Source organism: Anabrus simplex, chromosome 2 (assembly GCF_040414725.1).
Source record: "Anabrus simplex isolate iqAnaSimp1 chromosome 2, ASM4041472v1, whole genome shotgun sequence".
Classification (NCBI taxonomy): Eukaryota; Metazoa; Arthropoda; class Insecta; order Orthoptera; family Tettigoniidae; genus Anabrus; species Anabrus simplex.
Window position 1 is genome coordinate 863,285,237 of NC_090266.1, and position 130,054 is coordinate 863,415,290.

At 44.8% G+C, this 130,054-nt stretch overlaps 145 non-coding genes across 145 annotated transcripts; all 145 read right to left on the reverse strand.

Moving 5' to 3' along the window:
- Positions 1–19,022: 19,022 nt before the first annotated feature.
- On the reverse strand, positions 19,023–19,094 carry TRNAA-UGC (transfer RNA alanine (anticodon UGC)). Its single transcript has one exon. It is a non-coding gene; the product is annotated as a tRNA-Ala (tRNA).
- Positions 19,095–20,926: 1,832 nt separating this feature from the next.
- TRNAA-UGC (transfer RNA alanine (anticodon UGC)) lies at positions 20,927–20,998 on the reverse strand. The gene has a single exon. It is a non-coding gene; the product is annotated as a tRNA-Ala (tRNA).
- A 98-nt stretch (positions 20,999–21,096) lies between these two features.
- On the reverse strand, positions 21,097–21,168 carry TRNAA-UGC (transfer RNA alanine (anticodon UGC)). The gene has a single exon. It is a non-coding gene; the product is annotated as a tRNA-Ala (tRNA).
- Positions 21,169–27,614: 6,446 nt separating this feature from the next.
- TRNAA-UGC (transfer RNA alanine (anticodon UGC)) lies at positions 27,615–27,686 on the reverse strand. The gene has a single exon. It is a non-coding gene; the product is annotated as a tRNA-Ala (tRNA).
- Positions 27,687–28,090: 404 nt separating this feature from the next.
- TRNAA-UGC (transfer RNA alanine (anticodon UGC)) lies at positions 28,091–28,162 on the reverse strand. Its single transcript has one exon. It is a non-coding gene; the product is annotated as a tRNA-Ala (tRNA).
- Positions 28,163–28,868: 706 nt separating this feature from the next.
- Positions 28,869–28,940, reverse strand: TRNAA-UGC (transfer RNA alanine (anticodon UGC)). Its single transcript has one exon. It is a non-coding gene; the product is annotated as a tRNA-Ala (tRNA).
- A 2,180-nt stretch (positions 28,941–31,120) lies between these two features.
- TRNAA-UGC (transfer RNA alanine (anticodon UGC)) lies at positions 31,121–31,192 on the reverse strand. The gene has a single exon. It is a non-coding gene; the product is annotated as a tRNA-Ala (tRNA).
- Positions 31,193–31,344: 152 nt separating this feature from the next.
- Positions 31,345–31,416, reverse strand: TRNAA-UGC (transfer RNA alanine (anticodon UGC)). Its single transcript has one exon. It is a non-coding gene; the product is annotated as a tRNA-Ala (tRNA).
- Positions 31,417–34,091: 2,675 nt separating this feature from the next.
- TRNAA-UGC (transfer RNA alanine (anticodon UGC)) lies at positions 34,092–34,163 on the reverse strand. The gene has a single exon. It is a non-coding gene; the product is annotated as a tRNA-Ala (tRNA).
- Positions 34,164–34,507: 344 nt separating this feature from the next.
- On the reverse strand, positions 34,508–34,579 carry TRNAA-UGC (transfer RNA alanine (anticodon UGC)). Its single transcript has one exon. It is a non-coding gene; the product is annotated as a tRNA-Ala (tRNA).
- A 1,128-nt stretch (positions 34,580–35,707) lies between these two features.
- TRNAA-UGC (transfer RNA alanine (anticodon UGC)) lies at positions 35,708–35,779 on the reverse strand. The gene has a single exon. It is a non-coding gene; the product is annotated as a tRNA-Ala (tRNA).
- A 152-nt stretch (positions 35,780–35,931) lies between these two features.
- On the reverse strand, positions 35,932–36,003 carry TRNAA-UGC (transfer RNA alanine (anticodon UGC)). The gene has a single exon. It is a non-coding gene; the product is annotated as a tRNA-Ala (tRNA).
- Positions 36,004–36,956: 953 nt separating this feature from the next.
- On the reverse strand, positions 36,957–37,028 carry TRNAA-UGC (transfer RNA alanine (anticodon UGC)). Its single transcript has one exon. It is a non-coding gene; the product is annotated as a tRNA-Ala (tRNA).
- A 152-nt stretch (positions 37,029–37,180) lies between these two features.
- On the reverse strand, positions 37,181–37,252 carry TRNAA-UGC (transfer RNA alanine (anticodon UGC)). Its single transcript has one exon. It is a non-coding gene; the product is annotated as a tRNA-Ala (tRNA).
- A 153-nt stretch (positions 37,253–37,405) lies between these two features.
- Positions 37,406–37,477, reverse strand: TRNAA-UGC (transfer RNA alanine (anticodon UGC)). Its single transcript has one exon. It is a non-coding gene; the product is annotated as a tRNA-Ala (tRNA).
- A 1,263-nt stretch (positions 37,478–38,740) lies between these two features.
- On the reverse strand, positions 38,741–38,812 carry TRNAA-UGC (transfer RNA alanine (anticodon UGC)). The gene has a single exon. It is a non-coding gene; the product is annotated as a tRNA-Ala (tRNA).
- A 152-nt stretch (positions 38,813–38,964) lies between these two features.
- TRNAA-UGC (transfer RNA alanine (anticodon UGC)) lies at positions 38,965–39,036 on the reverse strand. Its single transcript has one exon. It is a non-coding gene; the product is annotated as a tRNA-Ala (tRNA).
- A 398-nt stretch (positions 39,037–39,434) lies between these two features.
- TRNAA-UGC (transfer RNA alanine (anticodon UGC)) lies at positions 39,435–39,506 on the reverse strand. The gene has a single exon. It is a non-coding gene; the product is annotated as a tRNA-Ala (tRNA).
- Positions 39,507–39,658: 152 nt separating this feature from the next.
- TRNAA-UGC (transfer RNA alanine (anticodon UGC)) lies at positions 39,659–39,730 on the reverse strand. The gene has a single exon. It is a non-coding gene; the product is annotated as a tRNA-Ala (tRNA).
- A 1,216-nt stretch (positions 39,731–40,946) lies between these two features.
- Positions 40,947–41,018, reverse strand: TRNAA-UGC (transfer RNA alanine (anticodon UGC)). The gene has a single exon. It is a non-coding gene; the product is annotated as a tRNA-Ala (tRNA).
- A 152-nt stretch (positions 41,019–41,170) lies between these two features.
- On the reverse strand, positions 41,171–41,242 carry TRNAA-UGC (transfer RNA alanine (anticodon UGC)). Its single transcript has one exon. It is a non-coding gene; the product is annotated as a tRNA-Ala (tRNA).
- Positions 41,243–41,394: 152 nt separating this feature from the next.
- On the reverse strand, positions 41,395–41,466 carry TRNAA-UGC (transfer RNA alanine (anticodon CGC)). The gene has a single exon. It is a non-coding gene; the product is annotated as a tRNA-Ala (tRNA).
- A 152-nt stretch (positions 41,467–41,618) lies between these two features.
- TRNAA-UGC (transfer RNA alanine (anticodon UGC)) lies at positions 41,619–41,690 on the reverse strand. Its single transcript has one exon. It is a non-coding gene; the product is annotated as a tRNA-Ala (tRNA).
- Positions 41,691–41,842: 152 nt separating this feature from the next.
- On the reverse strand, positions 41,843–41,914 carry TRNAA-UGC (transfer RNA alanine (anticodon UGC)). Its single transcript has one exon. It is a non-coding gene; the product is annotated as a tRNA-Ala (tRNA).
- A 152-nt stretch (positions 41,915–42,066) lies between these two features.
- On the reverse strand, positions 42,067–42,138 carry TRNAA-UGC (transfer RNA alanine (anticodon UGC)). The gene has a single exon. It is a non-coding gene; the product is annotated as a tRNA-Ala (tRNA).
- Positions 42,139–42,290: 152 nt separating this feature from the next.
- TRNAA-UGC (transfer RNA alanine (anticodon UGC)) lies at positions 42,291–42,362 on the reverse strand. The gene has a single exon. It is a non-coding gene; the product is annotated as a tRNA-Ala (tRNA).
- Positions 42,363–43,814: 1,452 nt separating this feature from the next.
- On the reverse strand, positions 43,815–43,886 carry TRNAA-UGC (transfer RNA alanine (anticodon UGC)). Its single transcript has one exon. It is a non-coding gene; the product is annotated as a tRNA-Ala (tRNA).
- A 152-nt stretch (positions 43,887–44,038) lies between these two features.
- Positions 44,039–44,110, reverse strand: TRNAA-UGC (transfer RNA alanine (anticodon UGC)). Its single transcript has one exon. It is a non-coding gene; the product is annotated as a tRNA-Ala (tRNA).
- A 152-nt stretch (positions 44,111–44,262) lies between these two features.
- Positions 44,263–44,334, reverse strand: TRNAA-UGC (transfer RNA alanine (anticodon AGC)). Its single transcript has one exon. It is a non-coding gene; the product is annotated as a tRNA-Ala (tRNA).
- Positions 44,335–44,486: 152 nt separating this feature from the next.
- TRNAA-UGC (transfer RNA alanine (anticodon UGC)) lies at positions 44,487–44,558 on the reverse strand. Its single transcript has one exon. It is a non-coding gene; the product is annotated as a tRNA-Ala (tRNA).
- Positions 44,559–44,711: 153 nt separating this feature from the next.
- TRNAA-UGC (transfer RNA alanine (anticodon UGC)) lies at positions 44,712–44,783 on the reverse strand. The gene has a single exon. It is a non-coding gene; the product is annotated as a tRNA-Ala (tRNA).
- Positions 44,784–45,533: 750 nt separating this feature from the next.
- On the reverse strand, positions 45,534–45,605 carry TRNAA-UGC (transfer RNA alanine (anticodon UGC)). Its single transcript has one exon. It is a non-coding gene; the product is annotated as a tRNA-Ala (tRNA).
- An 893-nt stretch (positions 45,606–46,498) lies between these two features.
- TRNAA-UGC (transfer RNA alanine (anticodon UGC)) lies at positions 46,499–46,570 on the reverse strand. The gene has a single exon. It is a non-coding gene; the product is annotated as a tRNA-Ala (tRNA).
- Positions 46,571–47,284: 714 nt separating this feature from the next.
- On the reverse strand, positions 47,285–47,356 carry TRNAA-UGC (transfer RNA alanine (anticodon UGC)). The gene has a single exon. It is a non-coding gene; the product is annotated as a tRNA-Ala (tRNA).
- Positions 47,357–48,530: 1,174 nt separating this feature from the next.
- TRNAA-UGC (transfer RNA alanine (anticodon UGC)) lies at positions 48,531–48,602 on the reverse strand. Its single transcript has one exon. It is a non-coding gene; the product is annotated as a tRNA-Ala (tRNA).
- Positions 48,603–48,978: 376 nt separating this feature from the next.
- On the reverse strand, positions 48,979–49,050 carry TRNAA-UGC (transfer RNA alanine (anticodon UGC)). Its single transcript has one exon. It is a non-coding gene; the product is annotated as a tRNA-Ala (tRNA).
- Positions 49,051–49,202: 152 nt separating this feature from the next.
- TRNAA-UGC (transfer RNA alanine (anticodon UGC)) lies at positions 49,203–49,274 on the reverse strand. Its single transcript has one exon. It is a non-coding gene; the product is annotated as a tRNA-Ala (tRNA).
- Positions 49,275–50,720: 1,446 nt separating this feature from the next.
- TRNAA-UGC (transfer RNA alanine (anticodon UGC)) lies at positions 50,721–50,792 on the reverse strand. The gene has a single exon. It is a non-coding gene; the product is annotated as a tRNA-Ala (tRNA).
- Positions 50,793–50,944: 152 nt separating this feature from the next.
- Positions 50,945–51,016, reverse strand: TRNAA-UGC (transfer RNA alanine (anticodon UGC)). The gene has a single exon. It is a non-coding gene; the product is annotated as a tRNA-Ala (tRNA).
- A 943-nt stretch (positions 51,017–51,959) lies between these two features.
- Positions 51,960–52,031, reverse strand: TRNAA-UGC (transfer RNA alanine (anticodon UGC)). Its single transcript has one exon. It is a non-coding gene; the product is annotated as a tRNA-Ala (tRNA).
- A 152-nt stretch (positions 52,032–52,183) lies between these two features.
- On the reverse strand, positions 52,184–52,255 carry TRNAA-UGC (transfer RNA alanine (anticodon UGC)). Its single transcript has one exon. It is a non-coding gene; the product is annotated as a tRNA-Ala (tRNA).
- Positions 52,256–52,407: 152 nt separating this feature from the next.
- On the reverse strand, positions 52,408–52,479 carry TRNAA-UGC (transfer RNA alanine (anticodon UGC)). The gene has a single exon. It is a non-coding gene; the product is annotated as a tRNA-Ala (tRNA).
- Positions 52,480–52,631: 152 nt separating this feature from the next.
- TRNAA-UGC (transfer RNA alanine (anticodon UGC)) lies at positions 52,632–52,703 on the reverse strand. Its single transcript has one exon. It is a non-coding gene; the product is annotated as a tRNA-Ala (tRNA).
- Positions 52,704–52,855: 152 nt separating this feature from the next.
- TRNAA-UGC (transfer RNA alanine (anticodon UGC)) lies at positions 52,856–52,927 on the reverse strand. Its single transcript has one exon. It is a non-coding gene; the product is annotated as a tRNA-Ala (tRNA).
- A 152-nt stretch (positions 52,928–53,079) lies between these two features.
- Positions 53,080–53,151, reverse strand: TRNAA-UGC (transfer RNA alanine (anticodon UGC)). The gene has a single exon. It is a non-coding gene; the product is annotated as a tRNA-Ala (tRNA).
- Positions 53,152–53,303: 152 nt separating this feature from the next.
- Positions 53,304–53,375, reverse strand: TRNAA-UGC (transfer RNA alanine (anticodon UGC)). Its single transcript has one exon. It is a non-coding gene; the product is annotated as a tRNA-Ala (tRNA).
- Positions 53,376–54,823: 1,448 nt separating this feature from the next.
- Positions 54,824–54,895, reverse strand: TRNAA-UGC (transfer RNA alanine (anticodon UGC)). The gene has a single exon. It is a non-coding gene; the product is annotated as a tRNA-Ala (tRNA).
- A 152-nt stretch (positions 54,896–55,047) lies between these two features.
- On the reverse strand, positions 55,048–55,119 carry TRNAA-UGC (transfer RNA alanine (anticodon UGC)). The gene has a single exon. It is a non-coding gene; the product is annotated as a tRNA-Ala (tRNA).
- Positions 55,120–55,271: 152 nt separating this feature from the next.
- Positions 55,272–55,343, reverse strand: TRNAA-UGC (transfer RNA alanine (anticodon UGC)). Its single transcript has one exon. It is a non-coding gene; the product is annotated as a tRNA-Ala (tRNA).
- Positions 55,344–56,061: 718 nt separating this feature from the next.
- On the reverse strand, positions 56,062–56,133 carry TRNAA-UGC (transfer RNA alanine (anticodon UGC)). The gene has a single exon. It is a non-coding gene; the product is annotated as a tRNA-Ala (tRNA).
- Positions 56,134–56,285: 152 nt separating this feature from the next.
- Positions 56,286–56,357, reverse strand: TRNAA-UGC (transfer RNA alanine (anticodon UGC)). The gene has a single exon. It is a non-coding gene; the product is annotated as a tRNA-Ala (tRNA).
- A 152-nt stretch (positions 56,358–56,509) lies between these two features.
- Positions 56,510–56,581, reverse strand: TRNAA-UGC (transfer RNA alanine (anticodon UGC)). Its single transcript has one exon. It is a non-coding gene; the product is annotated as a tRNA-Ala (tRNA).
- Positions 56,582–56,733: 152 nt separating this feature from the next.
- TRNAA-UGC (transfer RNA alanine (anticodon UGC)) lies at positions 56,734–56,805 on the reverse strand. The gene has a single exon. It is a non-coding gene; the product is annotated as a tRNA-Ala (tRNA).
- A 1,449-nt stretch (positions 56,806–58,254) lies between these two features.
- On the reverse strand, positions 58,255–58,326 carry TRNAA-UGC (transfer RNA alanine (anticodon UGC)). The gene has a single exon. It is a non-coding gene; the product is annotated as a tRNA-Ala (tRNA).
- A 152-nt stretch (positions 58,327–58,478) lies between these two features.
- Positions 58,479–58,550, reverse strand: TRNAA-UGC (transfer RNA alanine (anticodon UGC)). The gene has a single exon. It is a non-coding gene; the product is annotated as a tRNA-Ala (tRNA).
- A 716-nt stretch (positions 58,551–59,266) lies between these two features.
- TRNAA-UGC (transfer RNA alanine (anticodon UGC)) lies at positions 59,267–59,338 on the reverse strand. Its single transcript has one exon. It is a non-coding gene; the product is annotated as a tRNA-Ala (tRNA).
- Positions 59,339–60,291: 953 nt separating this feature from the next.
- On the reverse strand, positions 60,292–60,363 carry TRNAA-UGC (transfer RNA alanine (anticodon UGC)). Its single transcript has one exon. It is a non-coding gene; the product is annotated as a tRNA-Ala (tRNA).
- Positions 60,364–60,515: 152 nt separating this feature from the next.
- Positions 60,516–60,587, reverse strand: TRNAA-UGC (transfer RNA alanine (anticodon UGC)). Its single transcript has one exon. It is a non-coding gene; the product is annotated as a tRNA-Ala (tRNA).
- Positions 60,588–60,739: 152 nt separating this feature from the next.
- Positions 60,740–60,811, reverse strand: TRNAA-UGC (transfer RNA alanine (anticodon UGC)). The gene has a single exon. It is a non-coding gene; the product is annotated as a tRNA-Ala (tRNA).
- A 152-nt stretch (positions 60,812–60,963) lies between these two features.
- On the reverse strand, positions 60,964–61,035 carry TRNAA-UGC (transfer RNA alanine (anticodon UGC)). The gene has a single exon. It is a non-coding gene; the product is annotated as a tRNA-Ala (tRNA).
- Positions 61,036–61,188: 153 nt separating this feature from the next.
- Positions 61,189–61,260, reverse strand: TRNAA-UGC (transfer RNA alanine (anticodon UGC)). Its single transcript has one exon. It is a non-coding gene; the product is annotated as a tRNA-Ala (tRNA).
- Positions 61,261–62,010: 750 nt separating this feature from the next.
- TRNAA-UGC (transfer RNA alanine (anticodon UGC)) lies at positions 62,011–62,082 on the reverse strand. The gene has a single exon. It is a non-coding gene; the product is annotated as a tRNA-Ala (tRNA).
- Positions 62,083–62,234: 152 nt separating this feature from the next.
- Positions 62,235–62,306, reverse strand: TRNAA-UGC (transfer RNA alanine (anticodon UGC)). Its single transcript has one exon. It is a non-coding gene; the product is annotated as a tRNA-Ala (tRNA).
- A 152-nt stretch (positions 62,307–62,458) lies between these two features.
- TRNAA-UGC (transfer RNA alanine (anticodon UGC)) lies at positions 62,459–62,530 on the reverse strand. Its single transcript has one exon. It is a non-coding gene; the product is annotated as a tRNA-Ala (tRNA).
- Positions 62,531–63,976: 1,446 nt separating this feature from the next.
- On the reverse strand, positions 63,977–64,048 carry TRNAA-UGC (transfer RNA alanine (anticodon UGC)). Its single transcript has one exon. It is a non-coding gene; the product is annotated as a tRNA-Ala (tRNA).
- A 152-nt stretch (positions 64,049–64,200) lies between these two features.
- On the reverse strand, positions 64,201–64,272 carry TRNAA-UGC (transfer RNA alanine (anticodon UGC)). Its single transcript has one exon. It is a non-coding gene; the product is annotated as a tRNA-Ala (tRNA).
- Positions 64,273–64,424: 152 nt separating this feature from the next.
- Positions 64,425–64,496, reverse strand: TRNAA-UGC (transfer RNA alanine (anticodon UGC)). Its single transcript has one exon. It is a non-coding gene; the product is annotated as a tRNA-Ala (tRNA).
- Positions 64,497–65,214: 718 nt separating this feature from the next.
- Positions 65,215–65,286, reverse strand: TRNAA-UGC (transfer RNA alanine (anticodon UGC)). The gene has a single exon. It is a non-coding gene; the product is annotated as a tRNA-Ala (tRNA).
- Positions 65,287–65,438: 152 nt separating this feature from the next.
- On the reverse strand, positions 65,439–65,510 carry TRNAA-UGC (transfer RNA alanine (anticodon UGC)). The gene has a single exon. It is a non-coding gene; the product is annotated as a tRNA-Ala (tRNA).
- A 943-nt stretch (positions 65,511–66,453) lies between these two features.
- Positions 66,454–66,525, reverse strand: TRNAA-UGC (transfer RNA alanine (anticodon UGC)). The gene has a single exon. It is a non-coding gene; the product is annotated as a tRNA-Ala (tRNA).
- A 151-nt stretch (positions 66,526–66,676) lies between these two features.
- Positions 66,677–66,748, reverse strand: TRNAA-UGC (transfer RNA alanine (anticodon UGC)). Its single transcript has one exon. It is a non-coding gene; the product is annotated as a tRNA-Ala (tRNA).
- Positions 66,749–66,900: 152 nt separating this feature from the next.
- Positions 66,901–66,972, reverse strand: TRNAA-UGC (transfer RNA alanine (anticodon UGC)). The gene has a single exon. It is a non-coding gene; the product is annotated as a tRNA-Ala (tRNA).
- A 152-nt stretch (positions 66,973–67,124) lies between these two features.
- Positions 67,125–67,196, reverse strand: TRNAA-UGC (transfer RNA alanine (anticodon UGC)). The gene has a single exon. It is a non-coding gene; the product is annotated as a tRNA-Ala (tRNA).
- A 152-nt stretch (positions 67,197–67,348) lies between these two features.
- TRNAA-UGC (transfer RNA alanine (anticodon UGC)) lies at positions 67,349–67,420 on the reverse strand. The gene has a single exon. It is a non-coding gene; the product is annotated as a tRNA-Ala (tRNA).
- A 550-nt stretch (positions 67,421–67,970) lies between these two features.
- Positions 67,971–68,042, reverse strand: TRNAA-UGC (transfer RNA alanine (anticodon UGC)). Its single transcript has one exon. It is a non-coding gene; the product is annotated as a tRNA-Ala (tRNA).
- A 152-nt stretch (positions 68,043–68,194) lies between these two features.
- On the reverse strand, positions 68,195–68,266 carry TRNAA-UGC (transfer RNA alanine (anticodon UGC)). Its single transcript has one exon. It is a non-coding gene; the product is annotated as a tRNA-Ala (tRNA).
- A 152-nt stretch (positions 68,267–68,418) lies between these two features.
- Positions 68,419–68,490, reverse strand: TRNAA-UGC (transfer RNA alanine (anticodon UGC)). Its single transcript has one exon. It is a non-coding gene; the product is annotated as a tRNA-Ala (tRNA).
- A 943-nt stretch (positions 68,491–69,433) lies between these two features.
- Positions 69,434–69,505, reverse strand: TRNAA-UGC (transfer RNA alanine (anticodon UGC)). Its single transcript has one exon. It is a non-coding gene; the product is annotated as a tRNA-Ala (tRNA).
- Positions 69,506–69,657: 152 nt separating this feature from the next.
- Positions 69,658–69,729, reverse strand: TRNAA-UGC (transfer RNA alanine (anticodon UGC)). The gene has a single exon. It is a non-coding gene; the product is annotated as a tRNA-Ala (tRNA).
- A 152-nt stretch (positions 69,730–69,881) lies between these two features.
- On the reverse strand, positions 69,882–69,953 carry TRNAA-UGC (transfer RNA alanine (anticodon UGC)). The gene has a single exon. It is a non-coding gene; the product is annotated as a tRNA-Ala (tRNA).
- A 1,446-nt stretch (positions 69,954–71,399) lies between these two features.
- On the reverse strand, positions 71,400–71,471 carry TRNAA-UGC (transfer RNA alanine (anticodon UGC)). The gene has a single exon. It is a non-coding gene; the product is annotated as a tRNA-Ala (tRNA).
- A 152-nt stretch (positions 71,472–71,623) lies between these two features.
- TRNAA-UGC (transfer RNA alanine (anticodon UGC)) lies at positions 71,624–71,695 on the reverse strand. Its single transcript has one exon. It is a non-coding gene; the product is annotated as a tRNA-Ala (tRNA).
- Positions 71,696–71,847: 152 nt separating this feature from the next.
- Positions 71,848–71,919, reverse strand: TRNAA-UGC (transfer RNA alanine (anticodon UGC)). Its single transcript has one exon. It is a non-coding gene; the product is annotated as a tRNA-Ala (tRNA).
- Positions 71,920–72,635: 716 nt separating this feature from the next.
- TRNAA-UGC (transfer RNA alanine (anticodon UGC)) lies at positions 72,636–72,707 on the reverse strand. Its single transcript has one exon. It is a non-coding gene; the product is annotated as a tRNA-Ala (tRNA).
- A 1,174-nt stretch (positions 72,708–73,881) lies between these two features.
- TRNAA-UGC (transfer RNA alanine (anticodon UGC)) lies at positions 73,882–73,953 on the reverse strand. Its single transcript has one exon. It is a non-coding gene; the product is annotated as a tRNA-Ala (tRNA).
- A 750-nt stretch (positions 73,954–74,703) lies between these two features.
- Positions 74,704–74,775, reverse strand: TRNAA-UGC (transfer RNA alanine (anticodon UGC)). The gene has a single exon. It is a non-coding gene; the product is annotated as a tRNA-Ala (tRNA).
- An 886-nt stretch (positions 74,776–75,661) lies between these two features.
- Positions 75,662–75,733, reverse strand: TRNAA-UGC (transfer RNA alanine (anticodon UGC)). The gene has a single exon. It is a non-coding gene; the product is annotated as a tRNA-Ala (tRNA).
- A 938-nt stretch (positions 75,734–76,671) lies between these two features.
- On the reverse strand, positions 76,672–76,743 carry TRNAA-UGC (transfer RNA alanine (anticodon UGC)). Its single transcript has one exon. It is a non-coding gene; the product is annotated as a tRNA-Ala (tRNA).
- A 952-nt stretch (positions 76,744–77,695) lies between these two features.
- Positions 77,696–77,767, reverse strand: TRNAA-UGC (transfer RNA alanine (anticodon UGC)). The gene has a single exon. It is a non-coding gene; the product is annotated as a tRNA-Ala (tRNA).
- Positions 77,768–77,919: 152 nt separating this feature from the next.
- On the reverse strand, positions 77,920–77,991 carry TRNAA-UGC (transfer RNA alanine (anticodon UGC)). The gene has a single exon. It is a non-coding gene; the product is annotated as a tRNA-Ala (tRNA).
- Positions 77,992–78,143: 152 nt separating this feature from the next.
- Positions 78,144–78,215, reverse strand: TRNAA-UGC (transfer RNA alanine (anticodon UGC)). Its single transcript has one exon. It is a non-coding gene; the product is annotated as a tRNA-Ala (tRNA).
- Positions 78,216–78,934: 719 nt separating this feature from the next.
- Positions 78,935–79,006, reverse strand: TRNAA-UGC (transfer RNA alanine (anticodon UGC)). The gene has a single exon. It is a non-coding gene; the product is annotated as a tRNA-Ala (tRNA).
- A 151-nt stretch (positions 79,007–79,157) lies between these two features.
- TRNAA-UGC (transfer RNA alanine (anticodon UGC)) lies at positions 79,158–79,229 on the reverse strand. Its single transcript has one exon. It is a non-coding gene; the product is annotated as a tRNA-Ala (tRNA).
- A 152-nt stretch (positions 79,230–79,381) lies between these two features.
- TRNAA-UGC (transfer RNA alanine (anticodon UGC)) lies at positions 79,382–79,453 on the reverse strand. Its single transcript has one exon. It is a non-coding gene; the product is annotated as a tRNA-Ala (tRNA).
- A 152-nt stretch (positions 79,454–79,605) lies between these two features.
- Positions 79,606–79,677, reverse strand: TRNAA-UGC (transfer RNA alanine (anticodon UGC)). The gene has a single exon. It is a non-coding gene; the product is annotated as a tRNA-Ala (tRNA).
- A 152-nt stretch (positions 79,678–79,829) lies between these two features.
- On the reverse strand, positions 79,830–79,901 carry TRNAA-UGC (transfer RNA alanine (anticodon UGC)). Its single transcript has one exon. It is a non-coding gene; the product is annotated as a tRNA-Ala (tRNA).
- Positions 79,902–80,451: 550 nt separating this feature from the next.
- Positions 80,452–80,523, reverse strand: TRNAA-UGC (transfer RNA alanine (anticodon UGC)). Its single transcript has one exon. It is a non-coding gene; the product is annotated as a tRNA-Ala (tRNA).
- A 152-nt stretch (positions 80,524–80,675) lies between these two features.
- Positions 80,676–80,747, reverse strand: TRNAA-UGC (transfer RNA alanine (anticodon UGC)). Its single transcript has one exon. It is a non-coding gene; the product is annotated as a tRNA-Ala (tRNA).
- A 152-nt stretch (positions 80,748–80,899) lies between these two features.
- TRNAA-UGC (transfer RNA alanine (anticodon UGC)) lies at positions 80,900–80,971 on the reverse strand. The gene has a single exon. It is a non-coding gene; the product is annotated as a tRNA-Ala (tRNA).
- A 152-nt stretch (positions 80,972–81,123) lies between these two features.
- TRNAA-UGC (transfer RNA alanine (anticodon UGC)) lies at positions 81,124–81,195 on the reverse strand. Its single transcript has one exon. It is a non-coding gene; the product is annotated as a tRNA-Ala (tRNA).
- Positions 81,196–82,642: 1,447 nt separating this feature from the next.
- TRNAA-UGC (transfer RNA alanine (anticodon UGC)) lies at positions 82,643–82,714 on the reverse strand. The gene has a single exon. It is a non-coding gene; the product is annotated as a tRNA-Ala (tRNA).
- A 152-nt stretch (positions 82,715–82,866) lies between these two features.
- On the reverse strand, positions 82,867–82,938 carry TRNAA-UGC (transfer RNA alanine (anticodon UGC)). The gene has a single exon. It is a non-coding gene; the product is annotated as a tRNA-Ala (tRNA).
- Positions 82,939–83,090: 152 nt separating this feature from the next.
- On the reverse strand, positions 83,091–83,162 carry TRNAA-UGC (transfer RNA alanine (anticodon UGC)). Its single transcript has one exon. It is a non-coding gene; the product is annotated as a tRNA-Ala (tRNA).
- Positions 83,163–83,877: 715 nt separating this feature from the next.
- On the reverse strand, positions 83,878–83,949 carry TRNAA-UGC (transfer RNA alanine (anticodon UGC)). Its single transcript has one exon. It is a non-coding gene; the product is annotated as a tRNA-Ala (tRNA).
- Positions 83,950–84,101: 152 nt separating this feature from the next.
- Positions 84,102–84,173, reverse strand: TRNAA-UGC (transfer RNA alanine (anticodon UGC)). The gene has a single exon. It is a non-coding gene; the product is annotated as a tRNA-Ala (tRNA).
- A 152-nt stretch (positions 84,174–84,325) lies between these two features.
- On the reverse strand, positions 84,326–84,397 carry TRNAA-UGC (transfer RNA alanine (anticodon UGC)). The gene has a single exon. It is a non-coding gene; the product is annotated as a tRNA-Ala (tRNA).
- A 152-nt stretch (positions 84,398–84,549) lies between these two features.
- TRNAA-UGC (transfer RNA alanine (anticodon UGC)) lies at positions 84,550–84,621 on the reverse strand. Its single transcript has one exon. It is a non-coding gene; the product is annotated as a tRNA-Ala (tRNA).
- A 152-nt stretch (positions 84,622–84,773) lies between these two features.
- Positions 84,774–84,845, reverse strand: TRNAA-UGC (transfer RNA alanine (anticodon UGC)). Its single transcript has one exon. It is a non-coding gene; the product is annotated as a tRNA-Ala (tRNA).
- Positions 84,846–85,565: 720 nt separating this feature from the next.
- On the reverse strand, positions 85,566–85,637 carry TRNAA-UGC (transfer RNA alanine (anticodon UGC)). Its single transcript has one exon. It is a non-coding gene; the product is annotated as a tRNA-Ala (tRNA).
- A 151-nt stretch (positions 85,638–85,788) lies between these two features.
- On the reverse strand, positions 85,789–85,860 carry TRNAA-UGC (transfer RNA alanine (anticodon UGC)). Its single transcript has one exon. It is a non-coding gene; the product is annotated as a tRNA-Ala (tRNA).
- Positions 85,861–86,012: 152 nt separating this feature from the next.
- On the reverse strand, positions 86,013–86,084 carry TRNAA-UGC (transfer RNA alanine (anticodon UGC)). Its single transcript has one exon. It is a non-coding gene; the product is annotated as a tRNA-Ala (tRNA).
- Positions 86,085–86,235: 151 nt separating this feature from the next.
- On the reverse strand, positions 86,236–86,308 carry TRNAA-UGC (transfer RNA alanine (anticodon UGC)). Its single transcript has one exon. It is a non-coding gene; the product is annotated as a tRNA-Ala (tRNA).
- Positions 86,309–87,184: 876 nt separating this feature from the next.
- TRNAA-UGC (transfer RNA alanine (anticodon UGC)) lies at positions 87,185–87,256 on the reverse strand. Its single transcript has one exon. It is a non-coding gene; the product is annotated as a tRNA-Ala (tRNA).
- A 152-nt stretch (positions 87,257–87,408) lies between these two features.
- TRNAA-CGC (transfer RNA alanine (anticodon UGC)) lies at positions 87,409–87,480 on the reverse strand. The gene has a single exon. It is a non-coding gene; the product is annotated as a tRNA-Ala (tRNA).
- Positions 87,481–87,632: 152 nt separating this feature from the next.
- TRNAA-UGC (transfer RNA alanine (anticodon UGC)) lies at positions 87,633–87,704 on the reverse strand. The gene has a single exon. It is a non-coding gene; the product is annotated as a tRNA-Ala (tRNA).
- A 152-nt stretch (positions 87,705–87,856) lies between these two features.
- TRNAA-UGC (transfer RNA alanine (anticodon UGC)) lies at positions 87,857–87,928 on the reverse strand. Its single transcript has one exon. It is a non-coding gene; the product is annotated as a tRNA-Ala (tRNA).
- A 152-nt stretch (positions 87,929–88,080) lies between these two features.
- TRNAA-UGC (transfer RNA alanine (anticodon UGC)) lies at positions 88,081–88,152 on the reverse strand. Its single transcript has one exon. It is a non-coding gene; the product is annotated as a tRNA-Ala (tRNA).
- A 952-nt stretch (positions 88,153–89,104) lies between these two features.
- On the reverse strand, positions 89,105–89,176 carry TRNAA-UGC (transfer RNA alanine (anticodon UGC)). Its single transcript has one exon. It is a non-coding gene; the product is annotated as a tRNA-Ala (tRNA).
- A 152-nt stretch (positions 89,177–89,328) lies between these two features.
- On the reverse strand, positions 89,329–89,400 carry TRNAA-UGC (transfer RNA alanine (anticodon UGC)). Its single transcript has one exon. It is a non-coding gene; the product is annotated as a tRNA-Ala (tRNA).
- Positions 89,401–89,552: 152 nt separating this feature from the next.
- TRNAA-UGC (transfer RNA alanine (anticodon UGC)) lies at positions 89,553–89,624 on the reverse strand. The gene has a single exon. It is a non-coding gene; the product is annotated as a tRNA-Ala (tRNA).
- Positions 89,625–89,775: 151 nt separating this feature from the next.
- On the reverse strand, positions 89,776–89,848 carry TRNAA-UGC (transfer RNA alanine (anticodon UGC)). Its single transcript has one exon. It is a non-coding gene; the product is annotated as a tRNA-Ala (tRNA).
- A 794-nt stretch (positions 89,849–90,642) lies between these two features.
- Positions 90,643–90,714, reverse strand: TRNAA-UGC (transfer RNA alanine (anticodon UGC)). Its single transcript has one exon. It is a non-coding gene; the product is annotated as a tRNA-Ala (tRNA).
- A 152-nt stretch (positions 90,715–90,866) lies between these two features.
- On the reverse strand, positions 90,867–90,938 carry TRNAA-UGC (transfer RNA alanine (anticodon UGC)). The gene has a single exon. It is a non-coding gene; the product is annotated as a tRNA-Ala (tRNA).
- A 1,195-nt stretch (positions 90,939–92,133) lies between these two features.
- TRNAA-UGC (transfer RNA alanine (anticodon UGC)) lies at positions 92,134–92,205 on the reverse strand. Its single transcript has one exon. It is a non-coding gene; the product is annotated as a tRNA-Ala (tRNA).
- A 152-nt stretch (positions 92,206–92,357) lies between these two features.
- Positions 92,358–92,429, reverse strand: TRNAA-UGC (transfer RNA alanine (anticodon UGC)). The gene has a single exon. It is a non-coding gene; the product is annotated as a tRNA-Ala (tRNA).
- Positions 92,430–92,581: 152 nt separating this feature from the next.
- Positions 92,582–92,653, reverse strand: TRNAA-UGC (transfer RNA alanine (anticodon UGC)). The gene has a single exon. It is a non-coding gene; the product is annotated as a tRNA-Ala (tRNA).
- A 722-nt stretch (positions 92,654–93,375) lies between these two features.
- Positions 93,376–93,447, reverse strand: TRNAA-UGC (transfer RNA alanine (anticodon UGC)). The gene has a single exon. It is a non-coding gene; the product is annotated as a tRNA-Ala (tRNA).
- Positions 93,448–93,599: 152 nt separating this feature from the next.
- On the reverse strand, positions 93,600–93,671 carry TRNAA-UGC (transfer RNA alanine (anticodon UGC)). Its single transcript has one exon. It is a non-coding gene; the product is annotated as a tRNA-Ala (tRNA).
- Positions 93,672–93,823: 152 nt separating this feature from the next.
- TRNAA-UGC (transfer RNA alanine (anticodon UGC)) lies at positions 93,824–93,895 on the reverse strand. Its single transcript has one exon. It is a non-coding gene; the product is annotated as a tRNA-Ala (tRNA).
- A 152-nt stretch (positions 93,896–94,047) lies between these two features.
- TRNAA-UGC (transfer RNA alanine (anticodon UGC)) lies at positions 94,048–94,119 on the reverse strand. Its single transcript has one exon. It is a non-coding gene; the product is annotated as a tRNA-Ala (tRNA).
- Positions 94,120–99,553: 5,434 nt separating this feature from the next.
- TRNAA-UGC (transfer RNA alanine (anticodon UGC)) lies at positions 99,554–99,625 on the reverse strand. Its single transcript has one exon. It is a non-coding gene; the product is annotated as a tRNA-Ala (tRNA).
- Positions 99,626–101,868: 2,243 nt separating this feature from the next.
- Positions 101,869–101,940, reverse strand: TRNAA-UGC (transfer RNA alanine (anticodon UGC)). Its single transcript has one exon. It is a non-coding gene; the product is annotated as a tRNA-Ala (tRNA).
- Positions 101,941–102,356: 416 nt separating this feature from the next.
- Positions 102,357–102,427, reverse strand: TRNAA-UGC (transfer RNA alanine (anticodon UGC)). Its single transcript has one exon. It is a non-coding gene; the product is annotated as a tRNA-Ala (tRNA).
- A 715-nt stretch (positions 102,428–103,142) lies between these two features.
- Positions 103,143–103,214, reverse strand: TRNAA-UGC (transfer RNA alanine (anticodon UGC)). The gene has a single exon. It is a non-coding gene; the product is annotated as a tRNA-Ala (tRNA).
- Positions 103,215–103,366: 152 nt separating this feature from the next.
- On the reverse strand, positions 103,367–103,438 carry TRNAA-UGC (transfer RNA alanine (anticodon UGC)). The gene has a single exon. It is a non-coding gene; the product is annotated as a tRNA-Ala (tRNA).
- A 152-nt stretch (positions 103,439–103,590) lies between these two features.
- On the reverse strand, positions 103,591–103,662 carry TRNAA-UGC (transfer RNA alanine (anticodon UGC)). The gene has a single exon. It is a non-coding gene; the product is annotated as a tRNA-Ala (tRNA).
- A 1,007-nt stretch (positions 103,663–104,669) lies between these two features.
- On the reverse strand, positions 104,670–104,741 carry TRNAA-UGC (transfer RNA alanine (anticodon UGC)). The gene has a single exon. It is a non-coding gene; the product is annotated as a tRNA-Ala (tRNA).
- Positions 104,742–105,944: 1,203 nt separating this feature from the next.
- TRNAA-UGC (transfer RNA alanine (anticodon UGC)) lies at positions 105,945–106,016 on the reverse strand. Its single transcript has one exon. It is a non-coding gene; the product is annotated as a tRNA-Ala (tRNA).
- A 152-nt stretch (positions 106,017–106,168) lies between these two features.
- TRNAA-UGC (transfer RNA alanine (anticodon UGC)) lies at positions 106,169–106,240 on the reverse strand. Its single transcript has one exon. It is a non-coding gene; the product is annotated as a tRNA-Ala (tRNA).
- Positions 106,241–107,318: 1,078 nt separating this feature from the next.
- On the reverse strand, positions 107,319–107,390 carry TRNAA-UGC (transfer RNA alanine (anticodon UGC)). The gene has a single exon. It is a non-coding gene; the product is annotated as a tRNA-Ala (tRNA).
- A 344-nt stretch (positions 107,391–107,734) lies between these two features.
- Positions 107,735–107,806, reverse strand: TRNAA-UGC (transfer RNA alanine (anticodon UGC)). Its single transcript has one exon. It is a non-coding gene; the product is annotated as a tRNA-Ala (tRNA).
- A 2,742-nt stretch (positions 107,807–110,548) lies between these two features.
- TRNAE-UUC (transfer RNA glutamic acid (anticodon UUC)) lies at positions 110,549–110,620 on the reverse strand. The gene has a single exon. It is a non-coding gene; the product is annotated as a tRNA-Glu (tRNA).
- Positions 110,621–111,047: 427 nt separating this feature from the next.
- On the reverse strand, positions 111,048–111,119 carry TRNAE-UUC (transfer RNA glutamic acid (anticodon UUC)). The gene has a single exon. It is a non-coding gene; the product is annotated as a tRNA-Glu (tRNA).
- A 2,269-nt stretch (positions 111,120–113,388) lies between these two features.
- TRNAA-UGC (transfer RNA alanine (anticodon UGC)) lies at positions 113,389–113,460 on the reverse strand. The gene has a single exon. It is a non-coding gene; the product is annotated as a tRNA-Ala (tRNA).
- Positions 113,461–114,503: 1,043 nt separating this feature from the next.
- TRNAA-UGC (transfer RNA alanine (anticodon UGC)) lies at positions 114,504–114,575 on the reverse strand. Its single transcript has one exon. It is a non-coding gene; the product is annotated as a tRNA-Ala (tRNA).
- Between the last annotated feature and the right edge of the window lie 15,479 nt (positions 114,576–130,054).

The following is a 130,054-nucleotide window of genomic DNA, read 5'->3' on the forward strand; positions in this document are numbered from 1 at the left end:
TCTTTCTTTCTTTCTTTCTTTCTTTCTTTCTTAATCTGTTTACCCTCCAGGGTCGGCTTTTTCCTCGGAATTAGCGAGGGATCCCATCTCTACCGCCTCAAGGGCAGTGTTCTGGAGCGAGAGATAGCTGGGGATACAACTGGGAAGGAGGGCCGGTACCTTGCCCAGACGACCTCACCTTCTATGCTGAACAGGGGCCTTGTAGATGGATGGAAATATTGGAATGTACAGGCAAGGAAGAGAGAAGGAAGTGACCGTGGCCTGAAGTTAGGTACAATCCTGGCATTCGCCTGGGGGAGAAGTAGGAAACCACCGAAAACCACTTCCAGGATGGCTGAGATGGGAATTGAACCCACCTCTACTCAGTTGACCTCCCGAGGCTGAGTGGACCCCGTTCCAGCCCACGTACCACTTTTCAAATTTCGTGGCAGAGCCGGGAATCGAACCCAGGCCTGTGGGTGTGGCAGCTAATCACGCTAACCCCTACACCACAGAGGCGGACATTAAAAATCACATACGGCCAAAAATAAGCTATAATCATATTATAAATTCTAACAATGTTTTCAAAGAAGTTTTGTAAAGTAAAGAAGTTTAAAGTCCGCCTCTGTGGTATAGTGGTTAGTGTGATTAGCTGCCACCCCCTGAGGTCCGGGTTCGATTCTCAGCTCTGCCACGAAATTTAAAAAGTGGTACGTGGGCTGGAACGGGGTCCACTCAGCCTCGGGAGGTCAACTGAGTAGTGGTGGGTTCGATTCCCACCTCAGCCATCCTGGGAGTGGTTTTCCGTGGTTTCCCCACTTCTCTTCCATGCAAATGCCGGGATGGTACGTAACTTGAGGCCAAGGCCGCATCCTTCCCTCTTCCTTGCCTATCCTTTCCAATCTTTCCATCCCCACCAAGGTCCCTGTTCAGTATAGCAGGTGAGGTCGCCTGGGAGAGGTACTGGTCGTTCTCCCCAGTTGTATCCCCGACCCAATGTCTCACGCTCCAGGGCACTGCCCTTGAGGCGGTAGAGGTGGGATCCCTCGCTGAGTCCGAGGGAAAATGCAACCCTGTTGGATAAGCAGATTAAGAAAGAAAGAAAGAAAGAAAGAAGTTTAAAAACAAAATTCACATCTGAAAGACCTATGCTTTTAATATCTACTTTTAAACTGTCTTACAAATAAACATATTTTATATACAGCGTGATTCAGCCGCCCCGTCCAGGATAGTTAAATGGAACCCGCAATATTAATTCCGTCTGCCCTGCCGGTGTGCTCAGACAACACAACCGGTTATATTGGAATTTACTGCCTCACCATGATAGGACGCCTTGATTTTATACTGGTATTAAACACTGGAAGACATGCATGTGCCTTCTAGATCATATGAACATGACACGTCGGCGAAACACTAAATTGATATTGTGACGGCAGTACACCTAATACTTGCTCTAACCTGTACGGCGTCGTGTGAGACCGTAGTGTAGTCGGTAGAGGCATGGTGGAGCAGCTTTGCATGTCAGCTGCAAGGTGCGAGTACGGGGCGATGTTTACAAATTTTTGAAATATTTATTTAATACGTACCTCACGCAATGTAAGTTCAATACCCGCTTATTGCAAATTGTGTGCGATTGAATGTGTTTTTGGCCTTAAGAAGGGCCGATTAGTTAGCAGACCGGACATATACAGACCCGAATTAATAGGAATACAACTGCCCTGACAATGTTTTATCACAGCAAGGGCTCAATGTAGTCCGCCTCTGTGGTGTAGTGGTTAGCGTGATTAGCTGCCAGCCCCGGAGGTCCTGCCACGAAATTTGAAAAAGTGGTACGAGGGCTGGAACGGGGTCCACTCAGCCTCGGGAGGTCAACTGAATAGAGGTGGGTTCGATTCCCACCTCAGCCATCCTGGAAGTGGTTTTCCGTGGTTTGCCACTTCTCCTCCAGGCAAATGCCGGGACGGTACCTAACTTAAGGCCACGGCCGTTTCCTTCCCCCTTCCTTGCCTGTCCCATCCAATCTCCCAACCCTCCACAAGGCCCCTGTTCAGCATAGCTGGTGAGGCCGCCTGGGCTAGGTACTGGTCATTCTCTCCAGTTGTATCCCCCGACCCAAAGTCTGAAGCTCCAGCATACTGCCCTTGAGGCGTAGAGGGAGGACGCCTCGCTGAGTCTGAGGGAAAAACCGAACCTGGAGGGTAAAACAGATTAAGAAGAAGAAGGGCTCAATGTGCTGACCATTTCGATTTATGCACATTCGGGCACGGTGTTCAATAGATCGTCTTGTGCGCTGAATCATTCCAGGTGTAATTGCTCGGCAGGCGTCCGTAATGAGTTGCCGGAGCTGGTGGGGTTTTTCCGGTGCTTGAGTGTAAAGGACGTTCTTCAAATGTCCCCACAAGAAGAAATCTAACGGCGTTAAATCATGTGATCTGGCGGGCCAAGGAGCAGGGCATTTCCCGGGCAGTTCCTCGTTCAGATGGTTACGAACGGGCAAAGTCGAATGTGGTGGAACTCCATCCTGTTGCAACCATATCGTCAAACGACCAGCAGCAGTGGGAGTTCCTGACGCAGAAAGTGCAGGTAGCGTGGGCCCATCCAATGGCCCTCAAAGGAATAAGGTCCAGTCAAATGATCCTCCAAGATTCCACACCAAACATTCACTCCCCAATCGTACTAGATGGCCCGCCTGTTGCACCCAGTGAGGTTTGTCCGGACTCCAACAGTGCATGTTGTGGCGATTGATGTTCCCATTATTGTGGAAGCGCGATTCGTTCGAGAACAATATTTGTTATACGAATGCTGCATTATTGTCCAGTCTGCCTAATAGCCACTGACAGAACCCCATTCGAGCTTCGAAATCCCGCCCATAGAGCTCTAGGTGCAGCTCAAGATGGTATGGGTGAAATTAATCTTCATGTGGTATTCGCCAGACAGACGGCTGGCTGGTGTTCACCTGGCGTACCATTGCCCTTGTACTGGTGTGTGAATTATTACGAGCTGCCTCCAGTACGGGCTCTTCTGTTTCACCCGATGTAACGGGCCTATCGCGGACTGGTGGCTGGTTGGAAATCACACCTGTTGCCCTTAGGTGTCTTTCAACGTGGTGGAATGTCGTAGCAGCCGGGGATCACCTGCCGGGATACCGTTCCTGCTACAGACGTAGTGCCTCGCACGCGTTTTGTCTTGCTTCCCCACAAATGAGGAGCATGTCAACGTATTCCTCTGTGGAAAACATACTGAATGACAGCAGAGATTACAGTACATTCAGGCCCTAACCAGCGGAGTATGCGCAGGGCACAAGATGTATAACAGCGTCATTTTACTGTTTGAATGTGGCAAACAAAGGCCTGTGTTTACGTATTCAAACATCATACCGTTGCGAAAACTATTGAATTATGCAGGATTCGAACCGCGGCTGGAACATTTCGTCGATTGCCAGGTGAACGTCTAACCACATCCGCTACACTACACTGCTACAAGCAATCTGGTAGTCTGTACACACGCCATCCGATTCGATGTTTAAGACATTACTTACTGCACTGGTACCTACTTTTATGCATTGATTCCCCTCTTCGTTACACCCGGTCACGAGGCACGACACATTAACCCTAGAATGGTAACAAGGAAAGTTAACGCTTATTAGTAACTATACTCTTCCAATTCGTACACGGCGCAAACAACGTCTGTAATGTCTCCTATGTTTCTTTTCTCCAATGTTCTTCATGTTAACTACATCACTAAGTATAGAGGTTAATTCAATTATATTTTCTTTCTGAAACTTGAATTGCGTGTACGTCTATGAGGCGTATTGTTACCATTCTAGGATTAACATAGTTACATTGTAAAAGGACGTTGCTACGTGATTTCGAGGCGTAATGTTTTCCGAAGGGTGGTATAACATTTCGCTAGAGTACAGAATCGTGTGCAAAGTGTACTCACTGAACATTAGTACTATCCAGTACGCCTGCAGGAGAATAGCACCCCTATAACCATGTGCACGCCAGTTGGGCTGCAGCAAACGATATTGGAAGGGGCTGCTGAATCGCACTGTATAGTTATAACGACATTTTACAATCAGTCTGATATTTTTTTAATATTCTCCATAATAAAATACCTTCCATTAATAAATACTTGCATTTATTTCCACGTATTACCATTCGTCTGCCTCTGTGGTGTAATGGTTAGTGTGATTAGCTGCCACCCCCGGAGGCCTGGGTTCGATTCCTGGCTCTGCCATGAAAGTCGAAGAGTGGTACGAGGGCTGGAACGGGGTCCACTCAGCCTCGGGAGGTCAAATGAGTAGAGGTGGGTTCGATTCCCACCTCAGCCATCCTGGAAGTGGTTTTCCGTGATTTCCCACTTCTCCTCCAGGCACATATCGGGGTGGTACCTAACTTAAGGCCACGGCCACTTCCTTCCCTTTCATTTGTCTATCCTTCCAATCTTCCCATCCCCCAACATGGCTCCTCTTCAGCATAGCAGGTGAGGCCGCCTGGGCGAGGTACAGGTCATCCTCCTCAGTTGTATCACCCGACCCAATGTCTCATGCATATGCACCTACCAAACTTACGCGTTCGCTCTGTATAGGAAAGGAGTGTTCCCTGCTTTGACTAGGAGTGCGAATATTTGTTTAGATTTTGTTCTTCTTCAGCTAGTAAATCACACAGTTCTAAATAAATTCCCCTGTTCGTTGAATCTTTGTCTTCATGATGACCACATGGTGCGAGTTCTTGTTTACCTAAGTAAACCTGGGATAAGGGTCCAAGAAAGTTCTTGTGTCATTTTTTTTATTGTGCTGAATAGCAGCATGACGCGAAATTTCTGACTGAGCGTGTTCAATTAGATTTCAGCCTAACATTGTTGATGAGCCATGTTTACTCCAATCAGAATCACCTCCTTTCTTCCTTTCTTTCTTTCTTAATCTGCTTACCCTCCAGGGTTGGTTTTCCCTCAGCCTCAGCGAGGGATCCCACCTCCACCGCCTCAAGGGCCTTAATTAAGGTACAGCCCCAGCATTTGCCTGGTGTGAAAATGGGAAACAACGGAAAACCATCTTCAAGGCTGCCGACAGTGGGGTTCGAATGCACTATCTCCCGGATGCAAGCTCACAGCTGCGCGACCTTAACCACACGGCCAACTCGCCCGGTAAAACTGAGATTAGAGGGGGTCGATAATTTACAGTCAGCTACTTTATCACCGATATATCAGATAGGCCTACGCTGTCACGGAAAAATCTGTGACAAAATTTCGTTTAATTTGTATACCCGAATCATGTTCACAGGGCTATGTTATCTGCTGTAGGTGCGTGGAGAAGCCAGCGCTACCTAGATTATAACCATCTACTACTTGAACAAAGCGAACTTACAAGGGAACATCGACAATGATTAAGTCGCCGATCGCGATGAAACTTGGAAAACACATTGAGGTACACGTAAAAAAGATGTCGGCATCAATTTTGGGTGCCAACATTCATTAGGGCCTTAACTACGGGGCCTAAAAGTTGCGACATTTCAAATTCCGCGCGATCAGCGATGAATACATGCTGGCCATTGCTAAGCCGGCGCACTGCGTGTCTGGAGACACGTCTCTGTACCCCCTCCCTCCCCCTCCAATTGGTTCGCCATCGCACGTTTCCCTTCTCCCCGCGCTTGCCGGCTGTTTAGCTGTCTAGCGCCATGTGATTATCATGTGCTTGGTAGGCTGAAAATGGATCTGGGTGGATGACGGTCCCGAAACGGTGAGGAGGTGAAAGCAACTGTTTCCAGGTGGTTACATAGCGCTGTAGGTGATTTCTACGCATCCGTAATCGGAAAGTTGGTTGACCGTTCCGAGGAATGTTTACAGTCTCTTGAGGACTATGTGGAAAAGTGAACTTACAATGTATGTTGTCATAGCCGTGTTGCCTATGTGTAGGTGGGTTCATAAATGGCCATAACTTGGAAGTGTAATTTTACTTTTCGATTCGGCCTTGTATTTTTCCTACTTCGAATGGCCTGATGAATGTTCCTCCGAAAAATCCTACCTGACATTGTCATCATATCAACTAAAAGTACTATAATTCCTCACTAGCCACCCACGACCGAAGAGTGCTCGTGACGGTAGTCATATATGCTTGTGCGTATTGTGACTGAATCACAGATCAATATCACACATATTTTTGTGTCGCAGATACACCAGTCACAGATATTCTGAAATATCACTAAGCTTACCCGTAACTGAGATATCATTAGAAATGTCAAACAGTGGTGCAGGAGAAGGCATGCTTCGCATGCGTCTCTTACTCGGACACTTCCGAAGCCAGCCGAATCGCAGAGCCGAAGAAACAGTTACCTGTCGTTGTCTCTTCACCGTCATCCATGCTGAGAGTTCGACATATTCCAAGCACTAATTGGTGCTTCATCCATTATTGTTACAATAACGAAGTCATGTTGACTGATCGATGTAACCAGTAGCTTCGTACCTCCAAATACTAATTGGGTAGATCAGTAGACCACGAACATTAATTGGGTAGACACTGCCTCAATATCTCGTAGCACGCTTCGTCATTGTTGAAGACGTTGTTTAGGAACATTGTTCCTACCACACCCATTTTGTATTATAGCCCGGCCTGGTTGTCACGGGACCTGTGGCTTTGTTGTTTGTCATTCTTCTCCCAGCATTTTGAATTTCTGCATGAATAATACCGGCTAATGGACTGTCAGCTGCGGGAACATCTGGGGCATATTAGGAGGGATATGTTTTACTCAACAGTTGACTATAATACTCATTCCTTCTGCGTTTTATTTTTTCATTCACCATAAGTAGCACATAATATTTACCTTTTATGTACTAGGGTTGTTTTATGTCTTTGATATTATTATGTGGATTTTTCTGCAATTTGTGGCCATTTATATCTGATTATAATTACTGCTGGCTTTTACTTAGAGCCACTGCACGTTTTGCCTCCTTTCTTGAGGCGCGAAATTTGTTGCGATCTTCTTCGGTTTTGCTTCTTTTCCATTATTTAAAGAGGGTCTTCTTAAGCTTGAGTTTTTTCTCTACCTTCATCGTATATATTGTGTTTAATGTCAGCAATTGCTCATTAGATAACCCTTAGATAAGCCCGATGACTGAAGTATGTTTGAAAACTATATCACACAGAGCTGGCAGATGCACCCTCTTGTTCTCCGTGGAGGTAATCGGTGAAGTTTTCACATAATTGTTGTTATTCATCATATTCTAGCTTGTACCAGCGCATTTTTCTTATCTTCTCCTTCCGTTTTACTATTACTGTTGGTCATGTGAAATCTGCCACTCGTGATGTTGTGTGGTCAGAGCTTCCCCTAGGATCATTGCGCAGTTTTTAAAGTTCTGACGGATTCGGTCTGCCAAAATACAGCTTATTTTCATACTTTGTGTACTCTTATAAAAGTATTATGGTGATTTTAACATTCCCAACCATCCACATACATAACTAACAGCTATTTCTCCCACCGCTATATGAATCATGAATTTAATTAACAAACAAAAATGATAATTCCACAAACACATCATTTAAAATATTTCTGATCTCCCTCTTTCTTTCCGCCTTCATAGATCTATCTACACGTTCCTGAACCTCGCTACTAATTGTCACATTGTAACACAGGTCACCTGGATTCAGGTGCCGCTTTCCTGCTCTCCTTGTACCGCTCCCTCGTTTCACATTCCACTACGAGGTTCAGATGTAAGTACCTCTAAGGATACCTGTTCTAGGCACCAAGCTCCCATACACCTACAGACGTGGTGTTGCGAAACTCTCCTCCCCTCAAAAACAGGACAGACGTTCTCTCGGTATGATGATATGCAAGCGAGTCGCACAGTTCACCTGCATACTACTCTTCACAGCATTAACCAACTCATTTCACTGGTCATAGTTGAGCTGGCTACGAGCCCCAGTATGTTAAGTCCAAGCAAGTCAGTCAGTCAGTCAGTCAGTCAGTCAGTCCTAGCAAGTCCACGTAAGCCCTTAAAATCACTTCATCCCACTTCCAACAAACAAATCATTGTGTCTCCTAGAAGCCTGCAGGCAGCGATCCAATAAGAACGTATCATGACTGGAATCCTTGTGAACAAGAAGCAGCCTTCTGACTCATTTCTTAATCCCAGATTTGGAAATACACCTAGTTGTGACGGATGAAATGAAACATAATGGCGTATGGCTTTTTAGAGCCGGGAGTATCCGAGGACATGTTCGGCTCGCCAGGTGCAGGTCCTTCGATTTGACACCCGTAGGCGACCTGCGCGTCGTGATGAAGATGAAATGATGATGAAGAAAACACATACACCCAGCCCCCGTGCCGGCGAAATTAACCAATGATAGTTAAAATTCCCGACCTTAACGGGAATCGAACCCGCGACCCCTGTGATCAAAGGCCAGCACGCTAACTATTTAGCCATGGAGGCGGACATTGTGACGGATGACACAACCAAATTACCATAGTTGGGTATCTCAGCCCAAATTTGGTTATATACTGAAATAATACGTACATATGGTTGCATAACTCAACTACTCTACACAATTTAATCACGTATTAATGCTGTTCGAACATTGCTTTCTTTACCTATACACAGGCCTACGTATACACAAATGCAAACAATTTAATATTTACAGTGCATAAAACAGCTTGTCGTGATATACAGTAAAATATAGACCAAAGCAAACCTTATGGCACTACAGCCCATGAAGGGCCTTAGCCTACCAAGCAAACGTTGCTCAGCCCGAAGTATTACAGACTAGAAGGTGTCGTGTGGTCAGCATGACGAATCCTCTCGGCCGTTATTCTTGGCTTTCTAGACCGGGGCTGCTATCTCACCCTCAGATAGCTCCTCAATTATAATCACGTAGGCTGAGTGGATCTCGAACCAACCCTCAGGTCTAGATGAAAATCCCTGTCCTAGCCGGGAATCGAACCCGAGGCCTCCGGTTAACAGGCAGGCACGCCACCCCTACACAGCGGGGGCGGCATAAAGTATAGAAACTTGACATTAATTGTGGCTTATTTCTCATGAATGAGGGGATGTAATATGATACATGTTTCAATATCACGTAGACGTTCTTCTTCTATTCTGCTCTTTCTTCCAGCTGACATCTTCTCTAGTACGTGGTACGGACATTACACGTGTTCTGTATCCGGCTTTACGACCGGATGCCTGTCCTGACGCCCAACCCTATGTAGAAGGATGTAGGCCTACTCAATATTACGCGTTGCTCTGGTGTTCGATGAAGTTGTGTGTTGTGTGAAGTGAAGATACTTATTATGACAAACACAAGCACCCAGCCCCCCCCCCCCCCCGCCGCTGGAAAAATTATACGTGATCAAAATTCCCGGCTCCGTCGGGAATCAAAACCGGCCTGTCCGCATCAAAGACCTCTTCGCTGAATATTCAGCCAAGCAGTCAGACTATTATAATAGTTAGAGCTCATTACTATACATGTTATACGGGTTGGAGTACAGTGCTGTGCTCATAAGCTAGGAATGCTAGTTCCGACTGACACACAGAACTTTATCTCGCATTATTCACATCATACAATAGATTCTTGCCGGAAACAACAGGGCTTATTCTCAGTCGTAACACTATTGATTCTTACGAAACGACTTAGGAGAGAATATTAAACACTGTGGCTCACACAATCGTGCGGATAACAACACCTTCTTAGCTCCGCGTACTGTAATGAACGAGGACGTTAAAGAACGGGACCATGGATTGAAAGTCAGCTGTTATTCCCGAGTCTTCAGTAGCGATTCAAGGTAATCTTTGAATTTAGAATTAAACTGAATTACATAAAATTTACGTGGACTACACTATAATGGAATGATAAATAAATATCAATATTAGGTACCAAATTCCAGTAAGTTATGATACGGAATATAATGCAAATTTTAGGGCCAAATTGTGAGCAGAAAATGTACACTTACTCGTAATGTACACATTACATTACTACTGGTGCCGCAGGAAATTCTGGCTTTGCTCTTCAAGTTGTTTGCATTGTTCGGTAATTTTAAGCCTTAAAACTTATTAAGCATCCACGTCATGTACAGATGGAATCCTGGAAGGGCCGTCCTTTCTGCATGCCGCGTGTCGGTGACCGAGGGCGCTTTCGGCGTAACACCGTTCTTGTACGCCCGTAGAAAACCCATCGACTTTGAGGAATGGATTATCAGACTAAAAACAATAAAATTCCCCCGTTACGGTAACTGTTGAAGCTGCTCTCTCTCAGCCGTAGACCATTATTGTTGTAGGATATGATATAATTCCGCTTCACTCTCTGTAATTCAGCTCCATGGATCAACATTTCAGTGTGAGTTACATTTAAAAATCAACAGCACGTAAATTTACGCTGTCTGACACTTAATTTAGAAGTTATGAAAAGCAAAAAACCGATCAATTACTTATGTGTCAGAATTAACCGCACTGTGTGCTGTACGGAAGCTTATCGCAGACTGGCTGAGACTATGACATCACTGGGCGAGCTATGAGTGTCTGACGGCCATTGCATCATCCACTCGCCCAGACACAGCACAGAGAATAACTGGCAATTTGACTGAGACTCGCACTATACTTGTGATTTGAGAAAAATACAGATGACCTGTGCTTTCGTGAGGTCTCATTTTATGTATGTTACTGTTTTCGGGGCTGAGAGCCTCAGGCCACAGAGCGCAGCCCTTCTGAGCTCAAGTTGGTGTGTTCGATCCCGATACAGGCCAATGGTATATTATGAAGGTGCACAAATACGCCAACCTTGCGTCGCTGGATTTATCGATTTATCAAACACCTGCAGAAGGACATTTCAACATCTCGGCGTCTCCATAGAAGAGTTAGTGGGTCGTAGTACCAGTAACATAACTTTATCATTTAGGCATGGAATGGTATTTGAAATGAACAATTGATTGTGAGAAATCCTGAAGAAAACAACACTCTGGTTAGTCTAAATTGAAGTCGAGAATAGATCCTCAGATTTCCAAAAAATTCGTAAATTCTTCTCCGGTCAGAGGTACATACTGTATAAGTTCCGACACATTTGTATGACCCTCATTTCAAGTTTACTAATGATTCCTGTAAATGGCTGGATAGTGAGTTGTTATCAGATCTCTGTACTTACAGTGGGTAAAATTCGAAAGCCTGGTGGTTCTTGTGTGTGCACTTGTAGTTAATAGGTTCTAGGACTGGGTAAGAAATGGACATTGCCTCAACGTTAAGTAGTATAATTGGATGGTTCGGAGGCCACCACCACCACCGGCTCCCAGAGGCCTACTCCACCACCACCACAGCCAGAGGCCTTCCCAGGGGCCTCCTCCACCACAGCCAGAGGCCTCTTCCAGTGCTGCCAACTTAACCTTACTAGCGCGAAATTTGAATTGGTAAACAAAGCCACGTGCATTTTTTGACAGCCACGTGCTTTTTGACAGACAACAACGCATCGCTAACCTCACTGCTGCCATCTTGACGGGCCTAAACCTCAGTAGTACCAACTTTACCTAACTAGCGCGAGATTTGAATAGGTAAACAAATCCACGTGTTTTTTGACAGACAAACAACGCATCGCTAACCTCAGTACTGCCTTCTTGACGGGCCTAAACCTCAGTAGTAGAAACTTATCCTAACTAGCGCGAGATTTGAATAGGTAAACAAATCCACGTGCTTTTTGACAGCTGTCATCCGCCATCTTTAAACTACAGAACACCGTGCTGCCCTCTTTATCGCAGTAGCTGCGAATTCGTCACCTGTCATCCGCAGTGCTGCTATCTTAACGGGCTTAAACCTTAGTGCTACCAACTTAACCTCACCAGCGCCAGGTTTGAATCGGTAAACAAATCCACGTGCTTTTTTTGACAGCTGTCATCCGCCATCTTTAATCTATAGAGCACAGTGCTGCCCTCTTTAGCTACTTACCTTTGAAATGTGGTGACGGATAGTTTGAAAAATGCTTTTTGACAGCAGCCATTTATCCTCTCATTGTGTACAATTAAACGAGTGTTGAAAAGCTCGTGGAGTAGCAACGGTCAAGACAGACATTTAAACGTACGAAGTAATTCCAACTCATCTGTTCAGTCTTCTGATTGTCAGCAGTGGGTGAGAGAAATTGAAGTCAACTGTGTGTATTCCTAGGGCCCGCCAGAATATTTAAATCAGCAGAGCTCCTCTCTACGCTGAACTGCGGGGGGGGGGGGGGAGGGAGAGCAAGGGAACAAGTTAATTAGTAGTGCATAATATCCTACAGATGTGGTACATTACTCTTCTTTAATTGATCATACTGTAGATCAATACATCAAACTAGTCAAGTTATACGCCATGAAGTTCCCAAATATCTGACTGACAAGTACGGTGATAAATAAAGAGTCCCATCGTACACATTGTGGCCTATCTCATGTAGTTCAATTCCTCACATGCTTCTACATAATTCAGAGTGTATTTGCAATTCCGTCAACTGCCAACAGAATGATTTTACTCCCTTTGGTTCCATATATAAATTGACATTTATTTTACTATACGGAACATTCCCTGTATAATCAGTTCCATAAAGATACTTATCGAGAAAATAACTTCATCCATTTTTCACTAACAAGTTTTCGGTATTCTGGTGGGTTGCGACATGTTTTGAGACTATTAGAGACACTGTTGTATAATATTTTAAGATATTTATGATCCGAAAGACACCATATCTCTGTTTGCGAGCTCCCTCGAGCCGCATCCCAACCACGGAGAGTTCTCTACCTCAACATTTTAAAACGATTATAAGTCCCTTGAAAGTTACCGATAAAGTTTCTTGTGATAGGTCTTCTGTTCTCAGACTGCTTGGAACAGCGCACTTCCTGTAAGATTACATTCCTTTGAAGAATGTAGCTAGCATGCTATGCGGTACTACAATTAACACTTTCGTGATTATTAGGGTTTATATCATCTTCTTCTTCTTCTTCTTCTCCTCCTTTATGGCCTTTATCCTAGTTTCTTGGGTTCGGTACAGTACTTTGAGAGGATTTGGCCCAATTTCCCGATCGAATGCTCTTCGTGATGCAGTCCTATGTGGAGGGATGTATTCGCTGTATTTCTGTGGTGGTTGGTACTGAGGTGTGTATATAGATATGTACTAAGACGAACACAATCAACCAGTCGGCGAGCTACAGGAATTAACCATCATCATCATCATCATCATCTGTTTACCCTCCAGGTTCGGTTTTTCCCTCGGACTTAGCGATGGATCCCACCTCTACCGCCTCAAGGGCAGTGTCCTGGAGCTTCAGACTCTTGGTCGGGGGATACAACTGGGGAGTATGACCAGTACCTCGCCCAGGCGGCCTCACCTGCTATGCTGAACAGGGGCCTTGTGGAGGGATGGGAAGATTGGAAGGGATAGGCAAGGCAGAGGGAAGGAAGCGGCCGTGGCCTTAAGTTAGGTACCATCCCGGCATTCGCCTGGAGGAGAAGTGGGAAACCACGGAAAACCACTTCCAGGATGGCTGAGGTGGGAATCGAACCCACCTCTACTCAGTTGACCTCCAGAGGCTGAGTGGACCCCGTTCCAGCCCTCGTACCACTTTTCAAATTTCGTGGCAGAGCCAGGAATCGAACCCGGGCCTCCGGGGGTGGCAGCTAATCTCGCTAACCACTACACCACAGAGGCGGACCAGGAATTAACCATACACAGTAAAAATTCCCTACCCAGCCGGTAATCGAAACTGGAGCCCTTTGAACCGGAAACCACTACACCGACATCGGATTAAATTATCCCCACCAAATTTCTCTCAATACTGGCTTATTGGAGCACCTATTTCCCATTCTTGATTTGTGCTGCTAACTGGCGTGGATAATTATAAAATTTAAAAAATGCATGAAAGACGTATTGTGAATTCTAAGGTTGGCTTGCATACTTACTTACGAGAATGTGTTGTAATGGATGCTAGAGCTAGAAGTTATTGTAGGCTTATGGCAATATCTTCTCAAACGGAATTTGCAAGTAATTATCTTTTTGTACTTAAACACCGTGCCAAATTTGAGGTATTTCTATTTTAATGTTAATAAGGAAAAAAATTGATGTAAGTGCAAACTAAGTTCCAAGAAAGTATATAGAAATGTAAGTGATTTGTACTAAAAAGTATTACTGTAAGTATTCAGTTATAGGCGATATTTTGTGTCCCTAGAGTGCATTCGAAAAGTATAGAACAATTAGTAAGTGCATAAAAGATGTTAGCAAATTGAAAGAATGGTTAATAGAATTTAATATAGTTCCTACATTTTTTACAAATTTCTAAATATCCGAATAAATTTAAATAACTTCTGTTCCATATAATACGATCATTGAACTTAATGAAAATATATTTCTCTGAAATTACCTTCGTTGATAATTTGGCCATATAATTTGGGATAGGTAATATTGTATTTTGGGGATTGGAACTTCTTGATCGTCAGCTACACGAATTACAAAGTCTCCTTGAACTCTGGTATTATTTGCGACGGTATACACCCCAGATCCATTTGTGGTTAGACGTAGTCTATGTACGCTACGCCATGTTTTTTTTGTGTGTGTGCTGGCGCATGTTATTACTTTCATTGATTTGTCTCCGGTTCATAATTATCTTTGACAAAATGAAAGAAGTAGAGGTACGGTCGACACCAGTAATACCATTCACTTGCATTTCGTTTCTATGATGAAAGGTGTGATGAAGTCGCTTGAAGGGTGAGTTGGTGTAGGGTATGTATTTTAGTAGCAGAACATACTGTACATTCAGGATCGTATGAGAAATCAGCTAAAAACACTTTTCTTCTCATCTAGAGCAGTGGTTCTCAAACATTTTCGGGTCACTGCCTCCGTAAACGGATCATCAATTTGATTTACGTAGCGCCTATTCAGATAAATCTTACGGCGACGATAGGGAAGGTGGGAAGGTACAGCCCCAGCATTTGCCTGCTGTGAAAATGGGAAACCATGGAAAATTACCTTCACGGCTGTCGACGGTGGGATTCGAGTCCACTATCTCCCAAATGCAAGCTCAAAGCTGGGCAACACTAACCGCACGGCCAACTCAATCGGTTATGAACTCATCGACAATGCCCCTTACTTGTATTACACTCACACTATATTCAGAAAAGTGATTCACACGCTGTACAAGAATATTTAGAATATTTAGAGTGATGCTTTCACGGCCACTAATTGTAGACATGATAATACAATTTTGGGCTTTTGCCATCTCAGAAAACAAGGCGAAATTCTTTGCGTTTCGCAGAAACATTTGCGCCGCCTCTGTGGTGTAGTGGTTAGCGTGATTAGCTGCCACCCCCGGAGGCCCGGGTTCGATTCCCGGCTCTGCCACGAAATTTGAAAAGTGGTACGAGGGCTGGAACGGGGTCCACTCAGCCTCGGGAGGTCAACTGAGTAGAGGTGGGTTCGATTCCCACCTCAGCCATCCTCGAAGTGGTTTTCCGTGGTTTCCCACTTCTCCTCCAGGCGAATGCCGGGATGGTACCTAACTTACGGCCACGGCCGCTTCCTTCCCTCTTCCTTGCCTATCCCTTCCAATCTTCCCATCCCTCCACAAGGCCCCTGTTCAGCATAGCAGGTGAGGCCGCCTGGGCGAGGTACTGGTCATACTCCCCAGTTGTATCCCCGACCAAGAGTCTGAAGCTCCAGGACACTGCCCTTGAGGCGGTAGAGGTGGGATCCCTCGCTAAGTCCGAGGGAAAAACCGAACCTGGAGGGTAAACAGATGATGATGATGATGATGATGAGAAACATTTGCTCCGCGTCTTCAGTAGAATATCTCGACTGTTCACATTCATTTTACAAGTTGCTTTACGTCACACCGATACAGATATGCTTAATGGCGACTATGGGACAGGAATGGGCTAGGAGTGGGAAGGAAGCGGCCATGGCATTAAGATACAGCCCCAGCATTTGTCTGGTGTGAAAATGGGAAACCGCGGAAAACCATCTTCAGGGCTGCCGTCAGTGGGGTCCAAAACTACTATCTCCCGAATACTGGATACTGGCCGCACATAAGGACTGCAGTTACCGAGATCGGCCGTCTGTTCACGAGCAAGACTTCTCTAATAATAAAGATTTGAATTTAAGAATGCTTTACCGTTGGCATATTGAAAGTGGTTCACTCGTCCACTGAGCTACATCCCAACACACTGCTCATTTATCGATTGCAACCGTTCTTAACCCTCTACTGCGTACTATTTCCATTAGGCAACAAATAACTTTTCACCAGTGTAAATGGATAAATTTTATAGACAGAGGTAATTTTACGGCACACCTTCAACTGTACAGTCAATTAAACACATATCCCAGTGACGTCTTGTTTTTTTTACATAACATAAGACAAAACAGCCCTACAGCCAAAGGTACTCCTTCCACCCCGTCAACATCCACGCGAACCAACCACCGTTTATTTTACGTGGGCCCTCCCCGTCATATAACCACAGGCTTCAGGAGTACCTCTGGCTCAACCTCAAAGACATTACCGACCTGCGGTCGTGCAAGTATACTTGCGCCCTGCAATACCCACCCATGGCCAGTAGGCAGTGATATTCGGTCTTTGAATGTTAAAAGCTTACCGTAAAATCGTGGAAAACCGTATATATATATTCTAACATGGCAATCCACATCACATACGAGTAATAAAACAAAACAGCCCTACAGGCCCAGTTAAGAATTGCTGGTATATCTAAACCACATTACCACATTGAACATTAAAGCTTGAAATTTTCTTCACCAAACGGAAGTAGAAGAAGAAGAGGAAGAAGGTAGTTTTACGGCACACCTTCAACTGTACAGTCTAAACCACTGAGGCTTAAATTATTTTATTCTTTATGTGGATTGGTCTTCAGTATATGTTCCCGTTGTCATCATCATCATCATCTGTTTACCCTCCAGGTTCGGCTTTTTCCCTCGGACTCAGCGAGGGATCCCACCTCTACCGCCTCACGGGCAGTGTCCCGGAGCTTCAGACACTTGGTCGGGGATACAACTGGGGAGAATGACCAGTAACTCGCCCAGGCGGCCTCACCTGCTATTCTGAACAGGGGCCTTGTGGAGGGATGGGAAGATTGGAAGGGATAGGCAAGGAAGAGGGAAGGTAAACGGCCGTGGCCTTAAGTTAGGTACCATTCCGGCATTCGCCTGAAGGAGAAGTGGGAAATCACGGAAAAACACTTCCAGGATGGCTGAGGTGGGAATCGAACCCACCGCTACTCAGTTGACCTCCCGAGGCAGAGTGGAACCGGTTCCAGCCCTCGTACCACTTTTCAAATTTCGTGGCAGAGCCGGGAATCGAACCCGGACCTCCGGGAGTGGCAGCTAATCACGCTAACCACTACACCACAGAGGCGGACTGTTCCCGTTGTAACATCGCAAACCGTGAACATTGTCCACTAAGTTGTCCTTCATTCTTCACATTCAACCGATGCGGCAGCCATATTACTTTTGTAACAATCAATCAATCAATCAATCAATCAATCAATCAATCAATCTGCACTCTCTACGATGTCATAAGACCTTAATAAGAGGTGATAGGGATTGGACCAATGTACCAAGGTATTCTTTCCAATTATATAAAGAAAGTCTAGGTAAAAACAGATAGGGAATCTGCAACATGAGTTCTGCATGAAGAAGGGGTTAAATGTACTTTGTAACATTCAAAACGTTTAGAGATGCCGGGGATAGAAGCCGCCGCCTTTCACATGCAAAAGGGAACGCTCTACCACTGAGCTACATCCCCACATACTGATCATTTATCGATTACAACCCGTCTTATTATCTGCCAGAGGAGTTTAGGGTAAAGATGTGGTAAAATGTACCACGCAACGTCAAATCTTGTGGAGACGCCGGGGATCGAACCGGGGCCTTTCACATGCAAGGCAAACGCTCTACCACCGAGTTACATCCCACCACACTGCTCAGTTATCGATTGCAACCTTTCTTAATCCTCTACTACATACTGTTGCCATTAGGCAACCAATAACTTTTCACCTGTGTAAATGGATAAAGGTTATAGACAGAGGTAGTTTTACGGCACACCTTCAACTGTACAGTCAATTAAACACATATCCCCGTGATGCCTTTTTTTTTACATAACATAAGACAAAACAGCCCTACAGCCAAAGGTACTCCTTCCACCCCGTCAACATCCACGCGAACCAACCACCGCTTATTTTACGTGGGCCCTCACCATCATATTACCACAGTCTTCAGGAGTACCTCAAAGACATTACCGACCTACGGTCGTGTAAGTACACTTGCGCCCTCCAATACGTACCCATGGCCAGTAGGCAGTAATGATCGGTCATTGAATGTTAAAAGCTTACCGTAAAATCGTGGAAAACCGTATATATATACCAATATGGCAATCCACATAACATACGAGTGTTAAAACAAAACAGCCCTACAGGCCCAGTTAAGAATTGCTGGTATATCTAAACCACATTACCACAGTGAACATTAATGCTTGAAATTTTCTTCACCAAACGGAAGTAGAGGAAGAAGATAGTTTTACGACACACCTTCAACTGTACAGTCTAAACCACTGAGGCTTAAATTATTTTATTATTTATTAGGATTCGTTCCCGTTGTAACATCGCAATCAGTGAACATTGTCCACTAAGTGGTCCTTCATTGTTTACATTCAACCGAAGCGGCGGCCATATTGCTTTTGTAACTATCAATCAATCAATCAATCTGCACTCTCTACGATGGCATCAGACCTTAATAAAAAGATGTTAGGGATTGGACCTATGTACCAAGGTATTCTTTGCAATTATACAAAGAAAGTGTAGGTAAAAACAGACAGGGAATCTGCAACATGAGTTATGTATGAAGAAGGTGTTAAATGTACTTTGTATCATGCAAAGCCTTTGGCGATGCCGGGGATGAAGCCGCCGCCTTCCACATGCAAAGCGAACGCTCTACCACTGCGCTACATCCCCACATATTAAACACTTATCGATTATAACCCGTCTTATTATCTGCCACATGAGTTTTGGGTAAAGATGTGGTAAAATGTACCATGCAACGTCAAATCATTTGGAGATGCCGGTGATCGAACCCGGGGCCTCTCACATGCAAAGCGAACGCTCTACCAGTGAGCTACATCCCCACACACTGCTCTTTATTGATTGCAACCGTTCTTAATCCTCTACTGCATACTGTTGCCATTAGGCAGCAAATAACTTTTTACCTGTGTAAATGGATAAATGTTATAGACAGAGGTAGTTTTACGGCACACCTTCAACTGTACAGTCAATTAAACACATATCCCAGTGATGCCTTGTTTTTTTCATCATCATCATCATCTGTTTACCCTCCAGGTTCGGTTTTTCCCTCGGACTTAGCGAGGGATCCCACCTCTACCGCCTCAAGGGCAGTGTCCTGGAGCTTCAGACTCTTGGTCGGGGGATACAACTGGGGAGTATGACCAGTACCTCGCCCAGGCGGCCTCACCTGCTAAGCTGAACAGGGGCCTTGTGGAAGGATGGTAAGATTGGAAGGGATAGGCAAGGAAGAGGGAAGGAAGCGGCCGTGGCCTTAAGTTAGGTACCATCCCGGCATTCGCCTGGAGGAGAAGTGGGAAACCACGGAAAACCACTTCCAGGATGGCTGAGGTGGGAATCGAACCCACCTCTACTCAGTTGACCTCCCGAGGCTGAGTGGACCCCGTTCCAGCCCTCGTACCACTTTTCAAATTTCGTGGCAGAGCCGGGAATCGAACCCGGACCTCCGGGGGTGGCAGCTAATCACGCTAACCACTACACCACAGAGGCGGCTCGCCTTGTTTTTTTACATAACATAATACAAAACAGCCCTACAGCCAAAGGTTCTCCTTCCACCCCGTCAAAATCCACGCGAACCAACCACCGTTTATTTTACGTGGGCCCTCCCCATCATATTACCACAGACTTCAGGAGTACCTCTGGCTCAACCTCTGGCTTAAATTATTTTATTATTTATGTGTATTTATGGTGTAGTGGTTAGCGTGATTAGCTGCCACCCCCGGAGGCCAGGGTTCGATTCCCGGCTCTGCCACGAAATTTGAAACGTGGTACGAGGGCTGGAAATGGGTCCACTCAGCCTCGGGAGGTCAACTGAGTAGAGGTGTGTTCGATACCCACCTCAGCCATCCTGGAAGTTGTTTTCCGTGGTTTCCCACTTCTCCTCCATGCGAATGCCGGGATGGTACCTAACTTAAGGCCACGGCCGCTTCCTTCACTCTTCCTTGCCTATCCCTTTCAATCTTCCCATCCCTCCAGAAGGCCCCTGTTCAGCATAGCACGTGAGGCCGCCTGGGCGAGGTACTGGTCATACTCCCCAGTTGTATCCCCGACCAAGTGTCTGAAGCTCAAGTTCACTGCCCTTGAGGCGGTAGAGGTGGGATCCCTCGCTAAGTCCGAGGGAAAAACCGAACCTAGAGGGTAAACACATGATGATGATGATGATGATGTGGATTGGTCTTCAGTATATGTTCCCGTTGTAACATCGCAATCCGTGAACATTGTCCACTAAGTTGTCCTTCATTGTTTACATTCAACCGATGCAGCGGCCATATTTCTTTTGTAAACTATCAATCAATCAGTCAATCAATCAATCTGCACTCTCTACGATGGCATCAGACGTTAATAAAAAGATGTTAGGAACTGGACCAATGTACGAAGGTATTCTTTGCAATTATATAAAGAAAGCCTAGGTAAAAACAGATAGGGAATCTGCAACATGAGTTCTGCATGACGAAGGGGTTAAATGTACTTTGTATCATTGAAAACTTTTGGCGATGCCGGGCATTGAAGCCGCCGCATTCACATGCAAAGCGAACGCTCTACCACTGCGCTACATCCCCACATACTGATGCGCTATCGATTACAACCCGTCTTATTATCTGCCGCAGGAATTTTGGGTAAAGATGTGGTAAAATGTACCATTCTACGTCAAATCTTTTGGAGACGCCGGGGATCGAACCCGGGGCCTTTCACATGCAATGCGAACGCTCTACCACTTAGCTACATCCCCACATACTGTCCATTACTCGATTACAACCCTTCTTATTATCTGCCACAGGAGTTTTGCGTAAGGATGTGGTAAATTGTACCATGCAACGTCAATTCTTTTGGAGATGCCGGGGATCGAACCCGGGGCCTTTCACGTGCAATGCGAACGCTCTACCAGTGAGCTACATCCCCACACACTGCTCAGGTGTCGATTGCAACCGTTCTTAAGCCTCTACTGCATACTGTTGCCATTAGGCAACAAATAACATTTCACCTGTGTAAATGTTATAGACAGAGGTAGTTTTACGGCACACCTTCAACTGTACAGTCAATTAAACACATATCCCAGTGATGCCTTGTTTTTTTTTTGTTACACATAACATATGACAAAACAGCGCTACAGCCAAAGGTACTCCTTCCACCCCGTCAACATCCACGCGAACTAACCACCGTTCGTGTCCTCCCATGAGTTCCGATTCCCATGATTTCCAAGTCCCGCCAGTTCCGAATCCTTTCGCAAATTAGCTATCTGCCACTTACACTACCTGAGCGAGTCCCGTCAGTTCCGAACACTACCTGAGCGAGTTTCTGCTTAGTTTCCTACAGCAAAATTTTATTAATTTGTTTATTACTGAAACAAATAAAGTCCATTGTTAGCGTCAGCCAGAAGTGCGTGCAGTATCTGTATCAGCATGTGCCGTCATCAAAATAATCAATTTTGAGTTATATTTACCCAAAGTTCTTAAAATATTATCAGCATGTCGCTTCGTCTTTGAACTGCTTTTTTTTAAAAATCTTATTTACAAGTACTTAGTAATCACCACGTATCTTCGTCAAATTGATATTTTAACTGAATTTTTATCTTATTTACAAGTCACTTAGTAATGAGCACGTTGCTTCGTCAATTTTGATATTTTAACTGAATTATTCTTCTTTTTATAGGTAGGCCTACTCTAATCGATATGTACAGCAAAAGAAACATATCTTAAAAATGCTGTTAAATCAACGGTCTCTTCAAACTGTTGAGTTGCTCTTTGTAATCCATTGCAACATATTTTCTTTTCCGTTTTGTGGCTTGCAAATTCAACTCTGCCCGCATAATTTTTTCGTCTGAATTTTGAGGCTCCGTCAAACACCAAGTCTCTTACACGGGTATGTGGTTTTCCGCATTTCAGATTCAGCTTATGGTTCCAACCATCTACAGAGTTAATCGTCCTATGCCTCTTCCCTTGGCAATTCCACACTTCAAGCGAATATGCACGTTTTCAAGCCATTGTCGACAAAGTAATCAAAAAACTCGATTAAGTTTTCATTGTCCGAGGCCGTGCTATAAATGTGCAGCCTACCGTCTTCTACTTTTTCTGGTTTGAGGAATGCAAGTGCGGTACACTGCCTGATGGTGTTTCTGATTTCACGGCTTGTTTTATACATGCCTGAAAGCCAATTTCTTGCACTTTTCTCCAAATACTTTCGCTTAAGTGGAAAAGAACTTCTTCTACCGCTTTGATAGTTCCAACCTCAAAATCTATGTTTACTATTTCAGGTGACCATTCAGGTATTACATCAAGGATTCTTTGAAGAGGCGAACATAAGTGGCTTTGTTCTTGTTTGGAAGCAGTGCGAAAACAGCAGGTGTTACATTTATCTCCTCTGTGTTGCTTCCCAAGTCTACATGAATGGTGTACACTTGTACACGTAGAGTTTCTTCAGCTAAATTTACTTCATCTCGATGCATTGGTTCTTTCTGCACTCCTTGTGCTTTACTCCGCTGCCTGTACAATGAACTCTTTAAACTTTGAAACTGACGCATTCGAGTCACTAACTCGTATCCTGTCTGATGCAAGTGTGCGAATTCTTCGTCGTATATCTGAAGAAAAAAAAAACACATGAAGTTAGAATGGTTGAATTTACCGTTTGTAATTAGGTAATTAATGATTACAATATTGTTAAATTACAATAATTGTTAAATAATGAGGCATATCACATGAATCATATTAGATCAATAAACATGATTACATTATTCCTAAGCATATTAGATGAAGATAAATGTTATATTATTTAATCATTCACGTTTTAACCTTATATTTAATGTGGCTCAAAAGTCCAACAACCCTATGTTCATTTTCAGTATTTGGTTTTTAAAAAAGCTTGTAAAAAATAAAGAGAAGCAATAAGAAAAGTGTACGAATCATCCTTACCTATGAGACTGAAGTGTCATTCTCCTCGCGAGCTCTTTCTTGGCCATGGAAGTCGTTTTGAACACTTCAACGCTGGCCACACCATGAGCACAATCATGGTCCACTTCTTTAATCAATTCCCGATTTTTAAAAATCACTTTTCCGGCACATGGTTTTGCAGCACAAATCCACACTTCACTTGATTTATTGTCGCGCTTTCTTATAAAAACGATAACCATTAAATATAAAAATTTGGTTTCCTTTAATGCTAGTTATGAGCTCCATGTTTATCCGCTCCACTCAAAGACACTAAGACAAATGACTTGAATATATCCCTTCGGTACCTGGTGGTAAGGCCATTAACTCTTCAAGGTCGCGTCGTACTAATATTAGCCGGTCAAACCTCGGAACTGAGAGCTGGGTTTTCCAGACACATTCGGAACTAGTGGGACAGATTAGCTTATTTACTCAGGTGTGAATACGAGGTAGGAACTCATGGGACGTTTTTCCTAAGCATTTTGTTTTCGGAACTCACGGGAATGGAACTCGTGGGACGGAACCCCACCGTTTATTTTACGTGGGCCCTCCCCATCATATTACCACAGGCTTCAGGAGTACCTCAAGGACATTACCGACCTACGGTCGTGCAAGTATACTTGCACCCTGCAATATGTACCCATGGCCAGTAGGCAGTAATGTTCGGTCTTTGAATGTTAAAAGCTTACCGTAAAATCGTGGAAAACCGTATATATATTCCAATATGGCAATCCACATCACATACGAGTGTTAAAACAAAACAGCCCTACAGGCCCAGTTAAGAATTGCTGGTATATCTAAACCACATTACCACACTGAACATTAAAGCTTGAAATTTTCTTCACCAAGTCGCCTGTGTTGTGTAGAGGTTAGCGTGATTAGCTGCGCCCCCTGAGGCCCGGGTTCGATTCCCGGCTATGCCACGAAATTTGAAAAGTGGTACGATGGCTGGAACGGGGTCCACTCAGCCTCGGGAAGTCAACTGAGTAGAGATGAGTTCGATTCCCACCTCAGCCATCCTTGAAGTGGTTTTCCGTGGTTCCCACTTCTCCTCCAGGCGAATGCCGGGATGGTACCTAACTTAAGGCCACGGCCGCTTCCTTCCCTCTTCCTTGCCTATCCCTTCCAATCTTCCCATCCCTCCACAAGGCCCCTTTTCAGCATTGCAGGTGAGGCCGCCTGGGCGAGGTACTGGTCATTCTCCCCAGTTGTATCCCCGACGAAGAGTCTGAAGCTCCAGGACACTGCCCTTGAGGCGGTAGAGGTGGGATCCCTCGCTGAGTCCGAGGGAAAAGCCGAACCTGGAGGGTAAACAGATGATGATGAAGATAATGATGATGAATTTTCTTCACCAAACGAAAACAAAAAATAATTCATGCAGTAGAGGATTAACTGAACTTCCTTACATATACTGCAATAAGGTCGCGACATTTTGAGTTGTTGACTGCATAAGGTCAAACGTTATGTCGTTAAGTGGGTATTAAATCTTGATGAACATTGTCCAATAAGTTGTCCTTCATTGTTTCCATTCAACCTATGCGGCAGCCAAATTGCATTTGTAACAAGCAATCAATCAATCAATCAGCACTCTTTACGATGGCATCAGACCATAATAAAAAGATGTTAGGGATTGGACCAATGTACCAAGGTATTCTTTGCAATTATATAAAGAAAGTCTAGGTAAAAACAGATAGGGAATCTGCAACATGACTTCTGAATGACGAAGGGGTTAAATGTACTTTGTATCATTGAAACCATTTGGCGATGCCGGGGACTGAAGTCGCCGCTATCACATGCAAAGCGAACGCCCTACCACTGCGCTACATCCCCATATACTGATCACTTATCGATTACAACCCGTTTATTATCTGCCACAGGCGTTTTGGGTAGAGATATGGTAAAATGTACCATGCAACGTCAAATCTTCTGGAGATGCCGGATACCGAAAGGGGCCTTTCACAGGCAAAGCGAACGCTCTACCTCTGAGCTACATCCCCACATACTGTTCATTTATCGATTACAACCCTTCTTATTATGTGCCACAGGTGTTTTGCGTAAGGATGTGGTAAAATGTACCATGCAACGTTAAATCTTTTAGAGATGCCGGGGATCGAACACGGGGCACTTCACAATCAATCAATCAATCAATCAATCAATCAATCAATCAATCAATCAATCAATCAATCAATCAATCAATCAATCAATCAATCAATCAATCAATCAATCAATCAATCAATCAAATAATCAATCAATCAGCACTCTTTACAATGGCATCAGACCATAATAAAAAGATGTTAGGGATTGGACCAATGTACCAAGGTATTCTTTGCAATTATATAAAGAAAGTCTAGGTAAAGACAGAAAGGGAATCTGCAACATGAATTCTGCATGACGAAGGGGTTAAATGTACTTTGTATCATTGAAAACTTTCGGCGATGCCGGGGATGGAAGCCGCCGCTTTCACATGCAAACCGAACGCCCTACCACTGCGCTACATCCCCACATACTGATCACTTATCGCTTACAACCCGTCTTATTATCTGCCAGAGGAGTTTTGGGTAGAGATGAGGTAAAATGTACCATGCAACGTCAAATCTTTTGGAGATGCCCGGTATCGAACCCGGCGCCTTTCACATGCAAAGCGAACGCACTACCTCTAAGCTACATCCCCACATACTGCTCATTCGTCGATCACAACCCTTCATATTACGTGCCACAGGAGTTTTGCGTAAGGATGTGTTAAAATGTACCATGCAACGTCAAACCTCTTGGAGATGCCGGGGATCGAACCCGGGGCCTTTCGCAATCAATCAATCAATCAATCAGCACTCTTTACGATGGCATCAGACCATAATAAAGAGATGCTAGGGATTGGACCAATATACCAAGGTATTCTTTGCAATAATATAAAGAAAGTCAAGGTAAAAACAGATAGGGAATCTGCAAAATGAGTTCTGAATGACGAAGGGGTTAAATGTACTTTGTATCATTGAAACCTTTTGGCGATGCCGGGGATTGAAGCCGCCGCTTTCACAGCAAAGCGAACGCCCTGCCACTGCGCTACATCCCCACAAACTGATCACTTATCGATTACAACCCGTTTATTATCTGCCACAGGCGTTTTGGGTAGAGATATGGTAAAATGTACCATGCAACGTCAAATCTTCTGGAGATGCCGGGTACCGAACCAGGGGCCTTTCACAGGAAAAGCGAACGCTCTACCTCTGAGCTACATCCCCACATACTGTTCATTTATCGATTACAACCCTTCTTATTATGTGCCACAGGAGTTTTGCGTAAGGATGTGGTAAAATGTGCCATGCAACGTGAAATCTTTTGGAGATGCCAGGGATCGAACTCGGGGCCTATCACATGCACATCGAACGTTCTACCACTGCGCTACATCCCCACAACTGCTGAGTTATCGATTGCAACTGTTCTTTATCCTCTACTGCATACTGTTGCAATTAGGCAACAAATAAATTTTCACCTGTGTAAATGGATAAATCTTAGAGACAGAAGTGTTTTTTTTTTCTAGGGGCTTTACGTCGCACCGACACAGATAGGTCTTATGGCGACGATGAGGTAGGAGAGGCCTAGGAGTTGGAAGGAAGCGGCCATGGCCTTAATTAAGGTACAGCCCCAGCATTTGCCTGGTGTGAAGCTGGGAAACCACGGAAAACCATCTTCAGGGCTGCCGATAGTGGGATTCGAACCTACTATCTCCCGGATGCAAGCTCACAGCCGCGCGCCTCTACGCGCACGGCCAACTCGCCCGGGCAGAGGTGGTTTAACGGCACACCTTCAACTGTACAGTCAATTAAACACATATCCCAGTGATGCCTTGTTTTTTTTTTTTTTTTTTACATAACATAAGACAAAACAAGCCCTAGAGCCAAAGGTACTCCTTCCACCCCGTCAACATCCACGCGAACCAACCACCGTTTAATTACGTGGGCTCCCCCCGTCATATTACCACAGGCTTTAGGAGTACCTCTGGCTCAACCTCGAAGACATTACCGACCTAGCGTTGTGCAAGTACACTTGCGCATTGCAATACGTACCCATGGCCAGTAGAAAGTAATGTTCGGTCTTTGAATGTTAAAAGCTTACCGTAAAATCGTGGAAAACCGTATATATATTCCAATATGGCAATCCACATCACATACGAGTGTTAAAACAAAACAGCCCTACAGGCCCAGTTAAGAATTGCTGGTATATCTAAACCACATTACCACACTGAACATTAAAGCTTGAAATTTTCTTCACCAAACGGAAACAAAAAATAATTCATGCAGTAGAGGGTTAACTGAACTTCCTTACATATACTTCAATAAGGTCGCGACATTACAACCCTTCTTATTATGTGCCACAGGAGTTTTGCGAAATGATGTGATAAAATGTACCATCCAACGTCAAATCTTTCGGAGATGCCGGGGATCGAACCCGGGGCCTTTCACATGCAAAGCGAACGCTCTACCACTGAGCTACATCCCCTCACACTGCTCAGTTATCGATTGCGAGCGTTCTTAATGCTCTACTGCATACTGCTGCCATTAGGCAACAAATAACTTATCACCTGTGTAAACGGATAAATGTTATAGAAAGAGGTAGTTTTACGGCACACCTTCAACTGTACAGTCAATTAAACACATTTCCCAGTGATAGGGTATCTGCAACATGAGTTCTGCATGACGAAGGGGTTAAATATACTTTGTATCATTGAAAAATTTTGGCGATGCCGGGGAGTGAAGCCGCCGCTTTTACTTGCAAAGCGAACGCACTACCACTGCTCTACAACCTCACATACTAATCATTGGCCGATTACAACCCGTCTTATTATCTGCCACAGGAGTTTAGGGTAGAGTTGTGGTAAAATGCACCATGCAACGTCAATTCTTTGGAGATGCCGGGGATCGAACCCGGGGCCTTTCATACGCAATGCGAACGCTCTACCACTGAGCTAAATCCCCACACACTGCTTAGTTATCGATTGCAACCGTTCTTAATCCTCTACTGCATACTGTTGCCATTAGGCAACAAATAAATTTTCATCTATGGTTTATCGGCACACCTTCAACTGTACAGTCAATTAAACACATATCCCAGGTTTGTCTTGTCTCTTTTTACATAACATAAGACAAAACAGACAAGGGTACTCCTTCCACCCCGTCAACATCCACGCGAACCAACCACCGTTTATTTTACGTGGGCCCTCCCCATCATTTTAATACAGGCTTCAGGAGTACCTCTGGCTCAACCTCAAAGATATTACCGACCTACGGTCGTGCAAGTATTCCTGCGCCCTGCAATATGTACCCATGGCCAGTAGGCAGTAATGTTCGGTCTTTGAATGTTAAAATCTTACCGTAAAATCGTGGAAAACCGTATATATATTCCAATATGGCAATCCACATCACATACGAGTGTTGAAACAAAACAGCCCTACAGGCCCAGTTAAGAATTGCTGTATATCTAAACCACATTACCACACTGAACATTAAAGCTTGAAATTTTCTTCACCAAACGGAAACAAAAAATAATTCATGCAGTGGAGGGTTAACTGAACTTCCTTACATATACTTCAATAAGGTCGCGACATTACAACCCTTCTTAGTATGTGCCACAGGAGTTTTGGGAAATGATGTGATAAAATGTACCATGCAACGTCAATTCTTTTGGAGATGCCGGGGATCGAACCCGGGGCCTTTCACATGCAAAGCGAACGCTCTACCACTGAGCTACATCCCCTTACACTGCTCAGTTATCGATTGCGACCGTTCTTACTGCTGCCATTAGGCAACAAATAACTTATCACCTGTGTAAATGGATAAATGTTATAGACAGAGGTAGCTTTACGGCACACCTTCAACTGTACAGTCAATTAAACACATTTCCCAGTGATAGGGAATCTGTAACATGAGTTCTGCATGACGAAGGGGTTAAATGTACTTTGTATCATTGAAAACTTTTGGCGATGCCGGGGATTGAAGCCGCCGCTTTCACATGCAAAGCGAACGCCCTACCACTGCGCTACATCCCCACATCATCATCATCATCATCATCATCTGTTTACCCTCCAGGTTCGGTTTTTCCCTCGGACTCAGCGAGGGATCCCACCTCTAACGCCTCAAGGGCAGTGTCCTGGAGCTTCAGACTCTTGGTCGGGGGATACAACTGGGGAGTATGACCAGTACCTCGCCCTGGCGGCCTCACCTGCTATGCTGAACAGGGGCCTTGTGGAGGGATGGGAAGATTGGAAGGGATAGGCAAGGAAGAGGGAAGGAAGCGGCCGTGGCTTTAAGTTAGGTACCATCCCGGCATTCGCCTGGAGGTGACGTGGGAAACCACGGAAAAACACTTCCAGGATGGCAGAGGTGGGAATCGAACCCACCTCTACTCAGTTGATCTCCCGAGGCTGAGTGGACCCCGTTCCAGCCCTCGTACCACTTTTCAAATTTAGTGGCAGAGCCGGGAATCGAACCCGGGCCTCCGGGGGCGGCAGCTAATCACGCTAACCACTACACCACTACATCCCCACATACTGATCATTTATCGATTACAACCCGTCTCATTATCTGCCACAGGAGTTTAGGGTAGAGTTGTGGTAAAATGTACCATGCAACGTCAAATCTTTTGGAGATGCCGGGGATCGAACCCGAGGCCTTCTGTATGCAACGCGTACGCTATACCACTGAGCTACATCCCCACACACTGCTCCGTTATCGATTGCAACCATTCTTAATCCTCTACTGCATACTGTTGCCATTAGGCAACAAATAAAATTTCATCTGTGGTTTATCGGCACACCTTCAACTGTACAGTCAATTAAACACATATCCCAGGAATATCTTGCTTTTTTTTTTTTACATAACATAAGACAATACAGCCCTACAGCCAAATGTACCCCTTCCACCCCGTCAACATCCACGCGAACCAACCCCCGTTTTTTTTACGTGGGCTCTCCCCATCATATTACCACAGGCTTCAGGAGTACCTCTGGCTCAACCTCAAAGACATTACCGACCTACGGTCGTGCAAGTATACTTGCGCCCTGCAATACGTACCCATCGTCAGTAGGCAGTAATGTTCGGTCTTTGAATGTTAAAAGCTTACAGTAAAATCGTGGAAAACCGTATATATATTCCAATATGGCAATCCACATCACATACGAGTGTTAAAACAAAACAGCCCTACAGGCCCAGTTAAGAATTGCTGGTATATCTAAACCACATTACCACAGTGAACATTAAAGCTTGAAATTTTCTTCATCATCATCATCATCATCATCTGTTTACCCTCCAGGTTCGGTTTTTCCCTCGGACTTAGCGAGGGATCCCACCTCTACCGCCTCAAGGGCAGTGTCCTGGAGCTTCAGACTCTTGGTCGGGGGATACAACTGGGGAGTATGAACAGTACCTCGCCCAGGCGGCCTCACCTGCTATGCTGAACAGGGGCCTTGTGTAGGGATGGGAAGATTGGATGGGACAGGCAAGGAAGAGAGAAGGAAGCGGCCGTTGCCTTAAGCTAGGTACCATACCGGCATTCGCCTGGAGGAGAAGTGGGAAACCACGGAAAACCACTTCCAGGATGGCTGAGGTGGGAATCGAACCCACCTCTACTCAGTTGACCTCCCGAGGCTGAGTGGACCCCGTTCCAGCCCTCGTACCACTTTTCAAATTTCGTGGCAGAGCCGGGAATCGAACCCGGACCTCCGGGGGTGGCAGCTAATCACGCTAACCACTACACCACAGAGGCGGTGAAATTTTCTTCACCAAACGGAAACAAAAAATAATTCATGCAGTGGAGGGTTAACTGAACTTCCTTACATATACTTCAATAAGGTCCCGACATTACAACCCTTCTTATCATGTGCCACAGGAGTTTTGCGTAATGATGTGGTGAAATGTACCAGGCAACGTCTAATCTTTTGGAGATGCCGGGGATCGAACCCGGGGCCTTTTACATGCAAAGCGAACGCTCTACCACTGAGCTACATCCCCACACACTGCTCAGTAATCGATTGCAACCGTTCTTAACTGAACTTCCTTACATATACTTCAATAAGGTCGCGACATTACAACCCTTCTTATTATGTGCTACAGGAGTCTTGCGTAATGATGTGGTAAAATGTACCATGCAACGTCAAATCGTTTGGAGATGCCGGGGATCGAACCCGAGGCCTTTCACATGCAAAGCGAACGCTCTACCACCGACCTACATCCCCACACACTGCCCAGTTATCGATTGCAACCGTTCTTAACTGAACTTCCTTACATATACTTCAATAAGGTCGCGACATTACAACCCTTCTTATTATGTGCTACAGGAGTTTTGCCTAATGATGTTGTGAACTGTACCATGCAACGTCAAACCTTTTGGAGATGCCAGGGATCGAACCCGGGGCCTTTTGCATGCAAAGGGAACGCTCTACTACTGAGCTACTTCCCCACACACTGCTAAGTTATCGATTGCAACCGTTCTTAATCCTCTACTGCATACTGTTGCCATTAGGCAACAAATAAATTTTCATCTGTGTGAATGGATAAATGTTATAGACAGAGGTAGTGCTGCTGCTGCTTAAATGCTTTCATTCCCCACCCTGAAGGGGTGGGGCGGGCCACCTAGAGGGTGTCGCCCTCTCTCTGGCCAAGAGATGCGGGCGGGTTGGGGAGATGTGATGGAAGAAGGAGGTGGGTAAAGGATGTGGAAAGTTAGGAGATGGGAGGGGAATTGCGTCTATTCCTAAGTATTTATTCTTTATTGAAGTGAGAATACAGTTGTGATTATGTCAAAATGAGCTGTGAACAAAGAGGAGAGGGGTTATACAAGGTGAGAGGAAAATAAATGAAGGGCAAGGGTGTTATAAAAGGAGGAGAAGCTAACAAGCGAAGTTAGAAGAAGGCGAAGGATATTAAAAGAGGGAGGTGGGGGAAAGTAAGGAGGTGGGGGCGGGAAGAGATAAGGATGAAATGATGGAGGAGGTGGTTGGGGAGGTGGGGCCGGCCGGGGACTACTTCGAGGTGTGGAGGGATGAGATGAAGGTTGTGGAGGTGAGCGAGATGGTTCTATGCGATGATGACGGCCGTTGAGGTGGATCCCGGTGGCGATGAGGCGTTCAACGTCTTCAGCAGTCGGCAGATGAAGGCGGACGAGATAGGTGGGTCCAGCGGAGTTATAGATCCGAAAGGCTCGGCGCACTGGTATCCCTGTCTGGCGGAGTGTTTGGATGATAGATGCTGATGAAAGACTGGGCTCCACACCGCAGACGACACAGCTAAAGGTGGTAGTGCTGGTGGAAGGCGGTGGGACCAATGGTGGATGTGCCAAGTTGCCAGGAGTATCTTGATGGGAATATCCCTCTTCAGATGACGGAAGTGATGAGCGCTGGGGGTGTGTGGGGTCAGTGGAGGGAGGTAAGGGGAAAGGAAATGTCATGAGAGGGGAAGGATGAGTGGTAACAGTAGTAGTGATAGGAAGGGAAGAGGAGGTGTGAACTGAGGTGGTAATGGTGGAGGTAGCAGTGGTTAGAGTAGTGGCAGAGGTAACAGGAGGGAAGGACAAAGGGGGCGGGGGTGAGCAGTAGGGAGGTGGTGTGGTCGTAGCGGGCGGATCGATGGTTCCAGGCGGAGGGTCGTCGGTGTCCGGTAGCTCAGCCAAAAGATCCTCTGGAGTAGGTTCAACTGTATAGAGATGGTTGTGGATGCGTGCGCCATTCTTGATGATGGTAGAGACGTCGGCTGGAGTGGATAAATAGAGAAGTACATCGGATAGTGGTTGAGCTTCGTCGTCGACTACCCGGCAGGCACCATAGGCACCCGCCGGACGAAGAGCAGCGAGGACATCTTGGTCTGAGAAGACGAGAGGAACGTTGCGGGCAAGGCAGGTGTAGAGCATTGTGGGAAGGCCGACCTCCTACGTGGTGCCAGCCTATATGCTTTGTTGTCTCGGCAGGGTGATAAGTAAAGTTGAGCAGTCACCCGGCCGAAAAAAAAATATGCGTTGCGTTGAAGCAGAGGAGAGCAGTCGTCGTGTCCCCAACCAGAGCTCTTAAATGTTAAAAGCCTCTTGGAGATCCCTGGGGGTTCGTCCAGAGGTAGTGTTACGGCACACCTTCAACCAATATGGCAATCCACATCACATACGAGTGTTAAAACAAAACAGCCCTGCAGGTCCAGTTAAGAATTGCTGGTATATCTAAACCACATTACCACACTGAACAATAAAGCTTGAAATTTTCTTCACCAAACGGAAACAAAAAATAATTCATGCAGTGGAGGGTTAACTGAACTTCCTTACATATATTTCAATAAGGTCCCGACATTACATCATCATCATCATCATCTGTTTACCCTCCAGGTTCGGTTTTTCCCTCGGACTTAGCGAGGGATCCCACCTCTACCGCCTCAAGGGCAGTGTCCTGGAGCTTCAGACTCTTGGTCGGGGGATACAACTGGGGAGTATGACCAGTACCTCGCCCAGGCGGCCTCACCTGCTGTGCTGAACAGGGGCCTTGTGGAGGGATGGGAAGATTGGAAGGGATAGGCAGGGAAGAGGGAAGGAAGCGGCCGTGGCCTTATGTTAGGTACCATCCCGGCATTCGCCTGGAGGAGAAGTGGGAAACCACGGAAAACCACTTCCAGGATGGCTGAGGTGGGAATCGAACCCACCTCTACTCAGTTGACCTCCCGAGGCTGAGTGGACCCCGTTCCAGCCCTCGTACCACTTTTCAAATTTCGTGGCAGAGCCGGGAATCGAACCCGGGCCTCCGGGGGTGGCAGCTAATCACGCTAACCACTACACCACAGAGGCGGCCTCCCGACATTACAACCCTTCTTATTATGTGCTACCGGAGTTTAGGTGAGAGTTGTGGTAAAATGTACCATGCAGTGTCACGCTTTTTGGAGAAGCCGGGGATGGAACCCGGGTGCTTTCACATGCAAAGCGAACGCTCTACCACTGAGCTACATCCCCACACTCTGCTCTGTTATCTATTCCAACCGTTCTTAACCTATATCCGCGGCGGCAGGCATGACTTTTGCCGGCTACATATTATATTACTAATTCCAAGTCACCTTGATAAATAATATTAATCAGGATCTCCTAGAATATAAGGTTCGAGAAGAGTTAATAATAGTTGAATTGCAGCTATTGTACTGGGAGGTTTAATAACATTAAGAGTCTGAGGGTTTAGAGGAAGTTACACACTTCCGTACATGTACTTCAATAAGGTCGCCAAATTACAACCCTTCTTATTAAGTGCCACAGGAGTTTTGGGTAATGATGTGGTAAAATGTACCATGCATCGTGAAACCTTTTGGAGATGCCGGGGATCGAACCCGGGGCCTTTGGCATGCAAAGCGAACGCCCTACCACTGAGCTACATCCCCTCACACTTCTCAGTTGTCGATTGCAACCGTTCTTAATCCTCTACTGCATACTGTTGCCATTAGGCAACAAATAAATTTTTCATCTCTGGTTTATCGGCACACCTTCAACTGTACAGTCAATTAAACACATATCCCAGTGATGTCTTTTTTTTTTACACATAACATAAGACAAAACAGCCCTACAGACAAAGGTACTCCTTCCACCCCGTCAACATCCACGCGAACCAACCACAGTTTATTTACGTGGGCCCTCCCCCTCATATTACCACAGGCTTCAGGATTACCTCTGGCTCAACCTCAAAGACATTACCGACCTGCGGTCGTGCAAGTATACTTGCGCCCAGAAATACGTACCCAAGGCCATTAGGCAGTAATGTTCGGTCTTTGAATGTTCAAAGCTTACCGTAAAATCGTGGAAAACCGTATATATATTCCAATATGGCAATCCACATCACATACGAGTGTTAAAACAAAACAGCCCTGCAGGCCCAGTTAAGAATTGCTGGGATATCTAAACCACATTACCACACTGAACATTAAAGCTTGAAATTTCTTCACCAACGGAAGAAGAAGAGGAAGAAGAAGAAGAAGAAGAAGATAGGAGGTAGTTTTACGGCACACCTTCAACTATACAGTCTAAACCACTGAGGCTATAATTCATCATCAACATCATCAGGTGTTTACCCTCCAGGTTCGGTTTTTCCCTCGGACTTGGCGACGGATCCCACCTCTACCGCCTCAAGTGCAATGTCCTGGAGCTTCAGACTCTAGGTCGGGGGATACAACTGGGGAATATGACCAGTACCTCGCCCAGGCGGCCTCACCTGCTATGCTGAACAGGGGAATTGTGGAAAGATGGGAAGATTGGAAGGGATAGGCAAGGAAGAGGGAAGGAAGCGGCCGTGGCTTTAAGTTAGGTACCATCCCAGCATTCGCCTGGAGGAGAAGTGGGAAACCACGGAAAACCACTTCCAGGATGGCTGAAGTGGAAATTTATGCAGTGGAGGGTTAACTGAACGTCCTTACATATACTTCAATAAGGTCGCGACATTACAACCCTTCTTATTATGTGCCACCGGAGTTTAGGGTAGAGTTGTGGTAAAATGTACCATGCAAGGTCACACCTTTTGGAAACGCCGGGGATCGAACCCGGGCCCTTTCACATGCAAAGCAAACGCTCTACCACTGAGCTACATCCCCTCACACTACTGAGTTATCGATTGCAACCGTTCTTAACTGAACTTCCTTACATGTACTTCAATAAAGTCGCGACATTACAACCCTTCTTATTATGTGCTACAGGAGTTTTGCGTAATTATGTGGTAAAATGTACCGTGCAACGTCAAATCTTTTGGAGATAGCGGGGTTCGAACCCGGGGCCTTTCACATGCAAAGCGAACGCTCTACCACTGAGCTACATCCCCACACACTGCTCAGTTTTCGATTGCGACCGTTCTTAACTGAACTTCCTTACATATACTTCAATAGGGTCGCGACATTACAACACTTCTTATTATGTGCTACAGGAGTTTTGCCTTATGATGTGGTAAAATGTACCATGCATCGACAAACCTTTAGGAGATGCCGGGGATCGAACCCGGGGCCTTTTGTATGCAAAGCGAGCGCTCTACTACTCAGCTACATCCCCACACACTTCTATGTAATCGATTACAACCGTTCTCAATCCTCTAGTGCATACTGTTGCCATTTGGCAACAAATAAATTTTCATCTGTGGTTTATCGGCACACCTACAACTGTACAGTCAATTAAACACATATCCCAGTGATGTCTAGTTTTTTTTTTTTTTTTTTTTTTACACATAACATAAGACAAAACAGCCCTACAGCCAAAGGTACTCCTTCCACGCCGTCAACATCCACGCGAACCAACCACAGTTTATTTTACGTGGGCCCTCGCCCTCATATTACCACAGGCTTCAGGAGTACCTCTGGCTCAACCTCAAAGACATTACCTACCTGCAGTCGTCCAAGTATACTTGCGCCCTGCAATACGTACCCAAGGCCAGTAGGCAGTAATGTTCGGTCTTTGAATGTTCAAAGCTTACCGTAAAATCGTGGAAAACCGTATATATATTCCAATATGGCAATCCACATCACATACGAGTGTTAAAATAAAAACAGCCCTGCAGGCCCAGTTAAGAATTGCTGGTATATCTAAACCACATTACCACACTGAACATTAAAGCTTGAAATTTCTTCACCAAACGGAAACAAAAAATAATTCATGCAGTGGAGGGTTAACTGAAGTCCTAACATATACTTCAATAAGGTCGCGAAATTACAACCCTTCTTATTATGTGCCACCGGAGTTTAGGGTATAGTTGTGGTAAAATGCACCATGCAATGTCGCACCTTTTGGAGATGCCGGGGATCGAACCCGGGGCCTTTCACATGCAAAGCGAACGCTCTACCACTGAGCTACATCCCCAGACACCGCTCAGTTATCGATTGTAACCGTTCTTAACTGAACTTCCTTACATGTACTTCAATAAGGTCGCGACATTACAACGCTTCTTATTATGTGCTACAGGAGTTTTGCGTAATGAAGTGGTAAAATGTACCATGCAATGTCACACCTTTTGGAGATGCCGGGGATCGAACCCGGGGCCTTTCACATGCAAAGCGAACGCTCTACCACTGAGCTACATCCCCAGACACTACTCAGCTATCGATTGTAACCGTTCTTAACTGAACTTCCTTACATGTACTTCAATAAGGTCGCGACATTACAACCCTTCTTATTATGTGCTACAGGAGTTTTGCGTAATGATGTGGTAAAATGTACCATGCATCGTCAAAACCTTTTGGAGATGCCAGGGATCGAACCCGGGGCCTTTCACATGCAAAGCGAACGCTCTACCACTGAGCTGCATCCCCACACACTGCTCAGTTATCGATTGCGACCGTTCTTAACTGAACTTCCTTACATGTACTTCAATAAGGTCGCGACATTACAACCCTTCTTATTATGTGCTACAGGAGTTTTGCGTAATGATGTTTTAAAATGTACCGGGCATCGTCAAAGCTTTTTAAGATGCCTGGGATGGAACCCGGAGCCTTTTGCATGCAGAGCGAACGCTCTACCACTGAGCTACAACCCCACACACTTCTATGTAATCGTTTGCAACCGTTCTTAATCTTCTACTGCATACTGTTGCCAATAGGCAACAAATAAATTTTCATCTGTGGTTTATCGGCACACCTTCAACTGTACAGTCAATTAAACACATATCCCAGTGACGTCTTGTTTTTTTACATAACATAAGACAAAACAGCCCTACAGCCAAAGGTACACCTTCCACCCCGTCAACATCCACGCGAACCAACCTCCGATTATTTTACTTGGGCCCTCCCCGTCATATTAATACAGGCTAGAAGAGTACCTCTGGCTCAACCTCAAGGACATTACCGACCTACGGTCCTGCAAGTATACTTGCGCCCTGCAATACGTACCCTTAGCCAGTAGGCAGTAATGTTCGGCCTTTGAATGTTAAAAGCTTACCATAAAATCGTGTAAAACCGTATATATATGTTCCAATATGGCAATCAACATCATCATCATCTGTTTACCCTCCAGGTTCGGTTTTTCCCTCGGACTTAGCGAGGGATCCCTCCTCTACCGCCTCAAGGGCAGTGTCCTGGAGCTTCAGACTCTTGGTCGGGGGATACAACTGGGGAGTATGACCAGTACCTCGCCCAGGCGGCCTCACCTGCTATGCTGAACAGGGGCCTTGTGGAGGGAAGGGAAGATTGGAAGGGATAGGCAAGGAAGAGGGAAGGAAGCGGCCGTGGCCTTAAGTTGGGTACCATCCCGGCATTCGCCTGGAGAAGAAGTGGGAAACCACGGAAAACCACTTCCAGGATGGCTGAGGTGGGAATCGAACCCACCTCTACTCAGTTGACCTCCCGAGGCTGAGTGGACCCCGTTCCAGCCCTCGTACCACTTTTCAAATTTCGTGGCAGAGCCGGGAATCGAACCCGGACCTCCGGGGGTGGCAGCTAATCACGCTAACCACTACACCACAGAGGCGGACAATCAACGTCATACTGTTCATTTATCGATTACAACCCTTCATATTATGTGCCACAGGAGTTTTGCGTAATGATAAGTTAAAATGTACCTTGCATCGTCAAAGCTTTTGGAGATGCCTGGGATCGAACCCGGTGCCTTTCACATGCAAAGCGAATGCTCTACCACTGAGCTACATCCCCTCACACTAATGAGTTATCGATTGAAACCGTTCTTAACTGAACTTCCTTACATGTACTTCAATAAGGTCGCGACATTACAACCCTTCTTATTATGTGCTACGGGAGTTTAGCGTAATTATTTGGTAAAATGTACGGTGCAACATCAAATCTTTTGGAGATGCCGGGGATCGAACCCGGGGCCTTTCACACGCAAAGGGAACGCTCTACCACTGACCTACATCCCCACACACTTCTATGTAATCGATTGCAACCGTTCTTAATCCTCTACTGCATACTGTTGCCATTAGTATGACCAGTACCTCGCCCAGGCGGCCTCACCTGCTATGCTGAACAGGGGAATTGTGGAAAGATGGGAAGATTGGAAGGGATAGGCAAGGAAGAGGGAAGGAAGCGGCCGTGGCTTTAAGTTAGGTACCATCCCAGCATTCGCCTGGAGGAGAAGTGGGAAACCACGGAAAACCACTTCCAGGATGGCTGAAGTGGAAATTTATGCAGTGGAGGGTGAACTGAACGTCCTTACATATACTTCAATAAGGTCGCGACATTACAACCCTTCTTATTATGTGCCACCGGAGTTTAGGGTAGAGTTGTGGTAAAATGTACCATGCAAGGTCGCACCTTTTGGAGATGCCGGGGATCGAACACGGGGCCTTTCACATGCAAAGCGAACGCTCTACCACTGAGCTACATCCCCTCACACTAATGAGTTATCGATTGAAACCGTTCTTAACTGAACTTCCTTACATGTACTTCAATAAGGTCGCGACATTACAACCCTTCTTATTATGTGCTACGGGAGTTTAGCGTAATTATTTGGTAAAATGTACGGTGCAACATCAAATCTTTTGGAGATGCCGGGGATCGAACCCGGGGCCTTTCACACGCAAAGGGAACGCTCTACCACTGACCTACATCCCCACACACTTCTATGTAATCGATTGCAACCGTTCTTAATCCTCTACTGCATACTGTTGCCATTAGGCAACAAATAAATTTTTCATCTCTGGTTTATCGGCACACCTTCAACTGTACAGTCAATTAAACACATATCCCAGTGATGTCTTGTTTTTTTTACACATAACGTAAGACAAAACAGCCCTACAGCCAAAGGTACTCCTTCCACCCCGTCAATATCCACGCGAACCATCATCATCATCATCATCAGTTTACCCTCCAGGGTCGGCTTTTCCCTCGGACACAGCGAGGGATCCCACCTCTACCGCCTCAAGGGCAGTGTCCTGGAGCTTCAGACTCTCGGTCGGGGATACAACTGGGGAGAATGACCAGAACCTCGCCCAGGCGGCCTCACCTGCTATGCTGAACAGGGGCCTTGTAGAGGGATGGGAAGATTGGAAGGGATAGGCAAGGAAGAGGGAAGGATGCGGCCGTGGCCTTATATTAGGTACCATCCCGGCATTCGCCTGGAGGAGAAGTGGGAAACCACGGAAAACCACTTCCAGGATGGCTGAGGTGGGAATCGAACCCACCTCTACTCAGTTGACCTCCCGAGGCTGAGTGGACCCCGTTCCAGCCCTCATACCACTTTTCAAATTTCGTGGCAGAGCCGGGAATCGAACCCGGGCCTCCGGGGGTGGCAGCTAATCACGCTAACCACTACACCACAGAGGCGGCTTCCACGCGAACCAACCACCGTTTATTTTACGTGGGCCCTCCCCCTCATATTACCACAAGCTTCAGGAGTGCCTCTGGCTCAACCTCAAAGACATTACCGACCTGCTGTCGTGCAAGTATACTTGCGCCCTGCAATACGTACCCAAGGCCAGTAGGCAGTAATGTTCGGTCTTTGAATGTTCAAATCTTACCGTAAAATCGTGGAAAACCGTATATATATTCCAATATGGCAATCCACATCACATACGCGTGTTAAAAAAAAACAGCGCTGCAGGCCCAGTTAAGAATTGCTGGTATATCTAGACCACATTACCACACTGAACATTAAAGCTTTAAATTTCTTCACCAAACGGAAACAAAAAATAATTCATGCAGTGGAGGGTTAACTGAACGTCCTTACATATACTTCAATAAGGTCGCGACATTACAACACTTCTTATTATGTGCCACCGGAGTTTAGGGTAGAGTTGTGGTAAAATGTACCATGCATGGTCACACCTTTGGGAGATGCCGGTGATAGAACCCGGGGCCTTTCACATGCAAAGCGAACGCTCTACCACTGAGCTACATCCCCTCACACTACTGAGTTATCGATTGCAACCGTTCTTAACTGAACTTCCTTACATGTACTTCAATAAGGTCGCGACTTTACAAACCTTCTTATTATGTGCTACGGGAGTTTTGCGTAATTATGTGGTAAAATGTACCGCGGAACGTCAAATCTTTTGGAGATGCCGGGGATCGAACCCGGGGCATTTCACATGCAAAGCGAACGCTCTACCACTGAGCTACATCCCCACACACTGCTCAGTTATCGATTGCGACCGTTCTTAACTGAACTTCCTTACATATACTTCAATAAGGTCGCGACATTACAACCCTTCTTATTATGTGCTACAGGAGTTTTGCGTAATGATGTGGTAAAATGTACCCTGCATCGTCACACCTTTTGGAGATGCCGCGGATCGAACCCGTGGCCTTTCACATGCAAAGCGAATGCTCTACCACTGAGCTACATCCCCTCACACTACTGAGTTATCGATTGCAACCGTTCTTAACTGAACTTCCTTACATGTACTTCAATAAGGTCGCGACATTACAACCCTTCTTATTATGTGCTACGGGAGTTTTGCGTAATGATGTGGTAAAATGTACCGTGCAACATCAAATCTATTGGAGATGCCGGGGATCGAACCCGGGGCCTTTCACATGCAAAGCGAACGCTCTACCAGTGAGCTACATCCCCACACACTGCTCAGTTATCGATTGCGACCGTTCTTAACTGAACTTCCTTACATATACTTCAATAAGGTCGCGACATTACAACCCTTCTTATTATGTGCTACAGGAGTTTTGCGTAATGATGTGGTAAAATGTACCATGCATCGTCAATCCTTTTGGAGATGCCGGGGATCGAACCCGGGGCCTTTCACATGCAAAGCGAACGCTCTACCACTGAGCTACATCCCCTCACACTACTGAGTTATCGACTGCATCCGTTCTTAACTGAACTTCCTTACATGTACTTCAATAAGGTCGCGACATTACAACCCTTCTTATTATGTGCTACGGGAGTTTTTCGTAATGATGTGGTAAAATGTACCGTGCAACGTCAAATCTATTGGAGATGCCGGGGACCGAACCCGGGGCCTTTCACATGCAAAGCGAATGCTCTACCACTGAGCTACATCCCCACACACTGCTCAGATATCGATTGCGACCGTTCTTAACTGAACTTCCTTACATATACTTCAATAAGGTCGCGACATTACAACCCTTCTTATTATGTGCTACAGGAGTTTTGCGAAATTATGTGGTAAAATGTACCATGCATCGTCAAACCTTCTGGAGATTCCGGGGATCGAACCCGGGGCCTTTCACATGCAAAGCGAACGCTCTACCACTGAGCTACATCCCCACACACTGCTCCGTTATCGATTGCGACCGTTCTTAACTGAACTTCCTTACATATACTTCAATAAGTTCGCGACATTACAACCCTTCTTATTATGTGCTACAGGAGTTTTGCCTAATGATGTGGTAAAATGTACCATGCATCGACAAACCTTTAGGAGATGCCGGGGATCGAACCCGGGGCCTTTTGCATGCAAAGCGAGCGCTCTACTACTCAGCAACATCCCCACACACTTCTACGTAATCGATTACAACCGTTCTCAATCCTCTACTGCATACTGTTGCCATTTGGCAACAAATAAATTTTCATGTGTGGTTTATCGGCACACCTTCAACTCTGCAGTCAATTAATCACATATCCCAGTGATGTCTTGTTTTTTTTTTTACACATAACATAAAACAAAACAGCCCTACAGCCAAAGGTACTCCTTCCACGCCGTCAACATCCACGCGAACCAACCACAGTTTATTTTACGTGGGCCCTCCCCCTCATATTACCACAGGCTTCAGGAGTACCTCTGGCTCAACCTCAAAGACATTACCGACTTGCAGTCGTCCAGGTATACTTGCGCCCTGCAATACGTACCCAAGGCCAGTAGGCAGTAATGTTCGGTCTTTGAATGTTCAAAGCTTACCGTAAAATCGTGGAGAACCGTATATATATTCCAATATGGCAATCCACATCACATCATCATCATCATCATCATCATCATCTGTTTACCCTCCAGGTTCGGTTTCTCCCTCGGACTTAGCGAGGGATCCCACCTCTACCGCCTCCAGGGCAGTGTCCTGGAGCTTCAGACTCTTGGTCGGGGGATACAACTGGGGAGTATGACCAGTACGTCGCCCAGGCGGCCTCACCTGCTAAGCTGAACCGGGGCCTTGTGGAGGGAAGGGAAGATTGGAAGGGATAGGCAAGGAAGAGGGAAGGAAGCGGCCGTGGCCTTAAGTTACGTACCATCCAGGCATTCGCCTGGAGGAGAAGTGGGGAACCACGGAAAACCACTTCCAGGATGGCTGAGGTGGGAATCGAACCCACCTCTACTCAGTTGACCTCCCGAGGCTGAGTGGACCCTGTTCCAGCCCTCGTACCACTTTTCAAATTTCGTGGCAGAGCCGGGAATCGAACCCGGACCTCCGGGGGTGGCAGCTAATCACGCTAACCACTACACCACAGAGGCGGCAAATCCACATCACATACGAGTGTTAAAACAAAACAGCCCTGCAGGCCCAGTTAAGAATTGCTGGTATATCTAGACCACATTACCACACTGAACATTAAAGCTTGAAATTTCTTCACCAAACGGAAACAAAAAATAATTCATGCAGTGGAGGGTTAACTGAACGTCCTTACATACACTTCAATAAGGTCGCGACATTACAACACTTCTTATTATGTGCCACCGGAGTTTAGGGTAGAGTTGTGGTAAAATGTACCATGCATGGTCACACCTTTTGGAGATGCCGGAGATAGAACCCGGGGCCTTTCACATGCAAAGCGAACGCTCTACCACTGAGCTACATCCCCTCACACTACTGAGTTATCGATTGCAACTGTTCTTAACTGAACTTCCTTACATGTACTTCAATAAATTCGCGACATTACAACCCTTCTTATTATGTGCTACGGGAGTTTTGCGTAATGATGTGGTAAAATGTACCGTGCAACGTCAAATCTTTTGGAGATGCCGGGGATCGAACCCGGGGCCTTTCACATGCAAAGCGAACGCTCTACCACTGAGCTACATCCCCACACACTGCTCAGTTATCGTTTGCGACCGTTCTTAAGTGAACTTCCTTACATATACTTCAATAGGGTCGCGACATTACAACCCTTCTTATTATGTGCTACAGGAGTTTTGCGTAATGATGTGGTAAAATGTACCATGCATCGTCACACCTTTTGGAGATGCCGCGGATCGAACCCGGGGCCTTTCACATGCAAAGCGAACGCTCTACCACTGAGCTACATCCCCTCACACTACTGAGTTTTCGATTGCATCCGTTCTTAACTGAACTTCCTTACATGTACTTCAATAAGTTCGCGACATTACAACGCTTCTTATTATGTGCTACAGGAGTTTTGCGTAATGAAGTGGTAAAATGTACCATGCAATGTCACACCTTTTGGAGATGCCGGGGATCGAACCCGGGGCCTTTCACATGCAAAGCGAACGCTCTACCACTGAGCTACATCCCCAGACACTACTCAGCTATCGATTGTAACCGTTCTTAACTGAACTTCCTTACATGTACTTCAATAAGGTCGCGACATTACAACCCTTCTTATTATGTGCTACAGGAGTTTTGCGTAATGATGTGGTAAAATGTACCATGCATCGTCAAAACCTTTTGGAGATGCCAGGGATCGAACCCGGGGCCTTTCACATGCAAAGCCAACGCTCTACCACTGAGCTACATCCCCACACCCTGCACAGTTATCGATTGCGACCGTTCTTAACTGAACTTCCTTACATGTACTTCAATAAGGTCGCGACATTACAACCCTTCTTATTATGTGCTACAGGAGTTTTGCGTAATGATGTTTTAAAATGTACCGGGCATCGTCAAAGCTTTTTAAGATGCCTGGGATGGAACCCGGAGCCTTTTGCATGCAAAGCGAACGCTCTACCACTGAGCTACAACCCCACACACTTCTATGTAATCGTTTGCAACCGTTCTTAATCTTCTACTGCATACTGTTGCCAATAGGCAACAAATAAATTTTCATCTGTGGTTTATCGGCACACCTTCAACTGTACAGTCAATTAAACACATATCCCAGTGACGTCTTGTTTTTTTTACATAACATAAGACAAAACAGCCCTACAGCCAAAGGTACACCTTCCACCCCGTCAACATCCACGCGAACCAACCTCCGATTATTTTACTTGGGCCCTCCCCGTCATATTAATACAGGCTAGAAGAGTACCTCTGGCTCAACCTCAAGGACATTACCGACCTACGGTCCTGCAAGTATACTTGCGCCCTGCAATACGTACCCATAGCCAGTAGGCAGTAATGTTCGGCCTTTGAATGTTAAAAGCTTACCATAAAATCGTGTAAAACCGTCAACGTCATACTGTTCATTTATCGATTACAACCCTTCATATTATGTGCCACAGGAGTTTTGCGTAATGATAAGTTAAAATGTACCTTGCGTCGTCAAAGCTTTTGGAGATGCCTGGGATCGAACCCGGGGCCCTTTGCATGCAAGGCGAACGCTCTACCATTGAGCTACATCCCCACACACTTCTATGTAATAGATTTCAACCGTTCTTAATCCTCTACTGCATACTGTTGCCAATAGGCAACAAATAAATTTTCATCTGCGGTTTATCGGCACACCTTCAAATGTACAGTCAATTAAACACATATCCCAGTGACTTCTTGTTTTTTTTACATAACATAAGACAAAACAGTCCGCCTCTGTTGTGTAGTGGTTAGCGTGATTAGCTGCCACCCCCAGAGGCCCGGGTTCTATTCCCGGCTCTGCCACGAAATTTGAAAAGTGGTATGAGGGCTGGAACGGGGTCCACTCAGCCTCGGGAGGTCAACTGAGTAGAGGTGGGTTCGATTCCCACCTCAGCCATCCTGGAAGTGGTTTTCCGTGGTTTCCCACTTCTCCTCCAGGCGAATGCCGGGATGGTACCTAACATGAGGCCACAGCCGCTTCCTTCCCTCTTCCTTGCCTATCCCTTCCAATCTTCCCATCCCTAAACAAGGCCCCTGTTCAGCATAGCAGGTGAGGCCGCCTGGGCGAGGTACTGGTCATCCTCCCCAGTTGTATCCCCCGACCAAGAGTCTGAAGCTCCAGGACACTGCCCTTGAGGCGGTAGAGGTGGGATCCCTCGCTGAGTCCGAGGGAAATGCCGAACCTGGAGGGTAAACAGATGATGATGATGATGATGATGATGATGATGATGATGGTATATCTAAACCACATTACCACACTGAACATTAAAGCTTGAAATTTTCTTCACCAAACGAACACAAAAAAAAAAATCATGCAGTGGAGGGTTAACTGAACGTCCTTACATATACTTCAATAAGGTCGCGACATTACAAACCTTCTTATTATGTGCCACCGGAGTTTAGGGTAGAGTTGTGGTAAAATGTACCATGCAAGGTCACACCTTTTGGAGATGCCGGGGATCGAACCCGGGGCCTTTCACATGCAAAGCGAACGCTCTACCACTGAGCTACATCCCCTCACACTAATGAGTTATCGATTGCAACCGTTCTTAATCCTCTACTGCATACTGTTGCCATTAGGCAACAAATAAATTTTCATCTGTGGTTTATCGGCACACCTTCAACTGTACAGTCAATTAAACACATATCCCAGTGATGTCTTGTTTTTTTTTGCATAACATAAGACAAAACAGCCCTACAGCCAAAGGTACTCCTTCCACCCCGTCAACATCCACGCGAACCAACCACCGTTTATTTTACGTGGGCCCTCCCCGTCATATAACCACAGGCTTCAGGAGTACCTCTGGCTCAACCTCAAAGACATTACCGACCTGCAGTCGTCCAAGTATACTTGCGCCCTGCAATACGTACCCAAGGCCAGTAGGCAGTAATGTTCGGTCTTTGAATGTTCAAAGCTTACCGTAAAATCGTGGAAAACCGTATATATATTCCAAAATGGCTATCCACATCACATACGAGTGTTAAAACAAAACAGCCCTGCAGGCACTGTTAAAAATTGCTGGTATATCTAAACCACATTACCACACTGAACATTAAAGCTTGAAATTTTCTTCACCAAACGGTCACAAGAAATAATTTATGGAGTTGAGGGTTAACTGAACTTCCTTACATATACTTCAATAAGGTCGCGACATTACAATCCTTCTTATTATGTGCCACCGGAGTTTAGGGTAGAGTTGTGGTAAAATGTACCATGCAACGTCACACTTTTGGAGACGACGGGGATCGAACCCGGGGCCTTTCACATGCAAAGCGAACGCTCAACCACTGAGCTACATCCCCACACACTTCCATGTTATCGATTGCAACCGTTCTTATTCCTCTACTGCATACTGTTGCCATTAGGCAACAAATAAATTTTTCATGTCTGGTTTATCGGCACACCTTCAACTGTACAGTCAATTAAACACATATCCCAGTGATGTCTTGTTTTTTTTTACACATAACATAAGACAAAACAGCCCTACAGCCAAAGGTACTCTTCCACCCCGTCAATATCCACGCGAACCAACCACCGTTTATTTTAAGTGGGCCCTCCCCCTCATATTACCACATGCTTCAGGAGTACCTCTGGCTCAACCTCAAAGACATTACCGACCTGCTGTCGTGCAAGTATACTTGCGCCCTGCAATACGTACCCAACCAGTATCCAGTATTCTGGAGATAGTAGGTTCGAACCCCACTGTCGGCAGCCCTGAAAATGGTTTTCCGTGGTTTCCCATTTTCACACCAGGCAAATGCTGGGGCTGTACCTTAATTAAGGCCACGGCCGCTTCCTTCCCACTCCTAGCCCTTCCCTGTTCCACCGTCGCCATAAGACCTATCTGAGTCGGTGCGACGTAAAGCAACTAGCAAAAAAAAAAATACGTACCCAAGGCCAGTAGGCAGTAATGTTCGGTCTTTGAATGTTCAAAGCTTACCGTAAAATCGTGGAAAACCGTATATATATTCCAATATGGCAATCCACATCACATACGCGTGTTAAAAAAAAAACAGCGCTGCAGGCCCAGTTAAGAATTGCTGGTATATCTAGACCACATTACCACACTGAACATTAAAGCTTTAAATTTCTTCACCAAACGGAAACAAAAAATAATTCATGCAGTGGAGGGTTAACTGAACGTCCTTACATATACTTCAATAAGGTCGCGACATTACAACACTTCTTATTATGTGCCACCGGAGTTTAGGGTAGAGTTGTGGTAAAATGTACCATGCATGGTCACACCTTTGGGAGACGCCGGTGATAAAACCCGGGGCCTTTCACATGCAAAGCGAACGCTCTACCACTGAGCTACATCCCCTCACACTACTGAGTTATCGATTGCAACCGTTCTTAACTGAACTTCCTTACATGTACTTCAATAAGGTCGCGACTTTACAAACCTTCTTATTATGTGCTACGGGAGTTTTGCGTAATTATGTGGTAAAACGTACCGCGCAACTTCAAATCTTTTGGAGATGCCGGGGATCGAACCCGGGGCATTTCACATGCAAAGCGAACACTCTACCACTGAGCTACATCCCCACACACTGCTCAGTTATCGATTGCGACCGTTCTTAACTGAACTTCCTTACATATACTTCAATAAGGTCGCGACGTTACAACCCTTCTTATTATGTGCTACAGGAGTTTTGCGTAATGATGTGGTAAAATGAACCATGCATCGTCACACCTTTTGGAGATGCCGCGGATCGAACCCGTGGCCTTTCACATGCAAAGCGAACGCTCTACCACTGACCTACATCCCCTCACACTACTGAGTTATCGATTGCAACCGTTCTTAACTGAACTTCCTTACATGTACTTCAATAAAGTCGCGACATTACAACCCTTCTTATTATGTGCTACGGGAGTTTTGGGTAATGATGTGGTAAAATGTACCGTGCAACGTCACATCTACTGGAGATGCCGGGGATAGAACCCGGGGCTTTTCACATGCAAAGCGAACGCTCTACCACTGAGCTACATCCCCACACACTGCTCAGTTATCGATTGCGACCGTTCTTAACTGAACTTCCTTACATATACTTCAATAAGATCGCGACATTACAACCCTTCTTTTTATGTGCTACAGGAGTTTTGCGTAATGATGTGGTAAAATGTACCATGCATCGTCAAACCTTTTGGAGATGCCGGGGATCGAACCCGGGGCCTTTTGCATGCAAAGCGAACGCTCTACCACTGAGCTACATCCCCACACACTTCTATGTAATCGATGCAACCGTTCTTAATCCTCTACTGCATACTGTTGCCATTAGGCAACAAATAAATTTTCATCTGTGGTTTATCGGCACACCTTCAACTGTACAGTCAATTAAACACATATCCCAGTGATGTCTTGTTTTTTTATTTTACACATAACATAAGACAAAACAGCCCTACAGCCAAAGGTACTCCTTCCACGCCGTCAACATCCACGCGAACCAACCACAGTTTATTTTACGTGGGCCCTCCCCCTCATATTACCACAGGCTTCAGGAGTACCTCTGGCTCAACCTCAAAGACATTACCGACCTGCAGTCGTCCAAGTATACTTGCGCCCTGCAATACGTACCCAAGGCCAGTAGGCAGTAATGTTCGGTCTTTGAATGTTCAAAGCTTACCGTAAAATTGTGGAGAACCGTATATATATTCCAATATGGCAATCCACATCACATCATCATCATCATCATCATCTGTTTACCCTCCAGGTTCGGTTTCTCCCTCGGACTTAGCGGGGGATCCCGCCTCTACCGCCTCAAGGGCAGTGTCCCGGAACTTCAGACTCTTGGTCGGGGGATACAACTGGGGAGTATGACCAGTACGTCGCCCAGGCGGCCTCACCTGCTAAGCTGAACAGGGGCCTTGTGGAGGGAAGGGATGATTGGAAGGGATAGGCAAGGAAGAGGGAAGGAAGCGGCCGTGGCCTTAAGTTACGTACCATCCCGGCATTCGCCTGGAGGAGAAGTGGGAAACCACGGAAAACCACTTCCAGTATGGCTGAGGTGGGAATCGAACCAACCTCTACTCAGTTGACCTCCCGAGGCTGAGTGGACCCTGTTCCAGCCCTCGTACCACTTTTCAAATTTCGTGGCAGAGCCGGGAATCGAACTCGGACCTCCGGGGGTGGCAGCTAATCACGCTAACCACTACACCACAGAGGCGGCCAATCCACATCACATACGAGTGTTAAAACAAAACAGCCCTGCAGGCCCAGTTAAGAATTGCTGGTATATCTAGACCACATTACCACACTGAACATTAAAGCTTGAAATTTCTTCACCAAACGGAAACAAAAAATAATTCATGCAGTGGAGGGTTAACTGAACGTCCTTACATATACTTCAATAAGGTCGCGACATTACAACACTTCTTATTATGTGCCACCGGAGTTTAGGGTAGAGTTGTGGTAAAATGTACCATGCATGGTCACACCTTTGGGAGATGCCGGTGATAAAACCCGGGGCCTTTCACATGCAAAGCGAACGCTCTACCACTGAGCTACATCCCCTCACACTACTGAGTTATCGATTGCAACCGTTCTTAACTGAACTTCCTTACATGTACTTCAATAAGATCGCGACATTACAACCCTTCTTATTATGTGCCACCGGAGTTTAGGGTAGAGTTGTGGTAAAATGTACCATGCGTGGTCACACATTTTGGAGATGCCGGAGATCGAACCCGGGGACTTTCACATGCAAAGCGAACGCTCTACCACTGAGCTACATCCTCTCACACTACTGAGTTATCGATTGCAACCGTTCTTAACCGAACTTCCTTACATGTACTTCAATAAGGTCGCGACATTACAACCCTTCTTATTATGTGCTACGGGAGTTTTGCGTAATGATGTGGTAAAATGTACCGTGCAACGTCAAATCTTTTGGAGATGCCGGGGATCGAACCCGGGGCCTTTCACATGCAAAGCGAACGCTCTATCACTGAGCTACATCCCCACACACTGCTTAATTATCGATTGCGACCGTTCTTAAGTGAACTTCCTTACATATACTTCAATAGGGTCGCGACATTACAACCCTTCTTATTATGTGCTACAGGAGTTTTTCCTAATGATGTGGTAAAATGTACCATGCATCGACAAACCTTTAGGATATGCCGGGGATCGATCCCGGGGACTTTTGCATGCAAAGCGAGCGCTCTACTACTCAGCTACATCCCCACACACTTCTATGTAATCGATTACAACCGTTCTCAATCCTCTACTGCATACTGTTGCCATTTGGCAACAAATAAATTTTCATCTGTGGTTTATCGGCACACCTTCAACTGTACAGTCAATTAAACACATATCCCAGTGATGTCTTGTTTTTTTTTTTACACATAACATAAGAAAAAACAGCCCTACAGCCAAAGGTACTCCTTCGACGCCGTCAACATCCTCGCGAACCAACCACAGTTTATTTTACGTGGGCCCTCCCCCTCATATTACCACAGGCTTCAGGAGTACCTCTGGCTCAACCTCAAAGACATTACCGAACTGCAGTCGTCCAAGTATACTTGCGCCCTGCAATACGTACCCAAGGCCAGTAGGCAGTAATGTTCGGTCTTTGAATGTTCAAAGCTTACCGTAAAATCGTGGAAAACCGTATATATATTCCAATATGGCAATCCACATCACATACGAGTGTTAAAATAAAAACAGCCCTGCAGGCCCAGTTAAGAATTGCTGGTATATCTAAACCACATTACCACACTGAACATTAAAGCTTGAAATTTCTTCACCAAACGGAAACAAAAAATAATTCATGCAGTGGAGGGTTAACTGAACGTCCTTACATATACTTCAATAAGGTCGCGACATTACAACCCTTCTTATTATGTGCCACCGGAGTTTAGGGTATAGTTGTGGTAAAATGTACCATGCAATGTCACACATTTTGGAGGTGCCGGGGATCGAACCCGGGGCCTTTCACATGCAAAGCGAACGCTCTACCACTGAGCTACATCCCCACACACTACTCAGTTATCGATTGTAACCGTTCTTAACTGAACTTCCTTACATGTACTTCAATAAGGTCGCGACATTACAACCCTTCTTATTATGTGCTACAGGAGTTTTGCGTAATGATGTGGTAAAATGTACCATGCATCGTCAAACCTTTTGGAGAGGCCGGGGATCGAACCCGGGGCCTTTCACATGCAAAGCGAACGCTCTACCACTGAGCTACATCCCCACGCACTACTTAGTTATCGATTGTAACCGTTCTTAACTGAACTTCCTTACATGTACTTCAATAAGGTCGCGACATTACAACCCTTCTTATTATGTGCTACAGGAGTTTTGCGTAATGATGTGGTAAAATGTACCATGCATCGTCAAACCTTTTGGAGAGGCCGGGGATCGAACCCGGGGCCTTTCACATGCAAAGCGAACGCTCTACCACTGAGCTACATCCCCACACACTGATCAGTTATCGATTGCGACCGTTCTTAACTGAACATCCTTACATGTACTTCAATTAGGTCGCGACATTACAACCCTTCCTATTATGTGCTACAGGAGTTTTGCGTAATGATGTGGTAAAAGGTACCATGCATCGTCAAACCTTTTGGAGATGCCGGGGATCGAACCCGGGGCCTTTCACATGCAAAGCGAACGCTCTACCACAGAGCTACATCCCCACACACTGCTCAGTTATCGATTGCGACCGTTCTTAACTGAACTTCCTTACATATACTTCAATAAGGTCGCGACATTACAACCCTTCTTTTTATGTGCTACAGGAGTTTTGCGTAATGATGTGGTAAAATGTACCGTGCATCGTCAAACCTTTTGGAGATGCCGGGGATCGAACCCGGGGCCTTTCACATGCAAAGCGAACGCTCTACCACTGAGCTACATCCCCACACACTGCTCAGTTATAGATAGCGACCGTTCTTAGCTGAACTTCCTTACATATACTTCAATAAGGTCGCGACATTACAACCCTTCTTATTATGTGCTACAGGAGTTTTGCGTAATGATGTGGTAAAATGTACCATGCATCGTCACACCTTTTGGAGATGCCGGGGATCGAATCCGTGGCCTTTCACATGCAAAGCGAACGCTCTACCACTGAGCTACATCCCCTCACACTACTGAGTGATCGATTGCAACAGTTCTTAACTGAACTTCCTTACATGTACTTCAATAAGGTCGTGACATTACAAACCTTCTTTTTATGTGCTACGGGAGTTTTGCGTAATGATGTGGTAAAATGTACCGTGCAACGTCAAATCTTTTGGAGATGCCGGGGATCGAATCCGGGGCCTTTCACATGCAAAGCGAATGATCTACCACTGAGCTACATCCCCACACACTGCTCAGTTATCGATTGCGACTGTTCTTAACTGAACTTCCTTACATATACTTCAATAAGTTCGCGACATTACAACCCTTCTTATTATGTGCTACAGGAGTTTTGCCTAATGATGTGGTTAAATGTACCATGCATCGACAAACCTTTAGGAGATGCCGGGGATCGAACCCGGGGCCTTTTGCGTGCAAAGCGAGCGCTCTACTACTCAGCTACATCCCCACACACTTCTATGTAATCGATTACAACCGTTCTCAATCCTCTACTGCATACTGTTGCCATTTGGCAAAAAATAAATTTTCATGTGTGGTTTATCGGCACACCTTCAACTGTGCAGTCAATTAAACACATATCCCAGTGATGTCTAATTTTTTTTTTTTTACACATAACATAAGACAAAACAGATCTACAGCCAAAGGTACTCCTTCCACGCCGTCAACATCCACGCGAACCAACCACAGTTTATTTTACGTGGGCCCTCCCCCTCATATTACCACAGGCTTCAGGAGTACCTCTGGCTCAACCTCAAAGACATTACCGACCTGCAGTCGTCCAAGTATACTTGCGCCCTGCAATACGTACCCAAGGCCAGTAGGCAGTAATGTTCGGTCTTTGAATGCTCAAAGCTTACCGTAAAATCGTGGAAAACCGTATATATATTCCAATATCGCAATACACATCACATCATCATCATCATCATCATCTGTTTACCCTCCAGGTTCGGTTTTACCCTCGGACTTAGCGAGGGATCCCACCTCTACCGCCTCAAGGCCAGTGTCCTGGAGCTTCAGACTCTTGGTCGGGGGATACAACTGGGGAGTATGACCAGTACCTCGCCCAGGCGGCCTCACCTGCTAAGCTGAACAGGTTCCTTGTGGGGGGAAGGGAAGATTGGAAGGGATAGGCAAGGAAGAGGGAAGGAAGCGGCCGTGGCCTTAAGTTAGGTACCATCCCGGCATTCGCCTGGACGAGAAGTGGGAAACCACGGAAAACCACTTCCAGGATGGCTGAGGTGGGAATCGAACCCACCTCTACTCAGTTGACCTCCCGAGGCTGAGTGGACCCCGTTCCAGCCCTCGTACCACTTTTCAAATTTCTCGGCAGAGCCGGGAATCGAACCCGGACCTCCGGGGGTGGCAGCTAATCACGCTAACCACTACACCACAGAGGCGGCCAGTCCACATCACATACGAGTGTTAAAACAAAACAGCCCTGCAGGCCCAGTTAAGAATTGCTGGTATATCTAGACCACATTACCACACTGAACATTAAAGCTTGAAATTTCTTCACCAAACGGAAACAAAAAATAATTCATGCAGTGGAGGGTTAACTGAACGTCCTTACATACACTTCAATAAGGTCGCGACATTACAACACTTCTTATTATGTGCCACCGGAGTTTAGGGTAGAGTTGTGGTAAAATGTACCATGCGTGGTCACACCTTTTGGAGATGCCGGAGATCGAACCCGGGGCCTTTCACATGCAAAGCGAACGCTCTACCACTGAGCTACATCCCCTCACACTACTGAGTTATCGACTGCATCCGTTCTTAACTGAACTTCCTTACATATACTTCAATAAGGTCGCGACATTACAACCCTTCTTTTTATGTGCTACAGGAGTTTTGCGTAATGATGTGGTAAAATGTACCGTGCAACGTCAAATCTATTGGAGATGCCGGGGATCGAACCCGGGGCCTTTCACATGCAAAGCGAACGCTCTACCACTGAGCTACATCCCCACACACGGCTCAGTTATCGATTGCGACCGTTCTTAACTGAACTTCCTTAGATATACTTCAATAAGGTCGCGACATTACAACCCTTCTTTTTAAGTGCTACAGGAGTTTTGCGTAATGATGTGGTAAAATGTACCATGCATCGTCAAACCTTTTGGAGATGCCGGGGATCGAACCCGGGGCCTTTTGCATGCAAAGCGAACGCTCTACCACTGAGCTACATCCCCACACACTTCCATGTAATCGATGCAACCGTTCTTAATCCTCTACTGCATACTGTTGCCATTAGGCAACAAATAAATTTTCATCTGTGGTTTATCGGCACACCAACTGTACAGTCAATTAAACACATATCCCAGTGATGTCTTGTTTTTTTTTTTTTTACACATAACATAAGACAAAACAGCCCTACAGCCAAAGGTACTCCTTCCACGCCGTCAACATCCACGCGAACCAACCACAGTTTATTTTACGTGGGCCCTCCCCCTCATATTACCACAGGCTTCAGGAGTACCTCTGGCTCAACCTCAAAGACATTACCGACCTGCAGTCGTCCAAGTATACTTGCGCCCTGCAATACGTACCCAAGGCCAGTAGGCAGTAATGTTCGGTCTTTGAATGTTCAAAGCTTACCGTAAAATCGTGGAAAACCGTATATATATTCCAATATGGCAATCCACATCACATACGAGTGTTAAAATAAAAACAGCCCTGCAGGCCCAGTTAAGAATTGCTGGTATATCTAAACCACATTACCACACTGAACATTAAAGCTTGAAATTTCTTCACCAAACGGAAACAAAAAATAATTCATGCAGTGCAGGGTTAACTGAACGTCCTTACATATACTTCAATAAGGTCGCGAAATTACAACCCTTCTTATTATGTGCCACCGGAGTTTAGGGTATAGTTGTGGTAAAATGTACCATGCAAGGTCACACCTTTTGGAGATGCCGGGGATCGAACCCGGGGCCTTTCACAGGCAAAGCGAACGCTCTACCACTGAGCTACATCCCCACACAGTACTCAGTTATCGATTGTAACCGTTCTTAACTGAACTTCCTTACATGTACTTCAATAAGGTGGCGACATTACAACCCTTCTTATTATGTGCTACAGGAGTTTTGCGTAATGATGTGGTAAAATGTACCATGCATCGTCAAACCTTTTGGAGATGCCGGGGATCGAACCCGGGGCCTTTCACATGCAAAGCGAACGCTCTACCACAGAGCTACATCCCCACACACTGCTCAGTTATCGATTGCGACCCTTCATAACTGAACTTCCTTACATGTACTTCAATAAGGTCGTGACATTACAACCCTTCTTATTATGTGCTACGGGAGTTTTGCGTAATGATGTGGTAAAATGTACCATGCATCGTCAATCCTTTTGGAGATGCCGGGGATCGAACCCGGGGCCTTTCACATGCAAGGCGAACGCTCTACCACTGAGCTACATATCCACACACCGCTCAGATATATCTAGCGACCGTTCTTAGCCGAACTTCCTTACATATACTTCAATAAGGTCGCGACATTACAAACCTTCTTATTATGTGCTACGGGAGTTTTGCGTAATGATGTGGTAAAATGTACCGTGCAACGTCAAATCTTTTGGAGATGCCGGGGATCGAACCCGGGGCCTTTCACATGCAAAGCGAACGCTCTACCACTGAGCTACATCCCCACACACTGCTCAGTTATCGATTGAGACCGTTCTTAACTGAACTTCCTTACATATACTTCAATAAGGTCGTGACATTACAACCCTTCTTATTATGTGCTACGGGAGTTTTGCCTAATGATGTGGTAAAATGTACCATGCATGCATCGACAAAACTTTAGGAGATGCCGGGGATCGAACCCGGGGCCTATTGCATGCAAAGCGAGCGCTCTACTACTCAGCTACATCCCCACACACTTCTATGTAATCGATTACAACCGTTCTCAATCCTCTACTGCATACTGTTGCCATTTGGCAACAAATAAATTTTCATCTGTGGTTTATCGGCACACCTTCAACTGTACAGTCAATTAAACACATATCCCAGTGATGTCTAGTTTTTTTTTTTACACATAACATAAGAAAAAACAGCCCTACAGCCAAAGGTACTCCTTCCACGCCGTCAACATCCACGCGAACCAACCACAGTTTATTTACGTGGGCCCTCCCCCTCATATTACCACAGGCTTCAGGAGTACCTCTGGCTCAACCTCAAAGACATTACCGACCTGCAGTCGTCCAAGTATACTTGCGCCCTGCAATACGTACCCAAGGCCAGTAGGCAGTAATGTTCGGTCTTTGAATGTTCAAAGCTTACCGTAAAATCGTGGAAAACCGTATATATATTCCAATATGGCAATACACATCACATCATCATCATCATCATCATCTGTTTACCCTCCAGGTTCGGTTTTACCCTCGGACTTAGCGAGGGATCCCACCTCTACCGCCTCAAGGCCAGTGTCCTGGAGCTTCAGACTCTTGGTCGGGGGATACAACTGGGGAGTATGACCAGTACCTCGCCCAGGCGGCCTCACCTGCTAAGCTGAACAGGTTCCTTGTGGAGGGAAGGGAAGATTGGAAGGGATAGGCAAGGAAGAGGGAAGGAAGCGGCCGTGGCCTTAAGTTAGGTACAATCCCGGCATTCGCCTGGACGAGAAGTGGGAAACCACGGAAAACCACTTCCAGGATGGCTGAGGTGGGAATCGAACCCACCTCTACTCAGTTGACCTCCCGAGGCTGAGTGGACCCCGTTCCAGCCCTCGTACCACTTTTCAAATTTCGTGGCAGAGCCGGGAATCGAACCCGGACCTCCGGGGGTGGCAGCTAATCACGCTCACCACTACACCACAGAGGCGGCCAGTCCACAGCACATACGAGTGTTAAAACAAAACAGCCCTGCAGGCCCAGTTAAGAATTGCTGGTATATCTAGACCACATTACCACACTGAACATTAAAGCTTGAAATTTCTTCACCAAACGGAAACAAAAAATAATTCATGCAGTGGAGGGTTAACTGAACGTCCTTACATACACTTCAATAAGGTCGCGACATTACAACACTTCTTATTATGTGCCACCGGAGTTTAGGGTAGAGTTGTGGTAAAATGTACCGTGCAACGTCAAATCTATTGGAGATGCCGGGGATCGAACCCGGGGCCTTTCACATGCAAAGCGAACGCTCTACCACTGAGCTACATCCCCACACACTGCTCAGTTATCGATTGCGACCGTTCTTAACTGAACTTCCTTACATATACTTCAATAAGGTCGCGACATTACAACCCTTCTTTTTATGTGCTACAGGAGTTTTGCGTAATGATGTGGTAAAATGTACCATGCATCGTCAAACCTTTTGGAGATGCCGGGGATCGAACCCGGGGCCTTTTGCATGCAAAGCGAACGCTCTACCACTGAGCTACATCCCCACACACTTCCATGTAATCGATGCAACCGTTCTTAATCCTCTACTGCATACTGTTGCCATTAGGCAACAAATAAATTTTCATCTGTGGTTTATCGGCACACCAACTGTACAGTCAATTAAACACATATCCCAGTGATGTCTTGTTTTTTTTTTTTTACACATAACATAAGACAAAACAGCCCTACAGCCAAAGGTACTCCTTCCACGCCGTCAACATCCACGCGAACCAACCACAGTTTATTTTACGTGGGCCCTCCCCCTCATATTACCACAGGCTTCAGGAGTACCTCTGGCTCAACCTCAAAGACATTACCGACCTGCAGTCGTCCAAGTATACTTGCGCCCTGCAATACGTTCCCAAGGCCAGTAGGCAGTAATGTTCGGTCTTTGAATGTTCAAAGCTTACCGTAAAATCGTGGAAAACCGTATATATATTCCAATATGGCAATCCACATCACATACGAGTGTTAAAATAAAAACAGCCCTGCAGGCCCAGTTAAGAATTGCTGGTATATCTAAACCACATTACCACACTGAACATTAAAGCTTGAAATTTCTTCACCAAACGGAAACAAAAAATAATTCATGCAGTGCAGGGTTAACTGAACTTCCTTACATATACTTCAATAAGTTCGCGACATTACAATCCTTCTTATTATGTGCCACCGGAGTTTAGGGTAGAGTTGTGGTAAAATGTACCATGCAACGTCACACTTTTGGAGATGACGGGGATCGAACCCGGGGCCTTTCACATGCAAAGCGAACGCTCAACCACTGAGCTACATCCCCACACACTTCCACGTTATCGATTGCAACCGTTCTTAATCCTCTACTGCATACTGTTGCCATTAGGCAACAAATAAATTTTTCATCTCTGGTTTATCGGCACACCTTCAACTGTACAGTCAATTAAACACATATCCCAGTGATGTCTTGTTTTTTTTTTTACACATAACATAAGACAAAACAGCCCTACAGCCAAAGGTACTCCTTCCACCCCGTCAATATCCACGCGAACCAACCACCGTTTATTTTACGTGGGCCCTCCCCCTCATATTACCACAAGCTTCAGGAGTACCTCTGGCTCAACCTCAAAGACATTACCGACCTGCTGTCGTGCAAGTATACTTGCGCCCTGCAATACGTACCCAACCAGTATCCAGTATTCGGGAGATAGTAGGTTCGAACCCCACTGTCGGCAGCCCTGAAAATGGTTTTCCGTGGTTTCCCATTTTCACACCAGGCAAATGCTGGGGCTGTACCTTAATTAAGGCCACGGCCGCTTCCTTCCCACTCCTAGCCCTTCCCTGTTCCACCGTCGCCATAAGACCTATCTGAGTCGGTGCGACGTAAAGCAACTAGCAAAAAAAAAAAATACGTACCCAAGGCCAGTAGGCAGTAATGTTCGGTCTTTGAATGTTCAAAGCTTACCGTAAAATCGTGGAAAACCGTATATATATTCCAATATGGCAATCCACATCACATACGCGTGTTAAAAAAAAACAGCGCTGCAGGCCCAGTTAAGAATTGCTGGTATATCTAAACCACATTACCACACTGAACATTAAAGCTTGAAATTTCTTCACCAAACGGAAACAAAAAATAATTCATGCAGTGCAGGGTTAACTGAACGTCCTTACATATACTTCAATAAGGTCGCGAAATTACAACCCTTCTTATTATGTGCCACCGGAGTTTAGGGTATAGTTGTGGTAAAATGTACCATGCAAGGTCACACCTTTTGGAGATGCCGGGGATCGAACCCGGGGCCTTTCACAGGCAAAGCGAACGCTCTACCACTGAGCTACATCCCCACACACTACTCAGTTATCGATTGTAACCGTTCTTAACTGAACTTCCTTACATGTACTTCAATAAGGTGGCGACATTACAACCCTTCTTATTATGTGCTACAGGAGTTTTGCGTAATGATGTGGTAAAATGTACCATGCATCGTCAAACCTTTTGGAGATGCCGGGGATCGAACCCGGGGCCTTTCACATGCAAAGCGAACGCTCTACCACAGAGCTACATCCCCACACACTGCTCAGTTATCGATTGCGACCCTTCATAACTGAATTTCCTTACATGTACTTCAATAAGGTCGTGACATTACAACCCTTCTTATTATGTGCTACGGGAGTTTTGCGTAATGATGTGGTAAAACGTACCATGCATCGTCAATCCTTTTGGAGATGCCGGGGATCGAACCCGGGGCCTTTCACATGCAAGGCGAACGCTCTACCACTGAGCTACATCCCCACACACCGCTCAGATATATATAGCGACCGTTCTTAGCCGAACTTCCTTACATATACTTCAATAAGGTCGCGACATTACAAACCTTCTTATTATGTGCTACGGGAGTTTTGCGTAATTATGTGGTAAAACGTACCGCGCAACGTCAAACCTTTTGGAGATGCCGGGGATCGAACCCGGGGCATTTCACATGCAAAGCGAACACTCTACCGCTGAGCTACATCCCCACACACTGCTCAGTTATCGATTGCGACCGTTCTTAACTGAACTTCCTTACATGTACTTCAATAAGGTCGCGACATTACAACCCTTCTTATTATGTGCTACAGGAGTTTTGCGTAATGATGTGGTAAAATGTACCATGCATCGTCAAAACCTTTTGGAGATGCCAGGGATCGAACCCGGGGCCTTTCACATGCAAAGCGAACGCTCTACCACTGTGCTACATCCCCACACCCTGCTCAGTTATCGATTGCGACCGTTCTTAACTGAACTTCCTTACATGTACTTCAATAAGGTCGCGACATTACAACCCTTCTTATTATGTGCTACAGGAGTTTTGCGTAATGATGTTTTAAAATGTACCGGGCATCGTCAAAGCTTTTTAAGATGCCTGGGATGGAACCCGGAGCCTTTTGCATGCAAAGCGAACGCTCTACCACTGAGCTACAACCCCACACACTTCTATGTAATCGTTTGCAACCGTTCTTAATCTTCTACTGCATACTGTTGCCAATAGGCAACAAATAAATTTTCATCTGTGGTTTATCGGCACACCTTCAACTGTACAGTCAATTAAACACATATCCCAGTGACGTCTTGTTTTTTTTACATAACATAAGACAAAACAGCCCTACAGCCAAAGGTACACCTTCCACCCCGTCAACATCCACGCGAACCAACCTCCGATTATTTTACTTGGGCCCTCCCCGTCATATTAATACAGGCTAGAAGAGTACCTCTGGCTCAACCTCAAGGACATTACCGACCTACGGTCCTGCAAGTATACTTGCGACCTGCAATACGTACCCATAGCCAGTAGGCAGTAATGTTCGGCCTTTGAATGTTAAAAGCTTACCATAAAATCGTGTAAAACCGTCAACGTCATACTGTTCATTTATCGATTACAACCCTTCATATTATGTGCCACAGGAGTTTTGCGTAATGATAAGTTAAAATGTACCTTGCATCGTCAAAGCTTTTGGAGATGCCGCGGATCGAACCCGTGGCCTTTCACATGCAAAGCGAACGCTCTACCACTGAGCTACATCCCCTCACACTACTGAGTTATCGATTGCAACCGTTCTTAACTGAACTTCCTTACATGTACTTCAATAAAGTCGCGACATTACAACCCTTCTTATTATGTGCTACGGGAGTTTTGGGTAATGATGTGGTAAAATGTACCGTGCAACGTCACATCTATTGGAGATGCCGGGGATCGAACCAGGGGCTTTTCACATGCAAAGCGAACGCTCTACCACTGAGCTACATCCCCACACACTGCTCAGTTGTCGATTGCGATCGTTCTTAACAGAACTTCCTTACATATACTTCAATAAGATCGCGACATTACAACCCTTCTTTTTATGTGCTACAGGAGTTTTGCGTAATGATGTGGTAAAATGTACCATGCATCGTCAAACCTTTTGGAGATGCCGGGGATCGAACCTGGGGCCTTTTGCATGCAAAGCGAACGCTCTACCACTGAGCTACATCCCCACACACTTCTATCTAATCGATGCAACCGTTCTTAATCCTCTACTGCATACTGTTGCCATTAGGCAACAAATAAATTTTCATCTGTGGTTTATCGGCACACCTTCAACTGTACAGTCAATTAAACACATATCCCAGTGATGTCTTGTTTTTTTATTTTACACATAACATAAGACAAAACAGCCCTACAGCCAAAGGTACTCCTTCCACGCCGTCAACATCCACGCGAACCAACCACAGTTTATTTTACGTGGGCCCTCCCCCTCATATTACCACAGGCTTCAGGAGTACCTCTGGCTCAACCTCAAAGACATTACCGACCTGCAGTCGTCCAAGTATACTTGCGCCCTGCAATACGTACCCAAGGCCAGTAGGCAGTAATGTTCGGTTTTTGAATGTTCAAAGCTTACCGTAAAATCGTGGAGAACCGTATATATATTCCAATATGGCAATCCACATCACATCATCATCATCATCATCATCTGTTTACCCTCCAGGTTCGGTTTCTCCCTCGGACTTAGCGAGGGATCCCGCCTCTACCGCCTCAAGGGCAGTGTCCCGGAACTTCAGACTCTTGGTCGGGGGATACAACTGGGGAGTATGACCAGTACGTCGCCCAGGCGGCCTCACCTGCTAAGCTGAACAGGGGCCTTGTGGAGGGAAGGGAAGATTGGAAGGGATAGGCAAGGAAGAGGGAAGGAAGCGGCCGTGGCCTTAAGTTACGTACCATCCCGGCATTCGCCTGGAGGAGAAGTGGGAAACCACGGAAAACCACTTCCAGTATGGCTGAGGTGGGAATCGAACCCACCTCTACTCAGTTGACCTCCCGAGGCTGAGTGGACCCTGTTCCAGCCCTCGTACCACTTTTCAAAATTCGTGGCAGAGCCGGGAATCGAACCCGGACCTCCGGGGGTGGCAGCTAATCACGCTAACCACTACACCACAGAGGCGGCCAATCCACATCACATACGAGTGTTAAAACAAAACAGCCCTGCAGGCCCAGTTAAGAATTGCTGGTATATCTAGACCACATTACCACACTGAACATTAAAGCTTGAAATTTCTTCACCAAACGGAAACAAAAAATAATTCATGCAGTGGAGGGTTAACTGAACGTCCTTACATATACTTCAATAAGGTCGCGACATTACAACACTTCTTATTATGTGCCACCGGAGTTTGGGGTAGAGTTGTGGTAAAATGTACCATGCATGGTCACACCTTTGGGAGATGCCGGTGATAAAACCCGGGGCCTTTCACATGCAAAGCGAACGCTCTACCACTGAGCTACATCCCCTCACACTACTGAGTTATCGATTGCAACCGTTCTTAACTGAACTTCCTTACATGTACTTCAATAGGATCGCGACATTACAACCCTTCTTATTATGTGCCACCGGAGTTTAGGGTAGAGTTGTGGTAAAATGTACCATGCGTGGTCACACATTTTGGAGATGCCGGAGATCGAACCCGGGGACTTTCACATGCAAAGCGAACGCTCTACCACTGAGCTACATCCTCGCACACTACTGAGTTATCGATTGCAACCGTTCTTAACCGAACTTCCTTACATGTACTTCAATAAGGTCGCGACATTACAACCCTTCTTATTATATGCTACGGGAGTTTTGCGTAATGATGTGGTAAAATGTACCGTGCAACGTCAAATCTTTTGGAGATGCCGGGGATCGAACCCGGGGCCTTTCACATGCAAAGCGAACGCTCTATCACTGAGCTACATCCCCACACACTGCTTAATTATCGATTGCGACCGTTCTTAATTGAACTTCCTTACATATACTTCAATAGGGTCGCGACATTACAACCCTTCTTATTATGTGCTACAGGAGTTTTGCGTAATGATGTGGTAAAATGTACCATGCATCGTCACACCTTTTGGAGATGCCGCGGATCGAACCCGTGGCCTTTCACATGCAAAGCGAACGCTCTACCACTGAGCTACATCCCCACACACTTCTATGTAACCGATGCAACCGTTCTTAAACCTCTACTGCATACTGTTTCCATTAGGCAACAAATAAATTTTCATCTGTGGTTTATCGGCACACCTTCAACTGTACAGTCAATTAAACACATATCCCAGTGATGTCTTGTTTTTTTTTTTACACATAACATAAGAAAAAACAGCCCTACAGCCAAAGGTACTCCTTCGACGCCGTCAACATCCACGCGAACCAACCACAGTTTATTTTACGTGGGCCCTCCCCCTCATATTACCACAGGCTTCAGGAGTACCTCTGGCTCAACCTCAAAGACATTACCGAACTGCAGTCGTCCAAGTATACTTGCGCCCTGCAATACGTACCCAAGGCCAGTAGGCAGTAATGTTCGGTCTTTGAATGTTCAAAGCTTACCGTAAAATCGTGGAAAACCGTATATATATTCCAATATGGCAATCCACATCAAATACGAGTGTTAAAATAAAAACAGCCCTGCAGGCCCAGTTAAGAATTGCTGGTATATCTAAACCACATTACCACACTGAACATTAAAGCTTGAAATTTCTTCACCAAACGGAAACAAAAAATAATTCATGCAGGGGAGGGTTAACTGAACGTCCTTACATATACTTCAATAAGGTCGCGAAATTACAACCCTTCTTATTATGTGCCACCGGAGTTTAGGGTATAGTTGTGGTAAAATGTACCATGCAATGTCACACCTTTTGGAGGTGCCGGGGATCGAACCCGGGGCCTTTCAAATGCAAAGCGAACGCTCTACCACTGAGCTACATCCCCACACACTACTCAGTTATCGATTGTAACCGTTCTTAACTGAACTTCCTTACATGTACTTCAATAAGGTCGCGACATTACAACCCTTCTTATTATGTGCTACAGGAGTTTTGCGTAATGATGTGGAAAAATGTACCATGCATCGTCACACATTTTGGAGATGCCGGGGATCGAACTCGGGGCCTTTCACATGCAAAGCGAACGCTCTACCACTGAGCTACATCCCCACACACTGCTCAGTTATCAATTGCGACCGTTCTTAACTGAACTTCCTTACATATACTTCAATAAGGTCGCGACATTACAACCCTTCTTATTATGTGCTACAGGAGTTTTGCCTAATGATGTGGTAAAATGTACCATGCATCGACAAACCTTTAGGATATGCCGGGGATCGAACCCGGGGACTTTTGCATGCAAAGCGAGCGCTCTACTACTCAGCTACATCCCCACACACTTCTATGTAATCGATTACAACCGTTCTCAATCCTCTACTGCATACTGTTGCCATTTGGCAACAAATAAATTTTCATCTGTGGTTTATCGGCACACCTTCAACTGTACAGTCAATTAAACACATATCCCAGTGATGTCTTGTTTTTTTTTTTACACATAACATAAGAAAAAACAGCCCTACAGCCAAAGGTACTCCTTCGACGCCGTCAACATCCACGCGAACCAACCACAGTTTATTTTACGTGGGCCCTCCCCCTCATATTACCACAGGCTTCAGGAGTACCTCTGGCTCAACCTCAAAGACATTACCGAACTGCAGTCGTCCAAGTATACTTGCGCCCTGCAATACGTACCCAAGGCCAGTAGGCAGTAATGTTCGGTCTTTGAATGTTCAAAGCTTACCGTAAAATCGTGGAAAACCGTATATATATTCCAATATGGCAATCCACATCACATACGAGTGTTAAAATAAAAACAGCCCTGCAGGCCCAGTTAAGAATTGCTGGTATATCTAAACCACATTACCACACTGAACATTAAAGCTTGAAATTTCTTCACCAAACGGAAACAAAAAATAATTCATGCAGTGGAGGGTTAACTGAACGTCCTTACATATACTTCAATAAGGTCCCGACATTACAACCCTTCTTATTATGTGCCACCGGAGTTTAGGGTATAGTTGTGGTAAAATGTACCATGCAATGTCACACCTTTTGGAGGTGCCGGGGATCGAACCCGGGGCCTTTCACATGCAAAGCGAAAGCTCTACCACTGAGCTACATCCCCACACACTACTCAGTTATCGATTGTAACCGTTCTTAACTGAACTTCCTTACATGTACTTCAATAAGGTCGCGACATTACAACCCTTCTTATTATGTGCTACAGGAGTTTTGCGTAATGATGTGGTAAAATGTACCATGCAATGTCACACCTTCGGAGATGCCGGGGATCGAACCCGGGGACTTTCACATGCAAAGCGAACGCTCTACCACTGAGCTACATCCCCACGCACTACTTTGTTATCGATTGTAACCGTTCTTAACTGAATTTCCTTACATGTACTTCAATAAGGTCGCGACATTACAACCCTTCTTATTATGTGCTACAGGAGTTTTGCGTAATGATGTGGTAAAATGTACCATGCATCGTCAAACCTTTTGGAGATGCCGGGGATCGAACCCGGGGCCTTTCACATGCAAAGCGAACGCTCTACCACTGAGCTACATCCCCACACACTGATCAGTTATCGATTGCGACCGTTCTTAACTGAACTTCCTTACATGTACTTCAATTAGGTCGCGACATTACAACCCTTCCTATTATGTGCTACAGGAGTTTTGCGTAATGATGTGGTAAAAGGTACCATGCATCGTCAAACCTTTTGGAGATGCCGGGGATCGAACCCGGGGCCTTTCACATGCAAAGCGAACGCTCTACCACTGAGCTACATCCCCACACACTGCTCAGTTATCGATTGCGACCGTTCTTAACTGAACTTCCTTAAATATACTTCAATAAGGTCGCGACATTACAACCCTTCTTTTTATGTGCTACAGGAGTTTTGCGTAATGATGTGGTAAAATGTACCGTGCATCGTCAAACCTTTTGGAGATGCCGGGGATCGAACCCGGGGCCTTTCACATGCAAAGCGAACGCTCTACCACTGAGCTACATCCCCACACACTTCCATGTAATCGATTGCAACCGTTCTTAATCCTCTACTGCATACTGTTGCCATTAGGCAACAAATAAATTTTCATCTGTGGTTTATCGCCACACCTTCAACTGTACAGTCAATTAAACACATATCCCAGTGACGTCTTTTTTTTTTTACATAACATAAGACAAAACAGCCCTACAGCCAAAGGTACACCTTCCACCCCGTCAACATCCACGCGAACCAACCTCCGTTTATTTTACTTGGGCCCTCCCCGTCATATTAATACAGGCTTCAAGAGTACCTCTGGCTCAACCTCAAAGACATTACCGACCTACGGTCCTGCAAGTATACTTGCGCCCTGCAATACGTACCCATAGCCAGTAGGCAGTAATGTTCGGCATTTGAATGTTAAAAGCTAACCATAAAATCTTGTAAAACCTTATATATATGTTCCAATATGGCAATCAACATCATAGTGTTCATTTATCGATTACAACCCTTCTTATTATGTGCCACAGGAGTTTTGCGTAATGATGTGGTAAAATGTACCATGCATCGTCAAACCTTTTGGAGATACCGGGGATCGAACCCGGGGCCTTTCACATGCAATGCGAACGCTCTACCACAGAGCTACATCCCCACACACTGCTCAGTTATCGATTGCGACCCTTCATAACTGAACTTCCTTACATGTACTTCAATAAGGTCGTGACATTACAACCCTTCTTATTATGTGCTACGGGAGTTTTGCGTAATGATGTGGTAAAATGTACCATGCATCGTCAATCCTTTTGGAGATGCCGGGGATCGAACCCGGGGCCTTTCACATGCAAGGCGAACGCTCTACCACTGAGCTACATCCCCACACACCGCTCAGATATATATAGCGACCGTTCTTAGCCGAACTTCCTTACATATACTTCAATAAGGTCGCGACATTACAAACCTTCTTATTATGTGCTACGGGAGTTTTGCGTAATGATGTGGTAAAATGTACCGTGCAACGTCAAATCTGTTGGAGATGCCGGGGATCGAACCCGGGGCCTTTCACACGCAAAGCGAACGCTCTACCACTGAGCTACATCCCCACACACTGCTCAGTTATCGATTGAGACCGTTCTTAACTGAACTTCCTTACATATACTTCAATAAGGTCGTGACATTACAACCCTTCTTATTATGTGCTACGGGAGTTTTGCCTAATGATGTGGTAAAATGTACCATGCATCGACAAAACTTTAGGAGGTGCCGGGGATCGAACCCGGGGCCTATTGCATGCAAAGCAAGCGCTCTACTACTCAGCTACATCCCCACACACTTCTATGTAATCGATTACAACCGTTCTCAATCCTCTACTGCATACTGTTGCCATTTGGCAACAAATAAATTTTCATCTGTGGTTTATCGGCACACCTTCAACTGTACAGTCAATTAAACACATATCCCAGGGATGTCTAGTTTTTTTTTTTTACACATAACATAAGAAAAAACAGCCCTACAGCCAAAGGTACTCCTTCCACGCCGTCAACATCCACGCGAACCAACCACAGTTTATTTACGTGGGCCCTCCCCCTCATATTACCACAGGCTTCAGGAGTACCTCTGGCTCAACCTCAAAGACATTACCGACCTACAGTCGTCCAAGTATACTTGCGCCCTGCAATACGCACCCAAGGCCAGTAGGCAGTAATGTTCGGTCTTTGAATGTTCAAAGCTTACCGTAAAATCGTGGAAAACCGTATATATATTCCAATATGGCAATCCACATCACATACGAGTGTTAAAATAAAAACAGCCTTGCAGGCCCAGTTAAGAATTGCTGGTATATCTAAACCACATTACCACACTGAACATTAAAGCTTGAAATTTCTTCACCAAACGGAAACAAAAAATAATTCATGCAGTGGAGGGTTAACTGAACGTCCTTACATATACTTCAATAAGGTCGCGACATTACAACCCTTCTTATTATGTGCCACCGGAGTTTAGGGTATAGTTGTGGTAAAATGTACCATGCAAGGTCACACCTTTTGGAGATGCCGGGGATCGAACCCGGGGCCTTTCACACGCAAAGCGAACGCTCTACCACTGAGCTACATCCCCACACACTGCTCAGGTATAGATAGCGACCGTTCTTAGCTGAACTTCCTTACATATACTTCAATAAGGTCGCGACATTACAACCCTTCTTATTATGTGCTACAGGAGTTTTGCGTAATGATGTGGTAAAATGTACCATGCATCGTCACACCTTTTGGAGATGCCGGGGATCGAATCCGTGGCCTTTCACATGCAAAGCGAACGCTCTACCACTGAGCTACATCCCCTCACACTACTGAGTGATCGATTGCAACAGTTCTTAACTGAACTTCCTTACATGTACTTCAATAAGGTCGTGACATTACAAACTTTCTTTTTATGTGCTACGGGAGTTTTGCGTAATGATGTGGTAAAATGTACCGTGCAACGTCAAATCTTTTGGAGATGCCGGGGATCGAATCCGGGGCCTTTCACATGCAAAGCGAACGATGTACCACTGAGCTACATCCCCACACACTGCTCAGTTATCGATTGCGACCGTTCTTAACTGAACTTCCTTACATATACTTCAATAAGTTCGCGACATTACAACCCTTCTTATTATGTGCTACAGGAGTTTTGCCTAATGATGTGGTTAAATGTACCATGCATCGACAAACCTTTAGGAGATGCCGGGGATCGAACCCGGGGCCTTTTGCGTGCAAAGCGAGCGCTCTACTACTCAGCTACATCCCCACACACTTCTATGTAATCGATTACAACCGTTCTCAATCCTCTACTGCATACTGTTGCCATTTGGCAAAAAATAAATTTTCATGTGTGGTTTATCGGCACACCTTCAACTGTGCAGTCAATTAAACACATATCCCAGTGATGTCTAATTTTTTTTTTTACACATAACATAAGACAAAACAGCCCTACAGCCAAAGGTACTCCTTCCACGCCGTCAACATCCACGCGAACCAACCACAGTTTATTTTACGTGGGCCCTCCCCCTCATATTACCACAGGCTTCAGGAGTACCTCTGGCTCAACCTCAAAGACATTACCGACCTGCAGTCGTCCAAGTATACTTGCGCCCTGCAATACGTACCCAAGGCCAGTAGGCAGTAATGTTCGGTCTTTGAATGTTCAAAGCTTACCGTAAAATCGTGGAAAACCGTATATATATTCCAATATGGCAATACACATCACATCATCATCATCATCATCATCTGTTTACCCTCCAGGTTCGGTTTTACCCTCGGACTTAGCGAGGGATCCCACCTCTACCGCCTCAAGTGCAGTGTCCTGGAGCTTCAGACTCTTGGTCGGGGGATACAACTGGGGAGTATGACCAGTACCTCGCCCAGGCGGCCTCACCTGCTAAGCTGAACAGGTTCCTTGTGGAGGGAAGGGAAGATTGGAAGGGATAGGCAAGGAAGAGGGAAGGAAGCGGCCGTGGCCTTAAGTTAGGTACCATCCCGGCATTCGCCTGGACGAGAAGTGGGAAACCACGGAAAACCACTTCCAGGATGGCTGAGGTGGGAATCGAACCCACCTCTACTCAGTTGACCTCCCGAGGCTGAGTGGACCCCGTTCCAGCCCTCGTACCACTTTTCAAATTTCGTGGCAGAGCCGGGAATCGAACCCGGACCTCCGGGGGTGGCAGCTAATCACGCTAACCACTACACCACAGAGGCGGCCAGTCCACATCACATACGAGTGTTAAAACAAAACAGCCCTGCAGGCCCAGTTAAGAATTGCTGGTATATCTAGACCACATTACCACACTGAACATTAAAGCTTGAAATTTCTTCACCAAACGGAAACAAAAAATAATTCATGCAGTGGAGGGTTAACTGAACGTCCTTACATACACTTCAATAAGGTCGCGACATTACAACACTTCTTATTATGTGCCACCGGAGTTTAGGGTAGAGTTGTGGTAAAATGTACCATGCGTGGTCACACCTTTTGGAGATGCCGGAGATCGAACCCGGGGCCTTTCACATGCAAAGCGAACGCTCTACCACTGAGCTACATCCCCTCACACTACTGAGTTATCGACTGCATCCGTTCTTAACTGAACTTCCTTACATGTACTTCAATAAGGTCGCGACATTACAACCCTTCTTATTATGTGCTACGGGAGTTTTGCGTAATGATGTGGTAAAATGTACCGTGCAACGTCAAATCTATTGGAGATGCCGGGGATCGAACCCGGGGCCTTTCACATGCAAAGCGAACGCTCTACCACTGAGCTACATCCCCACACATTGCTCAGTTATCGATTGCGACCGTTCTTAACTGAACTTCCTTACATATACTTCAATAAGGTCGCGACATTACAACCCTTCTTTTTATGTGCTACAGGAGTTTTGCGTAATGATGTGGTAAAATGTACCATGCATCGTCAAACCTTTTGGAGATGCCGGGGATCGAACCCGGGGCCTTTTGCATGCAAAGCGAACGCTCTACCACTGAGCTACATCCCCACACACTTCCATGTAATCGATGCAACCGTTCTTAATCCTCTACTGCATGCTGTTGCCATTAGGCAACAAATAAATTTTCATCTGTGGTTTATCGGCACACCAACTGTACAGTCAATTAAACACATATCCCAGTGATGTCTTGTTTTTTTTTTTTTACACATAACATAAGACAAAACAGCCCTACAGCCAACGGTACTCCTTCCACGCCGTCAACATCCACGCGAACCAACCACAGTTTATTTTACGTGGGCCCTCCCCCTCATATTACCACAGGCTTCAGGAGTACCTCTGGCTCAACCTCAAAGACATTACCGACCTGCAGTCGTCCAAGTATACTTGCGCCCTGCAATACGTACCCAAGGCCAGTAGGCAGTAATGTTCGGTCTTTGAATGTTCAAAACTTACCGTAAAATCGTGGAAAACCGTATATATATTCCAATATGGCAATCCACATCACATACGAGTGTTAAAATAAAAACAGCCCTGCAGGCCCAGTTAAGAATTGCTGGTATATCTAAACCACATTACCACACTGAACATTAAAGCTTGAAATTTCTTCACCAAACGGAAACAAAAAATAATTCATGCAGTGCAGGGTTAACTGAACTTCCTTACATATACTTCAATAAGGTCGCGACATTACAATCCTTCTTATTATGTGCCACCGGAGTTTAGGGTAGAGTTGTGGTAAAATGTACCATGCAACGTCACACTTTTGGAGATGACGGGGATCGAACCCGGGGCCTTTCACATGCAAAGCGAACGCTCAACCACTGAGCTACATCCCCACACACTTCCATGTTATCGATTGCAACCGTTCTTAATCCTCTACTGCATACTGTTGCCATTAGGCAACAAATAAATTTTTCATCTCTGGTTTATCGGCACACCTTCAACTGTACAGTCAATTAAACACATATCCCAGTGATGTCTTGTTTTTTTTTACACATAACATAAGACAAAACAGCCCTACAGCCAAAGGTACTCCTTCCACCCCGTCAATATCCACGCGAACCAACCACCGTTTATTTTACGTGGGCCCTCCCCCTCATATTACCACAAGCTTCAGGAGTACCTCTGGCTCAACCTCAAAGACATTACCGACCTGCTGTCGTGCAAGTATACTTGCGCCCTGCAATACGTACCCAACCAGTATCCAGTATTCGGGAGATAGTAGGTTCGAACCCCACTGTCGGCAGCCCTGAAAATGGTTTTCCGTGGTTTCCCATTTTCACACCAGGCAAATGCTGGGGCTGTACCTTAATTAAGGCCACGGCCGCTTCCTTCCCACTCCTAGCCCTTCCCTGTTCCACCGTCGCCATAAGACCTATCTGAGTCGGTGCGACGTAAAGCAACTAGCAAAAAAAAAAATACGTACCCAAGGCCAGTAGGCAGTAATGTTCGGTCTTTGAATGTTCAAAGCTTACCGTAAAATCGTGGAAAACCGTATATATATTCCAATATGGCAATCCACATCACATACGCGTGTTAAAAAAAAACAGCGCTGCAGGCCCAGTTAAGAATTGCTGGTATATCTAGACCACATTACCACACTGAACATTAAAGCTTTAAATTTCTTCACCAAACGGAAACAAAAAATAATTCATGCAGTGGAGGGTTAACTGAACGTCCTTACATATACTTCAATAAGGTCGCGACATTACAACACTTCTTATTATGTGCCACCGGAGTTTAGGGTAGAGTTGTGGTAAAATGTACCATGCATGGTCACACCTTTGGGAGATGCCGGTGATAAAACCCGGGGCCTTTCACATGCAAAGCGAACGCTCTACCACTGAGCTACATCCCCTCACACTACTGAGTTATCGATTGCAACCGTTCTTAACTGAACTTCCTTACATGTACTTCAATAAGGTCGCGACTTTACAAACCTTCTTATTATGTGCTACGTGAGTTTTGCGTAATTATGTGGTAAAATGTACCGCGCAACGTCAAATCTTTTGGAGATGCCGGGGATCGAACCCGGGGCATTTCACATGCAAAGCGAACACTCTACCACTGAGCTACATCCCCACACACTGCTCAGTTATCGATTGCGACCGTTCTTAACTGAACTTCCTTACATGTACTTCAATACGGTCGCGACATTACAACCCTTCTTATTATGTGCTACAGGAGTTTTGCGTAATGATGTTTTAAAATGTACCGGGCATCGTCAAAGCTTTTTAAGATGCCTGGGATGGAACCCGGAGCCTTTTGCATGCAAAGCGAACGCCCTACCACTGAGCTACAACCCCACACACTTCTTTGCAATCGTTTGCAACCGTTCTTAATCTTCTACTGCATACTGTTGCCAATAGGCAACAAATAAATTTTCATCTGTGGTTTATCGGCACACCTTCAACTGTACAGTCAATTAAACACATATCCCACTGACGTCTTGTTTTTTTTACATAACATAAGACAAAACAGCCCTACAGCCAAAGGTACACCTTCCACCCCGTCAACATCCACGCGAACCAACCTCCGATTATTTTACTTGGGCCCTCCCCGTCATATTAATACAGGCTAGAAGAGTACCTCTGGCTCAACCTCAAGGACATTACCGACCTACGGTCCTGCAAGTATACTTGCGCCCTGCAATACGTACCCATAGCCAGTAAGCAGTAATGTTCGGCCTTTGAATGTTAAAAGCTTACCATAAAATCGTGTAAAACCGTCAACGTCATACTGTTCATTTATCGATTACAACCCTTCATATTATGTGCCACAGGAGTTTTGCGTAATGATAAGTTAAAATGTACCTTGCATCGTCAAAGATTTTGGAGATGCCTGGGATCGAACCCGGGGCCTTTTGCATGCAAGGCGAACGCTCTACCATTGAGCTACATCCCCACACACTTCTATGTAATAGATTTCAACCGTTCTTAATCCTCTACTGCATACTGTTGCCAATAGGCAACAAATAAATTTTCATCTGCGGTTTATCGGCACACCTTCAAATGTACAGTCAATTAAACACATATCCCAGTGACTTCTTGTTTTTTTTACATAACATAAGACAAAACAGTCCGCCTCTGTGGTGTAGTGGTTAGCGTGATTAGCTGCCACCCCCAGAGGCCCGGGTTCTATTCCCGGCTGTGCCACGAAATTTGAAAAGTGGTATGAGGGCTGGAACGGGGTCCACTCAGCCTCGGCAGGTCAACTGAGTAGAGGTGGGTTCGATTCCCACCTCAGCCATCCTGGAAGTGGTTTTCCGTGGTTTCCCACTTCTCCTCCAGGCGAATGCCGGGATGGTACCTAACATGAGGCCACAGCCGCTTCCTTCCCTCTTCCTTGCCTATCCCTTCCAATCTTCCCATCCCTAAACAAGGCCCCTGTTCAGCATAGCAGGTGAGGCCGCCTGGGCGAGGTACTGGTCATCCTCCCCAGTTGTATCCCCCGACCAAGAGTCTGAAGCTGAAGGACACTGCCCTTGAGGCGGTAGAGGTGGGATCCCTCGCTGAGTCCGAGGGAAATGCCGAACCTGGAGGGTAAACAGATGATGATGATGATGATGATGGTGATGATGGTATATCTAAACCACATTACCACACTGAACATTAAAGCTTGAAATTTTCTTCACCAAACGAACACAAAAAAAAATTCATGCAGTGGAGGGTTAACTGAACGTCCTTACATATACTTCAATAAGGTCGCGACATTACAACCCTTGTTATTATGTGCCACCGGAGTTTAGGGTAGAGTTGTGGTAAAATGTACCCTGCAAGGTCACACCTTTTGGAGATGCCGGGGATCGAACCCGGGGCCTTTCACATGCAAAGCGAACGCTCTACCACTGAGCTACATCCCCTCACACTAATGAGTTATCGATTGCAACCGTTCTTAACTGAACTTCCTTACATGTACTTCAATAAGGTCGCGACATTACAACCCTTCTTATTATGTGCTACAGGAGTTTTGCGTAATGATGTTTTAAAATGTACCGGGCATCGTCAAAGCTTTTTAAGATGCCTGGGATGGAACCCGGAGCCTTTTGCATGCAAAGCGAACGCTCTACCACTGAGCTACATTCCCACACACTTCTATGTAATCGATTGCAACCGTTCTTAATCCTCTACTGCATACTGTTGCCATTAGGCAACAAATAAATTTTCATCTGTGGTTTATCGGCACACCTTCAACTGTACAGTCAATTAAACACATATCCCAGTGATGTCTTCTTTTTTTTTGCATAACATAAGACAAAACAGCCCTACAGCCAAAGGTACTCCTTCCACCCCGTCAACATCCACGCGAACCAACCACCGTTTATTTTACGTGGGCCCTCCCCGTCATATAACCACAGGCTTCAGGAGTACCTCTGGCTCAACCTCAAAGACATTACCGACCTGCGGTCGTGCAAGTATACTTGCGAACTGCAATACGTACCCATGGCCAGTAGGCAGTAATGTTCGGTCTTTGAATGTTCAAAGCTTACCGTAAAATCGTGGAAAACCGTATATATATTCCAAAATGGCTATCCACATCACATACGAGTGTTAAAACAAAACAGCCCTGCAGGCACTGTTAAGAATTGCTGGTATATCTAAACCACATTACCACACTGAACATTAAAGCTTGAAATTTTCTTCACCAAACGGTCACAAGAAATAATTTATGGAGTTGAGGGTTAACTGAACTTCCTTACATATACTTCAATAAGGTCGCGACATTACAATCCTTCTTATTATGTGCCACCGGAGTTTAGGGTAGAGTTGTGGTAAAATGTACCATGCAACGTCACACTTTTGGAGATGACGGGGATCGAACCCGGGGCCTTTCAAATGCAAAGCGAACGCTCAACCACTGAGCTACATCCCCACACACTTCCATGTTATCGATTGCAACCGTTCTTAATCCTCTACTGCATACTGTTGCCATTAGGCAACAAATAAATTTTTCATCTCTGGTTTATCGGCACACCTTCAACTGTACAGTCAATTAAACACATATCCCAGTGATGTCTTGTTTTTTTTTTTACACATAACATAAGACAAAACAGCCCTACAGCCAAAGGTACTCCTTCCACCCAGTCAATATCCACGCGAACCAACCACCGTTTATTTTACGTGGGCCCTCCCCCTCATATTACCACAAGCTTCAGGAGTACCTCTTGCTCAACCTCAAAGACATTACCGACCTGCTGTCGTGCAAGTATACTTGCGCCCTGCAATACGTACCCAACCAGTATCCAGTATTCGGGAGATAGTAGGTTCGAACCCCACTGTCGGCAGCCCTGAAAATGGTATTCCGTGGTTTCCCATTTTCACACCAGGCAAATGCTGGGGCTGTACCTTAATTAAGGCCACGGCCGCTTCCTTCCCACTCCTAGCCCTTCCCTGTTCCACCGTCGCCATAAGACCTATCTGAGTCGGTGCGACGTAAAGCAACTAGCAAAAAAAAAATACGTACCCAAGGCCAGTAGGCAGTAATGTTCGGTCTTTGAATGTTCAAAGCTTACCGTAAAATCGTGGAAAACCGTATATATATTCCAAAATGGCTATCCACATCACATACGAGTGTTAAAACAAAACAGCCCTGCAGGCACTGTTAAGAATTGCTGGTATATCTAAACCACATTACCACACTGAACATTAAAGCTTGAAATTTTCTTCACCAAACGGTCACAAGAAATAATTTATGGAGTTGAGGGTTAACTGAACTTCCTTACATATACTTCAATAAGGTCGCGACATTACAACCCTTCTTATTATGTGCTACAGGAGTTTTGCGTAATGATGTGGTAAAATGAACCATGCATTGTCACACCTTTTGGAGATGCCGCGGATCGAACCCGTGGCCTTTCACATGCAAAGCGAACGCTCTACCACTGAGCTACATCCCCTCACACTACTGAGTTATCGATTGCAACCGTTCTTAACTGAACTTCCTTACATGTACTTCAATAAAGTCGCGACATTACAACCCTTCTTATTATGTGCTACGGGAGTTTTGGGTAATGATGTGGTAAAATGTACCGTGCAACGTCACATCTATTGGAGATGCCGGGGATCGAACCCGGGGCTTTTCACATGCAAAGCGAACGCTCTACCACTGAGCTACATCCCCACACACTGCTCAGTTATCGATTGCGACCGTTCTTAACTGAACTTCCTTACATATACTTCAATAAGATCGCGACATTACAACCCTTCTTTTTATGTGCTACAGGAGTTTTGCGTAATGATGTGGTAAAATGTACCATGCATCGTCAAACATTTTGGAGATGCCGGCGATCGAACCCGGGGCCTTTTGCATGCAAAGCGAACGCTCTACCACTGAGCTACATCCCCACACACTTCTATGTAATCGATGCAACCGTTCTTAATCCTCTACTGCATACTGTTGCCATTAGGCAACAAATAAATTTTCATCTGTGGTTTATCGGCACACCTTCAACTGTACAGTCAATTAAACACATATCCCAGTGATGTCTTGTTTTTTTATTTTACACATAACATAAGACAAAACAGCCCTACAGCCAAAGGTACTCCTTCCACGCCGTCAACATCCACGCGAACCAACCACAGTTTATTTTACGTGGGCCCTCCCCCTCATATTACCACAGGCTTCAGGAGTACCTCTGGCTCAACCTCAAAGACATTACCGACCTGCAGTCGTCCAAGTATACTTGCGCCCTGCAATACGTACCCAAGGCCAGTAGGCAGTAATGTTCGGTCTTTGAATGTTCAAAGCTTACCGTAAAATCGTGGAAAACCGTATATATATTCCAATATGGCAATCCACATCACATACGAGTGTTAAAATAAAAACAGCCCTGCAGGCCCAGTTAAGAATTGCTGGTATATCTAAACCACATTACCACACTGAACATTAAAGCTTGAAATTTCTTCACCAAACGGAAACAAAAAATAATTCATGCAGTGGAGGGTTAACTGAACGTCCTTACATATACTTCAATAAGGTCGCGACATTAAAACCCTTCTTATTATGAGCCACCGGAATTTAGGGTAGAGTTGTGGTAAAATGTACCATGCAAAGTCACACCTTTTGTAGATGCCGGAGATCGAACCCGGGGCCTATCACATGCAAAGCGAACGCTCTACCACTGAGCTACATCCCCACACACTGCTCAGTTATCGATTGTAACCGTTCTTAACTGAACTTCCTTACATGTACTTCAATAAGGTCGCGACATTACAACCCTTCTTATTATGTGCTACAGGAGTTTTGCGTAATGATGTGGTAAAATGTACCATGCAATGTCACACCTTTGGAGATGCCGGGGATCGAACCCGGGGCCTTTCACATGCAAAGCGAACGCTCTACTACTGAGCTACATCCCCACGCACTACTTAGTTATCGATTGTAACCGTTCTTAACTGAACTTCCTTACATGTACTTCAATAAGGTCGCGACATTACAACCCTTCTTATTATGTGCTACAGGAGTTTTGCGTAATGATGTGGTAAAATGTACCATGCATCGTCAAACCTTTTGGAGATGCCGGGGATGGAACCCGGGGCCTTTCACATGCAAAGCGAACGCTCTACCACTGAGCTACATCCCCACACACTGATCAGTTATCGATTGCGACCGTTCTTAACTGAACTTCCTTACATGTACTTCAATTAGGTCGCGACATTACAACCCTTCCTATTATGTGCTACAGGAGTTTTGCGTAATGATGTGGTAAAAGGTACCATGCATCGTCAAACCTTTTGGAGATGACGGGTATCGAACCCGGGGCCTTTCACATGCAAAGCGAACGCTCTACCACTGAGCTACATCCCCACACACTGCTCAGTTATCGATTGCGACCGTTCTTAACTGAACTTCCTTACATATACTTAAATAAGGTCGCGACATTACAACCCTTCTTTTTATGTGCTACAGGAGTTTTGCGTAATGATGTGGTAAAATGTACCGTGCATCGTCAAACCTTTTGGAGATGCCGGGGATCGAACCCGGGGCCTTTCACATGCAAAGCGAACACTCTACCACTGAGCTACATCCCCACACACTTCCATGTAATCGATTGCAACCGTTCTTAATCCTCTACTGCATACTGTTGCCATTAGGCAACAAATAAATTTTCATCTGTGGTTTATCGCCACACCTTCAACTGTACAGTCAATTAAACACATATCCCAGTGACGTCTTTTTTTTTTTACATAACATAAGACAAAACAGCCCTACAGCCAAAGGTACACCTTCCACCCCGTCAACATCCACGCGAACCAACCTCCGTTTATTTTACTTGGGCCCACCCCGTCATATTAATACAGGCTTCAAGAGTACCTTTGGCTCAACCTCAAAGACATTACCGACCTACGGTCCTGCAAGTATACTTGCGCCCTGCAATACGTACCCATAGCCAGTAGGCAGTAATGTTCGGCATTTGAATGTTAAAAGCTAACCATAAAATCTTGTAAAACCTTATATATATGTTCCAATATGGCAATCAACATCATAGTGTTCATTTATCGATTACAACCCTTCTTATTATGTGCCACAGGAGTTTTGCGTAATGATGTGGTAAAATGTACCATGCATCGTCACACCTTTTGGAGATGCCGGGGATCGAACCCGGGGCCCTTCACATGCAAAGCGAACGCTCTACCACTGAGCTACATCCCCACACACTACTCAGTTATCGATTGTAACCGTTCTTAACTGAACTTCCTTACATGTACTTCAATAAGGTGGCGACATTACAACCCTTCTTATTATGTGCTACAGGAGTTTTGCGTAATGATGTGGTAAAATGTACCATGCATCGTCAAACCTTTTGGAGATGCCGGGGATCGAACCCGGGGCCTTTCACATGCAAAGCGAACGCTCTACCACTGAGCTACATCCCCACACACTGCTCAGTTATAGATAGCGACCGTTCTTAGCTGAACTTCCTTACATATACTTCAATAACGTCGCGACATTACAACCCTTCTTATTATGTGCTACAGGAGTTTTGCGTAATGATGTGGTAAAATGTACCATGCATCGTCACACCTTTTGGAGATGCCGGGGATCGAATCCGTGGCCTTTCACATGCAAAGCGAACGCTCTACCACTGAGCTACATCCCCTGACACTACTGCGTGATCGATTGCAACAGTTCTTAACTGAACTTCCTTACATGTACTTCAATAAGGTCGTGACATTACAAACCTTCTTTTCATGTGCTACGGGAGTTTTGCGTAATGATGTGGTAAAATGTACCGTGCAACGTCAAATCTTTTGGAGATGCCGGGGATCGAATCCGGGGCCTTTCACATGCAAAGCGAACGATCTACCACTGAGCTACATCCCCACACACTGCTCAGTTATCGATTGCGACCGTTCTCAACTGAACTTCCTTACATATACTTCAATAAGTTCGCGACATTACAACCCTTCTTATTATGTGCTACAGGAGTTTTGCCTAATGATGTGGTTAAATGTACCATGCATCGACAAACCTTTAGGAGATGCCGGGGATCGAACCCGGGGCCTTTTGCGTGCAAAGCGAGCGCTCTACTACTCAGCTACATCCCCACACACTTCTATGTAATCGATTACAACCGTTCTCAATCCTCTACTGCATACTGTTGCCATTTGGCAAAAAATAAATTTTCATGTGTGGTTTATCGGCACACCTTCAACTGTGCAGTCAATTAAACACATATCCCAGTGATGTCTAATTTTTTTTTTTTACACATAACATAAGACAAAACAGCCCTACAGCCAAAGGTACTCCTTCCACGCCGTCAACATCCACGCGAACCAACCACAGTTTATTTTACGTGGGCCCTCCCCCTCATATTACCACAGGCTTCAGGAGTACCTCTGGCTCAACCTCAAAGACATTACCGACCTGCAGTCGTCCAAGTATACTTGCGCCCTGCAATACGTACCCAAGGCCAGTAGGCAGTAATGTTCGGTCTTTGAATGTTCAAAGCTTACCGTAAAATCGTGGAAAACCGTATATATATTCCAATATGGCAATACACATCACATCATCATCATCATCATCATCTGTTTACCCACCAGGTTCGGTTTTACCCTCGGACTAAGCGAGGGATCCCACCTCTACCGCCTCAAGGGCAGTGTCCTGGAGCTTCAGACTCTTGGTCGGGGGATACAACTGGGGAGTATGACCAGTACCTCGCCCAGGCGGCCTCACCTGCTAAGCTGAACAGGTTCCTTGTGGAGGGAAGGGAAGATTGGAAGGGATAGGCAAGGAAGAGGGAAGGAAGCGGCCGTGGCCTTAAGTTAGGTACCATCCCGGCATTCGCCTAGACGAGAAGTGGGAAACCACGGAAAACCACTTCCAGGATGGCTGAGGTGGGAATCGAACCCAGCTCTACTCAGTTGACCTCCCGAGGCTGAGTGGACCCCGTTCCAGCCCTCGTACCAGTTTTCAAATTTCGTGGCAGAGCCGGGAATCGAACCCGGACCTCCGGGGGTGGCAGCTAATCACGCTAACCACTACACCACAGAGGCGGCCAGTCCACATCACATACGAGTGTTAAAACAAAACAGCCCTGCAGGCCCAGTTAAGAATTGCTGGTATATCTAGACCACATTACCACACTGAACATTAAAGCTTGAAATTTCTTCACCAAACGGAAACAAAAAATAATTCATGCAGTGGAGGGTTAACTGAACGTCCTTACATACACTTCAATAAGGTCGCGACATTACAACACTTCTTATTATGTGCCACCGGAGTTTAGGGTAGAGTTGTGGTAAAATGTACCATGCGTGGTCACACCTTTTGGAGATGCCGGAGATCGAACCCGGGGCCTTTCACATGCAAAGCGAACGCTCTACCACTGAGCTACATCCCCTCACACTACTGAGTTATCGACTGCATCCGTTCTTAACTGAACTTCCTTACATATACTTCAATAAGGTCGCGACATTACAACCCTTCTTTTTATGTGCTACAGGAGTTTTGCGTAATGATGTGGTAAAATGTACCGTGCAACGTCAAATCTATTGGAGATGCCGGGGATCGAACCCGGGGCCTTTCACATGCAAAGCGAACGCTCTACCACTGAGCTACATCCCCACACACTGCTCAGTTATCGATTGCGACCCTTCATAACTGAACTTCCTTACATGTACTTCAATAAGGTCGTGACATTACAACCCTTCTTATTATGTGCTACGGGAGTTTTGCGTAATGATGTGGTAAAATGTACCATGCATCGTCAATCCTTTTGGAGATGCCGGGGATCGAACCCGGGGCCTTTCACTTGCAAGGCGAACGCTCTACCACTGAGCTACATCCCCACACACTTCCATGTAATCGATGCAACCGTTCTTAATCCTCTACTGCATACTGTTGCCATTAGACAACAAATAAATTTTCATCTGTGGTTTATCGGCACACCAACTGTACAGTCAATTAAACACATATCCCAGTGATGTCTTGTTTTTTTTTTTACACATAACATAAGACAAAACAGCACTACAGCCAAAGGTACTCCTTCCACGCCGTCAACATCCACGCGAACCAACCACAGTTTATTTTACGTGGGCCCTCCCCCTCATATTACCACAGGCTTCAGGAGTACCTCTGGCCCAACCTCAAAGACATTACCGACCTGCAGTCGTCCAAGTATACTTGCGCCCTGCAATACGTACCCAAGGCCAGTAGGCAGTAATGTTCCGTCTTTGAATGTTCAAAGCTTACCGTAAAATCGTGGAAAACCGTATATATATTCCAATATGGCAATCCACATCACATACGAGTGTTAAAATAAAAACAGCCCTGCAGGCCCAGTTAAGAATTGCTGGTATATCTAAACCACATTACCACACTGAACATTAAAGCTTGAAATTTCTTCACCAAACGGAAACAAAAAATAATTCATGCAGTGCAGGGTTAACTGAACGTCCTTACATATACTTCAATAAGGTCGCGAAATTACAACCCTTCTTATTATGTGCCACCGGAGTTTAGGGTATAGTTGTGGTAAAATGTACCATGCAAGGTCACACCTTTTGCAGATGCCGGGGATCGAACCCGGGGCCTTTCACATGCAAAGCGAACGCTCTACCACTGAGCTACATCCCCACACACTACTCAGTTATCGATTGTAACCGTTCTTAACTGAACTTCCTTACATGTACTTCAATAAGGTGGCGACATTACAACCCTTCTTATTATGTGCTACAGGAGTTTTGCGTAATGATGTGGTAAAATGTACCATGCATCGTCAAACCTTTTGGAGATGCCGGGGATCGAACCCGGGGCCTTTCACATGCAAAGCGAACGCTCTACCACAGAGCTACATCCCCACACACTGCTCAGTTATCGATTGCGACCCTTCATAACTGAACTTCCTTACATGTACTTCAATAAGGTCGTGACATTACAACCCTTCTTATTATGTGCTACGGGAGTTTTGCGTAATGATGTGGTAAAATGTACCATGCAAGGTCACACCTTTTGCAGATGCCGGGGATCGAACCCGGGGCCTTTCACATGCAAGGCGAACGCTCTACCACTGAGCTACATCCCCACACACCGCTCAGATATATATAGCGACCGTTCTTAGCCGAACTTCCTTACATATACTTCAATAAGGTCGCGACATTACAAACCTTCTTATTATGTGCTACGGGAGTTTTGCGTAATGATGTGGTAAAATGTACCGTGCAACGTCAAATCTTTTGGAGATGCCGGGGATGGAACCCGGGGCCTTTCACATGCAAAGCGAACGCTCTACCACTGAGCTACATCCCCACACACTGCTCAGTTATCGATTGAGACCGTTCTTAACTGAACTTCCTTACATATACTTCAATAAGGTCGTGACATTACAACCCTTCTTATTATGTGCTACGGGAGTTTTGCCTAATGATGTGGTAAAATGTACCATGCATCGGCAAAACTTTAGGAGATGCCGGGGATCGAACCCGGGGCCTATCGCATGCAAAGCGAGCGCTCTACTACTCAGCTACATCCCCACACACTTCTACGTAATCGATTACAACCGTTCTCAATCCTCTACTGCATACTGTTGCCATTTGGCAACAAATAAATTTTCATCTGTGGTTTATCGGCACACCTTCAACTGTACAGTCAATTAAACACATATCCCAGTGATGTCTAGTTTTTTTTTTTTTACACATAACATAAGAAAAAACAGCCCTACAGCCAAAGGTACTCCTTCCACGCCGTCAACATCCACGCGAACCAACCACAGTTTATTTACGTGGGCCCTCCCCCTCATATTACCACAGGCTTCAGGAGTACCTCTGGCTCAACCTCAAAGACATTACCGACCTGCAGTCGTCCAAGTATACTTGCGCCCTGCAATACGTACCCAAGGCCAGTAGGCAGTAATGTTCGGTCTTTGAATGTTCAAAGCTTACCGTAAAATCGTGGAAAACCGTATATATATTCCAATATGGCAATCCACATCACATACGAGTGTTAAAATAAAAACAGCCTTGCAGGCCCAGTTAAGAATTGCTGGTATATCTAAACCACATTACCACCCTGAACATTAAAGCTTGAAATTTCTTCACCAAACGGAAACAAAAAATAATTCATGCAGTGGAGGGTTAACTGAACGTCCTTACATATACTTCAATAAGGTCGCGACATTACAACCCTTCTTATTATGTGCCACCGGAGTTTAGGGTATAGTTGTGGTAAAATGTACCATGCAATGTCACACCTTTTGGAGATGCCGGGGATCGAACCCGGGGCCTTTCACTTGCAAAGCGAACGCTCTACCACTGAGCTACATCCCCACACACTACTCAGTTATCGATTGTAACCGTTCTTAACTGAACTTCCTTACATGTACTTCAATAAGGTCGCGACATTACAACCCTTCTTATTATGTGCTACAGGAGTTTTGCGTAATGATGTGGTAAAATGTACCATGCAATGTCACACCTTTGGAGATGCCGGGGATCGAACCCGGGGCCTTTCACATGCAAAGCGAACGCTCTACCACTGAGCTACATCCCCACACACTACTCAGTTATCGATTGTAACCGTTCTTAACTGAACTTCCTTACATGTACTTCAATAAGGTCGCGACATTACAACCCTTCTTACTATGTGCTACAGGAGTTTTGCGTAATGATGTGGTAAAATGTACCATGCATCGTCAAACCTTTTGGAGATGCCGGGGATCGCACCCGGTGCCTTTCACATGCAAAGCGAACGCTCTACCACTGAGCTACATCCCCACACACTGTTCAGTTATCGATTGAGACCGTTCTAACTGAACTTCCTTACATATACTTCAATAAGGTCGCGACATTACAACCCTTCTTATTGTGTGCTACAGGAGTTTTGCGTAATGATGTTTTAAAATGTACCATGCATCGTCAAAGCTTTTTAAGATGCCTGGGATCGAACCCGGAGCCTTTTGCATGCAAAGCGAACGCTCTACCACTGAGCTACAACCCCACACACTTCTATGTAATCGTTTGCAACCGTTCTTAATCTTCTACTGCATACTGTTGCCAATAGGCAACAAATAAATTTTCATCTGTGGTTTATCGGCACACCTTCAACTGTACAGTCAATTAAACACATATCCCAGTGACTTCTTGTTTTTTTTACATAACATAAGACAAAACAGTCCGCCTCTGTGGTGTAGTGGTTAGCGTGATTAGCTGCCACCACTAGAGGCCCGGGTTCGATTCCCGGATCTGCCACGAAATTTGAAAAGTGGTATGAGGGCTGTAAAGGGGTCCACTCAGCCTCGGGAGGTCAACTGAGTAGAGGTGGGTTCGATTCCCACCTCAGCCATCCTGGAAGTGGTTTTCCGTGGCTTCCCACTTCTCCTCCAGGCGAATGCCGGGATGGTACCTAACATAAGGCCACGGCCGCTTCCTTCGGTCTTCCTTGCCTATCCCTTCCAATCTTCCCATCCCTCCACAAGGCCCCTGTTCAGCATAGCAGGTGAGGCCGCCTGGGCGAGGTACTGGTCATCCTCCCCAGTTGTATCCCCCGACCAAGAGTCTGAAGCTCCAGGACACTGCCCTTGAGGCGGTAGAGGTGGGATCCCTCGCTGAGTCCGAGGGAAAAGCCGAACCTGGAGGGTAAACAGATGATGATGATGATGATGATGGTATATCTAAACCACATTACCACACTGAACATTAAAGCTTGAAATTTTCTTCACCAAACGGAAACAAAAAATAATTCATGCAGTGGAGGGTTAACTGAACGTCCTTACATATACTTCAATAAGGTCGCGAAATTACAACCCTTCTTATTATGTGCCACCGGAGTTTAGGGTATAGTTGTGGTAAAATGTACCATGCAATGTCACACCTTTTGGACATGCCGGGGATCGAACCCGGGGCCTTTCACATGCAAAGCGAACGCTCTACCACTGAGCTACATCCCCACACACTACTCAGTTATCGATTGTAACCGTTCTTAACTGAACTTCCTTACATGTACTTCAATAAGGTCGCGACATTACAACCGTTCTTATTATGTGCTACAGGAGTTTTGCGTAATGATGTGGTAAAATGTACCATGCATCGTCAAACCTTTTGGAGATGCCGGGGATCGAACCCGGGGCCTTTCACATGCGAAGCGAACGCGCTACCACTGAGCTACATCCCCACACACTGCTCAGTTATCGATTGCGACCGTTCTTAACTGAACTTCCTTACATATACTTCAATAAGGTCGCGACATTACAACCCTTCTTATTATGTGCTACAGGAGTTTTGCGTAATGATGTGGTAAAATGTACCATGCATCGTCAATCCTTTTGGATATGCCGGGGATCGAACCCGGGGCCTTTCACATGCAAAGCGAACGCTCTACCACTGAGCTACATCCCCACACACTGCTCAGTTATAGATAGCGACCGTTCTTAGCTGAACTTCCTTACATATACTTCAATAAGGTCGCGACATTACAACCCTACTTATTATGTGCTACAGGAGTTTTGCGTAATGATGTGGTAAAATGTACCATGCATCGTCACACCTTTTGGAGATGCCGGGGATCGAACCCGTGGCCTTTCACATGCAAAGCGAACGCTCTACCACTGAGCTACATCCCCTCACACTACTGAGTGATCGATTGCAACAGTTCTTAAATGAACTTCCTTACATGTACTTCAATAAGGTCGTGACATTACAAACCTTCTTTTTATGTGCTACGGGAGTTTTGCGTAATGATGTGGTAAAATGTACCGTGCAACGTCAAAACTTTTGGAGATGCCGGGGATCGAACCCGGGGCCTTTCACATGCAAAGCGAACGCTCTACCACTGAGCTACATCCCCACACACTGCTCAGTTATCGATTGCGACCGTTCTTAACTGAACTTCCTTACATATACTTCAATAAGGTCGCGACATTACAACCCTTCTTATTATGTGCTACAGGAGTTTTGCCTAATGATGTGGTAAAATGTACCATGCATCGACAAACCTTTAGGAGATGCCTGGTATCGAACCCGGGGCCTTTTGCATGCAAAGCGAGCGCTCTACTACTCAGCTACATCCCCACACACTTCTATGTAATCGATTACAACCGTTCCCAATCCTCTACTGCATACTGTTGCCATTTGGCAACAAATAAATTTTCATGTGTGGTTTATCGGCACACCTTCAACTGTGCAGTCAATTAAACACATATCCCAGTGATGTCTAGTTTTTTTTTTTTTTTTTTTTACACATAACATAAGACAAAACAGCCCTACAGCCAAAGGTACTCCTTCCACGCCGTCAACATCCACGCGAACCAACCACAGTTTATTTTACGTGGGCCCTCCCCCTCATATTACCACAGGCTTCAGGAGTACCTCTGGCTCAACCTCAAAGACATTACCGACCTGCAGTCGTCCAAGTATACTTGCGCCCTGCAATACGTACCCAAGGCCAGTAGGCAGTAATGTTCGGTCTTTGAATGTTCAAAGCTTACCGTAAAATCGTGGAAAACCGTATATAAATTCCAATATGGCAATCCACATCACATACGAGTGTTAAAATAAAAACAGCCCTGCAGGCCCAGTTAAGAATTGCTGGTATATCTAAACCACATTACCACACTGAACATTAAAGCTTGAAATTTGTTCACCAAACGCAAACAAAAAATAATTCATGCAGTGGAAGGTTAACTGATCGTCCTTACATATACTTCAATAAGGTCGCGACATTACAACCCTTCTTATTATGTGCCACCGGAGTTTAGGGTATAGTTGTGGTAAAATGTACCATGCAATGTCACACCTTTAGGAGATGGCGGGGATCGAACCCGGGGCCTTTCACATGCAAAGCGAACGCTCTACCACTGAGCTACATCCCCACACACTGCTTACTTATCGATTGCGACCGTCCTTAACTGAACTTCCTTACATGTACTTCAACCAGGTCGCGACATTACAACCCTTCCTATTATGTGCTACAGGAGATTTGCGTAATGATGTGGTAAAATGTACCATGCATCGTCAAACCTTTTGGAGATGCCGGAGATCGAACCCGGGGCCTTTCACATGCAAAGCGAACGCTCTACCACTGAGCTACATCCCCACACACTGCTCAGTTATCGATTGAGACCGTCCTTAACTGAACTTCCTTACATGTACTTCAATTAGGTCGCGACATTACAACCCTTCCTATAATGTGCTACAGGAGATTTGCGTAATGATGTGGTAAAATGTACCATGCATCGTCAAACCTTTTGGAGATGCCGGGGATCGAACCCGGGGCCTTTCACATGCAAAGCGAACGCTCTACCACTGAGCTACATCCCCACACACTGCTCAGTTATCGATTGAGACCGTTCTAACTGAACTTCCTTACATATACTTCAATAAGGTCGCGACATTACAACCCTTCTTATTGTGTGCTACAGGAGTTTTGCGTAATGATGTTTTAAAATGTACCATGCATCTTCAAAGCTTTTTAAGATGCCTGGGATCGAACCCGGAGCCTTTTGCATGCAAAGCGAACGCTCTACCACTGAGCTACAACCCCACACACTTCTATGTAATCGTTTGCAACCGTTCTTAATCTTCTACTGCATACTGTTGCCAATAGGCAACAAATAAATTTTCATCTGTGGTTTATCGGCACACCTTCAACTGTACAGTCAATTAAACACATATCCCAGTGACTTCTTGATTTTTTTACATAACTTAAGACAAAACAGTCCGCCTCTGTGGTGTAGTGGTTAGCGTGATTAGCTGCCACCACCAGAGGCCCGGGTTCGATTCCCGGCTCTGCCACGAAATTTGAAAAGTGGTATGAGGGCTGGAACGGGGTCCACTCAGCCTCGGGAGGTCAACTGAGTAGAGGTGGGTTCGATTCCCACCTCAGCCATCCTGGAAGTGGTTTTCCGTGGTTTCCCACTTCTCCTCCAGGCGAATGCCGGGATGGTACCTAACATAAGGCCACGGCCGCTTCCTTCCCTCTTCCTTGTCTATCCCTTCCAATCTTCCCATCCCTCCACAAGGCCCCTGTTCAGCATAGCAGGTGAGGCCGCCTGGGCGAGGTACTGGTCATCCTCCCCAGTTGTATCCCCCGACCAAGAGTCTGCAGCTCCAGGACACTGCCCTTGAGGCGGTAGAGGTGGGATCCCTCGCTGAGTCCGAGGGAAAAGCCGAACCTGGAGGGTAAACGGACACAAAAAATAATTTATGCAGTGGAGGGTTAACTGAACGTCCTTACATATACTTCAATAAGGTCGCGACATTACAACACTTCTTATTATGTGCCACCGGAGTATAGGGTAGAGTTGTGGTAAAATGTACCATGCAAGTTCACACCTTTTGGAGATGCCGGGGATCGAACCCGGGGCCTTTCACATGCAAAGCGAACGCTCTACCACTGAGCTACATCCCCTCACACTAATGAGTTTTCGATTGCAACCGTTCTTAACTGAACTTCCTTACATGTACTTCAATAACGTCGCGACATTACAACCCTTCTTATTATGTGCTACGGGAATTTTGCGTAATTATGTGGTAAAATGTACCGTGCAACGTCAAATCTTTTGCAGATGCCGGGGATCGAACCCGGGGCCTTTCACATGCAAAGCGAACGCTCTACCACTGAGCTACATCCCCACACACTGCTCAGTTATCGATTGCGACCGTTCTTAACTGAACTTCCTTACATATACTTCAATAAGGTCGCGACATTACAACCCTTCTTTTTATGTGCTACAGGAGTTTTGCGTAATGATGTTTTAAAATGTACCATGCATCGTCAAAGCTTTTTAAGATGCCTGGGATCGAACCCGGAGCCTTTTGCATGCAAAGCGATCGCTCTACCACTGAGCTACTGTTGCCAATAGGCAACAAATAAATTTTCATCTGTGGTTTATCGGCACACCTTCAACTGTACAGTCAATTAAACACATATCCCAGTGACGTCTTGTTTTTTTTTACATAACATAAGACAAAACAGCCCTACAGCCAAAGGTACACCTTCCACCCCGTCAACATCCACGCGAACCAACCTCCGTTTATTTTACTTGGGCCCTCCCCTTCATATTAATCATCATCATCATCATCATCTGTTTACCCCCCAGGGTCGGTTTTTCCCTCGGACTGAGCGAGGGATCCCACCTCTACCGCCTCAAGGGCAGTGTCCTGGAGCTTCAGACTCTTGGTCGGGGGATACAACTGGGGAGGATGACCAGTACCTCGCCCAGGCGGCCTCGCCTGCTATGCTGAACAGGGGCCTTGTGGAGGGATGGGAAGATTGGAAGGGATAGGCAAGGAAGAGGGAAGGAAGCGGCCGTGGCCTTATGTTAGGTACCATCCCGGCATTCGCCTGGAGGAGAAGTGGGAAACCACGGAAAACCACTTCCAGGATGGCTGTGGTGGGAATCGAACCCACCTCTACTCAGTTGACCTCCCGAGGCTGAGTGGACCCCGTTCCAGCCCTCGTACCAGTTTTCAAATTTCGTGGCAGAGCCGGGAATCGAACCCGGACCTCCGGGGGTGGCAGCTAATCACGCTAACCACTACACCACAGAGGCGGCCAGTCCACATCACATACGAGTGTTAAAACAAAACAGCCCTGCAGGCCCAGTTAAGAATTGCTGGTATATCTAGACCACATTACCACACTGAACATTAAAGCTTGAAATTTCTTCACCAAACGGAAACAAAAAATAATTCATGCAGTGGAGGGTTAACTGAACGTCCTTACATACACTTCAATAAGGTCGCGACATTACAACACTTCTTATTATGTGCCACCGGAGTTTAGGGTAGAGTTGTGGTAAAATGTACCATGCGTGGTCACACCTTTTGGAGATGCCGGTGATCGAACCCGGGGCCTTTCACATGCAAAGCGAACGCTCTACCACTGAGCTACATCCCCTCACACTACTGAGTTATCGACTGCATCCGTTCTTAACTGAACTTCCTTACATGTACTTCAATAAGGTCGCGACATTACAACCCTTCTTATTATGTGCTACGGGAGTTTTGCGTAATGATGTGGTAAAATGTACCGTGCAACGTCAAATCTATTGGAGATGCCGGGGACCGAACCCGGGGCCTTTCACATGCAAAGCGAATGCTCTACCACTGAGCTACATCCCCACACACTGCTCAGATATCGATTGCGACCGTTCTTAACTGAACTTCCTTACATATACTTCAATAAGGTCGCGACATTACAACCCTTCTTTTTATGTGCTACAGGAGTTTTGCGTAATGATGTGGTAAAATGTACCATGCATCGTCAAACCTTTTGGAGATGCCGGGGATCGAACCCGGGGCCTTTTGCATGCAAAGCGAACGCTCTACCACTGAGCTACATCCCCACACACTTCTATGTAATCGATGCAACCGTTCTTAATCCTCTACTGCATACTGTTGCCATTTGGCAACAAATAAATTTTCATCTGTGGTTTATCGGCAAACCTTCAACTGTACAGTCAATTAAACACATATCCCAGTGATGTCTAGTTTTTTTTTTTTTTTTACACATAACATAAGAAAAAACAGCCCTACAGCCAAAGGTACTCCTTCCACGCCGTCAACATCCACGCGAACCAACCACAGTTTATTTTACGTGGGCCCTCCCCCTCATATTACCACAGGCTTCAGGAGTACCTCTGGCTCAACCTCAAAGACATTACCGACCTGCGGTCGTGCAAGTCTACTTGCGCACTGCAATACGTACCATGGCCAGTAGGCAGTAATGTTCGGTCTTTGAATGTTCAAAGCTTACCGTAAAATCGTGGAAAACCGTATATATATTCCAATATGGCAATCCACATCACATACGAGTGTTAAAATAAAAACAGCCCTGCAGGCCCAGTTAAGATTTGCTGGTATATCTAAACCACATTACCACACTGAACATTAAAGCTTGAAATTTCTTCACCAAACGGAAACAAAAAATAATTCATGCAGTGGAGGGTTAACTGAACGTCCTTACATATACTTCAATAAGGTCGCGAAATTACAACCCTTCTTATTTAGTGCCACCGGAGTTTAGGGTATACTTGTGGTAAAATGTACCATGTAATGTCACACCTTTTAGAGATGCCGGGGATCGAACCCTGGGCCTTTCACATGCAAAGCTAACGCTCTACCACTGAGCTACATCCCCGCACACTACTCAGTTATCGATTGTAACCGTTCTTAATTGAACTTCCTTACATCTACTTCAATATGGTCGCGACATTACAACCCTTCTCATTATGTGCTACAGGAGTTTTGCGTAATGATGTGGTAAAATGTACCATGCATCGTACAACCTTTTGGAGATGCCGGGGATCGAACCCGGGGCCTTTCACATGCAAAGCGAACGCTCTACCACTGAGCTACATCCCCACACACTGCTCAGTTATCGATTGCGACCGTTCTTAACTGAACTTCCTTACATATACTTCAATAAGGTCGCGACATTACAACCCTTCTTAATATGTGCTACAGGAGTTTTGCGTAATGATGTGGTAAAATGTACCATGCATCGTCAATCCTTTTGGAGATGCCGGGGATCGAACCCGGGGCCTTTCACATGCAAAGCGAACGCTCTACCACTGAGCTACATCCCCACACACTGCTCAATTATCGATTGCGACCGTTCTTAACTGAACTTCCTTACATATACTTCAATAAGGTCGCGACATTACAACCCTTCTTATTATGTGCTACAGGAGTTTTGCGTAATGATGTGGTAAAATGTACCATGCAATGTCACACCTTTTGGAGATGCCGGGGATCGAACCTGGGGCCTTTCACATGCAAAGCGAACGCTCTACCACTCAGCTACATCCCCACACACTACTCAGTTATCGATTGTAACCGTTCTTAACTGAACTTCCCTACATGTACTTCAATAAGGTCGCGACATTACAACCCTTCTTATTATGTGCTACAGGAGTTTTGCGTAATGATGTGGTAAAATGTACCATGCATCGTCAAACCTTTTGGAGATGCCGCGGATCGAACCCGGGGCATTTCACGTGCAAAGCGAACGCTCTACCACTTTTTTTTTTTTTTTTTTTTTTCAGCAAAATTTTTTTTATTTATTCTATACTTCAATATTTACATTCACACATAAAATAAATCGACACTTGCCAGGTATTGGTGAAATAGTGTTGAAATAGTTCATTTGTTCATGCACTGTCTGGTATTAAAAAAAAAAGAAAAAAAATTCACTGATACCCTCGAGGTGTTCATTCAAAACTAAAACGTAAAAACACAAAGACACGTTATATATCAAGACAGTTCAAGTAATGGCCATATCGATCTTCTAGCTGTCCACTTTCACTCAGTTTCCATCTCTCTTTCCTTAGGTGGTACAAGAGAGCCGGTAGTATGACACTATCAACACTGTCCAACATGTATGTAATGTAGTGACCTAGGATCCATACAATCGCTTGCTGTTTAATCTGAGGAAAGGCCGTTACAGACAGGCGAATCAGTTTCCTGTCATCGATGTCTCCAAGAGGAAGGTTCATGAGGCGACACACCTGTCGTTTACACCAGCTCCATGTGCGCACGGCATGTGTGCATGTTGTCAAGCGATGTATCACTGTGTCCATCTGACCACACACCGTACACCAAGGTGATTGTTCCAGATGTATTTGGTAGCGACGTTGTGCTGTTGGTACCAGATTGTTTAGGAAAAGGAATATTTGGGAACGTGCGTGTGACGAGAGTTTCATACGGCTAAAGTTGGCCCACACCGTTGACCAGTGGGTGTAGAGTGCCGTGGACTCAATCCGCGGGGTGAAGTGCACAGCTCGTCGTAACATAGTGTAGATGGTCTTGGTAGTAGCATTCGTTCCAGACGGGAGTTCACTGACGAACTTTTGGAGTTTCAGTTGGTGATCTCTAAAAATTTTCGGCAAGGAACGAGAGTCACAGTTATCTGGGCTCCAAGTGTCTTTGTACAGTGCCTTCGAGAAATTGTCCGATTGTAATAATATAGAAATATCATTTTTAAGAAGTAGAGCTTGGCATTTCGTTCCGTGTGCGATGAGTCCTAATCCACCAAGTTTACATGGGAGATACAGCTGTTCCCGTTGTACTCTAAATAAATAGCCTTGCCAGATGAACCAGCCAATATATTTTGAGAGCTGGCTTTCAAAGTTGTTGGGTAGCGGGAACACTTGAGCTAAGTACCAAACCTTTGAGAGAGCATAGATGTTTGTCACCACAATCCGTTGAGTTATATTCAAATTTCGTGTACGAAAGTTCATCAGCACACCCCTAACATTAGCAATAACAGTAGCCCAGTTGGTTTCTAAAGTACCTATCACAGTCTTTGTCCATTTAATACCAAGGATCTTCACTTCATCAACAATGTTAAACCAGTCCTTCTGTACGATGTCGGGCCCATCGTTTAAGGTCAGTAAAGTAGGTTTCCTTGGGTTGGCTTTCGCCCCTGAACCGGCGCTGTATGTGCTGAGAGCTTGAGAGATATGTTGTATGTCCTGTTCACCTCTGACTAATATCGATATGTCATCTGCGTAAACACACATTGAAAAGTTATGTATATTCACTCTGTATCCTTGTAACTTTGGTTGAAGTGTCCTAATAAATGGTTCCAGGCCTATGACGAAGAGTAACATGGAGAGGGGGCATCCCTGTCTTACTGACCTTTCTATCGGTATGGGCGTCGAGAGGAATCCGTTAACAAGAATTCGAGATATAGAGTGGCAGTTTATCATTCGAATGTAATCGATCACTGTGTCAGGGAATTGGAAGTGCTTTAAAACGATGTAGAGGTACTGATGGCTAATACGATCAAATGCTTTATCAAGATCTATATTCAGGAGACTGAGGTGGTCACTCGGCTGAGAGGCCATTTTCAGATGGATATCACGTAGTGTTCTTAAATTGGTCAAAATTGTACGTCCGGGAATGCTGCAACACTGTTCGGGTCCAATTACATCTATGAGGACTGTCTTCATACGACGGGATAACACTCTGGTTAGTATTTTATAATCACTGCATAGTAGAGTAATAGGCCTGAAGTCCTCCACCTGAAGGGTTCCTTTCTTTTTGGGGATGAGAACTATGATACCTTCATAGTGGGTTTTACATAGGGAACGACGTCTGAAGATAGTGCGGATAACGTCACAAAATTCTTTGCCAATAATAAACCAGTACTGTTTATAAAATTCATAAGGGACCCCGTCGATTCCTGGAGAGCGATTGGTCGGAAGATTTTTTATGACGGCTTTAATTTCATCATCAGTAATGTCCATGCCAAGCAGTTCTTTACTTGCTGGAGTAAGGTGGGCATCGCAGGACTGAAGCAAAGTATTGACTTCGTGTACATCGATAGATTCCCTGGCATAGAATTGTTGATAAAATGAGGAAATCTCTCTTCTGATGTCTTCTTGTGACGTCACCTCTCTTCCATCGGACGATCTTATTGTATGAATGTACCGGCGGTGTTGCTCTCGCTGTGTACGTGCAATATAATAGACACTTGCAACCTCATCAGGTAGTGCCGTTTGATCCTGCAGGGTTACGTTTAAGTTTGTGAGTGTCCTCTGCTGTACCGTCAACAGTTTATCTTTAACATCTGTAATCTCATGGTAATTTCGTTCGCCAGCGTTATTCCTCTCCTGGAGCTGTCGGAGAACCCTGTAATAGAAGTCAGCTGTATCGCGTCTCTCTTGGGCCTTTTGATACGCAATATTTTTGAAGAGTCTTCTTATCCCCGGTTTGATTAACTGGTCCCACCATTCTGCACTATCGCTATATTTACATTTCTGAAGTAACCATTTGTTCCATTGACTTAGAAAAGCTTCCGTGCATTGATCATCCTGTAACAGTGAGCAGTTCAGTTTCCAGTACCCTCTCCCTATATAGTATACTTTGTGTGGGAAATTTATTTTACATACAACTGCGTGGTGATTGGTGAAGCTAATGGGGATCACCTCGTAAGTTCTAGGGTGAATGAGTGTTCGGGAAACATACATACGGTCAAGGCGGGAGGAGGAGTTATACTGGATGTAGGTATAGTGGGGAAGGGGTACATGCAACATATCCACAACATCGATCAGGTTTAATGAGGTTATGAGATCATTTAAGGCAGGGTTGGCCGCATAAGTTTGCCCCGTCGAATCTTCTGTTCGTTGAACACAATTAAAGTCCCCGGCGAGGATTGTTTTTTCTTTCATATTATGCAGGTGTTGGAGTATATCGTTCTGAAAGAAGTTCTTACGTTGAACACGGTTGTGGCTCCCTGATGGTGCATAAATATTTATTAGCGTAGTGTCATTAATGTGTCCAGATATGATCCTTCCTGAAGGGTGACTGTGCACATCTTCCAGTTCCAGGTCGTGTCGGGTAAGGAATCCTGTTCCCCTACTAGCATTGCCAATGTTTATATATTGGTTGAAGTATGAGGATATGGGTAACACAGGGAGTGCGACTTCTTGTAAAAAAGCAATGTCAATATCATTAGAACGAAGAAATCGTTCAAACACTTGAAATTTAAGGTGGCTTTGGATGACATTGATGTTCACAGTAGCGAGAGTCAGAATCTGCACCATCAGCAATATAACCAACTCCCTTGTACACAATATCCTATCAAAAGTGCGTCCCATTATCAATCTATTTACGAGCCTCTGGAGATTTGCGACGGCTTCGGGAAGTACTGCGGGGTTGTGTACGATACGGTTTAGCTCCCTCTCGAGCACTATTTTTACTGGCAGCTTTCGTTGTTAGAGTGAACGAATCTTTAGGAACTATAGGCGTGGGTGTCTTATTATCCAGGTTTCCAGTAGGTAATATTCGTTGTTCTACGGCTACTAAGTCCGTCCTCAGGTCAGGTGTTAGTGTAGACTCAAGTTGCTGTACGATGTCAATATTAGTAGGTGCGACTTCAGTGTCTTTAGTGACATCTACAGGCACTAATTGGTGTTGGTGTGACGGCATCATATGGTTGGCAGGCTCATGATGAATGTCCACTGGAAGGAGTTTATGTAACTGGGGTTCAGTGTCTTCTAGGACGTCCATCTGTTCCGCCCATGAGGAGGATTTCACTACGGTAACCGCATTAACATTAAGTTTGCTATCCTCTTGTCCCTGTTCAACAGTCTGGCCTGTCACTGTGTTATGTGTGTGTCCCTCAGCGGAAGGTTCTAGTACTACTTCTTCAATATCCTGTGTATGTGAAGCTGGTCCATCTGTGTTAATGTGCTGTACGGCTGGTTCCATGGTGTTGTCTATGTCTGTGAGAACTGCATGTGAAGTATTAAGGTCTTCTAAGCTAGGAAGTGGTGGTGAACTAACGTCTCCACCATCCTCAGTAATGTTATTTATATTGCCAGTTCCGTCAGAAGCAGTCAACACAGTGCTGTATGTCGGCTGCCGGACGTTCAAAGCCGGTCGGCTTCTACGATGCGGACAATCTACTTGTAAATGTGTCGTTTCCTTACAGTAAAAACATGATTTCATTTGGCCCTCATACGTTAGGAGAATTCTACAGTCATTAACAGGTAGTTGAGTGGGTATAGGGTACTTAAGTTCAATATTAACAACACGAATGCCGTTACTCACGTCAGAAAATTCGTAGGGGTCACTCCACTTCTCGTCCCGAATGTCCTTGACCAGCCCGTAAGTTGACAGCACGCGGGCAAGCCGTTCGTTGTTTACTTCAGGTGGTAAGTTGAATACACGCACTCGCTTAGTAGAGGTGTCCGCAGCAGTAATTGTCACATTAGTTGAAAGACCAGTAGAAAGACGGAATACTTTCACACCTTCATGCCGGGATAATAAGTTTTCATATAGTACAACAGAGACTAATTTAATATACACTGCATTTTCCCCATTATGAAGTTGAATGGCTATAATTTGGTCCTTGTTAAGTTTGAGTTCTGTTCCTATCCAGCGATGAATTTCCAGTGGAGTAGGCCTATTATTCCTATCCTCAAACACACATTTAATAGTATTTTTCCGTATACTTGCCATATTAGTACTGAGGCTAGTTCCAAGGATGTAACGAGAACACAAGTCGCAATGACTTTCGCACTAGCTCACTGTCACCGCTTGGCTGCTTGCCGTGTTACCTCGACCGAGGTTGCGCACGAACTACCACTGAGCTACATCCCCACACACTGGTCAGTTATCGATTGCGACCGTACATGTACTTCAATAAGGTCGCGACATTACAACCCTTCCTATTATGTGCTACAGGAGTTTTGCGTAATTATGTGGTAAAATGTACCATGCATCGTCAAACCTTTTGGAGATGCCGGGGATCGAACCCGGGGCCTTTCACATGCAAAGCGAACGCTCTACCACTGAGCTACATCCCCACACACTTCTATGTAATCGATTGCAACCGTTCTTAATCCTCTACTGCATACTGTTGCCATTAGGCAACAAATGAATTTTCATCTGTGCTTTGTCGGCACACCTTCAACTGTACAGTCAATTAAACACATATCCCAGTGACGTCTTGTTTTTTTTACATAACATAAGACAAAACAGCCCTACAGCCAAAGGTACTCCTTCCACCCCGTCAACATCCACGCGAACCAACCACCGTTTATTTTACGTGGGCCCTCCCCGTCATATAACCACAGGCTTCAGGAGTACCTCTGGCTCAACCTCAAAGACATTACCGACCTACGGTCGTGCAATAATACTTGCGCCCTGCAATACGTACCCATGGCCAATAGGCAGTAATGTTCGGTCTTTGAATGTTAAAAGCTTACCGTAAAATCGTGGAAAACCGTTTATATATTCCAATATGGCAATCCACATCACATACGAGTGTTAAAACAAAACAGCCCTACAGGCCCAGTTAAGAATTGCTGGTATAAATAAACCACATTACAACACTGAACATTAAAGCTTGAAATTTTCTTCACCAAACGGAAGAAGAAGAAGGAGAAGAAGAATAAGAATATAGAAGGTAGTCTTACGGCACACCTTCAACTATACAGTCTAAACCACTGAGGCTAAAATTCATCATCATCATCATCAGGTGTTTACCCTCCAGGTTCGGTTTTTCCCTCGGACTTAGCGAGGGATCCCACCTCTACCGCCTCAAGTGCAGTGTCCTGGAGCTTCAGACTCTTGGTCGGGCGATACAACAGGGGAGTATGACCAGTACCTCGCCCTGGCGGCCTCACCTGCTATGCTGAACAGGGGCCTTGTGGAGGGATGGGAAGTTTGGAAGGGATAGGCAAGGAAGAGGGAAGGAAGCGGCCGTGGCTTTAAGTTAGGTACCATCCCGGCATTCGCCTGGAGGAGAAGTGGGAAATCACGGAAAACCACTTCCAGAATGGCTGAGGTGGGAATCGAACGCACCTCTAATCAGTTGACCTCCCGAAGCTGAGTGGACGCCGTTCCAGCCCTCGTACCACATTTCAAATTTCGTGGGAGAGCCGGGAATCGAACCCGGGCCTCCGGGGGTGGCAGCTACTCACGCTAACCACTACACCACAGAGGCGGCCGAGGCTAAAATTATTTTATTATTTATGTGGATTGGTCTACAGTATTTGTTCCCATTGTAGCATCGCAACCCGTGAACATTGTCCACTAAATTGTCCTTCATTGTTATCGATTGCAACCGTTCATAATCCTCTACTGCATACTGTTGCCATTAGGCAACAAATAACTTTTCACCTGTGTAAATGGATAAATGTTATAGACAGAGGTAGTTTTACGGCACACCTTCAACTGTACAGTCAATTAAACACATATCCCAGTGATGACTTCTTTTTTTACATAACATAAGACAAAACAGGCCTCCAGCCAAAGGTACTCCTTCCACCCCGTCAACATCCACGGGAACCATCATCATCATCATCATCTGTTTACCCTCCAGGTTCGGTTTTTCCCTCGGACTTAGCGAGGGATCCCACCTCTACCGCCTCAAGGGCAGTGTCCTGGAGCTTCAGACACTTGGTCGGGGATACAACTGGGGAGTATGACCAGTACCTCGCCCAGGCGGCCTCACCTGCTATGCTGAACAGGGGCCTTGTGGAGGGATGGGAAGATTGGAAGGGATAGGCAAGGAAGAGGGAAGGAAGCGGCCGTGGCCTTAAGTTAGGTACCATTCCGGCATTCGCCTGGAGGAGAAGTGGGAAACCACGCAAAACCACTTCCAGGATGGCTGAGGTGGGAATCGAACCCACCTCTACTCAGTTGACCTCCCGAGGCTGAGTGGACCCCGTTCCAGCCTTCGTACCACTTATCAAATTTCGTGGCAGAGCCGGGAATCGAACCCGGACCTCCGGGGGAGGCAGCTAATCACGCTAACCACTACACCACAGAGGCGGCTTCACATCACATACGAGTGTTAAAAAAACAGCCCTGCAGGCCCAGTTAAGAATTGCTGGTATATCTAAACCACATTACCACAGTGAACATTAAAGCATGAATTTTTCTTCACCAAACGGAAACAAAAAATAATTCATGCAGTGGAGGGTTAACTGAACTTCCTTACATATATTTCGATAAGGTCGCGACATTACAACCCTTCTTATTATGTGCCACCGGAGTTTAGGGTGGAGTTGTGGTAACATATACCATGCAAGGTCACACCTTTTGGCGATGCCGGGGATCGAACCCGGGAACTTTCACATGCAAGGCGAACGCTCTACCACTGTGCTACATCCCCACACACTGCTCAGTTATCGATTGAAACCGTTCTTAATCCTCTACTGCATACAGTTGCCATTAGGCAACAATTAAATTTTCATCTGTGTAAATGGATAAATGTTATGGACAGAGGTAGTTTTACGGCACACCTTCAACCAAAATGGCAATCCACATCACATACGAGTGTTAAAACAAAATAGCCCTGCAGGCCCAGTTAAGAATTGCTGGCATATCTAAACAACATTACCACACTGAACATTAAAGCTTGAAATGTTTTCACCAAACGGAAACAAAAATTAATTCATGCAGTGGAGGGTTAACTGAACTTCCTTACATATACTTCAAATAGGTCGCGACATTACAACCCTTCTTATTATGTGCCACCGCAGTTTAGGGTAGAGTTTTGGTAAAATGTACCATGCAACATCCAACCTTTGGAGATGCCGGGGATAGACCCGGGGCCTTTCACATGCAAAGCGAACGCTCTACCACTGAGCTACATCCCCACACACTGCTCAGTTATCGATTGCAACCGTTCTTAATCCTCTACTGCATACTGTTGCCATTAGGCAACAAATAAATTTACATCTGTGGTTTATCGGCACACCTTCAACTGTACAGTCAATTAAACACATATCCCAGTGATGTCTTGTTTTTTTTTTACATAACATAAGACAAAACAGCCCTACAGCCAAGGGTACTCTTTCCACCCCGTCAATATCCACGCGAACCAACCACCGTTTATTTTACGTGGGCTCTGCCCATCATATTACCACAGGCTTCAGGAGTACCTCTGGCTCAACCTCAAAGACATTACCGACCTACGGTCGTGCAAGTATACTTGCGCCCTGCAATACGTACCCATGGCCAGTAGGCAGTAATGTTCGGTCTTTGAATGTTCAAAGCTTACCGTAAAATCGTGGAAAACCGTATATATATCCCAATATGGCAATCCACATCACATACGAGTGTTAAAACAAAACAGCCCTGCAGGCCCAGTTAAGAATTGCTGGTATATCTAAACCACATTACCACACTGAACATTAAAGCTTGAAATTTCTTCACCAAACGGAAACAAAAAATAATTCATGCAGTGGAGGGTTAACTGAACGTCCTTACATATACTTCAATAAGGTCGCGACATTAAAACCCTTCTTATTATGAGCCACCGGAATTTAGGGTAGAGTTGTGGTAAAATGTACCATGCAAAGTCACACCTTTTGGAGACGCCGGAGATCGAACCCGGGGCCTATCACATGCAAAGCGAACGCTCTACCACTGAGCTACATCCCCACACACTGCTCGGTTAACGATTGCAACCGTTCTTAACTGAACTTCCTTACATGTACTTCAATAAGGTCGCGACATTACAACCCTTCTTATTATGTGCTACAGGAGTTTTGCGTAATGATGTGGTAAAAAGTACCGTGCAACGTCAAATCTTTTGGAGATGCCGGGGATCGAACCCGGGGCCTTTCACATGCAAAGCGAACGCTCTACCACTGAGCTACATCCCCACAGACTGCTCAGTTGTCGATTGCGACCGTTCTTAACTTAACTTCCTTATATATACTTCAATAAGGTCGCGACATTACCACCCTTCTTATTATGTGCTACAGGAGTTTTGCGTAATGATGTGGTAAAATGTACCATGCATCGTCAAACCTTTTGGAGATGCCGGGGATCGAACCCGGGGACTTTTGCATGCAAAGCGAACGCTCTACCACTAAGCTACTTCCCCACACACTGCTCAGTTATCGATTGCAACCGTTCTTAATCCTCTACTGCATACTGTTGCCATTAGGCAACAAATAAATTTTCATCTGTGTAAATGGATAAATGTTATAGACAGAGGTAGTTTTACGGCACACCTTCAACTGTACAGTCAATTAAACACATATCCCAGTGATGACTTCTTTTTTTACATAACATAAGACAAAACAGGCCTCCAGCCAAAGGTACTCCTTCCACCCCGTCAACATCCACGGGAACCATCATCATCATCATCATCTGTTTACCCTCCAGGTTCGGTTTTTCCCTCGGACTTAGCGAGGGATCCCACCTCTACCGCCTCAAGGGCAGTGTCCTGGAGCTTCAGACACTTGGTCGGGGATACAACTGGGGAGTATGACCAGTACCTCGCCCAGGCGGCCTCACCTGCTATGCTGAACAGGGGCCTTGTGGAGGGATGGGAAGATTGGAAGGGATAGGCAAGGAAGAGGGAAGGAAGCGGCCGTGGCCTTAAGTTAGGTACCATTCCGGCATTCGCCTGGAGGAGAAGTGGGAAACCACGCAAAACCACTTCCAGGATGGCTGAGGTGGGAATCGAACCCACCTCTACTCAGTTGACCTCCCGAGGCTGAGTGGAGCCCGTTCCAGCCTTCGTACCACTTATCAAATTTCGTGGCAGAGCCGGGAATCGAACCCGGACCTCCGGGGGAGGCAGCTAATCACGCTAACCACTACACCACAGAGGCGGCTTCACATCACATACGAGTGTTAAAAAAACAGCCCTGCAGGCCCAGTTAAGAATTGCTGGTATATCTAAACCACATTACCACAGTGAACATTAAAGCATGAATTTTTCTTCACCAAACGGAAACAAAAAATAATTCATGCAGTGGAGGGTTAACTGAACTTCCTTACATATATTTCGATAAGGTCGCGACATTACAACCCTTCTTATTATGTGCCACCGGAGTTTAAGGTGGAGTTGTGGTAACATATACCATGCAAGGTCACACCTTTTGGCGATGCCGGGGATCGAACCCGGGAACTTTCACATGCAAGGCGAACGCTCTACCACTGTGCTACATCCCCACACACTGCTCAGTTATCGATTGCAACCGTTCTTAATCCTCTACTGCATACAGTTGCCATTAGGCAACAATTAAATTTTCATCTGTGTAAATGGATAAATGTTATGGACAGAGGTAGTTTTACGGCACACCTTCAACCAAAATGGCAATCCACATCACATACGAGTGTTAAAACAAAATAGCCCTGCAGGCCCAGTTAAGAATTGCTGGTATATCTAAACAACATTACCACACTGAACATTAAAGCTTGAAATTTTTTCACCAAACGGAAACAAAAATTAATTCATGCAGTGGAGGGTTAACTGAACTTCCTTACATATACTTCAAATAGGTCGCGACATTACAACCCTTCTTATTATGTGCCACCGGAGTTTAGGGTAGAGTTTTGGTAAAATGTACCATGCAACATCCAACCTTTGGAGATGCCGGGGATAGACCCGGGGCCTTTCACATGCAAAGCGAACGCTCTACCACTGAGCTACTTCCCCACACACTGCTCAGTTATCGATTGCAACCGTTCTTAATCCTCTACTGCATACTGTTGCCATTAGGCAACAAATAAATTTACATCTGTGGTTTATCGGCACACCTTCAACTGTACAGTCAATTAAACACATATCCCAGTGATGTCTTGTTTTTTTTTTTACATAACATAAGACAAAACAGCCCTACAGCCAAGGGTACTCTTTCCACCCCGTCAATATCCACGCGAACCAACCACCGTTTATTTTACGTGGGCTCTGCCCATCATATTACCACAGGCTTCAGGAGTACCTCTGGCTCAACCTCAAAGACATTACCGACCTACGGTCGTGCAAGTATACTTGCGCCCTGCAATACGTACCCATGGCCAGTAGGCAGTAATGTTCGGTCTTTGAATGTTCAAAGCTTACCGTAAAATCGTGGAAAACCGTATATATATCCCAATATGGCAATCCACATCACATACGAGTGTTAAAACAAAACAGCCCTGCAGGCCCAGTTAAGAATTGCTGGTATATCTAAACCACATTACCACACTGAACATTAAAGCTTGAAATTTCTTCACCAAACGGAAACAAAAAATAATTCATGCAGTGGAGGGTTAACTGAACGTCCTTACATATACTTCAATAAGGTCGCGACATTAAAACCCTTCTTATTATGAGCCACCGGAATTTAGGGTAGAGTTGTGGTAAAATGTACCATGCAACGTCACACCTTTTGTAGATGCCGGAGATCGAACCCGGGGCCTATCACATGCAAAGCGAACGCTCTACCACTGAGCTACATCCCCACACACTGCTCGGTTAACGATTGCAACCGTTCTTAACTGAACTTCCTTACATGTACTTCAATAAGGTCGCGACATTACAACCCTTCTTATTATGTGCTACAGGAGTTTTGCGTAATGATGTGGTAAAATGTACCATGCATCGTCAAACCTTTTGGAGATGCCGGGGATCGAACCCGGGGACTTTTGCATGCAAAGCGAACGCTCTACCACTAAGCTACTTCCCCACACACTGCTCAGTTATCGATTGCAACCGTTCTTAATCCTCTACTGCATACTGTTGCCATTAGGCAACAAATAAATTTTCATCTGTGTAAATGGATAAATGTTAGAGACAGAGGTGGTTTATCGGCACACCTTCAACTGTACAGTCAATTAAACACATATCCCTGTGATGTCTTGTTTTTTTTACATAACATAAGACAAAAGAGCCCTACAGCCAAAGGTACACCTTCCACCCCGTCAACATCCACGCGAACCAACCTCCGTTTATTTTACTTGGGCCCTCCCCGTCATATTAATACAGGCTTCAGGAGTACCTCTGGCTCAACCTCAAAGACATTACCGACCTACGGTCGTGCAAGTATACTTGCGCCCTGCAATACGTACCCATAGCCAGTAGGCAGTAATGTACGGCCTTTGAATGTTAAAAGCTTACCGTAAAATCGTGGAAAACCGTATATATATGTTCCAATATGGCAATCCACATCATCATCATCATCATCATCTGTTTACCCTCCAGGTTCGGTTTTTCCCTCGGACTCAGCGAGGGATACCACCTCTACCACCTCAAGGGCAGTGTCCTAGAGCTTCAGACTCTTGGTCGGGGGATACAACTGGGGAGAATGACCAGTACCTCGCCCAGGCGGCCTCACCTGCTATGCTGATCAGGGGCCTTGCGGGGGATGGGGAAGATTGGAAGGGATAGACAAGGAAGAGGGAAGGAAGCGGCCGTGGCCTTAAGTTAGGTACCATCCCGGCATTCGCCTGGATGAGAAGTGGGAAACCACGGAAAACCACTTCCAGGATGGCTGAGGTGGGAATCGAACCCACCTCTACTCAGTTGACCTCCCGAGGCTGAGTGGACCCCGTTCCAGCCCTCGTACCACTTTTCAAATTTCGTGGCAGAGCCGGGAATCGAACCCGGACCTCCGGGGGTGGCAGCTAATCACGCTAACCACTACACTACAGAGGCGGACATTCCACATCATACTGTTCATTTATCGATTACAACCCTTCTGATTATGTGCCACGGGAGTTTTGCGTACTGATGTGGTAAAATGTACCATGCAAGGTCAAACCTTTTCGAGATGCCGGAGATCGAACCCGGGGCCTTTCACACGCAAAGCGAACGCTCTACCACTGAGCCACATCCCCACACACTGCTCAGTTATCTATTGCAACCGTTCTTAACGTATAACCGCGGCGGCTGGCACGACTTTTGCCGGCTACATACTATATTACTAATTCCAAGTCACCTTGATAAATAATATTAATCAGGATCTCCTAGTATATAAGTTTCGAGAAGAGTTAATAATAGTAGAATGGCAACTATTGTACTGGGAGGTTTAATAACATTAAGAGTCTGAGGGTTTAGAGGAAGTTACACACTTCCTTACATGTACTTCAATAAGGTCGCGACATTACAACCCTTCTTATTATGTGCCACAGGAATTTTGGGTAATGATGTGTTAAAATGCACCCTGAAACGTAAAATCTCTTGGAGATGCCGGGGATCGTACCCGGGGCCTTTCACATGCACAGCGAACGCTCTACCACTGAGCTACATCCCCACACACTGCTCAGTTATCGATTGCGACCGTTCTTAATCCTCTACTGCATACTGTTGCCATTAGGCAACAAATAAATTTTCATCTGTGTAAATGGATAAAAGTTAGAGACAGAGGTGGTTTTTCGGCATACCTTCGACTGTACAGTCAATTAAACACATATCCCAGTGATGTCTTGTTTTTTTTTTTTTTTTTTTACATAACATAAGACAAAAGAGCCCTACAGCCAATGGAACTCCTTCCACCCCTTCAACATCCACGCGAACCGAAAATGGAAACCTACAACCTATATCTAAACCACATTACCAAATTGAACATTAAAGCTTGAAATTTTCTTCACCAAACGGAAGAAGAAAATAAGAAGGTAGGTTTACGGCACACCTTCAACTATACAGTCTAAACCACTGAGGCTTAAATTCTTTTATTATTTATTTATTTATGTGGATTGGTCTTCAGTACTTTTTGCCGTTGTAACATCGCAATCCGTGAACATTGTCCAATAAGTTGTCATTCATTGTTATCGATTGCAACCGTTCTTAATCCTCTACTGCATACTGTTGCCATTAGGCAACAAATAACTTTTCACCTGTGTAAATGGATAAATGTTATAGACAGAGGTAGTTTTACGGCACACCTTCAACCGTACAAACAATTAAACACATATCCGAGTGATGCCTTGCTTTTTTTTTTACATAACATAAGACAAAACAGCCCTACAGCCAAAGGTACTCCTTCCACCCCGTCAACATCCACGCGAACCAACCACCGTTTATTTTACGTGGGCCCTCCCCATCATATTACCACAGGCTTCAGGAGTACCTCAAGGACATTACCGACCTACGGTCGTGCAAGTATACATACGCCCTGCAAACGTACCCATGGCCAGTAGGCAGTTATGTTCGGTCTTTGAATGTAAAAGCTTACCGTAAAATCGTGGAAAACCGTATATATATTCCAATATGGGAATCGACATCACACTGTTCATTTATCGACTACAACCCTTCTGGTTATCTGCCACAGGAGTTCTGCGTAAAGGTGTGGTAAAATGTACCATGCAACGTCAGTTCTTTTGGAGCTGCCTGGGATCGGACCAGGGGCCTTTCACATGCAAAACGAACGCTCTACCACAGAGCTACGTCTCCACACACTGCTCAGTTATCGATTGCGACCGTTCTTAATCCTCTACTGCATACTGTTGCCATTAGGCAACAAATAACTTTTCACTTGTGTAAACTGATAAATGTTATAGACAGAGGTAGTTTTACGGCACACCCTCAACTGTACAGCCAATTAAACACATATCCCAGTGATGCCTTGTTTTTTTACATAACATACGACAAAACAGCCCTACAGCCAAATGTACTCCTTCCACCCCGTCAACATCCACGCGAACCGAAAATGGAAACCTACAACCTGTTTTCCAGTTATTGACCGGGTCAGGGATGTAATGAATGAAACATATATAGGCTGTTATTACAATGGGGTCGCCACTCCCAAGGTGATTTATTAATGAGTGATAAATGCTATGGTCCGCCTCTGTGGTGTAGTGGTTAGCGTGATTAGCTGCCACCCCCGGAGGTCCGGGTTCGATTCCCGGCTCTGCCACGAAATTTGAAAAGTGGTACGAGGGCTGGAACGGGGTCCACTCAGCCTCGGGAGGTCAACTGAGTAGAGGTGGGTTCGATTCCCACCTCAGCCATCCTGGAAGTGGTTTTCCGTGGTTTCCCACTTCTCCTCCAGGCGAATGCCGGGATGGTACCTAACTTAAGGCCACGGCCGCTTCATTCCCTCTTCCTTGCCTATCCCTTCCAATCATCCCATCCCTCCACAAGGCCCCTGTTCAGCATAGCAGGTGAGGCCGCCTGGGCGAGGTACTGGTCATACTCCCCAGTTGTATCCCCCGACCAAGAGTCTGAAGCTCCAGGACACTGCCCTTGAGGCGGTAGAGGTGGGATCCCTCGCTAAGTCCGAGGGAAAAACCGAACCTGGAGGGTAAACAGATGATGATGATGATGATGATGATAAATGCTATGAAATGATAATGGAGAGTGTTGCTGGAATGAAAGATGACAGGGAAAACCGGAGTACCCGGAAAAAAACCTGTCCCGGCTCCGCTTTGTCCAGCACAAATCTCACATGGAGTCACCGGGATTTGAACCACGGCACCCAGCGGTGGGTGGCCAACGCGCTGCCGTCTGAGCGACGGAGGCCTACGCGAACCAACCACCGTTTATTTTACGTGGGCCCTCCCCGTCATATTACCACAGTCTTCAGGAGTCATTCTGGCTCAACCTCAAAGACATTACCGACCTACGGTCGTGCAAGTATAATTGCGCCCTGCAATACGTACCCATGGCCAGTAGGCAGTAATGTTCGGTCTTTGAATGTTAAAAGCTTACCGTAAAATCGTGGAAAACCGTATATATATTCCAATATGGCAATCCACATCACATACGAGTGTTAAAACAATACAGCCCTACAGGCCCAGTTAAGAATTGCTGGTGTATCTAAACCACATTACCACATTGAACATTAAAGCTTGAAATTTTCTTCCCCAAACGGAAGAAGAACATGAAGGTAGTTTTACGGCACAAATTCCACTGTACAATCTAAACCGCTGAGGCTTAAATTATTTCATTATTTATGTGGATTGGTCTTCAGTATATGTTCCCGTTGTAACATCTCAATCAGTGAACATTGGCTTTTGTAACTATCAATCCATGCACCATGCAAAATCAAATCTTTTGGAGATGCCCGGGATCGAACCCGGGGCCGTTCTCATGAAAAGCGAACGCTCTACCACTGAGCTACATCCCCACACACTGCTCGGTTATCGATTGCAACCGTTTTTAATCCTCTACTGCATACTGTTGCCATTAGGCAAAGGCACCCTTCCACCCCGTCAACATCCACGCGAACCAACCACCGGTTATATTAGGGGGGCCCTCCCCATCATATTACCACAGGCTTCAGGAGTACCTCTGGCTCAACCTCAAAGACTTTACCGACTTACGGTCGTGCAGGTATACTTGCGCCCTGCAATACGTACCCATGGCAAGTAGGCACTAATGTTCGGTCTTTGAACGTTAAAAGCTTTCCGTAAAATCGTGGAAAACCGTATATAAATTCCAACATGGCAATCCACATCACACTGTTCATTTATCGATTACGACCCTTCTTGTTATCTGCCACAGGAGTTTTGCGTAAAGGTGTGGTCAAATGTACTATGCAACGTCATATATTTTGAGGATGCCGGGGATCGAACCCGGGGCCGTTCTCATGAAAAGCGAACGCTCTACCACTGAGCTACATCCCCACACACTGCTCAGTTATCAATTGCAACCGTTCTTAATCCTCTACTGCATACTGTTGCCATTAGGCAACATATAACTTTTCACCTGTGTAAACGGATAAATGTTATAGACAGAGGTTGTTTTACGGCACACCTTCTTCTGTACAGTCAATTAAACACATATCCCAGTGATGCCTTGTTTTTTTTTTACATAACACAAGACAAAACAGCCCTACATCCAAGGGTAGTCCTTCCACCCCGTCAACAACCACGCGAACAAACCACCGTTTACTTTACGTGGGCCCTCCCCATCATATTACCACAGGGTTCAGGAGTACCTCAAGGACATTACCGACCAACGGTCGTGCAAGTATACGTGCGCCCTGCAATACGTACCCATGGCCAGTAGGCAGTAATGATCGGTCTTTGAATGTTAAAAGCTTACCGTAAAATCGTGGAAAACCGTATATATATTCCAATATGGCAATCCTCATCACACTGTTCATTTATCGCTTACAACAATTCTTATTATCTGCCACAGAAGTTTTACGTAAAGGTGGTAAAGTGTATCATGCAACGTCTAATCTTTTGGAGATGCCTGGGATCGAACCCAGGGCCTTTCACATGCGCAAGCGAATGCTGTACCACTGAGCTACATCCCTAAACACTGCTCAGCTATCGGTTGCAACCGTACTTAATCTTCTACTCCATACTGTTGCGATTAGGCAACATATAACTTTTCACCTGTGTAAACGGATAAATGTTATAGACAGAAGTTGTTTTACGGCACACCTTCTTCTGTACAGTCAATTAAACACATATCCCAGTGATGCCTTGTTTTTTTTTACATAACATAAGACAAAACAGCCCTACAGCCAAAGGTACTCGTTCCACCCCGTCAACATCCACGCGAACCAACCACCATTTATTTTACGTGGGCCCTCCCCGTCATATTACACCAGGCTTCAGGAGTGCCTCTGGCTCAACCTTAAAGACATTACCGACCAACGGTCGTGCAGGTATACTTGCGCCCTGCAATACGTACCCATGGCCAGTAGGCAGTAATGTTCCGTCTCTGAATGTTAAAAGCTTACCGTAAAATTGTGAAAAACCGTATATATATTCCAATATGGCAATCAACGTCACATACGATTGTTAAAACAAAACAGACCTACAGGCCCAGTTAAGAATTGCTGGTATATCTAAACCACATTACCACATTGAACATTAAAGCTTGAAATTTTCTTCACCAATCGGAAGAGGGAGAAGAAGAAGAAGAAGAAGAAGAAGAAGAAGAAGAAGAAGAAGAAGAAGAAGAAGAAGAAGAAGGTAGTTTTACGTCACACCTTCAACTATACAGTCTAAACCACTGAGGCTTAAATAATTTTATTATTTATGCGGATTGGTCTTCATTATTTGTTGCCGTTGTAACATCGCAATCCGTGAACATTGTCCACTAAGTTGTCCTTCATTGTTATCGATTGCAACCGTTCTTAATCCTCTACTGCATACTGTTGCCATTAGGCAACAAATAACTTTGCACCTGTGTAAACGGTTAAATGGTATAGACAGAGGAAATTTTACGGCACACCTTCAACTGTGCAGTCAATTAAACACATGTCCCAGTGATGCCTTGTTTTTTTTATATAACATAAGACAAAACAGCCCTACAGCCAAAGGTACTCCTTCCACCCCGTCAACATCCACGCGAACCAACCACCGTTTATTTTACGTGGGCCCTCCCCATCATATTACCACAGGCTTCAGGAGTACCTCAAGGACATTACCGACCAACGGTCGTGCAAGTATACTTGCGCCCTGCAATACGTACCCATGGCCAGTAGGCAGAAATGTTCGGTCTTTGAATGTTAAAAGCTTACCGTAAAATCGTGGAAAACCGTATATATATTCCAATATGGCAATCCACATCACATACGCGTGTCAAAACAAAACAGCCCTACAGGCCCAGTTAAGAATTGCTGGTATATCTAAACCTCATTACCACATTGAACATTAAAGCTTGAAATATTCTTCACCAAAACGGAAGAGAAGAATAAGAAGAAGAAGAAGAAGGTAGTTTTACGGCACACATTCAACTGTACAGTCTAAACCACTGAGGCTTAAATTATTTTATTATTTATGTGGATTGGTCTTCAGTATATGTTCCCGTTGTAACATCGCAATCCGTGAACATTGTCCACTAAGTTGTCCTTCATTGTTTACATTCAACCCATACGGTAGCCATATTGCTTTTGTAACTATCAATCAATGTACCATGCAAAGTCAAATCTTTTGGAGATGCCGGGGATCGAACCCGGGGCCTTTCTCATGCAAAGCGAACGCTCTACCACTGAGCTACATCCCCACACACTGCTCGGTTATCGATTGCAACCGTTTTTAATCCTCTACTGCATACTGTTGCCATTAGGCAAAGGTACTCCTTCTACCCCGTCAACATCCACGCGAACCAACCACCGGTTATAATAGGGGGGCCCTCCCCATCATATTACCACAGGCTTCAGGGGTACCTCTGGCTCAACCTCAAGGACATTACCGACCTACGGTTGTGCAAGTATACTTGCGCCCTGCAGTACGTACCCATGGCCAGTAGGCAGTAATGTTCGGTCTTTGAATGTTAAAAGCTTACCGTAAAATCGTGGAAAACCGTATATATATTCCAATATGGCAATCCACATCACATACGAGTGTTAAAACAAAACAGCCCTACAGGCTCAGTTAAGAATTGCTGGTATATCTAAACCACATTACCACACTGAACATTAAAGCTTGAAATTTTCTTCACCAAACGGAAACAAAAATTAATTCATGCAGTAAAGGGTTAACTGAACTTCCTTACATATACTTCAATAAGGTCGCGACATTTTGAGTTGTTGACTGCATAAAGTCAAACGTTAGATCGTTAAGTGGGTATTAAATCTTGATGAACATTGTCCACTAAGTTGTCCTTCATTGTTTACATTCAACCGATGCGGCAGCCATATTGCTTTTGTAACTATCAATCAATCAATCAATCAATCAATCAATCAATCAATCAATCAATCTGCACTCTCTACGATGGCATCAGACCTTAATAAAAAGATGTTAGGGAATGGACCAATGTACCAAGGTATTCTTTGCAATTATATAAAGAAAGTGTAGGTAAAAACAGATAGGGAATCTGCAACATGAGTTCTGCATGAAGGAGGGGTTAAATGTACTTTGTATCATGCAAAACGTGTGGCGATGCCGGGGATTGGAGCTGCCGCCTTCCACATGCAAATCGAACGCTGTACCACTGAGCTACATCCCCACATGCTGATCGCTTATCGATTACAACCCGTCTTATTCTCTGCCACAGGAGTTTTGCGTAAGGATGTGGTAAAATGTACCATGCAACGTGAAATCTTCCGGAGATGCCGGGGATCGAACCCGGAGCCTTTCACATGCAAAACGAACGCTCTACCACTGAGCTACATCCCCACACACTGCTCTGTTATCGATTGCAACCGTTCTTAATTCTCTGCTGCATACTGTTGCCATTAGGCAAGAAATAACTTTTCCCCTGTGTAAATGGATAAATATTATATACAGAGGTAGTTTTACGGCACACCTTCAACTGTACAGTCAATTAAACACATATCCCAGTGATGCCTTTTTTTTATATAACATAAGACAAAACAGCCCTACAGCCAAAGGTGCTCCTTCCACCCAGTCAACATCCACGCGAACCAACCACCGTTAATTTTACGTGGGTCCTCCCCATCATATTACCACAGACTTCAGGAGTACCTCTGGCTCTGAGCTACATCCCCACGCACTGCTCAGTTATCGATTGCAACTGTTCTTAACTGAACTTCCTTACATATACTTCAATAAGGTCGCTACATTTTGAGTTGTTGACTGCATAAGGTCGAACGTTAGATCTTTAAGTGGGTATAAATCTTGATGAGACTAAGGTATCCTCCCTGTCACATCTCTGTGTTTTTCTATCTCCCTTCAAATATCTGCTGTTTTTAGTCTAGTTGGCCACTTCCTCCTAACCTTTTCTCTCTGATTTACACGATCACGCGCGTAGGTTTAAAATAACTGGTTTGGTAACAATTGCAATGATTGTGTGGTTATCGCAGAGGGCGTTTCTATTGTTTCTGTTTCTGTGTTTGGCCGGTAGGTTCAAGAGGCCTAAAATTTATTGATGCAAAAGCAGAACAAAAGCTTGCTGTGCAAAGTGTGATGCCTACCTGTGCCTCTCCAAGGAAAACAAGCGACTGTTTTAAAATGTTCCTCGCACATTCATAACGTTGAGAAATCTCGTCTCTACCTTACAAGAGAGTATGGCATTAGATGTATTATTTCCCTCTCAGTCGAACTCGTATGTCGTGTATTTAGCTCCGTCTTTTTCTCCCTCATCGATGTTGCCTATTTCCCGATAATGCAACGCGATAAATCTAATACAATTATTGCGTGGTCTGATAGAGAATTTTCCGTTCTTACTGACGATGCCTAATGTTAAGTCATAAATAATTAATTCACCGGGCGAGTTGGCCGTGCGGTTAGGGGCGCGCAGCTGTGAGCTTGCATCTGGGAGATAGTCGGTTCGAACCCCACTGTCGGCAGCCCTGAGAATGGTTTTCCGTGGTTTCTCATTTTCACACCAGGCAAATCCTGGACCTGTACCTTAATTATTGCCACGGCCGCTTCCTTCCCACTCCTAACCCTTTCCTGTCCCATCGTCGCCATAGGACGTATCTGCATCGGTGCGACGTAAAGCAAGTAGGGTAACAAAACGAAATAATTAATTCAAGGCCCGTTCTCCACAATTACGACATTTTGACGAGAATCTACACTTCTGCTGATAAATAACTTATCACGCGACGTATAAAAAAGCCAATGATCAAAACTAATGAAGAATATTTTGCGTTGCCTGATGTTGTTACTTTCCCGAGACAGCAGTGTTTACATAAGAAGAAAACTATACCTGTTTAAATTAAATACTACTTGAAAAATAATATAGGTAGTGACTCAACTATTTTGTTATTAACAGTACGTTGGTGACTTAGCAACATGAAATGGTTTTAAATGTATGAAATATTTTTAAAACGAATCAGAGTTCGGTATCAGATAGCATTCTTGTCATTGCATATCGCTGTCATGACTCACAAGCAACCGATGCAAGGAGTCGGGTAGTTTCTTTTACGCAGTTGGTGCGCGCGGCGACGACAGCTAAACAGCAGTTTACAACGAACAGAGTTCGGAGACAAATAGACGAGTGTATAGTGCTATTGGTTCAGAACAGTAATAGAACACAAGAGAAAACATGACGAAGGATATAATACAATTTTGAGTACAAAAAGTACCATGAGGTGATGCGAGCAAGTTTCGATTAACAAAAATTAATTTCATTTTAGTGTGTTAGCAAATCAAGATTCATGATGAGAAACATAGTATGTAAACTGTAAGAAGAGTTATTACACCGGAAGAAAAATTTGCTATCACACTGAGGTACGGTAAGCATTAGCTCATTTGGTTTCCAGAGATTAATTTAATGAATTTAAACATACGCCAACATTACACTTTTGAACGGAATGCCCATTTTCTTTCCACAGTTCTGTACTTGTTCCAGGATTAGGAATAATCATTATACCACCTAAGTTTACAGCCTCATTACTGCATTAAATCTCAAAGTCTATCACTATTTGTAAGTGTCGCGATTTCGCTTGTGACTGGAGTTGCATTCGCACACTTTTCTCCGACAGTGCCAAACTTACGTAGAATAAATCCACCTCACCTTTGATTTCACTTTTCGTGAGCGTCTCGATGAGTTTGCACCTTTCTTCTTTTGATTGTTCCAGCAATCGTTATAACTGGCTCGTTGGCGGTCCGATCCTTCCTCCACGTGTTCTTCTGCTTGTATTCGGTGTATCTTGTCATCCTGTCACTAAGACAATTGTTTCCTCTTCTACAGTATTACTTCTGTATTATTCCCATTTACTTCTTCTGCTTCCTGCGGATACTCGTAATTTATTTATGGTACCGCCTTGCGGTAGGACATTTCCCACCTTGACCCTCTCAAATTCTACATGATTAAGAAATTCCAAATACGGAGCCAAGGGACAGGCACGCTTCGAACGGGCTACAGAGCCAGTGCCTAATTTACTATCCCTTTTAAGACATTTCCAGGTGTCTATGATGGATCTCAATATTTTTTTAATAATCTTCGCCTGAAATATAGTAAACCTATATTCCAATATGCTAAACAGCTTATAATGTAAAGGTACCGTTAAGAAGCACGGTAGGCCTATTCATATTTTAAAAGTTTTAACTTTTCTCACCTGTTTAATTATCCAAATCGGAGGCATTTTTTTCCAGATGTTATCTCTCAACAGAACATTTTTATAATTCTTATCGGAAGAATCATACAGTTCGCGTTGAACTGCAACACGTTCAATGAAATCTGAATCTTCATGATATGAAAATGGAAATCCACAGTGGGCCGATGACCTTCGATGTTAGGCCCCTTTAAACAACAAGCATCATCATCAGAAATCCACAGCCTGTCGACCGGGTCAGAAATGGAATGAATGAAGGTGAAATGAAATGATATTGGAGAGTGTTGCTGGAAAGAAAGATGACAGGGAAAACCGGAGTACCCGGAGAAAAACCTATTCCACCTCCCCTTGGTCCAGCACAAATCTCGCGTGGAGTGACCGAAATTCACTGTTTATTGCGATAAATTGACCAAATTTCAACCGCGAACTTCACAGAGTATAGCACAAAGCACGCGTCTGCAGAAATCACCGCCACGTCGAGGATGGCTGAGGTGGGAATCGAACACACCTCTACTCAATTGACCTCCCGAGGCTGAATGGACCCGGTTCCAGCCCTCGTACCACTTTTCACACTTCGTATCAGAGCCTGGAATCGAACCCGGGCCTTCGGGTGTGGCAGCTAATCAGACTAAACACTACACCACAGAGGGGGGCCAATTACGAGTATCAAACAAATATATCGGCTATTTCGGGTTTTTTCACTAATATCACGCCTGTGTGTGAGTTTTGTCACAGCATGTGCCTGGGTTTGCACAACTTTGTATGTGCAATAGATATGGCATTTGTGTGGCCCTTTGACGCTTTCTGTTCTTTTAAGGTATTGGAGCACTTTAGAGACGGGTTAAACGATACATAACTTATGACGGAATCGTTTTCATATAGATTACTCCAACTAATTTTTAAGTATTTAGCAGTGTAATTTGTTGTCATTACTGATATTCCCAACCAAAAAGTAGTTGTGAGGCATTTCAAATATTTGTATAATTTTCTTGTGTCAAATAACTTAACCAGCACCATTGTGCTGGTAATTTTCAAGAACATGTATGGCAGAAATACGTTTTAACTCTTATCCAGATCCCTTACCCATCTCAAAACTGTATTTTGATAAAGGAAGGCAAGAACAAGTGTTTTCACGAGAGAAATGACTTAACCCTCTCTTGCATAGCATTGCCGTCAGGCCACATATAACTTTTCACCTGTGTAAATGGATACAGATTGTGGACAAAGGTAGTTCTACGGCACACTTTCAACTGTACAGTCAATCAAACATATATATCAGCGATGCTTCTTTCTTTTACATAAGAGACGACAAAACAGCCCTACAACCAAAGGTACTCCTTCCACCCCGTCAACATCCACGCCTATCAACCACCGCGTACCATGGCCAGTGAACAGTAATGTTCAGTCTTTGAATGGCAAAAGCTTAGCGTAAAATCACGCAAAAATCGTATATATATTGTACCGGGAAATAGCTATGGGGCCAGAGCATGGGAAGGATCTCAGGTAGTGTGCGGTTGCGATTGGAGTCGGTACAGAGAAGGATGATTTCGCAGGGCGAATAACAGATGGTAATTAAAAATTTTTACAATATTTATTGATAATCTCAAGTAAATCACCCTGTCCCTCCTTCATCAAAATTAAATTTTCACTTGATCTCTTCAGAATGCAATTACGTAAATGAAATATATGAGCTGTTATTATCAGATACATCCACTCGATGTTAATAATGTTCAGAATAAACATCAGTGTCCGAAGATCTCAATATACCCTAAAGTTCATCTGGGATCTCTCATATAAACTCAAATTCAAAATAACACTCTGATCATAGAACTTCATTCAACCACTTGTTGATTTACCAATATTTTTAAGTTGCAAATTAAGTCCATCACTTGTGGTGAAAACCTAAAGTCTTCCTAAAATTATCAAACATAATATTAACTGACACTTGCTTGCAATCCTACAGTTCAAATTAAATATTTTCAATCACTTGTTGAATAAATCCTACAGTTCACCTAAGCAAATTACACAAGATTGTTAAATAGTGCACTTGTTATATGACAAGCCCTACAGTTCATCTAGTTATTGTGAAATGATTTCAGTTTACACAACTTCGAAGAAAAACCTAAAGTTCATTGAAATATGACTTGAAGTCTTCTACAACTTCTACAAGCAGAATTCACACGATTAAAAATTACGAAGCACTTTTCATTTGATCAACATAGCACTGTTGAGTGACTGAGTGCATTATTAAAAGGTCAGTTATTGTCTAAGTGTAATTACTCACTTAAGAAAAGGTAAAATACACTTATATCACCTGTGTTCTGCTCATAAGAATGGATGAAGTACAGATCTGCAGCTTGGTGCCAGGAACCTCTGCAGCGGACAGCCTGAGCTCGAACTCAGCACCAGCAGCGTACCACGTTCCATCCAACGACGACACCACGTTTAATCCCTCGAAGATACCACGATTAATTCCTCGCTGGATACCACGAATGTCCCTCGAAGACACCACGAATAATCCCACGTTGGATATGACGTTCTACGTAGCGTGATATTACTACACTTTGCCAAGATTTCGGGTGTTTTGAAAAGAAATGTTGAAACACGGGAAAGTTCAATTGGCACTCTACAGCGAGTTGTAGGACTATTAATTATCATTAATGATTTGTATTTCTCACTGAAATAAGTCCGAATGCACAGTTTGTACTCTCACTTTTGTACTATAGCATTAAATACGTGACTTGGAATAGCACGGTCTACGTCACAGTTCGAGCTATAAGTCAAGTTACTGTAGTAATAAAATGATATCGCTTCTGCAGTCGAAAGCGCAGTCTTTCACCACACAGTTTATAAGACATGAAATGAGACACTTAAGGTCACTTCTAGAACAGTCTCTTGAATCCTAATATTCACTGAAAAGTGGTTTTTATGAAAGAGTTCTCGTAATAAGAGTTCGTATGACCTAATATCACCATAAAATGTTCTTAATATTCAGTTCTTTTCTTATGGCACTAATCTAATGTTCAAGGAAAAACGTGAAATTAGCCACACTCAGTTCTATTAATTACTGAATATTTGAGTGGAATAGTACTTCAAATAGTTCACAATCGTAATTTTATACGGGAAATGCGTCTCAAGACTAGTGAGATTATCATTAATTGAAGGTTTAATTTATCACGCACAGTTTCCTATTATGCTTGTCACTGTAAATGATCACGACAGAGTTAAAATATAAGGGGAAGTAACACAGTCCATAATACTGTCGAATGGTAAATTAAACACTGATATTCTTAGTTCTACTTAAATGCACAGTCTCTATATCAAGATCACTTGTTCAAGAAATCCGTAAATCTTATACTACGAAACTCGGTTTGATAGAACTTTATAACATCTCACACATCCACGACGCGGTCGAAACTTCACTTACTACGATATCGCACAAATTCAAAGTTTTAGTATATGACTTACATATCTCTCGCGAAGCGCGACGGAGCAGTATGACTTCCAGCCATGACCGAGTTGTAGATTTCAACTGACTATACCTTTGTGTCGTTGACCTATTTATACTCTGCTGGGAGCGAGCTCACTGGGTCAAGCGACAGAGGGGTGGTTATGCATTCCAAATTTCTACCTGTAATATATTTTAAACTACTAGGTGGATTGATTTGAAATTTTCAACGTTGTAGATTTGAAATGTGGGCTACATGTTGGTGTTTGTCTCGTTTTTATCCGCTGAGTCGTTTAGAAGTTATAAACATCATTTCTAGACGTTTCCATTGGGAGTTGAGATACATGCGCCGCTGACGTCACTTGACCTTGTTCCCCTCTCTCGCTGTCTCCCTCACACTTACACAGAGCAGTAGAGACGAGAACATTCCCTCGGACGGCTGTTCCTTATGTCACAACTCAGCCATTCTTTCATGATTAAAATTTTTATAACCTGATGTACCAGGGCCTATGCCTTCCTGGTACAATATATACATCCTACAGAAGAATGCTGAATATGAGATGGATAGATAGAATCACAAATGAAGAGACACTGAATCGAATTGGCGTGAGGAGATCGATTTGGCTAAATTTGACGAAAAGAAGAGATAGAATTATAGGACACATCTTAAGAAACCCAGGACTTGTTCAGTTGGTTTTTGAAGGAAGTGTAGGTGGGAAGTATGGTAGGGGTAGACCAAGGTATGAATGTGACAAGCAGATTAGAGCAGATGTACGATGCTGTAGTTACGTAGAAATGAAAAAGTTAGCAAGGATAGGGTTGCACGGATGGCTGCGTCAAACCAGTCTATGGACTGATGACTCAAACAACAACAACAACAACAACAACATATACCCTATTATGGGAAACCACATCATATACTAGTGTTAAGGTATTATCCCCAGTAAAGAATTGTTGGGTCCGCCTCCGTGGTGTAGTGGTTAGCGTGATTAGCTGCCACCCCCGGTGGCCCGGGTTCGATTTCCGGCTCTGCTACGAAATTTGAAAAGTGGTACGGGGGCTGGAACGGGGTCTACTCAGCCTCGGGAGGTCAACTGAGTAGAGGTGGGTTTGATTCCCACCTCAGCCACCCCACTTCTCCTCAAGGCAAATGCCGGAATGGCACCTATCTTAAGGCCACGGCCGTTTCCTTCCCTCTTCCTTGCCTGTCCCTTCCAAGCTTCCCATCCCTCCACAAGGCCCTCGTTTAGCATAGCAGTTTAGGCGGCTTGGGTGAGGTACTGGTCCTCCTCCCCAGTTTTACCCCCGACCCAATGTCTTGCGCTCCAGGACACTGTCCTTGAGGCGGTAGAGGTGGGATCGCTCGCTGAATCCGACGGAAAAACCGACCCTGGAGGGTAAACAGATTAAGAAAGGGAATAATTGTTGGTATATCTAAAACACTGAATATAAGTTGAACTTTAAAGCTTGAAATTTTCTTCACCAAACAGAAGCGAAAAATAATTCATGCAGTAGAGGGTTAAGAACAGTTAAGAACAACATGTTATTCGTGAGGGATTTATTTACCACCACTGAGATAGAAATCAAACTGTTCCGTATCGAATTCAATAACATTTTTTCATAATTACTCCTGTGGCTTATAACAATTCTGGCTCTGTTAGGTGAAGTGACTTCCGGACGTATTCTCTAAAATGTTAATCATCCCTGATCAAACCATAACTGAACAAATTTCACCTTCCACCTTCCTACTTTCGTCATCATTTCTGTAATTTCATTTTTTTTCCTTAACAAGCTATATTGTATATATTATATATATAGCCTATGTAAATGACATGAGTAAAGAACTTGAATCAGAGATAAGGCGTTTTACGGATGATTTTCTGGAGTAATAAATAAGTTACAACATTGAGAATGACTACAAACAGACTTCGACAATGTTGTGAGACTTTGTTAATTGTATCATTTTTTTACAATTTGCTTTACGCCGCACCGATACAGATAGGTGTTATGGCGACGATGGGATAGGAAAGGGAAATAAGCGGCCGTGGCCTTAACTAAGATACGGCCCCAGGATTTTCCTGGTGTGAAAATGGGAAACCGCAGAATACCATCCTCAGGCTGCCGACACTGAGGTTCGAACCCATTATCTCCGGGATGCAAGCTTACAGGTACGCGCCCATAACCGCATGGCCAACTCGCCCGGTGTTATGAGATGCACAGCAAACAGTGGTATGATATTATACGGGGTGAAAAGTCAGGTTATAAGTTTTCCCAGGAGAAGAAATCCTCTCAGTTTTCATTAATGTATTAATGGGGGTGATACTACCTCATGGACATCACATAAATACTTATCCTAAGTGTTAATATATGGAAAGATCTTCATTGGGGTAATCACATAAACGAGATCGTATATAAAGGTCAGATATCTCTTTATGAACTTATGATGGTAATTAGGAGTTGTAGTAAGGGTGTAAAGGAGAAAGCATATGAGTCTCGGGTAACACGCCAATTAGAGTAAGGTTCCATTATGTGGGACCCCATACTAGGATTACGTGATACGTGAAATGGAAAAGATCCAAAGAAAAGCAGCACGTTTTTTCCGGGCGATTTCCGACAAAAGTGTAGTGTTGAGAAAATGTTGCAACATTTGGGCTCAGATGATTTGGGATTGAGGAGACGACCTGCTAGACTAAGCGGTATGTTGCGAGCTGTCAGTAGGGAGATGGCGTGGATTGCTATCAGTAGAAAAATAACCTGATATAGAGCTTCAAAAGGTAAGAAAGATCATATTATGAAGATAAAACTTGAATTCAAGGAGACAAATTGGGGCAAATATTTAGCTGTAGGAAGATGAAATAGGTTTTGGAGTAATTTACGAAGGGAAATATCGATAAATTTCCGAGTTCTTTGAAATCATTTAAGAAGAGACTGACAGAATCTGCCACATGGGCACAGCCCTAAATGCAGATCAATGATTAATTGATTGATTGATTGATTGATTGATTGGCCTTCTCCGACATTCGTTAATATACAGTCGCCCAAAACAATAATTTGTGGGTGTTATTGTATGTTTCTCGTGTTTTATCAGACTTAAATATAATTATTATCAAAATATAATTCATCTCCCATGTAGATATAAACCCTGTGGGTACCCATAACACACATTATGCATGAAGTTTCAATTTTTTCAGAGAACAGTGTAACGCGAGGAAGTTACACATCTTCTTAAATGACTGTGCATTGTCTAGCAATAATATATTTCCCATTTTCCCATTATGTTTTATCTTCAGAAATCAATCAATCAATCAGTCAGTCAATCAATCAATCAATCAATCAATCAATCAATCAATCAATCAATCAATCAATCAATCAATCAATACTGATCTGCATTTAGGGCAGTCGCCCAGGTGGCTGATTCCCTATCTGTTGTTTTCCTAGCCTTTTCCTAAATGATTTAAAAGAAATTGGAAATTTATTGAACATCTCCCTTGGTAAGTCATTCCAATCCCTAACTCCCCTTCCAATAAATGAATATTTTCCCCAGTTTGTCCTCTTGAATTCCAACTTTATCTTCATATTGTGATCTTTCCTACTTTTATAAACGCCACTCAAACTTATTCGTCTACTAATGTCATTCCACGCCATCTCTCCACTGACAGCTCGGAACATACCACTTATGTCCGCCTCCGTAGAGTAACGGTTAGTGTAATTAAAATTAGGACTGTTAGGCAGTACCATGTGGCTGAAAAAACAGACATGAGGGAGTTTTTAATAAGTAACGATGATCGGTGGAAAACGGTAAATAAAAATGTAAACAGACTCTGCGATGCGCTTAAAAACCAAACCAAACCCAAACCAAACCCCATGGCACTACAGCCCTTGAAGGGCCTTGGCCTACCAAGCGACCGCTGCTCAGCCCGAAGGCCTGCAGATTGCGAGGTGTCGTGTGGTTAGCACGACGAATCACTCGGCCGTTATTCTTGGCTTTCGAGATCAGGGGATGCGTTTAAGGCAATTGTTAAAGAATGTGAAAATAGGTTTGTACCTTTAAAGGTGGTAAGAAATAGTAAAGATCCACTATATTATAACAGGGAAGTAAAGAGCCTAAGAAGGAGGTAAGGGTCGGAAAGAAATAGAGTTAGAAATGGCTGTGGAAGTAAGGAGAAATTGAATGAAATTACTAGGAAATTGAATCTAGCAAAGAAGTCAGCTAAGGACAACATGATGGCAAGCAAAACTGGTGGCCATACTAATGGTAGTGAAAAATGGAAGAGTATGTATAGGTACTTTAAGGCAGAAACAGGTTCCAAGAAGGACATTCCAGGAATCATTTATGAACAAGGGGAGTGTGTTTGCGAGGACCTTCGAAAGGCAGAAGTATTCAGCCAGCAGTATGTAAAGATTGTTGGTTACAAGGATAAAGTCCAGATAGAGGAGTTGACTAATACTAAAGAGTATTAAAATTTACCTGTGACAGCAATGATATTCACAGTAAGATACAAAAGTTGAAAACTAGAAAAGCAGCTGGAATTGATAAGGTTTCGGGGGATATACTAAAGACAATGGATTGGGATATAGTACCATATCTGAAGAACTTATTTGATTATTGTTTGCATGAAGGAACTTTACCAAATGAATGGGGAGTTGCTATAGTAGCCCCTGTATATAAAGGAAAGGGTGATAGACATAAAGCTGAAAATTACAGGCCAGTCAGTTTGACATGCATTGTATGTAAGCCTTGGGAAAGCATTATTTCTGATTATATTAGACATGTTTGCAAAATTAATAACTGGTTTGATAGAAGGCAGTTTCGGTTTAGGAAAGATTATTCCACTGAAGGCTAACTTATAGGATTCCAGCAAGATATAGCAGATATCCTGGATTCAGGATGTCAGTTGGACTGTATAGCGATTGACCTGTCTAAGGCATTTGATAGGGTAGATCATGGGAGACTACTGGCAAAAATGAGTGCAATTGGACTTGGCAAAAGAGTGACTGATTGGGTTGATCTGTTTCTAGAAAATAGAACTCAGAGAATTAGAGTAGGTGAAGCTTTATCTGTCCCTTAAAAATCAAGAGGGGAATTCCTCAAGGCCGTATTATTGGACTTTTATGTTTTCTTATATATATCAATGATATGTGTAAAGAAGTGGAATCAGAGATAAGGCTTTTCGCAGATGATGTAATTCTGTACAGAGTAATCAATAGGTTACAAGATTGTGAGCAACTGCAAAATGACCTCGATAATGTTGTGAGATGGACAGTAGGCAATGGTATAATGATAAACGGGGATAAAAGTCAGGTTGTGAGTTTCAGAAATAGGAACAGTCCTCTCAGTTTTAATTACTGCGTTGATGGGATGAAAGTTCCCTTTGGGGATCATTGTAAATACCTAGGTATTAATATAAGGAAAGATCTTCATTGGGGTAACCACATAAATGGAATTGTAAATAAAGTGTACATATCTCTGCACATGGTTATGAGAGTATTTAGGGGTTGTCGTTAGGATGTAAAGGAGAGAGCATATTTGTCTCTGGTGAGACCCCAACTAGAGTTTGGTTCCAGTATATGGGACCCTTACCAGGATTACTTGGTTCAGGAACTGGAAAAAATCCAAAGAGAAGCAGCTCGATTTGTTCTGGGCGATTTCCGACAAAAGAGTAGCGTTACAAAAATGTTGCAAAGTTTGGGCTGAGAAGACTTGGGAGAAAGGAGACGAGCTGCTCGAGTAAGTGGTATGTTCCGAGCTGTCAGTGGAGAGATGGCGTGGGTGGACATCAGTGGACGAATAAGTTTGGATGGTGTCTTCAAAAGTAGGAAAGATCACAAGATGAAGATAAATTTGGAATTCAAGAGGACAAATTGGGGCAAATATTCGTTTATAGGAAGAGGAGTTAGGGATTGGAATAACTTACCAAGGAAGATGTTCAATAAATTTCCAATTTCTTTGCAATCATTTAAGAAACGGCTAGGGAAACAACAGATAAGATATCTGCCACCTGGGCGACTGCCATATATGCAGATCAGTAGTGATTGATTGATTGATTGATCGATTGATCGATCGATCGATCGATCGATTGATTGACTGATTGATTGATTGATTGATTGATTGATTGATTGATTGATTGATTGATTGATTGATTGATTGATTGATTGATTGAAGTGACTCTACAATTCCGTTGTTGTTAATATAGTTCATAGTACTCATCAGCCAAAATTGTTCCGGCTCCATGGCTAAATGGTTAGCGTGCTGGCCTTTGGTCACAGGGGTCCCGGGTTCGATTCCAGGCAGGGTCGGGAATTTAACCGTCATTCGTTAATATCGCTGGCACGGGGATCTGGCGAGCCGAGCATGTCCTCGGACACTCCCGGCACTAAAAGTCATACGTCATTTCATTTTTAAATTTCAGCCAGAATTCTCGGAAACTCATGATGTAGAAATTGGCTTGTTTGAAGTACTGATCCATGATCACTCTGAGCAGTGCAATGTCCCATATCTGTAGGATATTACATATTACTAATTAACTTGTTCCCGTGCTGCCCACTGCCTTTGAGCCTACAGAAGATAGTAATTTGTCTCAGTAATTTCAGTACAGTTTCATTCTATCGTCATAGAATTGAAATCAATACAAACCTGGCACTTCTAAATAAAGTAAATGAAAACCCCTAATTAACATAAGCTAAGCCATCACCCTACAGGCCATGAAGGCCCTGGGAGGGGTGGAAGGTAAAGTCTTCCACTATCCCTATCCTCGGCACTTGATGGGGTGGTTAGCTTTACGCTTGGCCGCCTTTGCCTTCAGGAATTAACCTGGTACTCATTTTTGGTGTAGGCTGAGTGATCTCCAGGACCATGTGCACCTCCGAAGGTGGAATTATTATTTCTTAAATTTTTCGTCTTTCAGACGGGTAATCGAACCCACATCCTTCTGGGTGGACTGAGCACGTCTTTACCACCTCAGCCAGACAGCCCCTCCTAATTAACGTAGGTCAGGAGATAATTTAAATGTCAAGTAATAACATATTTTGTTAGTCCCCAATTTTAGTGTCTACTCAAGCTGCCTAGAACAGTATTTCTAATGACTAAATGTCTTCAGCTTATTCATGAGTAAAAAACTGGAATAACTAGTAAGGAGTTTTGCGGATGATGTTTCCTGTATAGGGTAATAAATAAGGTGCGTGATTGTGAGCGACTGAAAGAAGCCCTCGACAAAGTTTTGAGATGGACAGCAGACAATAGTATGATGTTGAAAGGGGAGATAAAACCAGGCTGTAAGTTTCACCAGGAGGAAATATCCTCTCGATTAAAAAAATATATATATTTTGATGGAGTGAAGGCACGTGATGGGGATTACTGTAAGTACCTGGGTGAATAAGAAAATATCTTTATTGGAGTAATCACATTAACGAGGTTACAGAGCTCTTCATGAGATTTTGAGGTTATTTAGGGGTCATAGTAAGGATGTCAATGAGAGGGCGTACAAGTCACTGGTAAAACCCCAATTGGCGTATGATTCTATTGTATGGGACCCACAACAGAATTACGTGATACCAGAACTGGAAAACATCCGAAGGAAAGCAGCGCGATTTGTTCTGGTTGATTTCCGATAAAAGAGTTGTGTTACGAAAGTTTTGTAAATGTTGGGCTTGAGACACCTGGGAGTAAGGAGACGAGCTGCTCGACTAAGCGGTATATTCCAAGCTGTCAGTGGAGAAATTTTGTGAAAATACATTAGTAGACAAATTAGCTCGAATGGAGTGTTCAAAGAAGGAAATATCATAATAAGAGGATAAAGTTGAAATATCAGGGGACAAATTCGGTGAAATAGTCGTTTATATGAAGAGTACTTGGAGATAGGAATAATTTAGCAAGGAAGATGTCTGATAAATTTCGAGCATCTTCGATATAATTTAAGGAAACCTAGGTAAACAATTGATGTGAAATATGCCACCTGCACTACAGCCCTAACTACAAATTAGTAGTGAGATTCCAGCGAGCCTTCCAGCTTATGATACAACAAACCTGTACATATCACCTGCTTTGGAGTGTGTATTTCTGTTAATTGCGGCATAACTTGTGTAGGTATAAGTGTAGTTCTGGAAAGGGAACTGTTACCAACATTGCCGGGCTGAGTGGCCTTCTGACCTCAACTTGGCAGGTTCGATCCTGGCTCAGTCCGGTGGTATTTGAAGGTGCTCAAATACGTCAGCCTCGTGTCGGTATATTTACTGGCATGTAAAATAACTCCTGCTGGACAAAATTCTGGCACCTCACTGTCTCCGAAAACCGTAAAAGTAGTTAGTCGGCCATGAAAACAAAAACATTATGATTATTCCAACATTTATGTGTTGAAGTTATAAACCACAGAAAAGAGTTTCAAGATTTATGTCGGGTGATTTGAACCCTGTCCGCCTCTGTGGTGTAGTGGTTAGCGTGATTAGCTGCCACCCCCGGAGGCCCGGGTTCGATTCCCGGCTCTGCCACGAAATTTGAAAAGTGGTACGAGGGCTGGAACGGGGTCCACTCAGCCTCGTGAGGTCAACTGAGTAGAGGTGGGTTCGATTCCCACCTCAGCCATCCTGGAAGTGGTTTTCCGTGGTTTCCCACTTCTCCTCCAGGCGAATGCCGGGATGGTACCTAACTTAAGGCCACGGCCGCTTCCTTCCCTCCTCCTTGCCTATCCCTTCCAATCGTCCCATCCCTCCACAAGGCCCCTGCTCAGCTTAGCAGGTGAGGCCGCCTGGGCGAGGTACTGGTCATTCTCCCCAGTTGTATCCCCCGACCAAAAGTCTGAAGCTCCAGGACACTGCCCTTGAGGCGGTAGAGGTGGGATCCCTCGCCGAGTCCGAGGGAAAAGCCGAACCTGGAGGGTAAACAGATGATGATGATGATGATGATGATTTGAACCCTCTTCCTTCTGCCTTCCGAGGAAATATGTAATCGTCAGACTGGCCAGTGCGTAACCTGGCCAACCTCCTGAAATGAATTGACGATAATACAAATGCTCATCATGCTGGTCAGGATCAATAAAAGCAGCGCCCATATATGCTGTAAGACTTAAGTCCATTCATAGTGTTATGCTGCCACGTGGGACTCATCCACCTGTACTATCACCCCTCCTTCACAGAGATGGACTTAACTCTTCGCGTCACGTGCCTTTTGTGTCTGTTGCTATGACAATACG